This window comes from Cimex lectularius, unplaced genomic scaffold (genome assembly GCF_000648675.2).
Source record: "Cimex lectularius strain Harlan isolate CLEC.00 unplaced genomic scaffold, Clec_2.1 scaffold249, whole genome shotgun sequence".
In the NCBI taxonomy this organism is placed as follows: domain Eukaryota; kingdom Metazoa; phylum Arthropoda; class Insecta; order Hemiptera; family Cimicidae; genus Cimex; species Cimex lectularius.
In genome coordinates, this window is record NW_019392808.1 from 1 (window position 1) to 122,711 (window position 122,711).

At 32.9% G+C, this 122,711-nt stretch overlaps 6 protein-coding genes and 4 long non-coding RNA genes across 19 annotated transcripts; 3 read left to right on the forward strand and 7 right to left on the reverse strand.

Annotated features, from left to right (window-relative positions):
* Positions 1 to 6: 6 nt before the first annotated feature.
* On the reverse strand, positions 7 to 887 carry LOC112127354. The gene is made up of 3 exons (XR_002910527.1): positions 810 to 887; positions 708 to 751; positions 7 to 102 (listed from the first exon to the last, which is right to left on the reverse strand). It is a non-coding gene; the product is annotated as an uncharacterized LOC112127354 (long non-coding RNA).
* Positions 888 to 2,249: 1,362 nt separating this feature from the next.
* LOC106668975 lies at positions 2,250 to 6,461 on the reverse strand. The gene is made up of 3 exons (XM_014398198.2): positions 3,617 to 6,461; positions 2,744 to 2,835; positions 2,250 to 2,674 (listed from the first exon to the last, which is right to left on the reverse strand). The coding sequence occupies exons 1-3, from the start codon at positions 3,651 to 3,653 to the stop codon at positions 2,396 to 2,398; spliced, it is 408 nt and encodes a 135-aa protein (XP_014253684.1). The 5' UTR covers positions 3,654 to 6,461; the 3' UTR covers positions 2,250 to 2,395.
* Positions 6,462 to 6,582: 121 nt separating this feature from the next.
* Positions 6,583 to 18,875, reverse strand: LOC106668999. Of its 2 annotated transcripts, XR_001340848.2 has the most exons (5): positions 18,648 to 18,875; positions 15,791 to 16,100; positions 15,584 to 15,696; positions 7,175 to 15,310; positions 6,583 to 7,086 (listed from the first exon to the last, which is right to left on the reverse strand). It is a non-coding gene; the product is annotated as an uncharacterized LOC106668999 (long non-coding RNA). The 2 variants fall into 2 exon arrangements; XR_001340847.2 differs by lacking the exon at positions 6,583 to 7,086 and having other exon boundaries at positions 12,253 to 15,310; positions 18,698 to 18,867.
* A 3,574-nt stretch (positions 18,876 to 22,449) lies between these two features.
* LOC112127353 lies at positions 22,450 to 48,530 on the reverse strand. Of its 2 annotated transcripts, none has more exons than XM_024228167.1 (2): positions 28,608 to 28,880; positions 22,450 to 23,173 (listed from the first exon to the last, which is right to left on the reverse strand). In XM_024228167.1, exons 1-2 carry the CDS (start codon positions 28,789 to 28,791, stop codon positions 22,836 to 22,838), a joined length of 522 nt encoding a protein of 173 aa, XP_024083935.1. In that variant the 5' UTR covers positions 28,792 to 28,880; the 3' UTR covers positions 22,450 to 22,835. The 2 variants fall into 2 exon arrangements, 1 of the variants encoding a protein (XP_024083935.1); XR_002910526.1 differs by lacking the exon at positions 28,608 to 28,880 and adding an exon at positions 48,453 to 48,530 and having other exon boundaries at positions 23,093 to 23,173.
* On the forward strand, positions 33,862 to 55,467 carry LOC106668964 (RNA-binding protein FUS-like). Of its 2 annotated transcripts, none has more exons than XM_024228169.1 (3): positions 33,862 to 33,943; positions 54,313 to 54,604; positions 55,215 to 55,467. In XM_024228169.1, exons 2-3 carry the CDS (start codon positions 54,343 to 54,345, stop codon positions 55,346 to 55,348), a joined length of 396 nt encoding a protein of 131 aa, XP_024083937.1. In that variant the 5' UTR covers positions 33,862 to 33,943; positions 54,313 to 54,342; the 3' UTR covers positions 55,349 to 55,467. The 2 variants fall into 2 exon arrangements, with proteins under 2 accessions (XP_024083937.1, XP_014253674.1); XM_014398188.2 differs by lacking the exon at positions 33,862 to 33,943 and adding an exon at positions 51,094 to 51,176.
* Positions 55,468 to 58,201: 2,734 nt separating this feature from the next.
* LOC106668967 lies at positions 58,202 to 65,515 on the reverse strand. 6 transcript variants are annotated; one of them, XR_002910524.1, is made up of 5 exons: positions 65,496 to 65,510; positions 64,318 to 64,345; positions 62,374 to 62,717; positions 58,790 to 58,934; positions 58,202 to 58,294 (listed from the first exon to the last, which is right to left on the reverse strand). It is a non-coding gene; the product is annotated as an uncharacterized LOC106668967 (long non-coding RNA). The 6 variants fall into 6 exon arrangements; XR_002910525.1 differs by lacking the exon at positions 64,318 to 64,345 and having other exon boundaries at positions 65,501 to 65,515; XR_001340841.1 differs by lacking the exon at positions 64,318 to 64,345.
* A 2,366-nt stretch (positions 65,516 to 67,881) lies between these two features.
* On the forward strand, positions 67,882 to 103,418 carry LOC106669027. The gene is made up of 4 exons (XR_001340857.1): positions 67,882 to 67,995; positions 102,864 to 102,989; positions 103,055 to 103,226; positions 103,290 to 103,418. It is a non-coding gene; the product is annotated as an uncharacterized LOC106669027 (long non-coding RNA).
* On the reverse strand, positions 89,023 to 95,431 carry LOC106669026. The gene is made up of 3 exons (XM_014398273.2): positions 95,334 to 95,431; positions 90,739 to 91,033; positions 89,023 to 89,175 (listed from the first exon to the last, which is right to left on the reverse strand). Exons 1-3 carry the CDS (start codon positions 95,394 to 95,396, stop codon positions 89,105 to 89,107), a joined length of 429 nt encoding a protein of 142 aa, XP_014253759.2. The 5' UTR covers positions 95,397 to 95,431; the 3' UTR covers positions 89,023 to 89,104.
* Positions 103,419 to 112,296: 8,878 nt separating the features above from the next.
* Positions 112,297 to 114,193, reverse strand: LOC106668971 (prismalin-14). 2 transcript variants are annotated; one of them, XR_001340843.1, is made up of 4 exons: positions 114,179 to 114,193; positions 113,880 to 114,101; positions 112,473 to 112,647; positions 112,297 to 112,417 (listed from the first exon to the last, which is right to left on the reverse strand). XR_001340843.1 is itself a non-coding variant. In XM_014398194.2 (3 exons), the coding sequence occupies exons 1-3, from the start codon at positions 113,895 to 113,897 to the stop codon at positions 112,359 to 112,361; spliced, it is 252 nt and encodes an 83-aa protein (XP_014253680.1). In that variant the 5' UTR covers positions 113,898 to 113,981; the 3' UTR covers positions 112,297 to 112,358. The 2 variants fall into 2 exon arrangements, 1 of the variants encoding a protein (XP_014253680.1); XM_014398194.2 differs by lacking the exon at positions 114,179 to 114,193 and having other exon boundaries at positions 113,880 to 113,981.
* A 6,465-nt stretch (positions 114,194 to 120,658) lies between these two features.
* On the forward strand, positions 120,659 to 121,243 carry LOC106668976 (keratin-associated protein 19-5-like). The gene is made up of 3 exons (XM_014398200.2): positions 120,659 to 120,768; positions 120,832 to 121,003; positions 121,097 to 121,243. The coding sequence occupies exons 1-3, from the start codon at positions 120,751 to 120,753 to the stop codon at positions 121,177 to 121,179; spliced, it is 273 nt and encodes a 90-aa protein (XP_014253686.1). The 5' UTR covers positions 120,659 to 120,750; the 3' UTR covers positions 121,180 to 121,243.
* Positions 121,244 to 122,711: the final 1,468 nt, after the last annotated feature.

Consider the following 122,711-nt stretch of genomic DNA (forward strand, 5'->3'; position numbering starts at 1 on the left):
CCTGACTTGTAGGTCTCTGGAACGACTCCAGCACGAACGAATGGAACATCAGCGACAGGGTATTCCAAGCCGGATCCTACTCCTTCCACAACGTGATCACCGCTAAAATTGACAGTTCCATAAATTAAATTTTATATTTTTCTAAGGAATATACATGTATTTGTTAAACAATAAAGAGAAAAATGTAGTTTCATTATGAAAATCAACTGTACTAATTAAAACAAAAGTAAACACCATATTTAACTTTATCCTGATCATAATGTACAAATGAAAATGAAACATATAATTTGACAGTATTATTATTCAATTACTTATTTAGCAAATTATATAATCAATTGTGAATGCTTATGAAAGTATATAAACATATAAACAACTACATATTCATATTATTCTTATTTATTAAATTCACTAGTTTTGTGACCAATTAATATCTTTCAATTAAGGTTTTTAGTTGAGAAAAAAAATCAGTGTAACGAGCGGGATTCGAACCCACGACCTTCGGGACTCGGATCCACTCGGACACTAACTTCCCATCTCAACCACACCTTTTGAATTTTCCCTCCTTTTTGCCATTATTATTGTTTCCATTCCTTGGTATTTTCTTAATTATCCGTATTAAGACAAATTTTAAGCTTTCTGGGCTTTTGTTAAACCGGATTTTAACTGTTACGTACAGTATAAAAAATATACAAGCAAAATATATTCACCTGTATTGCACAGCTACTGCAGCGCCGAAAAGGCAGAAGAATACCTTTAAAATTGAAATGTTAGTGCATTTTCGAAAATGTAAAACTCAGGGTCTGACTTACGATTGGGTTCATTGTCAGTTTCGAGCCAAGAACTGGAACTGACGATTTTTCATCGTTTAGAATCTTTTATACCAAAGGCCTAATGAGTTGAGGCCTGATATCGATGAGTTTTCAACTTCTTTACAAAGAGTTTATCACCTTAGCTTTAACGATATCCAAAATTAGTTTGTAGAAGAGAGGAAAATTCCATTCTGAATGAAAACTTTCCACCCTCCTACAATTTTCAGCCCAGCCAAATTTTTGTTTTGTTTTTCTATATGATTATATAACATTTTCAATTTACTGTCTGTTTTAATTAAGATACAATAAAAAAAAGCTTTATGTTTCGATTTTAAATTACTTAAAAAATGTGGTTTTATGATTTTGCATTAAAAAAAAATTGTGCAATTACTTTTATAATTATATAAAGTAAGTAGAAATTTGTAATAATAGAAACATAAAACGTATAACTGTTCATTGAAAAGTAAATAAATAAATTAAGATTATTTGGTTTATGAAGACTTTCTTTCATTGAAGAGTTTTTTTACATTGCAATATCTGTCTTGATGGATGGATAATTATATTACTTCATTAAAAAAATATGTAATTTTGTCCTTACTACCAACTGGTGCTATACTTATGTAAACTAATTTAAACTAATTCTAATACAGAATTCTTTTAAAGCTGAAGTTTTTTCTTTCAATTTCCCTCTATAAAAATATTTTAATACATGCGATCTATTTATGTCGAATTTTTTGCACAGTATTACTTAATGGTAAATAACCAATATTGCACTATATTTTGTAAATTAGTGGTTCAGTCTTGTGCCAGGATGGGTTGAAGAATTTTTCATCGATCAAAAAAGCATTGAGTTCACTGTGATTGCACTATCTGTAAACGATCTGTAAAAATTTTTTGATTTTGGTAGCATAACCGCGGGCTCAATAAAAAATAAAATACTCTCTTTTTCCTTTTTCTCAATTTCAGTATGGCTATCTTCCTCCCTTCTTTCTTCTTTCTCCCTCCCTCCCTCTTTCTTTCTCTCTCTCTCTCCCTCTCTTTCTCTCTTTCTCTCTCATTCTCTCTCTCTCTCTCTATCTCTCTCTACAAATATATCTATCCATCTATTTATATATCTATCCGCTTCTATTTTTCACACTCTCTTCTTTATTGTGGCGCTCGATTACATGGGATTTCATATTTATTTTATTACTCATATAAAACAGCAAATATCTTAACATATAGCGAGAAAAAACATTTTATACCGACGTACTCTTCATTGTTCTATTGTTTCTTGAAACAATTTTAGTAAATGATAGAAAATAAATTATTACAAAATGTTAGCCTTCATTTGGAACTTCTCCCTCGAATAGGAAAAAAAATCCTGAATTATATAACCTCCATTTTGCATAATTTGATATAATGGGAATCTACTTAATAAAATTAAATACAAATTGGTATTTCTGAGACAGTTTTTATTATTTATTAAGTTGCTATATTTCGTACAAAATGATTAAGCAAAGATTTTTTTTTTTAGGAAAAAGCAGTTAATAAAAAATTAAAGCGAAAAGATACAAAAATTAATGTAAATAGAGAATGTTTAGCCTTCACTCGAGAAATTTCATGCACTTTTCTTCAAGGGGTGAACGCATTTTCAGCACGGAAGATTTATTTTTGAAAAGACGCGCGCAACCCCGGGACACAAGAGCCCTGCAGCCTCGAGGGCAGTTGGCGCAGTTAGAACAATGGCCATCACATGCACTTCTCAGTTCACTCACTCCTCTCAAATCATGCATATCGTACGATTTTTCGAAAGTACGGCAAAATTCGCGGAGCGAGTCATCCATTTCTGAATTGACGGGATCATCGTTCTGGACTTTTAACTTCTGTTGAAAAAAAAAAAAAAAAAATTAAATAAAACTCTTATTTGTTTTATTATTACCACGTGTTATCACCTTATTGCTCGGTATGACCATCTTGTGCATATCACCTGCGTTTTTCGACTGTTTGGAATGTGCCATAGCTGAGACAGTCAGCAGTAAGAAAACTATAAATTTAAACGTGTGATGTTTAGTGACCGTTAGTCAATGATTATTCGGAGATCGTGAGATGCGGTCTGGTGTGACGTAGGGTTTAGAAAAACATTTTCTTTATCGTGCCAACGTTTCGATCTTGTTGAGATCATCTTCAGGGGCTGGGATTTAATGTTTGTAAATCCCAGGCCCTGAAGATGATCTCAATATAGATCGAAACGTTGGCACGATAAAGAAAATATTGTACTAAAACCTACGTCAAACCATACCGCATCTCACGATCTCCGAATAATTATAAATTTAAAAATCAGACATTTTAAAAATCTTGTTCTGCTAACTTACACTGCAAAGGTTTTATATGTCAAAAGTTTTTAAAACTTGATATCTGATTCATTTATAATTGTTAAGCTTTTATGAGCTATCATTGTTGTTTCATGACGTTTTATTATATTTTGTATATACATTCTCCAATTGTTATTAATCGAAAGATTGAAATTGATTTTCAAAAGAAAACAACGGTTATTCTGAAACGATCAGTCAACATAAACACGACATAAATTTAATCATATTATATTTTCATTTTTTCTAAGGATATTTCTGCAAAGAAAAAGTTGTAAAATATTAGAAATTATCATAAGTGAAATAAATAATGCATTCTTCTTCAGCTTAGAATTTTATATCAATGGCATGTTTTGTTTCTTTTTTCTAACGAAGCTATAGTTTTTACCTAAGAACCAAGAACAAAATGATACACGATGAATGTATTTATTAGTTAGATTCGTTTATATGACTAACCTGAGAGGGCGAAGGCGTAAACTGAATAAAGACTCATGTTGTCTGTTCTTTTCTTCAGAAAGGACTGCCAAAAACGGAGTTCCAGCCATCTTTTATACCGTACCAGTGATCAAATTCTAAACATGTAAAAATTATCTTCGCAACAGGAAGCCCGAGAGTACGAACCATAACTATCACCTTGGTGTAATTTTGCAAATGCATTTTTGTGAATAAATTACCTTCTAAAAGCCTTTGACATATCTCTACTCTTCTAGATTTTTTTAATAAAGCAGGATGATCTTATAAGGACTGAGCTAAATATATATTTTATATTAATCATTAATTGTATAATTAATCATTTGTATGTATTTTAATACTTTATCATTAAAAAAATATCGCAGGGGTGTGATAGCAACTGTTTGGGCGCTCATCATTGTAAGGGAAAAGTCCCGGGTTCGAATCCGGTGGCCCAGCATTCGAACCCGACCAACTTACAAATGGGCTTTTTGTTCAAAAACACCGGCACCCCAAGGGTTGATATGATATTGCTTGTGTTTGTGTGGGGGTTGTTTTTAAACATCTGTACAAAATTTTTTGTTGATAGATCATCGATAGACTACCATGATCATAGTAAAAAGTGTAAATGATTTGTTTCGTAATTTGGACTTTTAATGCTTTGTACTAACGGACACAAAGAACGCAATCAGACAAGACTTTGTTTCTTATTTGAAACTACAATATGATCCGGTGGACTGAATATAAACAATATTTTTAGGGTTTAACTTTTGTAGTACTGAAGAGTATTCAGTTGAATAATAGTTGTACTGACCGATCGACGAAGGCTTTTTTTTATAAATGGAACATCGTTCTTATAAAACCCGACAAACACATCCATAAAGCTCTTTCCTACTACTTCTTTTCTTTAAAAAAATATTTAACAAGATTGTTCTCAAACTATCTCTACACTAAACTCCTTCAACCTTCTCCCCGAGATTTCGTCTTCAACATTCCACAACCAAGCAGGTGCTTGGCCGTGTGGACCACATATCGTCGGGGGGGGGACCTTTCTTGATGTTACAAAATTTGATCGCATGTGGCATGAAACTCTCTTGTGCAAATTAAAACCAAGACCTTGTACTAATCCTTCGCGCCTACCTAACAAAACGATTTTGCCGAGTTGGCCAAGATTCGGACTACTCCGAATATTGTCCTCTGGGAGCGGAAGTGCTTCAGGGCAGTATGTCCTTCTTGAACCTCATCTTTACCGCAAATACCTTGACTTCCATTCTCCAAGCGTCCTTTGCCAACAACAGAGCTGTGCTATCCTCTGTCTGACATGCAATCGCATAGGAAGAGCTCCAGGCACACGTGTTGCGAATAGCTGAATGGAGCAAATTCTTGTGCCTTAAGATAGATGGAAACAAATGCACCTATACTACTTTTACCCTCCGAAGCAACTACATCATACAATATTTCTCAATAATACTCCTATCTCACAAACTAACAGTGTACGCTACCATGGGTTCTGTCTCGACTCTCGTCTAGCCTGGATCGGACATATACTAACTAAAAGACAATAATTAAACAGACGCTTCGGACAACTGTACGAATTATTATCAAGAACATCGCACGTATCAACAAAAAACAAACTTACACTTTATAAGACACTACTGAAACCGATTGCTACATACGGATTAAAACTGTGGGGTATCGCTAAACCTTCTAACATTCCAAGAATACAGCTATCTGCCATATCCTAAACTGAATTAAAGCGGAAAAAAGCACAAGAATATGCCTGTTTTTATCAAAACTAGAAGGCGAAGAAAAAAATGAGACGGACTCAGAAGACGAAGATAAATTGGAAGATGATAAAATGGAGTCGAAGAAGATGATTCCCATGAAAAGGGTTAGGTGGAGGGATAGGAAGATAGGAGAACACATAGAAAGATGTGAATAGCAAGTGCCATCTCAGTAGGCAAAAATGGTATTGAAGTTAAAGACGATGAAGAACATAAATGGAAGATCCCCTAGCAACGGATATCATCTGCTACAAAGTACCTTTTCACCAACGTTTCGCCATGTTAAAGATGCTATACCATCATTTTATGGTAATTCTGAATATCATTGCTTCTGAGTCATTCTTACTACTTAGTAAGTTTCTGTCTAAGGATAAATAATGTAGAAACAATTCTTTTGCATGTCAATGATTTTCATTTTTCGTCAATCAAAAATTGAATTCTTGTTTTTATTTTGATCTATTCAGAGATAGTTTAAGAATTTGTATTCATTACTAGAATAAGTCCCCCGCTTATATAATATAAGAAATATCGAGTACTCTGGGGGAGTGAATGTGACTACACATCTATGTTTGTGGTGATGTACCAACGAGAGGTTAGCATTTCTGGATATCGACGTGACACAAATTTAAGGCAGAAACCAGATCGAGGCGCTCAAATGGCTGCAGTTTAAAACAAAAGATGCGCTACCTTAGCTGTTTGTCGGCCCATAAACTTTCAACTTTATTATTATAAGAATATTCCAGATCATTGGATGAAGAAAGTCGATATTTCAACCTCTGAAAACCTCAAAAGAAGTTTTTTCATCTTCTTATTAAGTGTTTATTTGAATTTTCTTGGTTTTGGCATGTCAGGGTTGATTTCTAAGGAGCACATAAAAAAAAAATAAATAAATAAAAAAAGAGTACTGTATCTTAAGATTGTTTATTAATGAAATTTTTACGAAATTATATCAGATAACATATTTTGTTTCTGAGTTTTTTCAAGAATGCTCTAAATATTATCTGTGGTGATTAGTGACCGTTATCGATGATTATTCAGAAATCGTGATATGCGGTCTGGCGTGATGTAGGTTTCAGAAAAACATTTTCTTTATCGTGCCAACGTTTCGATCTTTATTGAGATCATCTTCAGGGCCTGGGATTTACAAACGTTGTTTCCATTTAACAAATACATTTAGGATGTGGAAAAGTGAATTTATACAATGCAAAAAAAATTTTTTTATATTCAATCAAAGTATTTCTAAATAATATTTTAATTGTGCGTTAGTTACAAGATAGTTCAGATCTTTGTTATTTGAATCAATTATTTGTAAATGCAATAATGTCTCAAGCAAAACTTTTATGTAGTTTTTATATTGTTTATGATCTTCTTATGAATTTTCTGTATATTATTACTCATTAAGATTAATGTTGTTTTCTTCTGCGATTTTCAGGCCAGTGGAAAAAATCACACTTTTACTAAAAATACTTATCATCGTTCTTGTAGAACTTCGTTAAAATTTCTTCATGATAACAACAAATTGAAATTCCTTTAACCGCCTGTCTTGAAGCATCTCGCACTTGAATCCTAAACAGACCGATAGCTTTGTCTTGCAGAAAATCCACCCAGTAAAGCTCATCAATCTTTCAGACAGCTTAGGCCGATGTGATACGAAGGCGTTGTGCAGATACAACCCGTTTCCTGAACACAGGCCTGGAAGATAATTTGAAAATATGGTCATAATTCATTACGGGCGGGTGTAATTACTACCTGAGCGTTTAAAGCTTATCTCTTGACGTACAAGATACAACCGGTGGCATTTTGTGTTAACGTTTTTTCATTGTCGCCCCGATGCACGCCCATAAGAGTTGGTAAGTCATTTTTGTGCCGTTCAAAACTGAATTTCAAAGAAACAAATGTACTTATTTGTGTGGTTCTATCGACTCTCTGTTTAAGTCGTTAACTTCACTCAAAAAATATTGTATATCTCCTCGAAAATCTGCATTGTAAATTTAAAAAAAAAATGTAAAAAGTAGGTTGTCGTGTATCTTTGTACCACATTGGCCTGAGCGATGTCCATGTTTTATGAGCTTTACTAGGCGAATTTGGTATTAATTATGTAAGAAATATTATATGTTAAATGGAAAAATGCCTTTGAATGATAAAATTCCTTGTAGAGCAGAAATCTATTGGTTCTAAGGGCCAATTCTGTACACCTTTCAAAATGCCTGAAACGAATACGATTTTAAAGCCGTAAATATATAATTATTCCTCATGGTTGTTATCTGGGAGCTGGGGACTTGAGACCTTTGTACCAATACAAATTAGCATTAATTGTCAGGTAATGTGATTATGCTTCTTAAGTAAGAAAGATGCAGTTTTAGCGTATGTAAGAATAAAAGGACGGGTGATGTCTCTCATTGCTGATCGGTATTATTTTCTGCTGTTGCAGGATTCTAAATGTATATATCGTTTCTCTTCGGCCTTTTCCAATAAGGAGTTTTTCAGTAAAGCAGAATTTCCAATACTTTCCTTCTCGTAAAAGAGGATTTTGTATCAGACGCGGGTAAGCCATGCCAAGAGAATGCAATGGCCAGGTGAGCTGTTTTCATGGGCGTAATCATGAAAATGATTTTTTGAATAATTGTATAACCACAAATATGCATAATCATTAAGAAGGATGTTCAGTCTAGCCTAGGCACTAAGTATTATTAAAGAGATTTTGCATAACGTTTCCACTATTTCAAGGTCTCCTTTATATTTAACGACTCTCAAATAACGTTGACGCTATTTCAAGATTTTTTGACAGTTAACGCTGTTTTCTATGGAGTTTGTATTAGTTCAGGGTCTTATCTTATCTGTAAAATGGCACAGTTCGCGAATGTTATTCTCTTGATTGATGACGGCAGTTTGGCAAATGATGAGGACCTGATTGTTGTAGCTCTAACGTACATGTAAGCATTAATTACGGGCGGTTTGGGGCAAATGAAATTGAGGACAAAATCTGTCAAAACTCTTAGAAAAAGCTTTTAGCTTAGCTTAGCAATTTTAGTGAAAACTAAAATATTACAGTCTGTTAACGATGTATATATGTTGATCTTCTCCACCTTTACCTAGTTTTTGTTGAGCTTTGATCCACCAGATTAGTAATCCATGTTACTTTGTGTCTTATTACTGTTGTAGGTATCCAATGGGCCATTTTTGGTTTTCGTCTCCAAGATTTGCCTAAGGTTCTTCTTGTGGTAATTAGCGATATTTTACCTTTTGTTATGGTATGCTACAGAAAGGAGTTCCAGGTTAACTTTTTATCACATTATTCCTAGACATTTAACCTCATTTTTTAATGGCAGCATTTCATCACAGAAGGGTTGCACTGAACTTGTCCACCTTTTGTAATTTGTACATTTGTCATTTACAGCATATATGTATGTACAATACACTCTATTCTACATGTTATAAATCTCGTCCTTTATTTGTATTCCTTTCGTACATGCTACACTAATTGGTGTTTACGCCCAGGTGATGGAAGATAGTAGGAAGTATGTATGTGCTCCCTAGGCACTCCAGCCTTCTGGCTTATTGTACCTTGAAGTATTAGACCATTGACTGTCACTGCTACATTTTCATTCACAAGATTGTTTTTATATGCTAGGTTGTTTCCATTGAGCTGTTGCTTTGCATTCAAAGATTATATGGGTGGCTGTTTCTTCCTCCTCATTACATAATCTGCAAATGAGTTCATCATTATATATGTCCATGTTATGTAGATGTTTCACTTCATTGAGTCTAGCCCTCTCAGATTATAGCAGTGAGCTTGCCAGTCTTCGGGAGAGTTGTTTTAGCATATGTCTAGCATTATTGTCTAGTGCCACTAGTTTATCCACTTCACCCATTGTTTTATTTGGATCTATTAAGTGATGGAGGATTCTGTATTTGTTTTTGTTATAATTTTTGTTTTCACCAATCTATACCGGCGTTTCAGCGTTGTTGCCAAATAAAAAAAAAAAAAAAATTAAAAAAAAAATGAAAGGAAGAAAGAATAACTTACCCTTCTAGCTCTGGGTAGGCATGTATTGAGTTGGATTTCAAGTTCAAATCCAACTGCTCCTACTGTTGCTTCACCACGGTGTGCGGGGGGAGGGGTAGTTTGGAAAGAGAAAATTTGGAATAGTAGAGAAAGAAAGCACAAAAGGTAGATAGAAACACATGAGAGAATAGGGCACAAGACTACCTACATAAGATAACCGAAAACAACTGTGAATCTGATTCGAGCCTGGGTCCGGGCGAAATAAAAAAATTAAAACAAACATGGTTTCAACAAGTTCACATGAAATCCATAAGGTCCCAAAAGATACCAGCGGCATCTCAGGATTTTAATACCACCACCATTTTTTGTTTTAAAAATAAAAACACTCAAACAATGAGAAGAAAAAGAAACAAATTCACCCACATTAAATATTAAGGGACAATACACTACCCAACACCAAGACATAAAACAGCCAAGAATATAATTATATACGTTAATGCAAACCAAATTAAGCAAATGAAAAATTTATGGATTTTTAATAAAAAAAATATTCAGATGGTTTGAAAGACAATTCACCCAAACACCAGAAAATTGTTTAGTGATAGAATAAATTGTCAATTAAAGTTTAATCTAGCACTAAATTGTTTTCTAGTGTTTTGTTGAATTTTCTTTTAAACCATCATAATTAAGCATTTTTTAATAAAACTCACGAACTTCTGAAATCCTTTAATCTAGTTAACATTAAAATAAATATGTTGTAATGCATATAATGATAAGTTATGTAAGTTTGGAATGAACTTATCTTTGTTTTCTGTTTTATAGAGTTAATCAATTTAGCCTGTGAATAGCTAAATTGTATGATCATTATTATTAATTACATTTGTTACTTTATCCTTCCTTAATTGTCGATTTTCTATTCTTCATTCTTCCTCATTTATTCACTTTATTTTCAAAGTTCGCCTTGGTAAGAATTAAAAAAAGTCAATAAAAAAAACACTGAATTTGACTTAGGTTATTATTTTATTTGTTACATCTACTGCTATTAAAGTTAAAGAATATTCAATTCATGGTTCATAATTTGTAACTTTATGATATATAATGCTTATTCAAAAATTTAATCTCTACTCATTAAGTATTTCGAAAGACAAATTTTGTAAATCTTGACTGCTATATTATGTTCCTTAATCAAAAACAAATTACTTCTAATCAGTAAGTAATGTTATATTACATATTAAAATATTTAGGTAAAACATTAAAACCAAATATGAATTATAAAAAAAAGTATTTAGAGATCTATAAAATATACCAACTTTTGGGATCTAATATTTAAATTTTAGAACGTATAAGTAGTAAAAAATTTAAATTTACAAAAATCTTTATACACAAAATTGGCTGTTTTCTTACACAACTTTTTTTCTTCATATGTTCTTCTCTCTTCTTCAATCCATCTTCTTTCTTCTTGTTCATTTTCATTGTGCAAAAAAATCTTCATCTTCAAAAATCATCATCTTGATATTTGTTGTTCCTACTACTTTATATATAAATATGATTGCACAGTCCAGTGACCTCATTAATATAATAAAATGACAAATTCATTACATTGACTTAGTGTTATCATATTAAACAAATTACATCTACTTCTATTAAAGCTATTGAATATAACAAATTTATAACTGAAATTCTACTTTTTTCATTCAACCATGTAAAATTTAATGCTACCAGAAATTATCTTTAATCTTCTTTTATATGAACTGATATTAATAAGTTAATTAAGTTTTTAAATTTCATGATTATAAATGTTAACACCAACACTGAAATTTATCTATAATTATAATTCAATCTTTTATATGCACTGATATTTCTTGTTTAAAACTGCATGCACCAACACTGAAATTTACCTCTATTCGATAAGTATTTTGACTATTACTCATACTACAATTTTGAAATGACATTTAATAACTTTATAATCAAATAAAACAAAAGATTAGAAATGAAACACTGAAAACTATAAGTCACAACAATTATTTTTCACAAAATGTTTTTCCATCAAAAAACGTTACTCCACTCAATAATAATATAAAGAGTAAATTTTTTACATTATTTTTTATTTAATGCACAATAATGATAAAATGCAATAGACTTAAAGTTACACTTAATAAGCATCCAATTTTGCAGATAAAAAATGAAATTATGATGGAAAACGATTATTTTCAGCATTTCAAAATCACATAAAATAAATACATTTTATTAAAATTGAATAACCATGAGTTTAGTGGTGGTCGTTCTGCTCTTCAAAAGTTTCAGGATGCCTGACAGGGCTGTGATAACCATGCCCATAACCATATGGGTAGAGCAAACCGTAGTGCTGATGGTACGGGAATATGTACTGTGGCACCTGTATGATGACTGGCTTAGGGGAAGGGGGAGGGGGTGGAAGCAGGACATGAGGCTTTAAACCATATCCAAAACTGCTAGCGTAACTTCCAAAGGAGCTCGCATAACTGCCAAAAGTGCTCGTGTAGCTCCCGAAACCCCCATAGCTGTGTGTGAAAGATTCGCCCATCGAGTGGCCCAGCACTTGTGGGCTAGGCGCAAGTACTGAGGGTGCTTTTCTCACTTCATCATCCCTTACTGAAAGTAAAACAAATCAATTTATTAAATATGCCTGAAATAAAACTTGTACCCTTTGTTATTGCTGCTTCTTGGGGGACGTATGTTTAAATTGGATAAAGGCTAGCTTTAACGCGTATTTATAATATTCATCGCATGGAATTGTATGTTTTAGAATAATACAAAGTAGTAATAATAATAGATAACAAGATATAACTCACTTTCAATACAGCTTTTTACGTTTATTAATAAAAATTACTAGCAACAACATATTTTTCTCTCAAACCTTCTGCTGTGAAGAGTCCTACAAGCATCTGTTGTAAGTCATGCCTTGGACTTCAGTACCTAGCATGGAAGAAAATACAAAATAAGTGTACAGTTTGGTGTCACATCGCTGATTGGCAGCCTATTTTATTTTAATTTTAAGAAATGGCGAGTTATCAAGATAGACCCCCAATGAGCATTAAGTGTGACACCCAATGAAAACCCAATTTGTATTTTTCCTCTTCAAATGCCAAGTTTTCACACACTTTCCACCAGGGTTGATAAAACATCATTATCCCAAACAGCTTATATTGGGTTTTTCCTCAACCATAAGAGCTGAGATTTAACCAACTTGGTAGGTTTAAAAATAAACAGCAGTAGTAATTCTTTGTTTAATATCCATGCTAATTTTAATTAATATTTGAACAATATTAAAAAAACTTAGCCATGTTAGCATATGAGTGAGTTTTGATAAAATTCATGGCCTTTGATTTTTACTTTCCTATACTTTATTGTAAAACTAAGTTTTTCCAAAAGTAATTTTTCATGAAGAAACTTCTGGTACTGTAAATTAAATAAGCTGCCACATTAAGCTGACATGGTGATCAGTTTTTCCTTTATTGTAGTGCTCTATTTTTTCACACATGTTGAAAATCCTTTTTATTCTTTAAAAAAAATAAATAAATAAATGAGACCAGAACCTCCAAAATTCACCAGTTTTGGTAACTGGTTAAAAAGGAATATAATTTGTGTTGATGGTTAATGTAGCTTTTAACAAAAAATCAATTACATGGTAAATTAAAATTACTGAGTTCTGAAGAAAAATTTCAACATCTCCAAAATGAATAGGTAAATTTTGAAGTTTCTGATATATATATATATATATATATATATATTTATTTATTTATTTTTTTTTTTTAGAGAGAGAGAATAAAAGACTCAAAATCTATGAAAAAATAGGGCATTATATTTGGGAAAAGTTATTCCACCAAGTCGGCTTAATGAGCCAGCTTATTAAAAATTTAATAGCGCCAACTGATTCTACATGAATCATTACTTTTGGAACCATACAATAAAATGTAAAAATAAAAGGCTATGACTGTTATAAAAATTCACAGCATATATATGGCAAGTTCAAAAATACTGAAAAACGATTTGTCAGATGTGCATGGATGGAAAACAATTACTAAAGAAGGTAAATATATACTTTCATTAACCAGTCAAATGTTATGTTAGAGAGGAAAATAATTCGCTTTTGTAATACAACTTCTAAAATTGATAGCATCCTATTTGATTAACACACATTATTTTGTTAATGCTTCGTACAACCCAATTATTTTTGTATAATTTCCAAAACCCAATGTTTCCATCATGCAAGATTTCCCACAATCTCGACCGAAAACCAAGCAATGCCAATTATTAATGTTTTTCTGATCATATGGTACAACATGCCTTTTTTCAGACCTTCACACCAACAATATTTGTAAACAGAATTGACAGATGGTGCTACCCACTAGACGTTTTCCCGCTAAACCGTCTGACATGAAAACCACATTGATTTTGAAATTAATTAATGGCGAGTTATCAAGTTTGGCTTCCAGCCCGACGGTTGGCTCAGTTCACATCAAGTACAAACCCAAAGTGTCAACCCAATTGATTGTTTTCTTGGTGTAAGACTGTCAATAGACAATGTCATAACATTAAAACACAGTAAAACATTAAGGGCCAACATAACTTGTCCAACATGAAAAAATCATGAGAAACTTCTATATCAGAAATCTTTTGAGAATTTCTTTTTATACAATAATTAACATCAACAAAACAAAGGCATTAAGATCAATTAGGAAACTCGTATGTAATCAGTGCACATTTTTCTACTTTCAAAATTAGGGGGAAAAACAGTTGACACAATTTTATGCTTACATATAGACCAAATTACCAGTATATATCGTTTGATAATACCAATTATTAAAGTTGTCTTCCACTTCAGCATACTCCAATCCTCACTGCGATCTATCTGAAACTTTCCTTGTCCTCACAAACTAATTTATACATTGGTTAAAAAAAAAAAAAACCTTGCTTTAATTATATCACATGAAAATATTTTGCTACTTTGAAGCGATGTACGATCATTGCATTCTCAGACTACTCAATGCTTTGTAGGAACATAGTAATTACCAGTATTTTTTTAATTACACTTTACTTAATACATTAACTACCAAGGTGCTCTAAAGGAACAAACTTTTTTTATTAATAAGCATAGGTTAAGAGTTTTCAGGTAAAATTAGTTTGTAAAGCCAAAGCTCAAGCCTGAATAAAGAAAAGAATAATTAAGGAGAAAAATATATGCAATAATGGAAATATTGAAGAGACTTTGCATTGCATTTTTTACTATCACACTTGTCAATAATGCTCTTACACATATCTGAACATTCTCCCAAATGCCACAATTTGTTTTTTCAAGATGCTAAGTGTATAAATTACTAAGTGCAAGCAATAACAAGTTCTTAAGTGTTAGTAATAGAGTAGTTTTCAGACAACCATTTTGCAATATATACCATACCAAGATCCAGATTATTCATCGCTTATAGTTATTATAGGGGACATATATAATATTATCAAAAGCTTGACAAAGGAACTTTGTTTGTTTTTTCTAGTTTGCCTCATCGATGAGTGTCCTTTAACTCGTGTAACATTCATGATTTTGAAAGGAGGGGCATTCCAAGGAGACTTGTGTTATTCCAGAACATCAAAGTGTGCGTTCACTATTTACGGTGTACTAGTACCAAAAGTGTTAATATAAAATTACAACATAAAAGGCTGATCGCCTTTTTTGATATATCAAATATGCCTGTTAATGATGGAAAAACCATTTTTTCCCAATTAAAAAGGAAACTTTTGAATATCGCATTTCCAAGTGATTTACAGATCGACTTCCCCAATGCTCAAATACCTCTACCGGTGAGTTCTTTACAGGCTGGTTCGATCCTCACAGCACAATCATTGATACCACTTCATCTTGCCATACTGGAAAACCTGATCAAAAGTTAAATGTGTGATTTCCACTTGTTTTAAACAATCTTTATTTTTTAATCTACACAATTATTTTCATAGAACATCTTTCCTGTTCGCGATTGAAATTCTGAAATGCGTTTCCACAAGCAGTATGAGAAAAGCGAACAAGGAAGTTGCCAGCAGTAGAATCATTATTATAAACTAAAAAATAATAAGTTGATAATGCTTTATGTTAAAAGGAAGTAACTTTAATAGGAAAAATTACAAAAACAAGAAAAACTATTGTTTTTGTACCTTTTTCCTGGAATGGGTTCCCAGTGATAAATTAGACCTTGACAAGCGGTTGGAAGTTCATCTAGGGACTACGGATCATGTCCGTGGCATTTTCCATTTCTCATTATTTCGCTCTGAAACGATATTTTAAAAAACACTCGTGAATTTTTAGAACGACGGGTAAGTTCAAGACTTGTCGATTCTAATAACGACTTTAAGGTTACTTACATTGGGCCTCGTGCTTAACCGGACTTCTGGGTTTTCCGCTTTCTCCACGGTCCTGAACATTGCAGTTGTACAACGATGGCTGCGAAAACTGAGGACGACAGCTCCCAGGTAAATGCATGTTGTTGCATGCAATAAGCATAAACCAACCTTGGGGAATGACAGAAGGACGGCCGCATGTCTGTTGTCTGCACTTTGCAACACTAGTGCCAGTTGCTAGCGGTTGAGACGGTGGACGTTTTTGCAACTATCTACGGCCAGCAACAGGGGCGCCCACGCAGCTCGCGAGGTTGAATACTCGATCCACAGCAATCTGAAATACACAGATCAACATACATATACATACACAATACATCACACTTAAATTTTAATGTATTTAGGTTTATTTCATATTTTTCATACAAAAAAATGCTCAAAAATGAATAGAGATATTTATAATTTATTCTTATTTTAATAATTTTAATTAAATTAACCGATATATTCTTGCTAGCTGGATAAAACAAACTAGAAAATACAAACAAAAAACAAACACACGTTAATCCTCATTTTTAATAGCGGATTTATTTAAGAATAGTAAACATGAAGATTACTCATTTTGTAAACAAACAATTCATCACCAATTTAATCCAGTTGCATTTTCGCATGGATTATAATCCGTTTGCCGAAGGTCGTTGTTATAGAAAAATAATAATAAAAGAGAAAACAATAAAATAAAGATAAATAGAACAACGGGAGGTTTTAATATCATTCGCCTTATCCAAGAACACACACACACACAAATATGTTAAAAATACTTATAATAAAAAATATATTTGTTTGGATCGGGGATGTGGTCCAATGAATATTCTTGTGTTGAAAATACGCCAAGTTTTCGGTGTTTTATTTCACCTTCCTCAGGGCTCTACAACGGATATAACTATTATCACAGACAAAATCATAACGAATTACAAACGATTATCACACACAAAACCAGACTGTATTTTACAAACTGCTATCACAGGCAAAATTAGAACGTATTTTACAAACTATTATCAGAGACAAAATCAGAACCTATCTACAAACTATTATCACAGACAGAACAGACAGAATCAGAACGTATTAAACTATTATCAGGCAAAATGGGAACGTATTTTCAGACTATTATCACAGACAAAATCAGAACGTATTTTACAAATATTATCACAGGCAAAATCAGAACGTATTTTCAGATTATTATCACAGGCAAAATCAGAACGTATTTTCAGATTATTATCACAGGCAAAATCAGACTGTATTTCACAAACTATTATCACAGACAAAATCAGAACCTATCTACAAACTATTATCACAGACAAAATCATAACGAATTACAAACGATTATCACACACAAAACCAGAATGTATTTTACAAACTGTTATCACAGACTAAACAGAACGTATTTTACAAACTATTATCACAGACAGAACAGACAGAATCAGAACGTATTACAAACTATTATCAGGCAAAATGGGAACGTATTTTCAGACTATTATCACAGACAAGATCAGAACTTATTACAAACTTTCATCACAGACAAAATCAGAACCTATTTACAAACTATTATCACAGACAAAATCAGAACTTATTACAAACTTTTACCACAGACAAAATCATAACGTATTACAAACTTTTATCTCAGACCAAATCAGAACTATTTACAAACTATTATCACAGTCAAAATAAGAACGTATCTTTGCAATAAGTGCCATTTATTTATTTGTTTATTAAAACATTGTACTTAGTGACAAAAAGAAAGAAAAAATTCTATATATGTTGATAAAAGAAAACAAATTTAAACGCTGACAGAGAATCTGTAAGTTGTAAAAACAAGTTGATTTTTAAATTTTCTTACACAGATGAGCAATTATAAAATGTTATATATGTAGTAAACAATTTTATGACCTAGTATAATAAAACAAATATTGGGTTTTTTGAATTGTTTCGTTATCGATAAATTTTGATATCTTTTACTATAATGTTGATTGCAAATTGATAAAAAGTTTGTGATAATATATCCACATAGTTCACAATCAGATAATCCGATAACGATTTCATAAAAATCGGAAAAAAATTATAGGGGTCAAAAAATCGATAAATTTAAATTCAAATAAAAATATATATTTAGGGGTCTCAAGAGGTGCTAAAACAAAATTTCGCATTAGTTTTACGACAAAAAATTTTATGACCTAGTATAATAAAATATTGGGTTTTTGAATTGTTTGGTTATCGATAAATTTTGATATCTTTTACTATATGTTGATTGCAAACTAAGTAAAAAGTTTGTGATGATATATTCACATAGTTCATTTGAGAAAGTGGAACGGCGAAATAAAAATATTAAAAAAGTGCCTATTCGCAAGAAGTGGCGGATACGCGTCGATATTTTGGAGTGTAGAATCATCAAAAAAGTTTGGTTCAAATCCTTAATACCAACCTAGTCCTCTCCTTGTAAGTTAGCATTCAACGGTTTTTCACTAAATAAATTTCCTTTTTTTTAATTACAAAAATTCTGATGGAGTCGAATTGACCCCGAAACGAAAAATAAAAGTAGTTGACAAATAAATTTTTTTAGCACTGCCTAAAAATCAAAATGATTCATGCAGGAAACAAAACAAATAGTGTTCATTAAAAACGAAACCCATCGATACAAATCAAATAATAATGATTTTTAATAATAAGATTCCCGTGTTCTTTTATAACCTCCAACCTAGAATCGTTACTTAAATACTTAGTTACTTGAAAACCTAGTTACTTAACTACCAAATACATTATCAAATAAACCCACATGCGATGTGGATCAAACACGAATGGACAAATTTTTAATGAAATTTTGAAGGTGTACCAGATTTCTCCAACACCAGCGTATGTCAGCATTCCAGAATGTCTACTCACATTTTCCCTTCTTTTTCTTAGTTTCTTCATTCGACACAGCTAAAACCAAACCTACTTATTTATTAATTCACTTATTTATCGATTTTTTTAAAGTCGGAAATTATCACTATGCGCGTCTTTTAGACTTCTCACTTGAAAAACGTTGATTTGGCAATGCAGAGCGTCGAACCGGAAAGTCTTTCTAGTTCGTATTCGCACCACAGCCAACATTATAGACAGCTTGGAACATCAAGGATTATTGATTGTTGCTAGAATGTAGCTCAACTCAATTATCGCAATACATTCTCGATGAATCAGAACTCTTTTTTCGGCGAGATTGATTTCTGTATCGAAATCGAATAACAACGCAGTTTAAAAGTTTAAACCATCATGTGCCTCACCAGCCGGTTAAAAAAATTTTTGATTCTCTAATTCGGCTAGAATTAACCCCAAACATTGAGATAGAAGTAAGCTTATTTTTTGAGTGGGAAAAATGAGGAATTCAAGGGAAATAATCCTCGGGGAGAGATTCAGTAGTCGTGGCGGCCATGGAAGAGCAATAAAAAGTTTATGTATTGAACGGGCCAGGATTCCGACGCATGTGAAGTTTGTTGGACCCAAGTCGTTAAAATCACCTAGGCAGAGTAGCGGGGGAATCGCCGTTGCTATCTTTGTCAAAACATACAAAATGATTAAATGTATAAAATAAACTACAAACAATTAGTGAACGATTATTTTTGAGGTGTAAAAGGTTTAAGACAAACTTATTTTTTTAATCCTTCCTTGGTGTAAAATGTATGAAATAATCTAATAACTTTTAAACTTTGGAGATAAAAACAAGCAAAAATAAATTTTCCAGTAACCTACTAACATTTATCACTGAAACTTACACAATAGTTTTAGAAATTTGCTCGAAGGGTAATTAATTCGTTTTTTTTTTATCATTTTGACGTTGTTGGTACAGTTAATCTGATTTGTTACTGCATAACGAAATGTAGAAAATTTAACTATTCATAACATATACCTACGAAAAAATATCACATTTTGGTTTTGTGACACCACACAACACACATTGAAAAATTTGCTGAATATACAGAGATTTATCCCATTAATAAATAAATGAACCTTTCAGCGCTGAAACAAATATCTACTTATTTTTAATTTCTTGTTATTTTATTTCCTCCTGCTATTATTTAATTTATGCAAGTCAAATCTCTTAAAAAAATTAGTCATTTTTAAGATCATAATTAAATTAAATGAGTCATCCATTAAAAATAAAATCCTTATATTTATCATTAGTAGATTTTTTTTTCAAATATTCTACTTTCTGTCTTGAACGTGGTAAACCTATACACCTTTTTAGGCGGCCCGGCTGAATTTCTTTTGCACTAATTCTTGGGATAAAAACTACGAAAAACAAATCTTTACAAAAAAAAAATGATAAAAGAACAAGTTTTTATTTTTAATAACAGGTTTTTTCAAAATTCTATAGTTAGAGGATAAGTACTCTTCTCCAGGTTTACCCACAATCAACGAGCATTTAAAATTTCCTGATGTCAATCTTGCTGCTTTTCAAAATACATTTACATACATTTCAAAATACAAGGAAATACATTTCAGTTTTTAGAAGAGAAAACTGTTCAATGCTCTTAAACATGAAACAAAGATACAAAGTTTTATTGTGTTAAGTAAACAAAATACAAGTTTTGTCATTGTATTCGTCCAGAATAGTACAAATTAATTCATTTTTTTCCCGCTATTAACGTACATGAAATACATGAAAAAACTCCTCAAAGCCATAAAAGGCGTTAACAGTGAAGAATTTTGTTATTTTAAGTTTACATTTTTTTCAGGTAACAATTTGACATCATCTGATAGATTATTAAAAAATTGTATAGCCCAATATTTACAAGATTTTTAACAATCTTTTAAGGCTTAGCCGCTCAGGAATTGTTTTATTCCAGTTTCTCGATAGTGTTTTATGTACAGGATTAAATTTTTTTAAAGTCTCACTTTGTTTGTAACAATACATTACACTTTGTGAGATATATAAACTGGGCAAAGTCATAATGTTTAATTTAGTAAATATTTCTCTGCAACACTCCCTATACTTTAAATACACATGAGCTTTCGTATAATATTTTTGATTTTTTACAGCATGTGCTTTAGAGATTAAATTTGACAAACGTACAATTAATTTAAAGAATGGTGATTTTATCTCGTTAGAATCTCATTATAAATACAGCTAAACCGATAATTTCAAGGCTATCTATATTTAATAGACTTACATTTCTTAGGACTGTTTCAGAATTTTACCAGTTACCAAAATCATTAAAAAAATTATACATATCAAAAATTCAATATACATGAAAAAGACATTAACGGATTATAAAAATAATCTAAATTTTTACGTACCAATGAAATGAGTATATCATAGTCATACGTAATAATGCCGATTGAGATATCCAAAAGCCAGATTGGATTGTTTTGCTTCTCAAATTAAAAAACTTTCCATATCCCAAAAGAATGGAATTCAAGTTAAAAAAAACTTTCTTAAAAAAATAGAAAAGATAAAATTAATAAATGCACCCAAATCACTTTTACGTTGTGTTCAAAGAAATTTATATTTTACCATTTATTCAAAATTTAATTATGTCACTTTGTAGACATATTTATTTTTGCTTTGCTTTGATAATGACCATAAAGTAGATAGAAAGCTTGGCAGAATTGAATCAATTTTTTTAACTATTCGGCCGTACCGAGATTTTTATTAGTCTGAGTAAAAAAGTGGTCTTATATGTAACACATTAATCGAAAAACAGACTTGCCCAAGACCATATAGTAACAACAAAGAATTACCGATACCCTCACAAGTGGTATGTTTAGGACTATCCCTAGTCATCAGAAATCCCCTCACGAAACTTAACTGTACAGAAGAAAACCTAGACAACTGGAAAGAATGATTAGACCAAATTCAAATATGATTGTAACAAACAAACTAAAGCTCTACAAACCAATATTAACTAATACCTACTAATTAACCTATTTGGACGTACGGACTAGAACTGTCCGGCGCCACGAAACAATCCAATATTTTACCCATCAAACCATTCCAGGCAAAGATTATCAGAAGAATTCTTCACCCTTCTAAGTCAAATATTGATATATGTGCAAAGGCTTGTTTCTGCTGCTCGGAGTCTAACTGCCTCCGGGGACTGCAGTATCTAATCAGCAGTTCCACCATCATTCTAGTCCCAACTTGTCCTAGGTTACTAGGGTTTAATAGTTTTGGAGTTAGTTTGTGCGATGGTCTTTTAAAGAACTTTCTCGCACGCTTCTGTCTAACTAGATATATCGAAACGTCATCAACAAATTTGGTCATCATCTAAAATACAACATGTAGGTAAAATACATTTTAAAAAATTTTGTTTCGACGAATATGATATGTAAATATTTAAAAAATAAACATTATTTTTAAATTAATTAAGCTCGAAGTTCGAATCCCGCTCGTTACACTGACTTTTTTATCTCAACTAAAAACCTTAATTAATTGAAAGTTATTAATTGGTCAAGCGGACCACTAAAACTAGTGGAATTATTTTTAAATAACATTTTCATGATGATTGGATATTTTTTGGAGTTTTGAATGTGGGCAGTAAAACGTCTCCATCATTTTGCAATTCTTTATTTTATAATGACTCCCATAAAGTACATTTTCTAAGCTAATTAGAACACATAGAAAATTATAATGCTTATAGTAAAGAAGAGATGAGATCAAGCAGATTTTTAATTAAAACAAAGTCAATAAGTTACTGCTTAAATATTTTATATCACTAAAAGTACACAATAATACAAGTGAAACGATCCTAGTTGATTGTAAACAAGGGTGAATTTCTTTGAAAGGTTTATCACACATTATTAATAAAATAATATAATTATATGAGGCTTGATGTCGCTGTAAACAAAACCGTATAAGATTTTCAAAAAATTAATCTAGGTTGAGTAGGCCAGGACTAGTTTTTCTATAAGTTTAACAGTTGTTTAGAAAGTTGAATAACTAACAAACATGTTATAGATTCATGATCATTTACAAAATCACCTACGGTACGTTTTGGGGGACTTAGTAAAATATTTTTTCAAATCAGATTTAGCCCCGGTTTTAGTGATGATGATAATAATCGTGGCCGTCGTGGGCATCGTAGTAGCCTCCTCCGAGAAATTCGTGACCGTAGTATCCATGTCCCTGGTCGTACGGGTAAAGGTAGCCGTACGGGATGTGGTTGTAGTAGTACGGTACGACGTACTGCGGTACGTGGATCACAACCGGCTCCGGCGGCGGCGGGGGAGGAAGGATGATCGGCTTCGTATCGTAACCATACGCGGGGGCGTACGCACCAAAGCCGCCATAACCGTGCGGGAAGGATTCACCGGTGGCATGTCCTATCCCGTGAGGCCCGTGGGCGATTCCGTAGCCGTATCTCCAGCCTTCTCCACTCACTAAAACAAAAAAAATAACATTAGCATATTCTAATCGTTTCACTAAACAAATTGCGTATGCAAAGCCTCTGCTGGGTCCCAGGACATGTGGGAGTAGAAGGCCGTTGCAAGAAAGCGGATGTTGTTGCAAGAAGAAGGGCTGCTATACTGCTAATATGACCCGTGCCCTTCTGTGTCATAGGAACGCACACTGTCAATGAGCACCTCAGACAGAAGGATAAAAAGAAAATGAGGAAACAATGGAACTCACTAATTGGACACAAACAATCTACGAACCACCTATCAAACTTTGAAAGGAAAGAACAGAATGTATTAAATGAGGCAGGAAAAAGCATCCTGACAGGATTCTTAACAAGATACAGCAAACTAAATGGACATCTGAATAAGACTGGCATAACCCAACATGGCACGCGCAGATTCTGCAATGAATCAGAGGAAATACTAACACACCTACTATTAAACTGTGGTGCTACACTTGCCTGCAGAAGGATGTGTTTTGAGATATACAACGTAGATGAGATCCAACCACTAAAACAGGGCCTACTAATCAATCAAGTTATTTGGTGAACTTGAACATACCTGTGTACTTTAAGCATAGAACGCGGGATACATTAGCTCTTAAAGGGCGCAGTACAATACACAACCCGACTAATACCATTTCTACTTTTCTATACGTTTATTTTTGCACTTTAAACATGAAGGCATTCTCAACTTTTGACCCATATTGATGAAATTGAATGCTGCTCAACTATAGTATATCAGCGTATAAAATCTTCACGTCCCTCATATAGAATTGGGTTCAAAAGAAAATAATGATGATTTGGAGATGGTGAGATGCGGTCTGGTGTGACTTTCAGGGCTCAAAGTGATTGTTTTCTGTTTGTGTGTCAAATGTGTCATTCTTCCGTGACATGTTGAGAGAGGGGCACTCTCAACACGACACACAAGACTGACACAACTACACAGAAAACAAACACTTTGAGCCCTGAAAATGATCTCAATAAAATCGAAACGTTGGCTCGATAAAGAAAATATTTTTCTAAACCCATATCACACCAGACCGCATCTCACGATCTTCAAATAATCATTAACTAACGATCACTAAACACCACACAATTTCTACAAGAAAAGAAAATTTTTAACTTTTCCTTTTTTTTTTAAATTGAATTAAAGTGTAAATTAATTAAAGTAAGCAGCGATAACAAGACCGTGCTTCAAAAAACACTATCATACGAACATGGTGTCACAATCAATTAGTTAATCAGCTCTTTCACAAGTTAGAGAAAGTGAAATGTCATGGAACGAAGTTCTGCAGGTGTTCACCTCTCAACTTTATCACAAATGCCTCCTTGAAAATCCAAGTGAATAAACCTAAAAAATAAAAATGTAATTTCGTCCTGTCCGATCATGGTTTAGCCGATCAGACATTGACTCATAAGAAACCCACCATTAAAGATGGTAATGTCCATCACCTCGATGACCTCATCAAAATACCACATAACTCAAAAAATGGATAGCTACGGAAACAATAGAACGAGGAACAGTGGCCACAAAACGAATTTAAATTAGAAAGACGATTGGAATTGTTAAAGGAAATGTTTAATTTGTTAATAAGTATGAATTCCACAAGGGCGTTCTCTCAGTTGACCTTTATTTGGGTAATTATCTACTTACGAGGTTGTGAAAATCCCGGTAATACCTAGTAGTAACCCTTTTTGGAACACGAGTCCATCCGCACATTTCCGAACACTAAAGGAAGAAACTAACAAATTTTTTTTAAAATTTTAGATTTTGTTTAGTCAATTTTAAGGCCGGCAATTCCGAACATTGGTCATCACCAGCACCCTCTTTCTTAGCTTCGCTTTTCTTTTCTTATCTTTCTCGCGTTTTATGTCTATTAATTTATTTTATTGCTTCACCAACCAATCTTCTCTTTTTTTATCCTATTGCTACCCTCGCTATACCGCGCTTCGTCAATTGTGAATACACAAATAACAAACACAAATGCACAGAAACACATAAACAAGAAAAAACATGATCACCTGGTTAGCATTCACCACCTCAGAGTACTTAATATTTCTCGGGGTAATTGGAAATATACCTCTCCATTCAAGCTAATAAATTACATTTACACCCTAGAATACATTCACACTATTCCAGAGCACTCGATATTCCTCGGGGTAACTGGGGATAAACCCTGCCATTCACGCTAATAAATTACATACACACAAATCGTTCACCCTACCCTTGAATATTCGATATTCCTCGGTATAGTTAGGGGAATAAGCCCCTCAATTCAAGAAAATAAATACATTCTTTGCAATAAATAACACATTCATAACATATATCCTACTAAAAATATTTATGGCTCAGAAATATTGGAACAGCGATCTGTGTCTGCTGAAGTGCCTCAAGGGTGCGCTTATCTCAACAAATTTAATTAATTACTATATTTTACTACACTTCAATAGCTTTATGACGTGCGTAAAGTTTATACTTTTTGGTCTATTATATTATTACGTAATTCACGTCTTTGTGACCAACAACTTGTAAAATAAATGTCTCGTGAGCAGTAAATGTTAATTAATGTAAATAAACATGTAAAATATTGTCAGCAATGAAAATTCATTTTCCCTACCCCCAGAGTACTAAATATTCTTTGGCGTAATTGGGGATAAACCATGCATTCACGCTAATAAATTACATGCCCATACCACTTAACATTCACACTACCCTAGAATACTCGATATTCCAATGATAATTTTTCAATTTTAATTCAACTTTTCCTTCCTATTCAATTTATTGTAATATTCATTATATTAATTGCGTTCGAATTAAGGTACTAATTATCGTGGAGGCATACTTCGGATAAAAATGAAGATTTTAGTCTTCAATACAAACAGAAAACTAAGGCAGGACAGGCAAAAAAATGTAATAATTAATATACTCAAAGGAAAAATAACGTTGGACATAAAAAAAACTAAGATAACTAAAAGGATGGATAACTGGAGTCAAACGTATAAATACAACGAGCCTTTTTTTTTTTATCTGCTTGATGTTATATAGTATACTGTTAGTGTTTAAAAAAACGGTATAAATGAAACAAAATAGCTTTAGATTTGTCCTGGTGAAAAATAACTTATTGTACAATGTTCAAACAAAATTAAGACAATTTCCCAGCGGTTTTTGATTAAATATTTCTCACGGAAAATGTTCTCAGCCGTCTGAGGAAACCTGGAGTAACAGAAAGGATGTTAATATCTTTTTTAAATATAATACCTCTGAGGTGAGAAAGATTGGAGAAATAATGCATTTTACTTATAAAAGATCTCTCAAGCATCCAATATACTCTCACATTATTAACTCCATTATATTTAGTGGTCTGATCTGAGTCACCATAGCTCAAGTGGTTAGAACAGCGGCATATTGAGCCGAAGGTCGTGGGTTCGAATCCGCTCGTGACACAACTTTTTCATTTCAACCAAAACTTTACATAAAAGAGATTAATTAATCTGTCATTGTTCTTTTGCACATTCGTAATTGGGTTGTTCACCCGTCACAATTTATCAAAGCAAGAGGAAAACCATAAGGATCTTTATTGACGTCGTACCATGAATAAGTTTAATAACATTCGAAAGAGGAAATTTAATAAAATTCAAATACAAGAGATTTTAAATTCTCTTTTAACTTAAAAACTTTAAAAAATATATATGTTAATTCTAAAATGTAAGCCATTTATTATATGTCAGACAACAGATCTTTTTAATCTCTAAGAAAACAACTTCCTTAGATATTAATAATATTCGTACGATATTTTTACAACCATTTAAAATTCAATTAATCCCTGAATTATAATCGTATTGAGATAGCAAAATGGAAAATATTGTGCTAAACAAAAGAATGTTCGAACTCAGAAACACCTCAGCGAAGTTAAAACAATTTCATCCTATTAGCATGACATCAATGAAGGATAATTATGATTTCAATAATTAGTTGTTCAAAGTTCTACATAGTTCTACATAAATAAAATACACATAATAAATTATATAAAAATACAGGAGAGGATGCTAAGTTCATTCATCCTTTCTTATATCCAAAATTATAGCAATGTATTGCTTTTGAAAATGGGCTCACGAATTTGGATGTGTTTTCAAGTTTTCAGAAGATATTTATATTAAGAAAATAATAATGACTGCCCAGGTTTAAATTTAATCTTTCTAAGTCGAATTAGGGAAGATATAGCTTCGTTGATGTGTAGAGAGAAATCTTTCAGCCATCAAAGACGGTGATTATACATTGGGTTAAAAGTCAAAACAAAACTGGAGATGCCTTTGGGAAGGAAGCCATTTTATAGTGTACACCATGACAATAAATAAAGCAGACGTTAACATTTTCACAACCAAATTATAAAAACTACAACTCAGCAAAAACTAGAAATAACTATCAACCTTTATAAGCAAAGCTTAAAGTTACTTGAAGAAAAAACATGATTTATTGATTTATATTCCATATCTTTAGGCTGAAAATTACCTATGACCTTTGAGGAAGATATATGTATAGTATTTGGTAAATGATCTCCCCAACAAGTGTTGTCCATGAAATTCCTGTCATGTAGTACAGGTACGCCCAGAAATTTAAAACGAGAAGAAATGACTTATCGAAAATCTGTACAATGCTCAGAGAATATACAATTTATTTCATTTTCAGGTATTTCATCGGAATCTCGTCTTTTGCATATACATAGTTCAGCATTTCTCGTATTCAGTTTTTCTGGATAATGAATGATAACCAAAAAATTGTGAACCTGTTCCTTGCAGTATATTGGTGTTTCAACAATTCAATTAGTAATAACTTTCAAACAAAATCTGTTTTATTTCTACCTGGCAATATTAAGAAGGATTAAGCTTTGATTTTTATGGTCATTCATATTTTATTGTCTTTGTTGATATACCAACCGAGTTTATAGAACTACAATACAAGTTTTTTCTTTTTTCTTTTCTTGTATTATTATCAGTTAATTCCCGACCGACTGACTGTTATACATACTGTTTTTTGGTAACATATATTTTTTATGTATAATCGCAAAAATCATTAAAATATATTATCTAGTTATTTTATCAAAATGATGTAAACAAGTACAAATCGGGAGGTAAACCGATGAATAGGCTTTCTGTAAATGCTTTAAAAATATTCTTGAAAGCATACCGCCCACCAATATTGAGTGAATTTAGTTTCGGAATATTTTTTTATTAAATTTGAATTTTATTTGTCATTTATAGTAATCATACATATTGATAAAAAGAGAAAAATAACAAGATAATGAAGGTATAAGATATTTGTACGATTCAAACCATGGAGTACTAAAACTTGGCTGGATATAGTTTGGAAAAGTTAAACCTCTGCAATTGATATATATCTATATATATGGACTTACCTACAGATTGATGACTAGTTGCTACCCCATGTCCTCGAACTTCCAAAATGCAGCCCAAAAGGATTAAAGTGCACAATCGGCTGAGAGGCCAACGTTTCCGATTTGCCGAAAAAAAGCGGCACTTGGAATTGTAACGGCCGCAATTTACTTCGCTCGTCGCAGAGTTTCCTACGTTCGGCACCATCGTTTGTCACTTGACTGGCTTTCCGTGTCGACTTTCCTCTACTTTATACCAACCCTAAACCGTGGAATCTGACCGCTTCTCAACCTTGTCGGAACATCGGGGAAAAGGCAGAGAAATCCAATGACACCCAGATCCGCAATGCCATCGTTTCAACGCTCCTCGGTTCTAGGGGTCGACCCAGAACGTCCCGGTCTTCTGCAGAGCACTTGGGCCGTTGAAGGCCGACAGCCCGATCTTTCACGTTTACTTTTTCGGTCCATTATCACATTACACCTTTCACAAACATTGACATTATTTCCTTCAGGATAATTCTTCCTCCTAGTACCTCATTCGTTTACAATACTGGATTACTTGTAGAATTGTAAAATAAGGGTCATTACCAACACAAGTACACTGTACCTACTCTTTATCAATGTTGGTAGATAAATAAATAGTACAGTTTATGACAGTATCGGGCCAGCCAATTCCAGCTTCCATCCAGCAATTTGACGTAAAAATCCGATGATTTGCCTTTCTTAAAAAATCTGCGAAACTCAGATGAAATGGCATGCTAAGGTATAAACTAAAAGCTGTCTTTTCACATTGCGTGCGTAGTGAGCACTTATTGCGATTAAGACGTGCAGCGTTTCGACCACTTCCTCACCACCTTTACCAAACGAGAGAATTTTGTCCAGTTTAATTCTATACCGTTATCAGAGTTCATAGATAGCTTCCTTCATGTAGACACTCACCTACTTTTCAAAGCCTCAATTGCCAATATTTCTGTACGTCGATTTGGATCCATTTTCAAATTCAATATATAAGTTAGATTTTGTTAATATAAAGAAAAAAGTTGCACTTAAACTAGTTTCTAAGAGGATAATGAAAGAAGCCGAATAAGGAGGAAGCAAATTCAATTTCAAAAACAAAACAAAACCAAACATAATAATATCTCGATTTCATCAAAGTATTCAAATCCGCAGAATTGACTTACGTAAATAATTATAAATCTGTTGACTACAAGAAAGATCTTAAGTTTACTTCGCCCAGGGATTCTAGTGTTCTTTATGATGTCGTGCAACATCTAATAAAAGCCTTGCTTTGCCAACTGCCTAGATAACGGAACTCACTTACAAGTCAAAATACCCACAGATTTCTTATCAGATGACTATTTCTCATTACATTCCTTCTACTTTCCAAAAAATCATAATCTTTGATTTCATGGATTCACCTTCAAATCCTATGTTTTTCAGTAGGTTTCCGAGTTTTAAAATGTTGGTAATAAACATAAAATGCATGGTCTTTGTCTCATAGTATGTTTCGTTTGGCTTTGAACCCCTTTTGTGGCATACCGAACTGCCAAAAACGTGGATCCATTATACAATGAGTAAGACATAAGTCTTCTGTTCAATGGAAATATAGTCCTGGACAGAGATAGCGAAAAATTTAATCAGAGGACCATCGCAGAAACTAATCGCAAAACTACTAAATGTAGTACGTGTTAGGACTATAATAATCGTTTGATTACTGACAGCGTACTAATTTCTGAAGTCATAAGTATAGACCAGGAACGGCAGATACAAGCCTGGGCAGATATTGCCAGGAAGAAGAGCTCGTGGAACGTGTCCTCCATTGGTACGAAGGTTTATTTAAGCTAAGATTCCTATTCCTGGGAGAGGTAAGCCCGGGCTAGAAGGACACAATCAGGAATTCTTGAAAAAGCGTTGGGAAAAAGCCTTAAACATTATGAGGAGCTCTAAAGAACAATGGTAGCGGTGCACAGGTCGTAAAGAGGCCGGCTCCTAACCTAATCTAATCAAGTTAGGGGTAGGTCAGATAGGGTTAGTTTTAGAGATAGGGGCGAGTGAGGTTAAATAGGGTTACATTTAAGGCTAAAGTTAAGGTTAGGAATGGGCTAGGTTACACTTCCACGATGTATTGTTTTTGTAGCGAAGAAAATATACAAATTCGGGTATTAAATTAAAGTAGCAGTAAACTAATCGTTTCATCAGAACTAGCCTGCAGCTCGAGGTTCTACATATTTCAACAATAATCTATGAACTCAAAAATTCGAAACTACCGTCAAAAAACATTTGCATTTTGTAAAATTTCTATATCGCTTTAGACTTTATCTATGTTACCGGACTTAAAAACTTTGACAAGGCGTATATATTGCCCGCGGTTCGATGAGATCAAAAAGTACGTCGTGCGACGACGATCTGGCATTGTTTATGAATAGATAAACAGTTTTGCCATTTAAAAATTATTATTATTAACTGTTGTGTTCTTATGTTCAATGTTGTACCAAAGAGTTATTTTTGTTTAAATTGTATTACTTTCATTGTTTTTTAAAAGAAATTTAAAAATCTTATGAGTAATTTTTTAAACCATTTGTAACCGGAAAATCAATATTCTAACAATTAAATGTTAATTTTACACTGGTGATAACTGATCTTTAAAGAAATTAAGTAAATGTGTTTAAAGCTCATTACAGAGTCAACTTTTCTGTACGCGTCATATTTGTCACTATGCACAGAAATATGAAAATCTTGATTAAATTTTAGACAAGAACGTTAGAAAGTCATAAAAGAACGTTGAAGATAGACGAAATGTGAAATATATCGAATACAATTGAGAATCAGACTTTAGAGACAATAGAGACTTATTAGTCCAATTTGCAGGATAACCTCATGCACGGGTCACCCTGTATACACTAAGAAAAACGTATAAAACGTTGGCTTGGATTTTGTTAAAAAAAATCATCATTACATTTTTTATTTGTCAATAGACAAAGCATTGAAAACCATTGTAATTTAAAAAATAAAAAATGCGAACCACTGATAAGTTTGGATTGTACATTTTTGCCAACTGATTTAACCCAATTTTGATACAAAATTTCTTAGAAAACAGACAGACCTGAGATGGCCTGTAGTGTTAAAACTGTTTCATATCTATTTATAAGTCTAGTGAAGGGCACTGTTTCGTTCAAGTTTCGTCTAATTTCGGTTTTTCTTGACAGGCTCGTTTAAGCTATCGGATGAATCATTAAACATTAATCAATTATATTAATAACCGTAAGAGAAAATATTATAGTAGAACAATTCCGAATTGCAATAGAACACCAGCAGCCCCCCCCCCAAAAAAAAAACGTTTAATATCAATATAGATGTAGAAAATAAATAATTCTGACATATCTTACAGATAATTTTTACTTAAAATGAACCATACATAAGTTAATGATATCCGCACTGTAAACATGAATTTAACTCTCAGTATAAATCTAATTCCCAACATATTAATAGTATTTTATTACATTTTTGTAAACGTATAAATTATTTAATTAAGATTTGTGCTTGAAAAAGATAAATAAATATCTTATCCTTTTATTTATTTTTTGACAACAATCGAACATACGTTAATTTGTATAAATTGTTTGATTTCATAAGTTTGCAATATTTACCGAGATAATTTTGAAATTTTATCAGTGATTGACGTTTGGCTTTCATTTTTGTAATTAGTAAATAATATTTATACAGTTTTTGTTTTAACTACTGTGCTTTTATTTGATTGTAATTTAAGCATCTGGCGAAATTATTTAAGAAATTATAATCATTGAATTAATTTTACTAGGTCTGGCCTTTTCTTCGTAAATTAAACGGGACGAAGAGGGTCTTTCATAGAACGGCACACATGATTTTACGATTTTGAAAATACTTATCTCCGCCCGCTCATAAAACTTGCTTGGAATGTCCATGTGAAAGAGTCGCATTTCATTTTATGTCAACCTTGGCTCAACCCAGACCTCTCTGCCTTTGCAAAACTAATATTTAAAACAAAAATCTTTGTTTCTAACAAATAATCATAATCAACATAATTCATTCGATCAATTTATATTTACCAATGAAGTTAACATATTCTGAAAATTAACCAAGTATGTAATAAAAATAAAAGAGAGAACATGGTCAGAATTTTAGAACATATTACTTATTAACTTGTAATTTTGTATTGAATTCAGGGTTGGTAATGTTCAAACGGCTTAATTGTAGATTCTAACTTAACGAAAAAACTAGGGACGAGTATCAGGATTGACCAGAGTTAAGCATTTTCCAACACAACACTCAGCATAAATTTTAAAAGCAGCCGATGTAAACATTGTTGCCGATAGTCTACAACCTCCCACTTATCAACAAAAAAAAAAACTTGGAATGTTTTGATAAAGTTCATATTTTACTATCTAGCAACGTAAAACCATTGAAAGCTCATGGTTACCTAAGAATCTATTATAATGTCAATAGAAGTAAAAAATATTAAAATCTTTTATAATTAAATATAGTGATGAAACCATTTTTTTTAAATTCTTAGAGAAATAACGAATAAACTTTTAGGATAAATTATAACGCTATACAAAATTATTATTATTAATGAATGAACTAACGTAGTTTTCATTATTTAATTAAACACATGCATATTTTTTAAAGCAGTTAGCTCTAGATATTTGATGTTTGCTCAGTAGACCAAATTAATAGCTACAATGGATTTCAGTTAACTTCAATAATTTCACTAACAGTATTTAATTAATTATAATGTTAAAAGGATAAAACGTTCGACAATGTCCTCAAATGTATCTCTTATATCTAATATAAATNGAATTAGTCATGAGTAAATTAATCATTATATGATTTAGACATACCTCATGATTGAATTAATTATGATTAAATCATATAATGATTAATTTACTCATGACTAATTCAATCATGATTAAACTTCAATCAAAATTCTTAACATGATTGAATTAGTTAGATTTTGCCCAACTCTGCCAGAAATACTAATTAAGTCTGGATGATGGCCATGTGAGTGAGTGCACCGTTCAGAGATGGTATAAAAAATTTTGAGAAGATTTTCGCCTTAAAGACAAAGAATGTCGTGGAATGATTTCTTCCCTAGATGATGATGTTCTGTAAGCTTTGGTTAAAGGTGACTCAAGACATGCGGGATTCGCCCAATACCAAGCAAATGTTCTCCGAATCCCGACGAGTGGGGACGAGTGCTCGGTTAATCGCCGAAATATTCGGTGCGCGCTTTGCTCTGCTGATTGTCGGTTTCCTAATCCGTCTCAAAGCGCAATTCTTGGTGTAACAGAACTCAAAATATCCGCATATTCGGGAACTGTACTGTACGTATTTCTACTGTAATCATCAATCATCACAATAGAATTAGGAGAAAAGGATGGAGGAGTGAGACCTGAGGAAAATATAGAATTAAAAAATTGGAGAAGGTATTCACGAAAGACAGGCGGGGAATTTTTATATAACTCACTCCTCCATTTTTTCATAAATTCTTAGAGAAATAACGAATAAACTTTTAGGATAAATTATAACTCTATACAAAATTATTATTATTAATGAATGAACTAACGTAGTTTTCATTATTTAATTAAACAATGCATATTTTTTAAAGAAGTTAGCTCTAGATATTTGATGTTTGCTCAGTAGATCAAAATAATAGCTACAATGGATTTCAATTAACTTCAATAATTTCACTAACAGTATTTAATTAATTATAATGTTATAAGGATAAAACGTTCGACAATGTCCTCAAATGTATCTCTTATATCTAATATAAATGTCAGAGGCTCGAAGTGAAAGTGATGCAACCAGTTAATTTATTAATTTATTTTTGTAAATATTGGTAGGTAAGATAAACAACACATCAGTTTGAAGCACTTTCATTATAATAATTTAATGATGTGCCTCAAAATGAATAGGAAAAGTCAAATATTTTTAGTAAACATAAAACTGTTTATATAAATCTCCTAAAAGAGAAGATGATACAGTTTTATATTTACACTACTGTAACCTTTAGAATTGTTTATTCTTATTATCTATATTGTTATGTATTTTGAAAACATGCCCAACATTAAGGGAGTCTGCGCGAGAGAAAGAAATATAATTTGTCCAATGTTAGCTCAGAGGCCTAAAAGTGAGGGAATTAATTAGACAAATAGCTGAGACAACAATTTTGGAAAGGTACGTGCTGTTCAAGACACTACAAAACCTCAATTTTTTTAAACATAAAATAATGAGTGGTAGATACAACGACCATTTAACGATGAATGCAAAACACACTTCACTGAGGAAAAAAGTGTCTGTATAATTATATTGTCCTAAAGTGCTCAAAACAACAGATTTTATCATCAAAACATTTGAGCCTAATTTTTTTATGGCCATGTATTACACATTTCAATATTTTTTATATTTATAGTCTAATCACACTCTACTCTTTATCATATTTAGGATGACCTCTATAAGCACTTCGCAGGAGATGGAACCGATGGTGCTTTAATAAATTTCAATGTCCTTTACTACGTATGGTTAGTAGGTATACTAACTCTTAATATGGTTCAGCATCCTTCCCGCGTGCGTTGTTCCCGGTCGTAAAGTGGGCCACCTTAGTTCTGATCTAACGTTTCAATGCTACCACAGTACATATGTCGTCTTAGTTCCTAAACATCAACCAATAAAACAAAACAATGCTGTACGAAGACCTGGCTGGACTCTTCAAAAGCCAACTAGAAGCGAGAAGAATGAAGGACCCATGGAATTCGAACGATTCGAGACCTATGTGCAGCATATCTTCTTATATTCGAGGTTTAATCGGAACTGCACCAAAAAAGATTTTACACCGTATATTACTAAGCTGTAGAAAATGACTCCTTAGCTTTGGGCTCAACTGGGCAGATCCCTTTCAGCTGGAAATTAGGTGGTAAAGTTTCAAAGCGTAAAAAACTTTTCCGTTTTCTATTTTTACTCTTTGACAATCTTATGTTTTTTATTTTATTTATTTATTCTTCATATAGGACAGCCTGTCCTTTACAGAGGGAGTGAGATCAGACATATATATATTACAGGTTTACCATATTACATAAGAAATATAAAATTACAAAACAATGAAAATGGAGAAAAAAATAACAAGAAAAAAGAACAATCCACATAATAACAAAAGAAGAAAAAAAATGTATATAAAATTAACATTACAATAAACTAAATGTAAAAGAACTTCTCCGAAATAATAAAATGCCTTAGTTTTAGTGAACTATATAAAAAAGATGAATCAATTATTGACTTCGTCTTTGTTTTGAGGGTACAACATTTTAAACAAAGGAATTTTTAGCGGGATGTATTTGCGCCTGAATCACAATAGAGAATGAATTATTAAACAATAAAAACTTTAATTAAACAAATTAAAAACGTCATGCTAGTTGAATATATATCTCACAACCACTTTTTCCATATAATTAAATAGAACAATTATACATTAATTAATGTGAGCACGTAAAATATTTTTCTTTTCGTTTTTTAGTCCTTATTTATAAACTGTTATGATTATTGGTGCAAGGCGATTTACTTTGAAGGCAAGTACATTAAATAAATGCCTTGTGAAATAAATCCGTAGCGTTTTTCAATAATTGTATTTAATGTTTCTTGCTTTTTGAGCCAATGTTTATTTATCATTATTATTTATACACTCAGAAAAGGGATTAGTTAAGATTGATACTCGTCAGTTTCGTTCAATATCTCGATTTTACAAGGTCATTTGATAACTTAAAATAGAAAAAAATAGTTCATTTTCGTAATTAAAAAGGTGTTTTTTTACATCAAAGGGAAAACCGCTGTGTTTTAAAATTTATAATTTGTGTAGTGATCACGATTTAGAGGAAAGCACCGACCGTAAATAGTTTACTCGGTTTTGAACTTTTAAACGTAGATGATGACCAAATTCAAGCTTTTACCGTCAGGTGACGCACACTCAACGACTCACACATCGCACAGATACTTAGCATATCTCAAACAAACAAAATTCATATGAGAGATGTGTTTTTTGAAGCGATATTTGGATTTCTCAAATGTTGGCTGAGAATAATTTATTGGATTCCTTATGAAATGTAAACGCGATTTTTAAAAAGATTGATAACTGGGGTGAAAAGTATGTCTTTTACAACAGTGTTTGGAAAGGAAAATCCTGATGAAATCGAAGCAACCCACGGTTTACAACTTCAAAAGCTGGATTACATATTAAAAAGGTAATGATGTGCATTTAGTGAGATGAAAAGGGGCTGCATTATTATAAGCTGCTTCTGCCTAATCAAACCGTTGGTTCTTTAGTATACCGCACATAATTTAAGCGAATTAAAATCATCAATTGCCCAAAAAACGACATTGGCTTTCCAGACATGGCAGAAATTGTCGGAGCTCGGCTGGAATGAGCTACCCACCCATCGTATTGGCCTGATACTGCCCCAATTTTACTCATTCCGGGCTCTGCCATTATACGCTGTTAATGGGAAGGAAAACTTTATTCCCATCTGAACCTGAGTAGGGCTGAGTGTGAAAAAATAGAGCACTGTTTCTCTTTTGATTGTTTCAGGAGGTGAATTGGAAAAATACATGGTACCAGACGGTAAAATTGGGACCAACGAAACTGCGGCTCCTGATCTGTTGTTAATCGTTCAAAAACCAGAGAAGATGGAATTACAAAATTTAACGGTGAAAAAAAATGTTTATATATTTTTAAATTTGATTACAAGTACGTGAAATTTTCGTCGAATTTTCCACCAAAAAGCGCTACAGATTTATTTTACGACCAAATTGTTATAGCATAGACCTCACAACCGAACTCTTCTCACATAATTAAACAGAACAATTGTGCAATTAAACATTTTTAATTAATGTGAGAATATAAAACATTTTTCTTTTCGTTTTTGATGTTCTTCCATGATTGCGGAATATATGGATTAATTATATTTATTGATTGTTGCTGTTAGGCCATTTATTTTGAAAACAGATAAATTAATCAATTATTTACTCTTCCATGGCCCGTTTCGGTATCCTATATATATATAAAACATATATAAGTACATATGCTAATATAATATTAATTAAATATAATATATTATATATAACATATATGTAAGAGTATCATATATGTTATATATAATACATACATTAATGTATAATCATTAATCATAATATAGACGATAAAACTGTATGATGCCCAAACGTCATATGGTCAAATTTATATAACTGATTTATTTTCCTACATTCAAAATAAACGGTCTAACAACGATAATTAATAATAGTAAATTTTTTTTGCAAAAGAAGAGGTCAATGTCCGCGCCCGTATCATAGGTTTATATTTTGTTTTGTTGCTTTGTTTTTCGTTTGTTTTTATTGACTGGTATGATAGAACGCTTCGGACCTCTCCGTCGGAACGATTTACGCGTCACTAGCCTACTTCCGAAATCGTACCCTTCATCCTGATCGGGAAGGGGTAACTTTATATATTATTTTCCGTCTATATTATCAACAATTTCTGAATAAACATGTCCGTGTTTTATTCAGATCAAAGTAATTTACTACGCTCAAATCGAAATGTTTTATTTAATAAGACAGTAAGCTATTTATTTGGCTATAAATAAAACATGTTATTCGTAGGGAAACATTCGGACTTAACATTGAGTTCTTGGACGTCTACACGTTGAATTTTTTTTCTGGATTGAAAAAAAAAGTTGGTATAAAATAGAATCCTTTACATGAAATGTCTACAGGAAGTCATAAAAATAAAATAAAATATAATTTGTAAAAGTGCTCTGGGCGTATAGAGACAAAGCGTTCTCTATTAGGGAATCACAGAACTAAGCGCGCTCACAGCGCTCTGTTCTCGTAGGTAAAAACTTACATATTTAAGCCCATTTCTCTTCGATGAACAATATGATTTTAAAACGAGCTCAAATTCACGTCTATTTTATGTTTAGAATAGTACTTCAACATTTAATTATTTCAAACTTATTCGAATAGCCAATTCATGACAAAAAGTCAGTATTGTATAACGAGCACCAAGAGTGTATTCCTTATACCTCCTTGTGTACTCCTTTAACAATCAATCGCAAATTTTTAAAGCATTTTACGTTATAAAGCAAACCAGACAAGTGAAATGATTTCTATTCATTGACATTGGTGTTATTTTATTGAAAAACTCCAGTTTCGTTTGATTTTATTTTGTCGAATTTTCGGTTATTCCTTGACACCGAGTAAATTATGTTTCGGCTTACATTCTATCAATAATTTGAGCGTAAAAAACGTTTATTCTAATAAGATGCGATATTGTCAGAAAACATTTGTGCTGGTATGCAAACAAGCACTGTAATCCTTAACGATTGATGAAACCAAACTTTCCTACTTTCATGCTTCATGAAATTAGAGTTGAATCAACATCCCAATACATATCTCAAAATTTTTTTCTTTTAATTTTCACTCAAAATAATTATACAACTAAATAACAATGTGACTAACAACCATTATGCATCTAATAATATAATACCTATGACATACATTTGGCCTTCCAATTTAAGTTTTTTAAAAAGATAAAACCTTTGGATGGCAATAGGATAAAGTAGTTTATGAGTGAATATTTGGAGTCCGAGCTTTATAGCACTCAGAAGGGATTTAGCTAGCCTAAGATATAAGGTTTAAATGTTAGGGCGTGAAATGACCTTAGCTGTTAAAAACACTCAAAAATTAATAATAATAATATAATAATTTCTTTAATAATTTATCAAATATTGAGCTGTACGGAAAATAATGCAGGTTTCATGTTTTCCTTCAATCTCGATGCAATAAACTGTTTACATTTGATGGATTATTCTTTTGTTCCAAAGCCAAAACTTGTTAATCCTCTTCAAAACCAAAATGTTTGTTCACCTCAGTAGCAATTCGGTTACTTCAGACTTCAGTAAGATGTCTATGCGTGGTTTTCGAATAATTTCATTTTACGTGTTTAAACTCGGTCGAAATGATGTTAAAATGGCCAGAAGTCAGAAATACTAATTAAGTCTGGGGGAAGGCAATGTGAGTGAGAGCACCGTTCAGACATGGTATAAAACATTTTGAGAAGATTTAAAGACAAAGAAGGTCGTGGAATGATTTCTTCCCTAGATGATGATGTTCTGTAAGCTTTGGTTAAAGGTGACTCAAGACATGCGGGATTCGCCGAATGCCAAGCAAATGTTCGCCGAATCCCGACGATTGGGAACGAGTGCTCGGTTAATCGCCGAAATATTCGGTGCGCGCCTTGCTCTGCGGTTTCCTAGTCCGTCTCAAAACGCACAAATTTTCGTGGTGTAACCGAACTCAAAATATCCGCATATTCGGGAGCTGTACTGTACGTATATCAACTGTAATCATCAATCATCAGTAATTATTTTTCGATAATAAACGATTCCTAACTAGTATAGATGTATTAATGAAAGAACAACTGAAACAATAGAATTAGGAATGAATTGACCCAACATAATAGTCTGAGTTCCAAGAGACATATTTGTGGAAATAATATCTCTCTCGAAGCATGGTCGCTACATTTTAAGACACTATTGAATCCTGTCATTACTAATAAAACCCTCATCTCCTACTCTGAACCACATATAGTTGACCCTATTTTGGATGCCCCCTTCACCTTTGCAAAGCTGGAATCTATCCTTGCCAGGCTTAAAAACAATAAATCCCCAGGTCGTGACAGAATTCCTTACGAATTATATAAAAATTCCCCGCCTGTCTTTCGTGAATACCTTCTCCAATTTTTTAATTCTATATTTTCCTCAGGTCTCACTCCTCCATCCTTTTCGAAATCAATCATTATCACCCTATTTAAAAGTGGCGACGTCAATGATGTAAATAATTATAGAGGTATTTCCTGCCTGGACTCGATCGCAAAAATTTTCTCTCCTCTAGTCCTATCCCGCTTTGAAGGCTTTGTAATAAGAAAGGGTTTATTGAGTGAATGCCAAATGGGTTTCCGTAAAGGTTACTCTACAAGTGATCATCTACTTGCCCTGTTAAATATCATTAATATCAACTGGCCCAGCCTAAACAAATTTTTTTTTTTCGTGGATTTAAAAGCCGCATTTGATAGTGTAGATCGTAGAGGACTTTTGTTCAAAATTAGTAACTACGGCTTCTCTTCCAAACTTTTGAATATTCTAAAATCTTTTTTCACACAAACAGCATCAGAGGTCCGAGGGCGTGAAGGTTTATCCAATTTTTTTGAGGTTAAATGTGGTGTTAGGCAGGGTTGTCTACTCAGTCCAGTTCTGTTCGCTCTCTTTCTTGATGATCTCCCCTCGACTCTCGAATGTGGAGTATATAGGCATCGTTAGCATAAAAATACTACTTTAAGCAGACGATATTGTCATTTTGGTAGATACCGCGCATGGGCTACAAAATAATATTAAAATATTTGAATCATATTGCACCCAGTGGAACCTGACAGTTAATCTCAAAAAGTCCAAAACCATGATTTTCAGAAGAGGTCTTAACTTAAAATCAATAATTACATGACGCAACAATAAAACATCATTCATTGACAATAAAAGCTCTCAATTTAAGTGCTTCCTAAACCAAATTGAACACATCAATGCCTGGTTTTTTGCTCCAAATTTTAGCAAGAACTCAAGTTTGTCTAAATTGTTACTATTTACACGGGTATCTATGTACTTCTTTAAATAAAAGGATCTTTGAGGTTGGTAAATTGAACAATTTAAAAATATATGTTCCAAGTTCTCTCTTCCTTGGAGTCACGCTCACCCCCCAACTACACTGGTCACACCATCTGAAAAAGAAAATATCATGTGCGAAGCTTGCTCTCTGTAAAACCTGGGCCCCATTGATGAAACAGGAAGTGGTTCCGATCCACGTGAAATTTAATGTATTCAACTCGGTATGTCGGTCAATCATCTGTTACGGCTGCCAGATATGGGGCTACCAACAATATGAAGAAGTCGAGAAATTCCAAAGATTTTTTATGCGTAAGTTATTTGCTCTTCCTAACCCTACCCCAAACTACATGATTTATTTAGAAACGTCCACTGACAGGATTGACGTATATACCTTAAAACTTCACTTTTCATTTATTTTCAAAATTTTGAATTCCCCTTACATAAAATTGGCAAAAATAACTGCGATCGAAGTCATCAGGAATAAGATCGCCTGGTATGCCCAATGGCTTACGCTCTTTCAGAGATTTGAAGTAACCTGATTTGCCAGCTCCCTTTTTAGATCTGCTATCTAGATTCAAGGAACGGCATTGGAACGGTTGCTTACTCCGAGCTTAGTCCTCGCTTAACTTTTCCTTATTCAAAAACTTGTCTCACCCCCACACTTTATTTAATCTACAGAGAGAGAACCTTAATTCCCTTAGTCTTTCAAACTTAAGATGGCTACTAAAAACCCGTTGCGAGGCCCTTAACTTGAACTCTGCACTTTGGTTGAGGGGCAAGGAGGGGTTATGTGCCCTTTGCAATTCTCAATCTGTGGAAACAACTCTGCATTTTATGGCCGAATGTGCAATATTGGGCGAGATAAGGTTGCTGCACTTGGGATCTTTTACCCTCTCTATGAGCGCTCTGTTAAATTTGTTGGATGGCCCAGATCCACGGGCGCTCACGCAGTATGTCCGCCACGCCTGGAAATATAGTTTAGACCTAATTATGGAATTCAATTTCTGACCCCTCCAATTAATTCACTCGATTTCCTTTATATAATATATCTCTTTATTATATCCGATTTTTTGTCCCTTTACCATTAAGACTTTTCCCCTCGGTTTGTTTTCTATTAGAAGTAATTTTACTATTATGTTTAATCTTTTTTGATGGTGTACTAGCATGTAGCGAATAATGTTATAACCTCGCTTTAATTCTTACTATTTTTTCGTTTATTCTTTTTCTCTTGACAACGACTTCCGGCAGACGGATTGTGATCCATGCCTGTATTATGCATTGCTAATAATCATTGTTATATACGTAGAAATAAAAAGCATATTAAAAAAAAGTCTGAGTTCCTCGATTTGTACCAAGCTAAACCAATAAATTAGAACGCTTACAGCTTAAAACAGTTACCGCACCTGCAGCAAGGTAATTTCACTGTTCTCCAACATGATCGGTAGTACTGGACTCGCCCCAGCAATTGGCAAATACGTATTCGCTATTTCCGCGCAAACTGGGTGGTTGTACGAACCCCGCATGTGTATATACATACGCACGCTATTTGGCCAATGCCAAGATGAGCATATTGATCTTGGCAAATGTTCGGCGGCAATCGTCATTCGGCAAATACTACATGTCAGGAGCCACTTTAAGAAAATTCCAGAGCAAATGTTGGAGAACTTGCAGAGAATCTTTCAGTTAGCAAATCGACCGTCGATGACCGCCTCAAGACAATTGTGCAGGGGAAAAAGCTCGAAAGTTGGGTTCCTCATGCATTAAACGATCGCCAAAAAAATCGTTATGAAGTTGAACACTTCTTTGCCAAAACAGAAACAAACCTTTTCTGCATAGAATTGTTACTTGCGATGAAAATTGGATTCTCTACGACAACAGTAGATATTCCAGACAGAGAAGCAATGCACCAGAAATTGGCATTATTGAAGCTAACTTTCAATCAGTCAATCGGAAAAGGCCGATTCTCTTACACGACCACATGTCTCACATGTGATAACACGAAAACTGTTGGATCTTGGTTATGGATCCTCAGCGTCTCTATTCTCCAGATTTCTCGACTACCGATTTTTCAGACACCTGAACAACGTTTTACAATATAAAAAATTTCAAAAGTCGATAGAAAATGCGTTTACAGAATTTATGCGTTATTTATGCGTTTACAAAGGCTCAAAATTGCGTTCAGAAAGTATAATGAAGTTGCCATCACGTTGGGAGAAGAGTATTGAAGGAGTTTACTAACGAATAACCATACTTTCTGGTTTAGGGGGATTAAAAATATAAAAACATCCTTTGTTTCATCCTCTAAGGGGAGACTCGAGGAAGGTAGGGGTACATTTTTATTTGTGCTATTGTTCAAATTCTACCTATTCTAGTCGGTTTCCCCTGGCTAGTTACCCCTTTCCCATAAAATAATTTTGTCTCTAATAAATAAAATATAAGCCAATATCACGGATGGAATTCGAACCCATGTTCTTTGAAATACTTGCCTTTATTTAATCTCAAATGCGTTTCAAAATTAACTTATATATAATATGAAATTAAGTTATATTGACAATTAATTCAAGCAGGGAGGTGGTATACTCGATATTCCTCCATCCCTTCTTACAATGTCAACATATAATCCAAAACTGGAACGACATATTAAATAGTCCATAATATTCCTGTGTCCGTGGTGAATCAGTTTGCAGGCCTCAAAACCAACTATTTATAAAAGGCAGAACGTATATTTCATAAATGATAAGGGTATGAAATGTAAGAATATTTTTCCGCTGGAAGCTCGTCCATCATTATACCAGCAGGCACAACAGCAGCAAAAACAAATATTTAATACATATCATCTCAAAATAGATAAAAGACCATCTACCACTAACACGAATGGGATCATACAAAGATATATATCATACAATATCCAATTGCACAAGGAATAAAACAGAAGACTGTACAAGAGATTGACAGACAAAGCATTAAAATTAGAACAGTTATAACAAACTATTTTTTTTACACGTTTAGTGATGATATATTTAACATTTTTGGCCAACCCAATACGTGCAATATGTGAAAACTTCTCTTCATCCTTCATGGCGGGGACATGAGTTGAAAATTTCCCGTGCTCTCTGGCAAAAGCCACGTAGCATTTCTTGTTTGGAATATCTTTCTTGTATGGAAAATCGATTTTTCGTATACCGTTCCGGCTGGACGTATGCCATTGGTTAGATGTTCGTTACTAGGGTAAAGGTGATAATTATAGTAATAATATTTAATTAAATTGAGCATACTTAGATCGTTGATATGTGAAAAATTGTAACTCTCGAACACTCTGCATCAAGGTGTGGTCTTGAAGAAGACAACAAATGCCGTTGTTACAGCCTTTCGACCTATGGTAAGGGCCTTCCTTGGCAACGTTGAGAATGAGTCCGTTTTGAAGGAAATTTGAGATAAAAAATCCCTGTAAAAATCTGCAGTCATAGTTAAGATTGTTTTGCCCCGACGATGTCCTTGAAATCGAAACTGAATTTGCTTTCTTTCAGGACCGGATAATGTTCCAGAGCGTTCGTGGATGAAAAATTGGTCGATATTTCTAATACTGAAAACAGAATTGTAACTGAAAGTTAGCGATGTAAAAAAATATAAAACAATTAATTATTCACAAAACTAACAATAATTACATATAACAATCTTTTGAGTGACTAGGGCACACTTACATTTTTCAAAGATATAAAATGTTATTATTATAACACACTTGCTTTGTGTTAAACCTACAATTTAGCAAATGATTAAACAATTTGACAGAGTGGAACATATTTTTGATACGAGTGTTACGTCATGTATTTAGTTATCCTTCTTCCTTGACTTTCCTTTCGAATGAGAATAAATATCTAAGAAGGGGAAAAATCAACAAGGTCCGATCACCATACTTAAACAAAGTGTTTGATTAACAAAATTTGCCACTTGAAAACAACTCTGAAGGTCCATACTTGACCCCATTCAGCCATCCTGGTGCACGCATTGAACTTAAATTCAACCTAATACTTATGATCTTAACCAAGAATAAATACTCAAATATAAAATTATTCTGAAATTGTATTTGCCTGTATTAAAATGTTGTTTTGTAATATAAATTTACTTAGACGTATGTGTAATAAAAATAATCAAATATACGTATTAAAAAAGAGATTCAATCTAATTTCGAAAAGTCGTTATAAAGTGGCTTTTTTGTGAATTATTCATTTTCGCGTGGCGAATTTTGCGATCTGAGAGTCTATTATGTTGACCACTCGGCTACTACTACAGGAGAAAATAAAGAAATGAAGAGAGAGAGAGAGAGAGAGAGAGAGAGATGAGAAAGACAGAGTTCTAATTAAGATATACAATTACAAAAATTTTAATACCAATAAAAAAGTTTTGGGGATGGCCACTGATCAACTTAAAAATTCACAACTCCTCTAAATTTTAGCCAAATCCAACGTTAATACAAGAGTTGGAAAGTTGAATTTAGATAGCTTTAGACTATGTTAACAATTTTTAATTTTATATCATTGTAAGTAAGAAAAATGAGGATGAAATCAACAGAAACTCTTTATCTTTTATTTCCGATTCATATTTATTTATCGAAGCCGAATTGTTGCCATTAACATTAAATAGTTCTAAATGGTACAGTCGCATCAAAATTATCAACGTCATCGTAATTTTTGTTTTAAAATCAGTGGCATCACAAAAGCTCTAAATTTTTGATTATTTTTTCCAAAAAAGTGTATTTAGTGAAAAAATAATCCTATTTAACGACAAAAGGTTGTTCAACCATTGATAATTTATAATTAATTAAGAGAACATTATTTTTTAAGTTTCAAAAAATGCGTATTAAGGATTTTTTGGGAAAAAAAAAACAAATATCAATACAGTTTCTAGCTAAAAAAAAAAGAAATTTAAACCCACTTTCCTATGCTGTTTGGTCACAAATTATGTATTTCAATATTTGCAATACCCAAAATTCCAATTAGTGACGTAGCAACGTGGGTGCAATTATTTTTCAACAAGAAATAAATTCAATATTCTTGTTTTTCCCTCAAAAATAACCCTGAATACAATTTTTTTTGGAAACTAAAAAATTAATGTTCCCTTGATTAATTTTAAATTATCAATGGTTGAACAACCTTTTATTGTTTAATAGGATATTTTTTAGACAGCACACTTCAATTACGTATGAACATCCGGCTGCCAAGACGTGTTCTGTCCTGCCGAAGGCCGAGCAAACAGTGCTATTCATCGTACATCACCCAGTCCAAGTGGCTCATTGAATCGGAGCAAAATTCTTCCTTTTTTCTACTTCATCTTTATCAGCCGAGTGATTTAATATGTAAAAATACTATGGCCATAAAATACTATGATCGTGATTGAGTCAAATTGTATCTTCTATGCGATCGACCCACCTTTATTCAATAATAGTCACGTGGATTAGGGCTGTGGTAAGAAAAATAAGGTACATTGTAATGGAAGTTTTTTGTTATTTAACATGTGCAAACATTTTTACATTTTAACTACGTACCTGTAAGTTGTCATGAATCTGTCATATATCTATATGAATGTAATTAATTAAAGTTGATCTCTTTAGACCCTGAAGAAGACGAAATATATGAACAAAAAACTCGGTCTTTTACAATAGCATTTTTAATTTTTCTGACCATAACCCAAATCCAAGTGATTTTAAGTGATTAAGTCAATAAATCAAGCTTTTATTAAGTTCGCACCATCTCATGTATAAATATTTTACAAAATGAAATGCTTAATTGGGTAAAAATTGTTAGATTTTAAAATAAATGATATAGTTGAAAACATAAATGAGTTTGTTTCGAACGAAAACGTTTTCTATCATCACTATTTAAAAACAACTGACTAAAACAAGGAAAATATGACTGGATTCAAAATTTCTCTTCGCATACGTAACTTCTACAAAAAACTAGCAACATTGTTCAAATTTGTTATTGTTTTTGGCAATTTTATATTAGTTCGGTGAAGTCAAATTGCCATAACAATAATTTTTTCTATGTATCTTAGTAAGAAGAAACGGCGTAAAAGGCAAGATGAATGACCATCAACACTTCGTGTTCACTGAGTTAATACGACGAATACCCATTTATTTTTCGGACATGATTAAGGAATTATTCACCGTCCATTTTGTACTAAGTGAATGAATTATGTGCCTAGTCCAAGATATTAACTAATGACTTGTCCGTGTTGCTTTGCCAGATATTCTATTCCGTTTCAAAATAAGAAAGAAACGGAATAAACGGATATCTTTTCATCGTTTGTGTATCAACACATTTACGATTATTTCCGTAATTTTATAAGTAGTAATTGCAACAAGAAAAGCGAGTGAAGGGTTTCTCGGAATCTTCTGGCAATTGATTTTGAGTACTTCAAGAACATATTGGATTCCAGGTGGCTAATTTAATGGAACATTCAAAATGGCTCAAAGAATTTTAATTATAAGGAATGGATATGGGGGGGGGGTCGGTGGCCGCAACGGTTTAGGCGTTTACTCGGCGCTCATTACTGTAAGGTAAAGTCCCGGGTTCGAATCCAGCGGCTCTGCATTCTAGCCCGACATACTTTTTTTTTTCAAAAACACCTGCACCCCCGAGGGTTGATATGACCTCTGCTGTTGCGAACCCTCGTAAAAAAAATGCACACAGTGCCACATGTGTGTCGTCTAAGGCACTTGTCAATGTATAGCCGAAGTTGGTGGGTGAGGGATATTAGGGCTTGATATTGAAAGAGAGTCCATTTTTAAAGGTCCAGGAGCTAATGGCATTTAGGCCCTCTTGGAGTGTTTGAGTGTTTGAAGGTTATGAGGTGAAAAGGAGAAGTAGATTTGTGTGCTATCCGCGTAGAGGGATATATGCAATATTTTAGGATGCGATATAACAACAAAAGAGAAAACCAGTTATATTGGAGCCTAGAGTAACACCAGAAGGGATAAGCCGGGGAGAGGAAGGGGATTATCTGGGATGAGCACATTTGCACGAGGGCTGGAAGGTACGAATGAAATCATCGAAGAACACTGTAGGGGAAGAAATAAGTATTGAGGAAAGAGGAGAGTGGTTTATTGTGTCAAAGGAAGCAACAATACGAATTTTACCTTATTCCATAGCCATCTGACATCGTTTGATATTTTTAAAACAGCTGAATTCGTTGAGAAACCAGGACAAACGTCAGATTGAAGAGGGTTTGAGGATTAGAAGTAATTGTAGGTTTGAGAGTTTACTAATTTTTCAAGAGGTTTAGCGAGGTTAGTAATAAATCGGAGGAAATCAATGGGAGAGAAGGAATTAGAGACTTCATTTAGGGGTTTGATCAAAGATTGCTTCCATGATAAAAAAAAAAGGAATTTTGTAAGTAGAAGTTATAAATATGAAGATGGTTGGAAGACAGGCAACGAAAGAACTGAAAGTGTCTTAAGTAGGATTTAAGGATCAGGCAGTAATTCAAATGGAGCTCTTAACCATCCAAAACAGACCCAAGTGCCATATTCGATCGAAAGCTTCCCTCACATTTTGAAATACACCAGAGTAATGCTTTTGCTCAAGAGCGATAGCGATGATGTATTGGTAAATTGAATTATTATTGTGTGTGGTCTCAGCACGACACGCAAGAATGGCACAGTTACACATAAGACAAACACTTTGAGTGAGTAGAAATACTTTGATTGAATATAAAAAATATATATTGCGTTGTATAAATTCACTTTTTTCCACATCCTAAATGCATTTGTTAAATGTAAACAATGTTTGTAAATCCCAGGCCCTGAAGATGATCTCAATAAAGATCGAAACGTTGGCACGATAAACAAAATGTTTTTCTGAAATCTACATCACATCAGACCGCATCTCACGATTTCTGAATAATTGAATTATTATTGTTTACGCACTTATAACATTTTTTTATTTATAAGTGGAGAAATTCCCTACTGAGCGATGGCATTGCTGAATAGCGGAATTAGAGTGTCTGAAGTCTGAACCTAAACTGGTGGTCAGGAATAATTTTGTGGGAATGAATGATAGAGATAATGTGTTAAGCAGTTTTTCTAGGATTGTTCCTACGAAAGGCAAATAATCTAATTGGACGGTAGGAATAAAAGTAAATTGCATTAATATTATTTTCGTATTTATAAATTTCATCTTTTAAAAGTGGATACGTAAATTGAACAGTTTTACGCTAATTAAAATAGTACTTTAACAAAACAAGGTTTATACATGTTATTTATTTTTAAATGAATGACAGATAATTATAGCTCTCTCATTTTTCTGAGGAAATAAAACATTTAGCTGTGATGATTGTTTTTTGTTAGTGCAACAAAGTGTGAGAAACCCGTAGCTCAATTATATCAATGACGACTTTAACGTCATGAATTCGAATAAAAAATTTTAAACTATCTTTATCATATTAAAGAATTAGGTTAACATTTTTACTAATAAACAGTTTTATTAGGCTTTTTTAAAAATTTAACAGTGGCTGGCTAATTGTTTTGTCGTAATGAATCGCCAGATACGAGTTAGAAAAATAATAAACCCAACAATTAGTCGAAATTTCCCCAATTTATTTTAAGAAACTAAGCAAAATATTTTATACAATCATTTTCATATTTATTGTGTTATACTAGACCATAATTGTTGTCACAAATTGTAAAGAATTAAACAAAAACAGCAAATATGTCAAATTAACAGCCAGTTTTTTTTATAAGTATAAAATATAAAACAACAATAGTACTATTCTTCCTTGTTAGTACTTGTTAATACTAAACAGATTTTAGTTGTTCTTAATACAACAAGAAAATATAGGAGGGCTGACGCTGTACGCCATAATTCTGAAGTCGACAAGTATAAGCTAGCTAAATTTTTACGCAGCAATAAACTGCCTTGGTATTCCAAAACACGGACATTTTACAAAACTGTTATTTTTTGTTTATTTTTTAAGTTACGAGTTATCATAATGCTAGTATGCTATAGTAGGTATGCTGTTTACCTAAATGTCACCGGTACTGTGATTGCACACTTTTACAATAACATTGTTCGTGAGAGAAGTTATTCCATTCGTAAATTTACTACAATAATTTTTAAACCAATGTAGGGAACACGATTTTTTAATTAGTTATAATTAATTAGTATTTTCAACAGGACGATGAATATGAAAATATTTTTAAAAAATAGATAATGGAATAAATTTTAAAGTTTCTTTGTTTATTAGGCATAGTGAAGCTCATTTTGAAACAACTACCGACTCGAACAAGTGAATTGTCACTTTAAACTTATTATGTTATTGATTCCATAAATAAAATTGAAACAACATGTTATTTGCCAAGATGAACAGATATTTTGTTTATTTTGAAGGAAAGGCAAGAAAGTTACCACCATTTGTTTATTCCATAGCTTCGAAAGCATCATAAACCTGGTTTTTGTGATGTTTCCCATTGAAACCTCCATCAAAAATTTTAAAATTTAGAAAAAAAGGGAACATTGTTGTCTTGTTTGTTCGGCATTTTAGGATTAGAAATATTAGCTGGTGGGATTTCTTCATTTATATATAAAACTGATTCTGAAATGATTATAAAAGAATAAACAATACCTACATTAAAGAAATAATTAGTAAAATCAGTCATTCTTATAAGATGGGCTTTGCAACCTACGATTAAGTTTTTGACGAACTGAATTTTTTTTATACAACAGCTTTTAAACACGACAGGTTCAAGGCTCTTCCCATTTAAGCATTAGATCATTCCAGGTCTTGCACCTATATAAACTAAGCCCCGTCTTTTGGAAGGCATTAATACCGTCTTCACCAAGCAATCATGAACTCGGCGATTATAGTAAGTGAAATTTATTTTGACAAATTGCAAAATCAATTTATCAGTTGGATTTAGCGTTTTGTAATAATATATTTAAGGTACAGTTTAAACAATCAAATTTATTTTTCGTTAAATGTTTTGAATTTTTTTTTAAACACGAAACAAAAATTAATGTTTCATAAAAAATCGATTAACAATAATATTTTATGTAAATTATAATGAGTCAATTATAATAGAATATGATTTTAAATACGTCAGCTTGTTTAATTTGCGATACAAATCGAGAAGAGATAGTCTTGGAGAGGATTTCAGTACGGCAGCCGAATTTTTGCAGAAAGGCACCGATGGCCGGAGAAGTCGGAAAATTGTAGAAAATCCTTGGGTTAGCGTAAACCTGTAATTAACCGATGACGTTTAGCCGTGTCTCCTACCGAAATTGGCCAACGGACTTACGAAATTAGAAATTAATTGTCACCTCCATCTGACTGCTATTTGTCCCTTCGGCGGAACGTACGCGGTGACGCATGTCTTGTAATTTTAGACTAAGCCCTTGCAGCCGGTCGGCCATGGATCGATTTGGAAAATAATATGTTACCGCAGCAGTGGCGGATCCAAGGGGGATGTAAAAGGGTAATTACCCCCCCCCCCCCGGAGCCAAGTGAAGATGTTATATGTTATATGTAATATGTCTTAGTTCAGCCTTAATTAAGCGAAGAGGATTATATTTCAGAATTATAAAACCTTGATCTGTTACCTCTGATAAACCTTCCCTAAATTAAATCATACGATACTTCGATCTCTCGATTTGATATCAAGAAACCTTTAAGTTGATGTTTAATTTTAGGTAGATTTCTTTCAAAAATCTAGCGCTATCTAGCGGTCGCATTTTTGATCGCATTGCAATGAAATTTGGCAGGGTGGTAAAGAATCCTTTAAGGACGGTTGGGATTGGTTTTTAGCCAAATCGACTGGGGGTCGCAGAGTTATAGGCGATGAAAGTAAAAAATTCAATCAACATTTTTGTCATTTTTGCGTTTTCTCCCGCACAACAACCTGCTCGGTTTATTTAACTTCATTCCCTCCGAGCTACACCCTCATAATTTGATTTTCACACCGTTGATAACGTTTTTAAGCTGTATTCTTCCAGTAACTGTTAAGGTCGGTTTGGCTCAAATCCAAGCTTTATTTTAAATGTTATCATAATTTGAAAAAATCCCATTTTTAATCGGGATTTTTTTTCAAATACGGTACTTTCAAAGCTAATTTCTAATATCAAAGTAACTTCTTTTTTATAATAAAATGAAACCGTAGGCGTTTCTTAATTTTTTTTACAAATATGCCAAGATTTCTTTTAAATTAACAGAGAAATCACGATAAAAAGCAAAAGTCCTTAAAATTGTGCATATCATTAATAAATATGGCATGGCCATCAGTCGTCTTTTTCCGTAAATCTACCATTGTTACCAAAAAGTAATAGTGAAGTAAGTAAGTAATGTGAAAAAATAATTAATTAAACAGCATAAAAAATTTCAAATAAAGAAGGTAACTAGTAAACTATTACTTACTAATTATTTCATTTTCATTATTTTCAGTGGTGTAGGAAAAAGTGGTACGAATCTAATTTAATTTAAGGCCAAGTGTTAATAAGAATCAAAATCAATTGATTAATTTTTTATCCATTGCAAGGTGTTTACAATAATAATAATATATACCCATGGTTTTCAAATTATTCTATAATTTTTAAAGTACTAAATTTTTATCATCCCTAGATGGATTCCGCAAAAGAAACAAATCTACCTCTCACTCCTTACTGTCGTGAGGGTTTTTGGTTGTTCGTTTATGTTTTGTGGTTTACGTTCGTTTATGTAATTTTTTACCATCGCAAACCATGATTTTATCGTGATAAGACATGTCCTTCTGGTACTTTTCTGATTTCTGACTCTAATCTTCTTTTTCGATCTTTCAATGTGATAACCTCCAAATTGGTGATTAATTTTTTATATTCGTTAATGTTGGTGAACAAAAACATTTACATTGCAGTCTATGACGGAAAAACATTTTGGAAATATATGAAAAATATGTTCCTTTTTCGAATCAAAATATGAAACTTTAAAACCAAGTTATTTTTTTCCATTTTTCCCCTTTGAAAGAGGAGAAAGTATTGTGTTGGGCCGAAAAACGATGTGTAGGGTTTTCTCTTGATTGGCACGCTTTTTGGTCCACTGTGTTTTAAAAAATCGAAATTTCCATCATACTCCTCCCGCTTTTGGTCATTATTGCTAAATGTGTACTTAGTTTGTTGTTAGATGTAAAATAAGATCATCTTTTTTGGTTTTACGTCAATATGTAATGCGTGTTTGTGGAAGTCCGAGTACTGAAAGTTAAAGTTTTGTTATTCAGACTTCAACAACTATATTGTCGAAATGTGCATGTGAATGTTGTTAAAAATTCTGAAGATGGTGTTGAAGGAATATCGAGTACTTCACAACCCTAACTGGTTATGGTTAAGAATGTTACAAAAAAGATGTAATTAAGAGTAACAGTGTGGATAGGTTTGGATCTAGATATTGATTCCGTTGGGGGCTGAAATGACCCAGATGTTGATAGCTCCTGCAGCCCAACCTTGATGGCTGGCTGGATAAGAATGAGGTGTGATCCTATCCTAGACTTCCGACAACCAGGGTGGGTGATTGTCGAGGCCGGTGGGCTAAAGTTTAGGCCTGTAGACTAAAGTTCGTAGGAGGTCCTCACACATGTGTGGGGTAAGTACATACAAGAGAGTACCTGAACGTATATAAAACAGTAATCAGCCATTCTTCCAAAGTTAATTGTCTGTAATAAAGGGCTTCTCTTAAGAATTTCTACAACAGATCCAGTCTAATCCATTTAGATGTACGCAAAGCTCACACCCAATTTTTATTCATTTTTTAAATATATTTCGTACTGTATGGTTTCAAGATATGATAATCTGCGAATAATGATAAACATTTTCTACTTGTTTTAAATTAAACACCTCCCATTATACTACAAATTATTATAAATTCCTTCTCTAGCCTTTAATTCAGCACTCTTTATTCAATATTCAACAATGTTTTATTGTAATTTCTCTATAAGTTTCCAAACTAATATTTTGCTTACAAAAAAAGTGTTTTTTCAGTTTTTTGCAGTGGTCGGCGCAGTGTTGAGTATGCCCTACGAAGGCCATATGTCGCAGGCCAGCCAAGAAGGGCATGGAGGAGGCCAGAGGGTGCAGACTGACCAAGGAAGCAGTCAGAGAAGTTTCAGAGGAGGCAACGAACAATTGCGCCAAAACCAGGGGAGGTCTTTTGGGGGCTTAGGCGATAAGCCCTACGGGGCAAGTCTGATTGACACACCGACCATGGTAGGCTATGAGGCTGTGATCCCTGGTGCGACTTCAAGATTCGTAAAGTACAGAAACGAATTTGGAAGTAAGTTTTAAAATAAAAATAAATTAATGATTTTCCCTTGCATCATAATGTATGTAAAATCTATTTTATATTTGATGTCTTGCCTTGATATTTGAAAATACTATTTTCACTAAAATATTGTCCTAATCCTCACTGTACCTCAGTGCTGAATTGAAGATTGATGTTGAGTGTTGATCTGCAAGTTGGTGAACTCGTTGGATCGGCTTCGGCTTACTTACCCCTACGGCTTACGTCTACCCTTTGTGTTTTCTTTGCGAGGGTTAGCAACATCATGTCATATCAACACTCAGGGTGTGTCTGGTTCGAATGCAGGGCAGCTGGATTCTAACCCGGGACCTTTACCTTACAATGATAGGCGCTGTATCAGCGCTTCAACCATTGCGACTACTGATGCCCCTCAAAGCTGGTTGTTGTCAGCTTGCCAAAGCTATTGGCTTTTATTCCACAATTCTTGGGCTAAACACTATTTTTAATCGGATTAATAATTATTTAGTCATCCTTACGTTGGAAACGTAAAACTGAAATTTAAGCAAAAATGCATCATTGCTATGACCATTTACTAAAAAAGTTATGTATTACTTTATTAATATATAACTCCATTTCATTTCAGGAAGCGGTAAGTCACAAGGAGGTTTTGGCCAAAGTGGACAAGGTGGCCAGGGTCAACAAGCAGGATTCAGAAATTCCCAGGATGGATATGGTCAATCTTCAGCATCGGCATCCAGAAAAGGCCAGGGATGGTAAAATCTTATTGAATCCAGGATCAAGCTTTCAATATGTTATTCTTTTCTTAATTTTCTTCTAAATTTCTGTACTTCACCATGAATAAATGTTTTGTATAATTACAGTTGATTCTTTCAATAGTCGATTCTTTCTTTTTACCCTTTTTCTCCCCTCTCTTGTATTATATCGTAAAATTGATATGTACTTTAAATATTAAAAACAGAAATTAAAAAATTAAAAACTAATTTAAAAAACTAGTGAAGATGGCAAAATGGTTCCTTTATACTACCACTATTGTTTGAGAAATGAGCTCTTCTATTGAAACTTAAACTATTTATTTTTAATGTTAATCTCTCTTTTACGAACTTAAATTGTTTAAACAATCATAAGTAGGTAAACCTAGAACTTAAAAGCTTAAATTGATGAAATGATGAAATGTTTGTTCTTATAAATGCAACTAGATAGCGCTTACTTATGCTATTACCCTAGATGTAAGACAGTTGGGATAAATGGCTGTAGATGCCCAATTTCAAAATTAAATGGAATAATTGTTTATTTTAACTGCCAATAAATTAAAATTTGGTTTATGTTTGGCGATGAGAAAAATGAACCCATTGGATCTGGAAATTGTACAATAAACTATAATTTATTAGCTCATTTGCATTAATTTGCCCGTTGCTTATCATTTTTTTCTGCCAATCCATTTTACAATTCACAGTGTATTCGTTACAGAGACGAATCCGCTAAAAATTGACAGAATAGAATGATCGGTAACGACCAAATTACAGGTTCATCATCAAGTAAATCACATGGAGAAATCTCACAATTTATTTACATTAGATTAATTACTTTAAGCAATAAAAGAACGAATAATAATGTAATAAAATGTGCACTTCTGTTTTATTAATGCCGCGCGGGTTCAGAGATTTTAAAATAGGGATATAACAAATAACGGGTGACAGGATTTACAAAAAAGAGAGATAACTTGTAGTATCCATTTTTACATCTGTTTTCTCTCTTCTCTCTGTCCAGACCGACTTTCAACTCCTGATATACATTTTATGTTATGTTATTCATGTATTACCGATACTTATTTAGTGAATTAACTATATAATAAGTGTTACTTTTAAGTATACTGACAACTTTAAAATGTTTGATGTAAAACTAAATATTTGTACTGATTCATTAACGAATAATTAAATAAATTTTATATATACAAAGAGTATCCTTTGTAGATGGTCCGGCTGAATTTTTCTGAACCAATAGCGCTATCAAAAACAAAAAATACGTGTTTAAGATTATTTAATCTAGTTTCAATTTTTTACTTTTTTTTGGAGATAATTATACAGGGTTCTTCAGGCCCAGTTCTACCTCAAAATTTTAAATACGACCCTATGCATCATGACACATCATTTTAAAGGATCTTTTTCGCTGCAAACAATGGTGCAATCCGATTTTAAATTGGTAAAAAATTGACAAGAGCAAAAAGTAAAAGAAGTCATTTGGTTTGCTATTTATAAATCACATTTCATGTTCGAATTGCCTACCTTGCGTAAAGATTTGGGCTTTTTAACCATTTGTCACCGGTGCTCAGAGCGATAGATTCAGGGGAGATGGATTGACGAGCATTTTCTACCCTTTGCCGCAGTTCTTCACCTGAGGATGGTGGGTTGTGAATGGTGTAGACTGTTTTTTTAAATGGCCCCACTGAAAATACTCAAGTGGTGTTAAATCGGGTGACAGAGGAGGCCAACAGATCGGGCTATGAGTCCTATCTACCTATCCCAGAAGTGACGATTCAAATAAGGTCTCACCTGCTAAGAATTGTATGCGGGGCATCGATCAAGCCGGAGAATCATTTTTTGTCGTTGTTGCAGAGGAACATCATGTACTAGTGTTGGTAAAACCTCTCTCAAAAATTGAGGAACTGAGCAGCATTTAAATTATTTTCGTAGAAGTAAGGCCCAATTAAATTATTTCTGAGATGTTCACACCAAACGTTGATACTGTGAACCAGCTGATGATGACAAGATTAAGATATCCTCGGATTTCTTCTGCTCACGTTCGAAAATTCTAACTGTTTAGTATGCCATTAGAGTTGAACTTGGATTCTTCAGACCATAGGATGTATTGAAGGACGTTTCCTTCATCCTCCCAAATCGACATCTGTGCAAGGAATGTAAGATGTCTGTCATGATCAGAGCCCGAAGTCCCTAGACAAGATGAATGCTATACGGCTTAAAATTATAATGTTTAATGTTGTCCGGAGTACATCTCTAATTTTATGTTTTGAAAAACCTGAAAACCTTAAACATTTTGGAGAGAGGAATTCGGATTTTCGTAAACAAACAGTAAAATATCCAGCTCCTCGTCGAAATTACGCTGCCGGATTCTTGGTGATGGAACAGCAACTGATGAAAAGAAGATCGTTAAAACACCTGACAGAAAACCATACCCAAAATGGGACAAACTGCCTTACAAAAATCGTTATCATTCACTAAATTTTTTCCGTAAATAAATCAATACCGCCTATCACAAAATTAATTTAAATGAACAAAAAGAAGATGCTGAAGATGATACATTAAAAATGGAGATGAAACAAGGTGATGAAAATACAAAAACTAATACGACCGGAATAATCTATACCTTGCTCACTGCTTAAAATTAAAGTACTTGTTCATAAACATAAAACAGTTAAATCTGTATATGATAATGGCTCTTCTTCATTCATTTAGAAAAAGTGAGATAACTATCTAACAGTTACCAATTTCCTATGTTTTTTTAGAAAGCTCAAAATAAGTGTTCAAATCATAAAGCGAGTGATCATGTACTTCAGACAACTAATTTAAAGGATTATAATAAAAAAAGACGAAATTACAATTAAATTAAAAAAATTCTTTATTTGGAAGATTCATTTTTCTATTCATCTCTAGTAATGATAGTATCCGTTATGGTAAACTCCATAGCCTGGAACAGAATGAAGTTTTGAAAATAAAAAGCATTATTTAATTTTATTAAATATATTCACTAATTTCGTGGCCCGCTTGACCAATTAAATCATTGCAATTAATTAAGGTTTTTAGTTGAGATGAAAAAAAGTTAATGGCACGAGAGGGATTCGAACCCACGACCTTCGGCTAGATACGCCGCTGCTCTACCACCTGAGCTATCGTGACCTCGATCCACTCGGACATCAACTCCCCATCTCAACCCCACCTTATGAGTTTTGAAAAATGGCAAAAGGAGGGAAAACTCATAAGGTGGGGTTGAGATGGGGAGTTGATGTCCGAGAGGTTCGAGGTCACGATAGCTCAGGTGGGAGAGGAGCGGCGTATCTAGCCGAAGGTCGTGGGTTCGAATCCCTCTCGTGCCATTAACTTTTTTTCATCTCAACTAAAAACCTTAATTAATTGTAATTTATTAAATATATTTTTTATAAATGAGAAAATATTCTAAACTCACCAGGATAGACAGTTGGGGGGTATACTACCGGGTAGCCCCCAAAGCGAGTCAAACCCGCGCCGACATGGACGCTCGCGAAAGGCAGTCCAACCCTAAGTGAGACAGTCGCCGCCGCCACTGCGAGGACAGCGAGTAATACGACAACCTGTAAAATATAATAAAATCTATGGTAATGTGATAAAAGACAATTGTATTAATGAAAAAGGTATTGCATTGACACGGAAAGATATCGGGCCATGGTCGATGACCATAACCTTATTATCGTAATTAACTATCCACGCACTATCGCGACGCAATAACTTTCGCCGCTAACAATTCCCAACGTTTCGCATCACTTCTGGGAAAAACTGCCTATCAAATATTTCGAATTTAATTAAATAATTACAATCGACCAACTCATTAACTCTGAATGAAGTTATCTAAGCTTTGTTGTTTCTTTTACATGCACACACAGACTAAAAACCACTCGGAAAACCTACAACGCAATTGAGAAAACGTTTTTTCTAGCTTCATTGACAAATTAAACACATTAGAATTATTTTTCAATTAATTAATATTTATGAAAGGTATTGGTTAAGATAAAAAAGTCAGTGTCACGAGCGGGATTCGAACCCACGCCCTTCGGCTAAATACGCCGCTACTCTCCCACTTGAGCTATCGTGACTTCGATTTGCTCGGACACTAACTTCAACCTCATCTCTCGAATTTTCCCTCCTTTTTGCCATTTTTCAAATGTCGTGTAATCTATTTGATTCTCGGCGACAAATAAAATGGCCACGGATAACTTTCGTGAAGATATACTTCAGTTTAATTATTAAATCCATGACAGTTCGTGGTCCGACTGACCAATTAACATTTTTCAATTAATTAATATTTATGAAAGGTATTGGCTAATATAAAAAAGTCAGTGTCACGAGCGGGATTCGAACCCACGACATTCGGCTGAATACGCTGCTGCTCTACCACTAGAGCTATCGTGATTTCGATCCGCTCGGACACTTAACTTCCCATCTCAACTTCACCTTTCGAATTTTCCCTCCTTTTTGCCATTTTTAAATGTCGCGTAATCAATTTGATTCTCGGCGACAAATGAGGTCGTGGGTTCGAATCCCGTTCGTGACCCTGACTTTTTTTTATCTTAACCAATACCTTTCATAAATATTAATTATTGCAAAAATGTTAATTTGTCAATCGGACCACGAACGGTAATGGAATTAGAATTATTATTCAACTATGCTAACAGTTGTATTTTATTGTTCAACAAGATGAACTGCCGAAAATAGCGAGAAGCCGAAAGGCTTCGGGCAATCCGAAACCATCAAACTACACTTTTGGTTGAATACATGCAATACAGAATCTAGTTAATTAAAAAGCTAAAAATTTTGTGTAAATTAAAATAAAAAAAATTTAGAAACAACAAAAGAAGCAACATGAATTGGTTTCCCAAACAATTAAAGTTTGTGTGTGTGTGTGTGTGTGTGTGTGTGTGTGTGTGTGTGTGTGTGTTATATTATAGAGTGTTAGAATTGAGGCAGCAAGAAAAACAAGTGAGGAGAATTCGGAATTGAGACATACTTGTTCCAGCCTGCGACCTGACCTCATACATTTTGCAAAGAAACAAAAAAATATTTCGATGGAACGAAAAATCTAATGGAGGTCGGATGTCGAGTCCCGGAGCAGCCTTGAATATGTCCTTTTTCTGAAGATTCCTAGTTCGCTTGTTTTTCTTTCTATCGTTGTCGATTCAGCTGTTGACTCACTATCTAAGCCAGCACGATAACGATGACACTCGATTCAAACAAGAGATAAAGAGAAAGTAAGTTATTTGATCAGAGTAGCTTTTAAAATTTGTCATAAACAGTTTTTCCGTACTCTTGCTTTTCAATTTGCGTTTATTTAAATACTGTATATAACCCAAGGTAAATTGAAATGGAGAGTGAAAATCATTGATGATCGCAAATGGGCCATTACAGCCAGCCACATTTTCTCTCTTGAATGGTTCTATAAATCGAGAAATAGTGGCTTCAAAAACGCGTAGTTTTGACAAGTACATTCCGAAGATAATCGTCAATCGTCCTTTGGTAGAATCAGAAACTTAAGTACGAGATTAAGAAGAAGGACGAGATTCTGACCCACTAATCACACATTTTACGATACTCCGATAATTGAATAACGACTGCTGATATCGTAATAATTTTAATAAATACTCAATTAAGCCTCCTTCATAGAAAACATAAAATAAGGTTGAGTTTTTTAAATTTTTGTAGTAATTAGCAAGTTGTGATATTTGGTGGAAAGAAATTTTACTTTGAACAATAAAATAACAGCTCAGAACAGAAAATTTTGCGGAAAAATTGTATTTCACCTTTTGTGCTTTGGTAGTTCTAGAATATTGGAGTCGGCTCAAAGTAGATTTGGACGGAGGATTAAACTTTTGACTCAATTTAGTACTAAAGTGATTAAAAAAACGCTATTAATTTTCAAAATTGTAATTTAGCGTACGAGATTGTTATTTTTGAAAATAACGTTTTTAATTCGCTAATAATATCGGCAGTTAAAAAAATTTCTACAAGAAGATTAAAAAGGACGTCCTAAATATTTAAGTTAGATTTCATGCAAAAATTGAAGCATGTTGACATTCATGTGAAATTCGTGCCTCAAATGATTATTTTTACCAGTTTAAGCCTGCTGAAACTGGCTAAAATATTATAATTTGTGAGAAAAAGCGATTATGTTATAATTTTTCTTTGAAAGTTTTAACTGTTTTTTAATTCATCCAGTAATTATATGAAAATGAACGATTGTTTCAATTCTACATTTTTATAAGACTGATTTTGCTTATTATGTATTTAATTTTTTGTTCTTTATTGTTAAAGTTTTGTTTTTTGTCGCTTTATTGTTAATTTTCAAGAGGGTTTTTTTTATGATATTCATCAGCATAATATAGATTACGCTTTAGATATCGAAAGAGTAAACAGTTTAGATAATCGGCTATTTAATTGTTTAGAATATTCCACTCTTCATAATTTTTGAAAAATATTTTTGTACAGGAGGCAAATTTCCTTTCAAAAGTGAGATAAATGTTTTTAGATATGAATTGTTTACTTAAATTTGACAAATAATTAGTGTAATGAGTTCTTTTTTCTTGTACTGATGTCTTTTCTTTATGCTTTAGACAAACCTTTATACATCCTATGGCGTTATTGAGTCCTTTGAGCAATTATCAATTTATAGGGTTTTAGTAATTGTCTCATAAATGTACAAATGGACTAGTTCGAAAGAGAGCATGCTACACTGATAGGAAACTCAAAAACACAATTTATCAAAATGCATAACAAGAATAAATTGACCAGTGGATAATTAGACAGCAGATACTGTTTTAACTAACCAACAAGGGGTGAATTTCTCGAAAAAATAAGTGTTTTCTTTAAATAATCATTGATTTGCAATGACAATAATATGTACTATGGACAAAATGCTTTTTTTAGAAAAATACTTTTATTAAATAATATTTACAACATTGTGAACAGATAGAATTTAAGTTTTTGTAAATTTCTTTAAAAACCAAAATCCGGGTTATTTACCTTTGCGATCATTTCGTCCTGGTTTTCAGTTGAACAACTGCAGATGTCCACTCAGCACGGGTTATTTATACGAAGATGTCGCGTCCACTGTTCACAAACACATTAGCAGTTAATTTATTTTTGATCGTCTTCTGTCGGATCGTATCACCGCTCCTCTGGGCAGAATCTCCATTTGTCTACAAGGTTGATCCCGTAAGAAGATAACTGTTGTACATTCCGGTATTGTTGACCGTCAAAGTCTCGTGAGCTTCCTCCTGCCTGTGCTTTAATTCGTGGTTCAGGATGTATAGGAGGGCAACGATCAGCAGAGAGGTCTGCACTGCGATGACGAAGGTGAAGGTTAGCTAGAAAATTTTTAGGAGGTATTAATAATAGTCATTTTCATATATAACGATTAGGTGAAGAATTGGGACTTGATCAATTGTATTAACAGTCACGACAAAAACTTCTATTATGTATTACTAATACGGCTCCGATTGAATATTCTAACAGTTTAGTAAGAAAAGTTTAGAAATGTCAATAATCATGGATTTCATCCTAAACAAAGAACTTATGTTCGATCATGTATCAACAAATTTTATTTAATTTTAATTAATTCTTCCCGTTTTTTCAATAAATACTGAAAATAATGAATCTACTCACCACATAAGAACCCATGGTTGAATGTTAAGGACAAGGTCTCACAAAAGACATTCTGCCCTTTTATAGAGAAAATTTAGAAGGTTAGACATTGATATTTGAAAATATTTTATCTTTACCATAGTAAACTGACCCAGAATGATAATCGCAGAATAAACTTTACCCGTTGGAGGTTTATCGGTATCAACATATTGAAGATTTATATGAAATAACGCTGATAAATATTTAAAGGCAGCCATAATAGCGCAAGCAAGCTTTCAGACGAGACATAAATTTATTGCTCAAGCCATGATTATTTTGTCAATTACTTCGTATATACAAGTCAACAACTCAATAGATTTTATAACTAGTGTTATAAACTAGTCGTAACCCGAAGAATTGCGGATAATAAAAACACCGAAAGAAATTTTAATATAAAAACCAAAACTTTCCATAATTTTTTAAATTATTTTTAGTTCTTTCTAATAAATAATTTCATAAGAACCAATTATAATGAAATTTATACTATGTGACAGTAAGTGACCCGGGAACGTCTGTCATTACCTTAACAGGAGGGTATCCAACGTGTCAAATTGGTTCTTAATTTTATCCGAGATATCTCACTTTTCAGGTTACTTCAATTTTTTTCAAAACTTTTTTACATAAAGTTTCCTGTATCTCATAAAGTCTTAATCCTACGGCCAATTTGGTAATCAAATTTGAAAGAGCATGGTTATACGACATCCATCTGTGTTTTTATTGTAACCTTAAACATACAAAATAGAAAATTAAAGATAGCTCTTAGCATTTTCAAAGTTCTTGTCCAACCCCAAATAAGCACTGACAATATTTACTTCATTTCTCAAAGGTCAGTTACAACCCATATAAAAATAGTCTTTAATTGCTAAAGAGTTGATTTTTTCATTACAAACGGTTCAAAAAAAATTAGCCAGAAACTTTTAATAAAAATACTATCACCACTAATAACAACCTTATAGAAAGGATTCTGGAATGCGGGGTTGGTATGGAAGAAATGAGCAGGTTTAACTCATGACAGCAGTAAAATCTGTAAATTCTTCCAAATGGTGGACATATTGAATATTTTATTTAATTTTTTGATAATTTTTTTTAAATCTATTTTTTAGCAAATAAACATTAATTATACAATGGCGACAAGTGATCACTGACAATGAGAAATTAATTACATTTGCTTGCAGTTCATTAATAGGGGCAAATGTTCTGTAAGCACATATTTGTCATTTTTTTTCAGAACCAAGAAAATTTTTTTACGTAAATATTAGACAAGAACCTATTAAAAGTTTTTACCTTTGATTCTATTCTGTTAGATTGTAACCTTAAGCATAAAAATATAAAATCACATAAAAAATAAACTTTTACGTGCTTCCAAGTTTTAATAATTTAAAAGCTTATCCTTAATGTCAAAATAACTAAATAATCCTAATTGTCCAATATCTGATTCTCAATTTCATTACAGATATTTTACTTTTCCAGGGTTATTCAACATTTCACAACTTTGTTTCCATGTATCTCATAAAACTCTAATCCTATGGTAATTTTGATTATACCAGTTGAAAGAATATTGGCAATCCTATTACCCCCATCTGTGTTTTTATTGCAATCTTATGCACAGAAAATAAATAATCAAATATAACAACCTATATTAGTTTTCAAAGTTCTTGTCCAATGTTTAAGTAAGATTTTTTGGTTTTGTAAATACTGTCGGATACGGTGCTTACAGAAAAGTTTCGGTAATAAGATGTAAAGATATTTACTTTATTTCTCAAAGGACTTACCACCAATGTAAAATTAACTTTTAATTGTTAAAAATTAGATTTTTCGTTTACAAACTCTTCAACGAAATTAGACACGAAAATTTTTCAAATTTTACGAAAAAATAATGAATACAAAGTAAACAAAAGACACTCTGGTACAAAATAAAAATAACGAACAATTATATTAAGTGAAAAAAATTAATTTAGATCTTCAAAATCCGCCTTCTTGAAAAATGCAAGCCTGAAATTGTTAGGAACGCAAGATCCGTGAATCCTTTCTTCGAGGTTTTTCTTACTTGCGACAGTATGTTGAATAAAAATTTCAAAATCTGGCTTTATGTTTTAAACGATTTGTAATAAAAAAATCAAATTTTTAAGAATTAAATGTTAATTTTACATTGGTATTTCTGTAAGCGTCAATTCTGTAAAATCTTACTTTAATAGTAAGAAAATGTTACTTATGCAAAGAACTTAGAAAAGAACTTTTGGAACTCGTAAAAAGTTTATCTACTAAATGAATTTCTATTTTGTTTTCTTAAGGTGGCATTAAAAAATAAGAATTAAATTAATCTTACCGAGTTTTCAGTGTTCTTTCCATTGGTGTAATCCAATTTACAGTATGATTGATTAATATTTTATGAGATACGGAGTCGTTTTGGAACAAAGTTTTGAAAGGTTGAAGTACCCTCAAATGTAAAATATCTCTAATACCTTACAACAACAAAGATCTTTTAGTCGAATCTGAAATGTAGGATAATCCGAAGTATTGTCTGAATTTCACAGGACACACTGCGTAGATTGAGAACGCGCCTTACGTAAACCTTACTTAAACTGATTCAGCATATTTAGGAGCGGAGCCAGTAAAGTGGAAGAATCACCTGATTAATAATTGTCGTGTTTAGCCCGAAACATAGTGAAAAATAAAATGTTTGAGAAACTTTCAAGCTTTGTCCAAAACCTTTTTAAATACTCGTCCTGCTGTGCTCAAGGGAGGAAACGGCTTTATACATATGTACGAGTATATAAGGCAAGGTTTTACCCCCTAACTGTTGTGAATTACAAATTATCTGAAATCGAACGAGAAGAACAAATTCGGCAGATGCAGGAGGAGGACTTCATCACTGTGGTGGTGGTGTCACAAAAAATAACAATAATAATTAACACTTTATTTACTTCGCTTTCACACATTCAATATTATAGATTTATTGAAAAATCTTCTTCTTTTGTTTTCAGTAATACGAATATGGATGATCGTAGTAAAGGAAGTTACCGTAAGCCACGTCGTCGTAGAAGTTCTTGTAGACTGGAACAAACAAATTGATCAAACTTGGAATTTATGTATGATAAGTAATTTAAAGTTTATATTTATTACAATACGGATAGTCGAGGCCGTAGTACGAGTAAGAAGGATGCGCTACTAAATGGGAATGGCTGTATGAATATGGCGTCGCGTACCCGTAACTGTATCCATACCCGGGGCTGTAAAGTCCGACTGGGCTGCTGTAAACCGTAGCGAGGAAGCAAGCCAAAATCTGAATAAAAAACATTATTAATTTCAAGGTAAATGTACATGTATCCTGGATTTGTTTTCAATCTTCAATTAAGGTGTTGGTGTAAAAGTTTATTTTTTATTTAATTGATCTTTAATTAAGGTTTTGGTTGAGATAAAAAAGTCAGTGTCACGAGCGGGATTCGAACCCACGACCTTCTGCTAAATATGCCGCTGCTCTACCACTTGAGCTGTCCTGAGTCCGATCCACTCGGACACCAACTTCCCATCTCAACCTCACCTTTTGAATTTTCCCTCCTTTTTGCCATTTTTTCAAATGTCGTGTAATCTATTTGAATGTCGGCGACAAATGAAATGGCCACGGAAAGCTTTAGTGAAGTATACTTCATTTTGCCTATTACATCTATTAGGTTTCGTGGTCCGATTGACCAAATACATTCTTTTCAAATTATTAATCTTTAATTAAGGTTTTGGTTGAGATAAAGTTGAGATGGGAAGTTGGTGTCCGAGTGGATCGACGTCATGATAGCTCAAGCTCAGAAGAGGAGCGGCGTATTTAGCCTAAGGTCGTGGGTTCGAATCCCGCTCGTGACACTGACTTTTTTATCTCAACCAAAACCTTAATTAAAGATTAATTAATTGAAAAGAATTTATTTGGACAATCGGATCATAAAACAAAATAGGTTATTTTTTACCATGTATAACGAAAAATGATTGCATAAAAATGCTGTCAAACTTTAACAGGTAAAGAAGGCTAATTGGACAAAACGTGTGAGCGAAATTATACTTTATTCACAAGACTTCAGTAAAAGAATTTTCAAAAAGAACACATTTTAATTCTGCGAAAGGGTAGAAATTGTGAAAAGTACATTTTATTACAAGACAAATAATATAATATTTATTAAAATCTATATTGTTTTTAACAAAGTGCATATTCCCACTTTGTTTATCTTTGATCAAACCAAATAAAGAGCAAAGTTCGATGGGCCGACGATCAATATAATCTTTCATCTTCCTTCTATAAAGCAAATGCTGTCACCAACTTCAATATTGCAACAATATGAAGAATTTATATTGGTAAAGACCATCAAATGGTGGTATTTACTATCAGTTCACAATAAGTACAATATTTAAGGGCGTCTGTGGCCGTAAACGTTGACACGGCGACTCATCACTAGAAGGGTTCTGGGTTCGAATCTCAGCGGCCTTTAATTGGAAAATAAACGTGCTTCCATATGGGTTTTGTTCAGTTAAAAAACACCGGTATGAGCACCGTTTTGGCTCTACCCAAATCTTGCAAACATAAGTGATAATAATGTGGTTACATTTGAACTCATGCCACTCGTGACAAATTGAAAATATTGTAGTGCATTTGTGAAATATTTGTTTGTCTTACCAAAAGCGCGTACCGTGCCATAGTCCCACTAACAGTAACAATGGGCTCCCACGAGCCTCTTCTCATTATATATGAAGGTGTCCAGGATGGATTTTATGCTCTAGGCCAAGGATCCGTAATGCTTGGTTTGTCCTGCGTCACAGCTAACGATCTAGTCAAACAGTAAAAGGACGTTGAAAAGGTCTCGTACTTCCTTAATTATAAAGCTATTTTTTTATATTTTCATAGGGAGAATAATCACGATGAATTCCTGAGCAAACAATGATAAAAGACACATTTTGAGTCTCCTACGCTCGTCTAATAAGGTAATATAATTGTGTTATTCACTAATGCCTATTTATAGATTTCAAGGTGTATGAATTTCATTTTAAAATACAAAGGGTGTAAGCAAAAAATTTGATGAGAAACCAACAGTTTTATACGTGCTGTGTTGTCAAGTTATGTGAAACCTTCAAGCTTAAGTAAACTCATGAGAAAATTTATACTCATCAAATATATTTTATAAAAGTTATTTAATCTTTTTTTCTGCATTGGACGACCAACGTATATTTTCCATATTAGCGTTCAGGTTTCGAATCCCTCCTCAGACTATCGATTTTTAATTGGTAATAGCATGTAAAAATACATTTTAAAGTGATTTGGCCCTCGACCGCGGCAATCAACGGGTAGTTAGAGTGATGCCTTCCTGCATGACAGGAATTACTTTATTTTAGAAATCTAAGTCTTTTACGTTTCGAAGTTAGGCTCCAGGGTCAACAGCTTGGTAATTTCAGCACCAAAAATGTTTTTAGACCCTCTCATTACTTTTTTTTTTTTTACAATGGATACGACGGACTGGAGGAGTTCCCTCCTGAGCACTGCAGCTGAGCTGTACAGCTTATTGTACTTTATCCCTGGCTCCATATTTTGGGGGAGGGCACTCAACACAAATGTGAACTTGAGCCCCAGTTGTACCGGTGTTCTTCCATCGAAGAAACTCATTTTTGAAGGGGGTTAGGACCAAATTCAGGGTCGCTGAGATCCGATCCCGCCCCTTCCATTGATGAGTGCCGTATCAATTTCTTTCAATTGCGGCCACTGGTCCCCTTAGGCGTCAGAAAAAGTCCAGAGGCGACGGTGGGGATCGAACACACGACCCGTCTGACGCCTTAACCACTCGGCTACCGCGGCCCCCCACTCTCATTCCTACTTACATATCATTCAATGAAGGAGTGGGATTTGATATTTTTTCAATCACTATTTTCACATATTACATAACTAATCCAGCTGAGAGCCAATATCCCTTCATCGGCCCGCTCACGCTGCACATTCCCTCTAATAAATACGTTCACTCTCAATAGACACAAAAGGAAACACAAAACGAGACATCTACCAAGTACTCTATGCAATACAACTGCCATTTTATTTAAAAATAGAAACGGGGATCCAAATACTCGCTGCTGTGCTCAAGGTAATTTTATTATCAGTCGCTTTTTATATGGAACCAAAGAAAGATTCCCTTCAATTAAGTGACAGAACGGGTAACCTTTCTCTTCATCCAGATATGTACGAAGATTTGGCCCAAAGTGTCCGAGTGTCAATGCAATTAAAAGCATGTTTGCCACTTTAAAAAAATGCACATATCGTCTTTATTATAATCAATTTGTAAAATAATTAGTTTATTTACCTAAATTGCATACAAACAAGGACGAATAACGAACCTATTTCGACCGTTGTGGCTATGAAAGATATGAAAACTTTAAACTAAAATGTTTTTATTTTTATTTCTTTTTTAATTTCTACGGTACACAATAATATAAACCATAAAACTTTCTTTAATTTAGAGTTTGATTCCAGTGCCTAGCCGTCCTGAAGAGGGACCTGTAGCACAGGTCGAAATGCATAGACATCACCTAATAATCAAGGTTGATCTAGGCGATTTTCAAACCTCTGGATGTTAAATAAAATAAATTAAAATAAAAAGAAATTAAAAACCAAGTAACCTGAATGTTAACATATTACTCTCCTATATATACATTAAGTATTGATCATCGATGATAATTATTTAATGTGTCTTTTTTTACATTCAAATACGATAATAATTTATGCTTTTTCATTTGTTATTCAGGCGCGCCTTTTTGTGAAAACATAGATCGATTAATATTAAACTATCATTACGTTGTGAATTCTCTTGAAATTAAATAATGACTTTAATGACTAACACCCATTTTCTTTGTTTCATAGTAATCGTTGTTATTTGACAATTTGAGAACTATTCAAAGGTGAAATGTTTTTAAATAATAAGTAAAAACTGAAAGCTTACTCTGTTATCAAAAAACTTTGTTGATATTTTACGTTATGAGAGTAAAGTAGAGAAGCATATGCTTTCAAAAGGCAAGTGATTGTAAAATGTGTATTTTTTTTATTCAAATTTTGATTTACCCAAATATTTTCTCTACTGTGGAAAAAGAGTCTTCTCTTTTTCATGGACTATTCATTTTCTTCTGTAATATTTATCTGTTCAATGTTTCTATTTTAAGGGTTTTAGAGGTTTTCCGTTCGTCTTCTCCAAGCATCTAAAGGTTCTGCTAGCTAGGAGATCTCGTCAAACCAAATCAGTTCCTACATTCTCCTTATTACCTAATTTTTTTTTTACAAGGGTTCGCAACAGCAGAGGTCATATAAACCCTCAGGGTGCAGGTGTTTTTGGAAAAAAGCCCATTCGTAAATATGTCGGGTTCGAATGCAGGGCCGTTGGATTCGAACTCGGGACCTTTACCTTACAGTGATGAGCGCCGTGTCAACGACGAAACCTTGCGGCCACCGACGCCCCCCTATTACCTACTTCCAAGGTCAAATCGGAAAAAGTCGTATCTTCAAGATAAGATGTCGCTATGAGCCCACCAAGGAGGGTGCATTCTTTGTCCTACCTTATGTACTGTTCAATCCTTTTTAAAAGGATTGAACACCACACTCACTCCATCATTTATCATTTCTATTTATTGTTCATACTGATCATATGCCAATTCAGATCAACACCACTTCTGCAACCTATGCGAACAATGCAGGAATTTTATTTCCTCACTCTAATCTTATTCCAGCCATATTTAATACCTTGGTATCTTAACCTCGACGGAGAATGGTACAAAATGTGAAAAATGAAACTGAACAAGGACATGGACGTTAAATGAATGGCTTTGCTCACGACTACATATTAAATATTTAGAAATCTATTCAGTCACCAGGCTGACGTTGACACAAGATTCAAACTACAAGAACTAAACAGATAGCATGGACAAATACGAAGACATCTAAGACTGAAATCAGACATGACTGTAAAAAACGTCAAAATTGGACATACAATGGTATAGGTACAACCAAACCTATCAAATATCCAACTAATCTAAGCATTCAAATCAAAGGTTTTTAAAAGCTGTCTCCAAGCTCTTTTGTACGTTCACCCACAATGAAGAAGAAGTGATTCCTGGTTCCTCAAATTTCATTCAAATCTCTCAACCTCAATGATGAAGCGCTCTCCTCCACGTCAAAGAAAGAACCATTTGAAATGTGTACATTTATGCAGAAGAATAAATAGTATGTTTTGTTGTTGTTGTGTCGGTTTATATTTTTCATTCCGTGAGTTTTCCACGACTCTATTTTAGGCTCTAGTTTATTTACTTTTATTGAATTCTTCGGTGTTACCGCACTGATTCTCTTCGTTGATATTAATGTGGAAAGTGAGTTTCCATTACTATTGAAGTCGTCGTATTTTCTTTTTTTTGTTTAATTTTTTTAGTAAACAAACATAAAATTTGGGTCTGATGTTTTTATATCTATTGGTTTACAGCGAAACCAGTTTTGTCTTTTTACATTTATTTTTTAATTATTTGAATTTTTAAAAACTTCTGTAATCAATTTGTTATATGTAGACACTGTTTACTATTGCTATTAATATCTGTCTACTTTAAAGATGGTTAATTTTTGACTTATAATAAAGGGTTAAATTTCTTCTTCTTATAGATTATTCATCTTACATACCCAGGTTGGGTGCCGAGGACCGACTCCTCTTATATACTCAAGATGGAGTTTTATCTTCCGGACAATAATCTGATGGAAACATTAGCCGCCAAAAAACACATCCCAATAAGAGCCAAATTAGGCTTTCTTTGCGATTTGCCACAGAATAATATTATCAACCCATTAGCGGTTTCTTCTCAATTAGAAAGACCAAATTTATTCCTGGCATGCGTTCCCGTTTTAGCATAGTTCAGATAGCGATCAAATTATTACTTCCTCCTGCATGGAAATGCAGTTGTACCCTTGTAAACTGGGAGGAGTCGCTATTATGCAACCGAAGACCCACTTCATTTATCATTCAAAACAGGCTCTTAGAATGCAATGCCATTGACGTAAAAAACGTCTTAATGCCACGAGGCGTTCTCACCAGTTAAGCAAAGTTATCATTAGGATTATATTAAATAATTAGTATTTTTATTATTGTGCTCGTTTAAAACATTACATTGGATAAATATGTTGTTAAGCCGGAAAAGGTTTTTGTAATGTAAAAGGTTTATGTAATAACTTACCACATCATAAATAAAAGTGTACAGTACAGATTTTTAAGAAAAAGGAAAAGAGAAAGGGAGAGAGAGAGAGAGAGAGACAGAGACAGACAGACAGACAGAGCGACAGAGTGACGTCTTACAGTTTGAGGCAGGTTCTTACTTGTTTCCACTACTCTTCTTTTAAGAATGAACATCAGTTCATTCATGTAGATCTTAGATTAACAATTCATCGTACCGATTCAAGCGTTGGCATTTGGAACAAGCTCAAAATGCAAATAACCCTTTAGAGCTCACGCATAGTAAAAGCTTTTTTTCACTTTCAATAAATGTATCAAAAACTTCTTAGTTTCTTTTCAATTGTAGTGATCTTTCTGCCATTTCGTTTCATTATTCAATTTTATATTCAAATAACCCAAATTTTAGAAGGAAATATGTACAGATACCAAAATGCTTTTGGGTTTACAAAATTGTAAAGTTTCACAATAGATTAAGTTATAATCACTTTATTAAATATATGTTTATTTTGTGTGGTGATTAATGACCGTTAGTTAATGATTATTTAGAGATCGTGAGATGCGGTCTGGTGTGACGTAGTTTTTAGAAAAACATTTTCTTTTTCGTGTTAACGTTTCGATCTTTATTGAGATCATCTTCAGGGCCTGTGATTTACAAACATTGTGTAAATTTAACAAATACATGTAGGATGTGAAAATATGAACTTATACAATGCTGGAATTTTAGACTCAATTTAGAGTTAGATCATCTTCAGGGCCTGGGATTCACCAACATTGTTTAAATTTAACAAATACATGTAGGATGTGGAAAAAAAGTGAATTTATACAGTGCAAAAAAATTTTTATATTCAATCAAAGTATTTCTACTCACTCAAAGTGTTTGTTTTCTGCGTAATTGAGTACTATAATATACTTTGAGTGACTAGAGATACTTTGATTCAATATAAAAAATATTTTTTTGAATTGGATAAATTCACTTTTTCCACATCCTACATGTATTTGTTACATTTAAACAATGTATATAAATCCCAGGCCCTGAAGATGATCTCAATAACGATCGAAACGTTGGCACGATAAAGAAAATGTTTTTCTAAAACCTACGTCACACCAGACCGCATCTGACGATCTCCGAATAATTACATATTTATTATTTTATCTATCGAGTGAAATAAAATGCAAATATTTTCTCGCTAACGAATTGATCGATTAATTTACTATTCATTTTTAACATTTTTCATAATAAACGTTGGCCGTTACCGATCAATTTGGGTTTTTCAATGGGTGACCATTTTTAGATCATCGATTGTTTTCAGTATGCCCTCAGAAGACGTACCGAGGATAGAAAAAATAAAAATTACACCCAAACTACAGGCTCATCACCGAATTAATTTATTTACATTAGTTAAATATGATTCTTCTTGTACGAACACTGGATCAAGGTTTGGTTTTGAAGAAAAAAAGCAATTTACTTGCTTCTGCCAAGTGTTCGACCTATTTTAAGGTCATCAGGGCCAAAAACCTTTAAATATGGTCTACAGACTGACATATTTAAGGTTGTTTTGCCCTGATGATGATCTTAAAATAGGTCGAAAGCTTTGCAGTAACAACTAAATTTGCTTTCTTCTTTAAGACCATGCCTTGTTTTTCGTAAGTGAAAAACTCGTCGATACTTCTAATATTGAAAAAGAGTTTTTTCTAGTGGCCAAATATTCTGATGTAAGCAGGAGCCGGTACAATAATCAAAACATTAGGCCTTTAAAAATTCTCAGTACCAAGTATTCATCAGAGCTAATATGACTATCAGGCTGTATTATTGTTTCTCAAAATGTGCTTAATCTATCATTTAACGGCTCATTATAACATTATTTTGTTATTCATCAGATGGTGAAACAATTTACAATAAACTCGAGAATCACCTACGGTAGGCTTTGGCAGTTCTATCATCAACTATGTCATTTCAGCCCTAAAGGTTTCTAAATTCAAACTTACTAGCACTCATTCTTAAATACATTCGTTTCTATTTGCATGCCATTCACCATTGAGGTGGTGAAGTACTTAATATTCTTGATTATATATATTATATAACTAATCTAAGGGTTCCCAATATCCGCCACCGGCCCTCTCACACTATACAGGCGCGCTAATAAATGCATTCAGTGTCAACATACCTAAAGAAATACAAGACGAAATACCTATCAACTGTAATATGCAGTAAAACAGCTATGATTCCTCTAAAACGGAACAAGGGACTATATTCGCTGCCGTGTTCAAGCGTAATTCTCATATCGCGGCCATTCCTACATGCTCTATATACGGAGCCAAGGATTGGCACCAACGTAATTAATCTCTAATCGAACAATATTGCTCTACATGCCGGACACATACACGGACTTTGGCGCATCTTATTCGAGTGAATGTTGGAGTTTTTGGCGGAATGTAAGCAAGTAGACCCACGGAAGTCGGCTTTATTTCATACATGTTCATACCAATTCAATCAAATACCCAGATGACTCTTAAAAACATAAACTCTGTAAGAGTTTGCTTTGTACGACAGTATTAATTAGTGCGTTTGCAGGACTGACGGTGGGATCTCAGGGGAATCGACTACCCTGTGTACTACGAAAATAAGATTATGTGCAAAGTAGTTGTATGTTTATCACCAAGTGTAGAATGGCTAAAAATTTAGGGATAACAACGTCCCAATTTTCATTGGAAATATAAGATAGCAAAATCTTCTTTCTGCCACTCTCAGGATATGAGGTTATGAAGACGTGTAGCGCCGGAAATGGCCGGTTTACAAAAGAAAACAAGATCATGTGGTTGTCATTGTCAAATCATCATCATCAAACATTTTTTAATTTTAATTTTTTTGTTAGATGCACTGAAGATGGCAAAATGGTGAAAGGTGTCTTTTACATCAACCTTCGATAATACCAAACGGAAATGGTGCATAAGGAACGAATTTCAGATTCATTACCCCACTGACAATTTCGGATAATGTTTAGAAAAAGTATTTATTATGCTATTAAATAAACAACGATGCAAGTTTGAAATCATCCTTATAGCTTTCGATATCTTACATTACGGAGGATTATATAATTATCAGTTTTCTGCAGCCATTGTGGTCTAATTATTATCCTTATAAATAAAAACTTTATAACAATGCATTCATTTTTTCTATTGAATGTTCGTAATAAATCTCATCTATTCACTGTTAATAATTAATACCAACAATAATAGTATACCAACGGAACTAGTGCAAATAAACTGTTAAATTTATTATTTTAATGGTTTCTATTTTGTACAACGGAATATTGTACTCATTTTCTGTTCTATAATAAAAAAAGAAGATAGCACAATGCCATTATTTTCTGGATTTGGATTGATTTGATGTGTTTTGATTCAACATGGCATGAACAATAATATTTTAACACACTTTAGTCCCTTATATTTAAGTTCTCCAATATTAAAAAAAACAATAAAGGCAATAAAAAAAGGAAAAAATATTTTGACACAAATTTATTATAGCCAATTTACATAAAGTAGACGAAGTAATTTTGTTGTTTGAGTGAAGTGTGGTTGGTTAGGTAGTGGAGATTTATCGTGCGTTAGTAGTAGTAAGCTGGTACCCCATAAGGATATGCTGAGTATCCATAGTAGTAGTTTGGGTAACCTAGAAAACAAAACGAAAGCATAAAATATGAGCATCATAAACGTACAAACAGCATAAAATAATTATAGGACTTTCATATACAAATTATTTAAACTTCAATTGCTATTATCGTATGTTTATCGCTATAATTATTTACAAGGCGATTAACAAAGATAATTTTTATCGTAAAGGGGATGATTCTATTTATTAAAATAGATGACCGAATCAATATTATTATTGGAATAGTGAAATGTACTGATCCATTAAAATTTAAACAAGGCCTCAAGTAAATGAATGAAAAGTTAATTTATATTTTACAAAAATAAAATACCTATGTTCTTTGAAGAACAGATAAATGAACGATCGGTCGAAAAAACATTCATGAAAAATTAAGGTTTTATCAACAGATAAAAGAGGAAATGTTTTGGAAATTAAAACCTAAAATATTAATCCTAATGGAAAATTTTTAGTGTTTTAAAATTTGTCATGATTTATTACATATAAGAGCGATTTTTTTGGACTATTTGAATGATTTCGGACATGATTTGCCATTTAAGATATGCCATACAATTTTACTTAAAAAAAGAAAGCAAGAGTGGGATTAATCACATCGATCATTGATAAGATTAAATATTTACCATTTTCATGTTATTTTATTATTTTGGATGGTTTATTGCTGGTTTTCGTTTTTGCCAAATCTTACTAATATGGATATTTGGGTGTTTAAACTCAATACTATATCCAAATAATGTAAAGGTTTCAGGAATGTAGTATATTGTAATATAAATGGATAAGTCTAAATGACCTATGCTAAAGAATATAAGTTTTTTAAGGTTAAAAAATATTGTAAATTATTTTTTATAAGGTTGTTCCAAAGACCTGATGAAGGGCTCATCGAAAGATCTGAGGGATTTCTTTCCAAATGGCCTAAGTACTGATTTTTATTACAAATGATAATATATAAGGTTTATAGTAATAATAAAAGAGATATATTTTTTGAAATGAGAAATCCAAGAAATTTTCCTCAATGACTATTCATTAAAATCTAATCAGAAGACCATTTAATTATTTTTAAATTACGTCCGAAAAAAAAGTTTTTTCCTGTAAACCTCAAAATAAAAAGTTTTGTTAGCAATTAAGTATGCAGAAACTTAATTTTCAACTGAGCATAAGTTAAATACATAAAATTAAACTACTGGTATTTGCCTAACGAAACAATTCAAGTTAGTATAGTTGTATCAATGTAAAGAATTTAGTTCAAGCATCAGGCAGTCTTTGGAGTATAAACCTGAACTGGGTTTGTTTTCTCGCCTTATCAAAATTAAGAGTTTTATCAACACCTATGTCACCATAGCCGTTATGAAGGATGTGGAAGGTCCTTGATGGTCGTCCGCACCGCCTCGCATCACAATGAGACATACCGTCATTACCTTGGGTGTCGGGATCACGTTTGCTATTTATGTATTGGGTACCCTGAAATATGACTATGAAGTCGGGGGTCTGAATCGAACAAGTACTTTTGACTACAATGGCCCTTCCATACAAATTTCGTCACGATTATGCCGAAAGGGACATAGGTCACACTAAACAAACATAAGTCGTTGAGCGGAATCTTATTTTGTGCAAACCCTTGGTAAATTAGCGTACCAAAACAATTCTGATATGCAACGTTGGATGTTATTAGAAATAAAAACCTAAAAAATTAATTATCACTTGGTGAAATAATAATTTAAAAAAGAAAACACATGAAAATATGCTAATAATCTGAATTCTTAAACCTAACAGCAATATTTATTTTTTAAATGAATTGGTTTAAATATTCATGAATTACTCTTTCGCATCAACTAATTCAAGGATTTATTACTTTTTTAATGGGAAATTATTTGTTTATTTTCCATGATCATTGAACAGTAAATAACCGCTGCATTTCTACCTACACTTTAACTTTTATTCAATACAAATTTGTTGGAATCAAATCCTGATTGTCGCAGAGGTTTCTCAGTTAAACAATTGTAAGTTTCATAGGTCGAGGGTGAAAGTTTGGCAAACATATTATTGAACTGATGTATCTTGGTTAAGACAGACTTATGACCCTCGGTTAAATAAAATTGAACTTGTTAATTGGAAATATGGAACGTTCGATTTGAAAGTGTGAACAAGTTAAATAATCAGGGCCAAGAATCAAGATTTGTTCCTACCCAACCTACTGTCTAGTGACTTAGAGATGAGAGTCAAAAATGTCCAGAATAGTTTTTGAAAGCTGGACCTTTACTTTATCCAAAAAGAACATCTCTCGAAAAATGTTAGTTTAAATTTAACTTAATTGTTAAATACAATTGTTATCTTCATTAAATAAAATACAATGAAACAAAAGTGATCGACATCGATTATGAGAACTATTAATTAAATAGTTAAAATATTTTCAAATAAATACATAATAATAACGATAAAGTGAGAAGTGATCATTATAAGGCTACTGTTCTCTTGAGTTTAATTTGAATCAATTTTTGTTTGTGTTGGCAATTTCTTGAGCCCTCATACGCTCATTAGTGAACCAGCATAATTTTGACAACTTTCCCCATCAATGTTTTTTCGCAAGTTACCGTAGCTGTAGCCGTAGTAAGGATATCCGAAGCCGTGGGCGGGGTAAGCGTATCCGAAGTTGAAGGTCTCGTCGGTCTTCAGGTCCCTAAGCGTCCGTGCTTCCTTGACCGGCGCAGGGAGGGCCATGGTGCACACGACAAGGCAAAGAGCGACCAAAACGAGCTGGAATAAAATCGACCAATGATGATAATTGTGCCAAAAGAAAATACTACTAGAAATAAAAAAACAAGTTAGAAAATATACCAGAAAACTGTGCAAATGTTGACCTAATTGATGAAAAAAATGTCATAAAACACCAAATACCAGAAATAGACAGACAATAGTAAGCAAAGATTATTAAAATAGTAGGTTTTTCTAATATATGATTTTAATTTCAATTTTATTGTCTAATATCATAGTTTTTTAAAAATTAAACTGTTATGTATAAGAATAAGTAAACATAAAACATGAAAGGTATTGAGTATCCACTACTAATCAATTAGATGATATGATAGTGTATGAAGATGTAGCTGCAGCATTGATCTTAGTTATACATAAAATTCCATTAATAAATAGAAAATAATACACATAATACCTACAGAACGGCTATAGTAAATAAAATGCTATTTAATTAAAATATTTGATTTTTTAAAATAAATTATATGTACAGAAAATATATTAACGTTTCGATCTGCACTGAAAAAAGTGTATGGTTTTGCAAAATATTTCTGATGACAGAAAATATCAAAACCTTCACATCTTGAAAAGTAAATTTTTGGAAAGAGAAGAAGAAGATTATAAGAATGCTATAATGCAATACAAATAGGACACTGTTATAATAAAATTAATGGCTATGTGACATTGTTTAAATTTTAATACAGCTAAGAGCATTAGTAGATTTACAAGGGCATGGACAGAGGATTTTGGTGAAGTTTGGTTTGTGTCTATTTTTAATGCTGTAGTGCAGAATTTGAGCCTACAATACTTGATGTTTAGGAAGAAATGTTTGGACAAGCAGCCGTAGTAACCCATTCTTTGATCATTAAAAAAAAATTATAACAAATTTACTTTTCAATTATTTTGATTTGTACCAAATGAACGGACAATAACTATTATTAATTTAAAAGAAGTTGCAAATTCTTTGGAAAAGTTTGAAGATCCAGTAGACTCAGAAAATAATTTAAAATTTCAAAATATTGATTTTATCTAAAATAAAAATTTAATAACGATGAAAATGAATTATTTAATTTTTTAAAATTAGGACGGGAATTAGTTAAAAACGTTTCAAATGAAATATATTAGCTTCAAAATAAAAGACAAAATTAATTAAGAGAATTTAGTTTGCAATAGCAAACAATTTAAATTTTGGCATAATTTGACGGATGTGATGATTAGTTATTGTGAGACTGAATATTTTAAACAATTCATGTCAAGACCATACTCACATTTCTGAACATTGTTTCTTCAGCTGTCTGCAGCAGATTGTATTCAATGATGTTATGTTGCTCTTATATAGAGGATGAGCTGCGCCTAGCAAGGACGGGATTATGCAATCCAGCACATCTCAAGGTCTTCATAACTCGCATTTTGGAATGGGGATGTGCGATTTTTTTTTTTTTTTTTTTATAAATTGGCTTACTTCAATAATTTTAAAAAAATCGAAACCTATTAGTCCAAATATGATTTTATAGGGAAATGAAATACAATCAATTTTACCGCGATAGTTTTATGTGCAATAATAATTATCGGTGAAAGAATTAAATGCTTAATTAAATTGGTTCCAAATGGAAACCTTAAGCTTGGTATGTAGTGGATACAGACACAAAAATAATCTTAAACGTAGGAAAACGATTTATGATCAAAATCCCAATTTTTCTGGTTTACCGAGAGGGTAGTTACATTGAGCAACACTATAAATAAATAGAAATGAAAAAGATGGGGCGAGTACGTTGTTTTATCTTTATGTAAAAAATAGTTCTTACTCACAGTTTGTTGTTTTCAACTCTCATTTATCTATCTATATAAATATCTATCAATTAATTATTCAATATTCTTTTTTCATATGCCTATGTTTATTCGTATGTCTTTTTCATATGTCATATAAGACAAACTTAAGCATCCCCACATGTAAGTGGCCAATATTATAAAAATTAATTAATATTACGTTAATTATTCATAAATACATATTTTTACACATGTATAAAAATATTTGATATAATGGATATCAGCAACAATATAATAATTATAACATTATAATAATATAACAATATAATAATTTTTAGATTAATAAATCATGGATGAGGCTAATTGGAAAAAAAACTCAGTTTGTTCGCCAAAATTATAAAAGAACATATCCAGGGCTTTTCTTCAGTTATTAATAATTAATAATTGAAAAAAATGAACATCCAAATACCTGCAACATTGAAACTTATAGTTTCAAACCTAACGAATTTACGATTTAATGTTGAACGAGGTCTATAACACGTCAATTTTATAACGTAATAAGACCAAAAAAAGTGTAAACATATTTGTTTTCTTGTTCTATACATTGAAAATATGTAGAACTACATGAATGCTTAAATAATCATTGAAATTTCTAGCTTTTACCTTTATTTGTGACCACAGTGATGATAGAATCTGAGTATTTGCAGGAATAAATCGATAATTTTTTTAAATTCATCAGCATAATTTTACAAAAAATATATAGTTTATACTTTGTAAACAGAAAACATTGCATCTACAATTTGTTTTTAGGGTTTTCTTTAAGTTCAGTTGATTTTTCATTACGTTTTACGTCTTAAACGTACAAGTTTTATATTTTAAAGTAAAATTTATATGTTCCTTCGATATGTATTTATTTTTTCCTTAATATATCTACATTTACTACCTACGTTATAAAGGTATACCTATCCGTTTTCCTGTTTGTTTTTGATTTTTTTTTAAATTTATCATATATGCTTGCTTAGTCTTTGTAACTTGTAGTATCAATTAATGAAAATAGAAATCATAAATGTTTTTACTTAGTCGAAAATTATTGAATAATTTATTTGATTATGTTTAGTTTTATGTGTTTCAATATACATAGGTTTTTTTAAATTATCAATTATTATTAGATGTTTGTATGTACCACTTACTATGCCATGATGTTTTAATAAGACATGGCTTTTTATTTTTACGTTGCCTATGTTATTGTAAAACTAAGTGTAATTCCAAAGACAATTTTTCATGTCGAATCTTCTGGTGCTATTAGAATTTGAATAAGTTGTCGCATTAAGCCGACCCGGTAATCAACTTTTCTGTTCAAATTGCATGCCCTATTTTTCATATTTTGTACATTTTGAAAGCCTTTTCTACTCTAAAAAATAATACCTAAACCTCGAAAATTCATCGAATCGTTCTGGAGACATTGAATGTTTTGTTTAGCTGATTATAATATAAAAATTGAATTTTTGTTGATTTTGTAAAGATAACTTTTAACAACAACTTTCACGATAAATACTACGATAAATTGAAATTATCTATATATTTATAAAATTCGGAACGAATCGATGAATTGTTTTCGTATATTTTTAATGTACTTTCCACTCTAAAAATTACCACTAATCAAAAATTTATCAAAAAGTTCAGAATTCTAATAGTACTGGCAGATTCCGTGTGAAATTACTTTGGAACCATGGAATTGTGTAATTTTACAATAAAAGTAGCGGTAGTAGTAGGTAACGTAAAAATAAAATTCCATAACTTTTATAAAAACTTATTCTATATATTAACTATCCACAAGCATTCACCATAACAGTGCAGAACAGCACAGAGGTAATATTTTTGATTTCACTCGATTCTTTAATTCCGGCATGGTCACAAATTCCATATAAAATTGACGGGTTGTAGATCTCGTTCCACTGACAATTTATAAATCCATTATGTTTGAAGCCATATATTTCATTTGGTTAAGTAAATATTGATAATAGTGAATTATTTATTTTTAAAATTCTGCTGGAGTTGATACATCCCTCGAAAGCTCGACGAAGGGATTCAGTGTTTTTCTTTTTCTTTCAAATTGGCCTGATTCCTGATTTTTAAATACAAAATTACAACATTGCAAAATTATACCGATTATTCACCAATCAGTTAATTGTTCTGTAATTAGTTTCTACATTCCGTCAAACTTTAATTATTTTTCGTTATTAAACGCGAACCGTCCGCCAACCGATGTCCCTCTCACCTTGATATGAACGTATGACACGGTATGCTTCTCAATGAGCAAAAGGCCGCCTAAAGGGTCGGTATGCGTTCAACCAAAAATATTCACCTCATGAACATTAGCTACTGTTGTTTTTATTTTATATTTCAACTATTCAAGGATGTAACGCGTTAAAGACAGGATTAATCAAAACAATGATTTATTTCAGACGAAAAATACCATTGGATGAAAACAGCGACTAAATAATTTTTGAAATAAAATCGTGATTGAACATTGCACTCAACAATTTTGAGGAGTTTTACCTAAAAAAATGAAATAAAAGTAAGTAAAACAATGTTAATTAATTTAAACAAAACAAACATTTAACAAAATTAATTAATTTAAAAAATACCCTGTCTAAATATAACATAAAATAATAAACTTCCTTCTCCTAAAATTTTACCTATATAGATGAAAGAATGCAAACGTACATATTGAGTATAGAAAAAATTAAATTATTAACTATTTTTTAATGAAATACATGTGTACTAATAAAAAAACGCTAGAATAGGAAATCGTCAGTAAGAAACAGCCCAATGATTTATAGGTATAATTCAAGACATCAAATTTTTACACAAATTCTTTTCCACTCTATGAACGACTTATTCAAGAACATAAATATGATTGATATATCTCAAATGTACTTCAGCTTAAAAACATCAAAACCCACTTTGATTTAATTGCGTCACTGTCTAAAAATCTAAAACGCAAACTTGAAATATTACAACACGGAATGTATACAAATCAAATGTTCAATTTTGAAATGGACCCAGGAGGAAATGGAAAAAAAAAGATGGTTAAAATATTGTCGGATTAAAACCATCTGAAAATGGACCTGGCGGAAGTTGGAACTGTAAAAAAGTGTAAAACAAATATCTTTCCACCGGCATTATCAATTTAGAAATAAACACCATTTTTGCCAAAACAATTGTTTATTTCAAATGTATGTACATCCAAAATGTAATATTTTACATAATATGTAATATGTGTAATATTTATACGTATAGTGTATATTTGTACATGAGAGAAAAGGGAGGGAGAGAGAGAGAGAGAGAGAGTGAGAGAGCGTGAGGGAGTGAGGAAAAGGGAGAGAAAGAGAGAGAGGAAAAAGGAGAGATAGAGTGAGAGATACTTAACACGTAATTTATAAGAAAGAGAAAAATTAAAAAGTGTGATACAACATTTGTTGATTTATGTTTTTTAATATTCTAATATATATTATTTATGTGTTCTATCATTCCATAATATTGTGTAGTAATGGGCTTGATTTTGAGCTTGTTTTCTCTCAGTAACATGGTACAATGTGTAACATGGTAACGTAACGTGTAGCACAAGTAAAAAAATCGTAAAATTTATTCATAAATACATATATCCGCGCACAATAGAGATGAGAGGGAGAGAGAGAGAGAGAGAGAGAGAGAGAGAGAGTGAGTGAGAAAGAAGTAAAATATATACAGTTATATAAATGTATTCAACAGTAACTCATTCTTGCGGTTATCTCTACATATTTATCAAGTAATTCATTATGACAAAAATGTATTAAAAGTTGAAAATATGTGCATTTTTTACTAATGATTGAGGTAAATACGATGCAAGTTCATAGCTTGATTATTAGTTTTGCGTATTAAGAAAACAGTAAGCAATTGTATAGCAATAGTTATTAATATTTTCAGGGGGCTCAAATCTGTCGAAAAAAACCATTTGTAAGTACATTGGTTGATACGAATTCGTAATTGATTCGAATTCAGGGCGAATGAGATTCGAACCGGAACCATTATAGTGATGGTTTGCCGTAATGTGTGATCAAAACTAATTTATTTTATACTGAGATGAAAATGTTATTCGTTTAATCGGAAAAATTTTATAGTATATTTGTACGCCAAAGCGAGTACTCAAAATTGGATATAAATTTCAATTCACTAGTTTCCTGGTCCACTTGACCAATTAATATATTACAATTAATTAAGGTTTTCAGTTGAGATAAAAAAGTGGCAAAAAATGGCAAAAAGGAGGGAAAATTCAAAAGGTGTGGTTGAGAGTGGAAGTTGATGTCAGAGTGGATCGAGGTCACGATAGCTCAAGTGGTAGAGCAGCGGCATATCAAGCCGAAGATCGTGGGTTCGAATCCCGCTCGTGCCATTGACTTTTTTATCTCAACTGAAAACCTTAATTAATTGTAATTGGATACAAACTGATGAAGTAGCTTAAGAAATATTTGACATAGCTGACAAAGTAAAACAACAAAACAAAGATTTATTGCTATAAGCAAGCAATAATTCCATTAGAAAAACATTAAACCACACACATTAAAATTTAAAACAATTTAAACCATAGATGAAATTCTGTAAATAAAATACCATACCATCTATCTCAATTTTGGCTGTCGAATTTATTTTATTATAATTTTAGTGTATTGTAATTCAACGCCGTAACAGCATTAAAATATATAAAAGATATAATCTTGAAACTGAAGCAATAGAGTCGTAAATCGTACAAATACGGAATGTGTATAAATCAAATGTTCAAAGTGGAAATAGACACAGTAAGAAAACCAAGGAAAAATATAGTTTCTGTTCGGAAGAAAACATCTGAAAATGGATGTGGCGGAAGTTGGAATCATAAAATAGTGAAAAACAAATATATTTCCAACGACATAATTCAATATCAATTTAGAAATAAACAATATTTTTGCCAACACAAATTTTTATTTTGCACATCCAAAATGTAATATTTTACTAATGTGTAATATTAATGTGTATAGTTTATACTTTATACTACACATATAAATGTTAGATTAGTATTTATAGTGTATAGTATATATATTTATACAAGAGAGAAAAGGGGGGAGGGAGGGAGAGAGAAAGAGAGTGAGTGAGTGAGTGAGAGAGACAGGGAGGGAGCGAGCGAGAGTACTTCACAGATAACTAAGATTGTGCAATTGTGAAATTGATACAATAGAGTTCATTTAAGCAGCTAATCACTGAGGTAACAGTTCCTAAACAATTGGGTAACAAATAAAAGCAAAGTGATCCAAATATCAATCTTATAGACAAATTATATATTTACAAAAGTACGCATTTTATAGGACTATGGTATGGATGTTATGTCGTAATGACAGATGTACACTTACTCGCGAATAATCTGGTGGACAGGCAAAAATATGTTAACCACCAAAAATGCTTAGTTAGAATGAAATCATCGATGCATATTGTGAATTTGGAGTGACACGCATCCAAACGTAAGATAAACGTACCCCAAAAATTGTTCATTTGCGATCAGGCTCTGTTGAAGAAAGGTCATCACACTAGATATTCATCTTGACCTTGCAGAAAGGAAACAGTTATTAAACCTATAACTTATTTTTAATAAAATCATTTTTTTGAAGGAAAATTATGTATTCAAACTTTTGTACAGAATTTAATATTTTTGCCTTTGCATCAAGAAATGTGAGACATTTATATCTATTTTTAAATTTTCGATTGTATTCAATTTGTTTGTTATGCGTAGAATTAATAATTCCGGAGTTTATTGAATAATAAATGTAAGCCCTGACCCACTCGAAAATTCCGGTAGCCTAGCGAGACTATCGTCGGAAATAATCTTCGCAGCTGGTGCGAGTTTGCCTCCTGTCCCTGGTGCCGATTAACAATTAGCTAATTTTTCCAAATTGAAGTAATCAAATCCATTGTTTCTTTTAGAATTTTTGTATCGGGGCTGGCGTGCGCCTTGTCAGAGTCGCTGCCTCGCCCTTGGACGGTCAGGGTTCGTACTTACCAACGAAAAGGTCGAATTCATAAAGCGATTTCCATAATTTCCACGAACGGTCACGCAGATAAAAGGAGTACGCGATTATTTTTTAATTAATTTTTCAATAGGCATTACGGCGCGAAATAGGACGCAATAGTTTTTTTCTATTTAAATTATATAAATGATATAATTTTAGATAAGTTTATATTAACCAATAAAAGATTTTGTTTAAATTACTTGATGTTTGCTTTAAAGTACTTTGAAGATGTTGAATTTTCACTGATTTGACTCCAACAGATTTGGAATGGCTTAATCAACGGCTGTTTCTGGAATTTGAATTTATTTGTTTCAACATAGATATTGTTTGATATAAAAAAAATTTGTATTTATTAGCTAATTTGTAATGATTATTTGGAGATCGTGAGATGCGGTCTGGTGTGACATAGGATCAGAAAAACATTTTCTTTACAGTGCAATGTTTCGATCTTTATTGAGATCATCTTCAGGGCCTGGGATTTATAAACATTGTTTAAATTATATAAATACATGTTGGATGTGAAAAAATGAACTTGTACAATGCTAGAATTTTAGATTCAATCAAAATGCAACGTATATAAACATAAAACATCAATATCTCACTGGCACTCTCAACACGACACGCAAGAATGGCACAATTACACAGAAAACAAACATTTTGAGTGAGTACAAATACTTTGATTGAGTCTACAATTTCTAGCATTGTATAAATTCATTTTTTCACATTCTACATGTATTTGTATAATTTAAACAGTGTTAATAAATCCCACGCCCTGAAGAGGTCTCAATAATGATCAAAACGTTGGCACGATAAATAAAATGCTTTTCTAAAACCTATGTCACCCCAGACCTCTTCTCACGATCTCCAAATAATAAATTAAAAAATCCACATTTACCTAGAACTTACCAAGTGTAAACAATTTTTTTCTCAGCTTTTTGGCAGTATGGTGGTTTTTACATATTCATTCAATTATGATGTATCATCATTTTATGCTTGTTATTTGCTATGTTGACAGTCTTTAGAATTAAATTAGTATACAGGATGGTTCGATATGAGATTCAAAAGAAGAATTGTGTGATGAAAGGCTGTAAATATAGTAGAATGCCGCAAAAAGAAAAGAAAATCTTTTTGACAGTGAGGTAAAACCCTCATTTTTGGTTATTTCACCCGATTATGCGGCATTCTGGTACACGATCACCCATTTTTTTGCATTCAATATAAGCCACCCTGTACACATTTTGTATTTCATCTAGTCTACATACATTTTCTTTACAAAAAGATTTTTACAATCTATTTGGTAGTTTGTTTTTAGTTATAATAATGCTAAGACAGTAGTAAAAGAAAACAATGTTGTAAAATGTATATTACGATAATGTGAATGATGTCCTGTGAACAGAAATCATCAAGTATTATGGGACGGAGGGATTTTATTGGATTTAAAGAGGTAATACAAGTTTTTTATAGTAATATTTGCTTTTAATTGAGCAGCATCATCGTAGAGCTGCATCGTATGATATGTTAGAGGATTTTTAAAAATAATTTTGAATAAAATATTAGTACCAATCATTAATGTTTTTATGTAGCAATTGTTTGCTTCACTCCAGTGAAAAGTAAACTGGTTTTAAAGTTTCAAAGTCTAATATCATTCCAACAATTTTTTTTTTTTTTTTTTTTTGGGGGGGGGGTTACGCTGACATATTACCCAAAAAGTTTTCTATCGAGTGGGATCGGCCGACCAGGACCAGATCCCCGCCGCGCGCCCTCACTCACTCACTCAGCTCAATCATCTTCTAAATTTTAAAGGTTGAAGAAAATCAAAAAGTAACGTTTATCGACTTTAGAAATCTATAGATTATGTTGACTGCTGCTGGATTGTTGCTTATTAGAACAGATTCTAAGTTTATTGGTTTGGGAACGTTTGGGACTTTGCTCAGATTTTTTAGCAGTTTATCTCTTTCATTTTCGCATTCTGGGCATTCGAAAATTTTGTGGGAAGGATTTGAAGGGCAATCGCAAGTGGGACAGTTCGGAGACGATGCCAAACCGATTCTCTTCCAACATTTTTAAATTTCAAAAAATAGTTTTAGGATTTTCTTACAGTTATTAACAATTAAAAATTATTAAGAAGCCCACGAGCTTCCACAACAATTCCGATTCAACGCTTGAACCATATCCAGCTCGTTACACATGATTAGATTAGTCACCCAGCAGTGGCACTGTTCCATATTAGTGATGTTGTTCCATATAGAACTTCACCGATGCCATACCCAATCGAACGCTTGAGACACTTTCAGAAAAACACCCAACTGGTTTCGCTCAAGAAAGTTATACACAATTTTATGTGATAGTGTCCACAATGCGATGAGATTGTTGTTTAGTGAAGTGAATTGAGGGAATATCAAACTGGTGGTGAGGCAAGGTATTAGCAGTAGATAAACAATTTTTCCAGATCATTACAAGCAAAAAGTAAACTAAAATTAAATAAGTATTACATAATAAACTTTATTGTTTTATATACAAAGCAGAAATTAAAAAAAAACAATAAGTTAATTTTAGCGATTATTCAAATATTTAAGAGCGATAATAAAGAGAAACCATCAGCCACTTCTGTACGCCGGCCAAGCACTGTAAGCCCAATAGCCAACGCTAACTGGTCTGAAACCGTAACCTGAAAAAACGTTCAAAATATAAGATAAAATAATCGAATAAAAAAATTTACGTTCATGTTGGTTTCTATTAAGATCAAAACAGTACAATGAAACCCCATGTCCAATTGGAACGACTCGTAATTTATGCTAATAACTTTTGGCGGCAGCCCTGAGATTTGTCGTCAAATGCAAAATACAAAGATGATTTCGAAAAAGATGATATCATAAAGTCGGTAAAATAAAAAAAAGTTAGATCTTTATTTCTGTGGAAATTTCCGATGTTCAGAAACCCCACAATTTATCTTTCATTATTGAAATTTATTCGCATGTACGCACCCAAATTTTTGTAAGCTTATAAAGTTCAAAATATCTAGTTTGGTTAATGTTTTATTCAATATAATCATAAAGGTAATTTCCACTCGCATTTTGCGTTTCAGACTATTATGAACAAATTTGGTTCCGTCATTCCGAGACCGTATGTTGACAATTTCTGGTAACCAGCAAAACTTCAAAACCTTCAAGACCAATATTTATGTAATTTCCAGAGAATTATGCAGGTTGCTCTCTACATGATTTCAAATGAATTTCATCCTAATCGGATCAAAGGTATCGCCTGGGCAAGGGCAAAAATAAAATCAAGTACATAAATGTATTTCCGAAACCATTTGTTGGATTCTTATGCAATTTTCAGGGATTATGCGAGTTGGTTTCTAGATGATGCCATACGAATTTTATACCAAACGGATTAACATATGTGCATAAGCATGCACAAAATGTAAGGAAGCTTTACTGTCGACCCACTTGGCAGACATTTTTTGTTTTGTTTTAATTGTAATAAAAATTAATATTTTCACCATACAATTATTATAATTAAGGGCTTGGCGAACATTTTAGTCCCAACAAGGTCTCTTCCTAAATTCACTTCAGGACTTCAATTGAAAGATTTCTCCGTGTGGTCTGTGAGGAGATGAACCTGTAATTTGGCTGTTAATGATCATTTTGGTCTGCCTATTTTTGCTTGGTTGGTCTGACGAGTTTTGGCACTTTCCACATTGTTCATTATTATTTCTTTTCATAACATATTATATTATTAGCATATACCTTATTTTAAAGTTGAAATTTGTTTAAAAAAATATATTTATTGTGCAAAATGTTTAAATATTGTGGCTATTAAATTTTAATTTTTTGATAGAGGCGATCCTAATTTTGGGGAACTCCATAATAAGTTAATTGGTAAGAAGTAAATTTATTAAATTTTACTATATATTTTTTGTAAATTACCTTTTCTTAATCTATATTTGTTTTGCAAGAATTTGCATATTGCAAACTAAACAAAACTTCTCAGGGACTCGTTAATTGGACTCCGCATACTAATTATTATTCTAAAAACTTAAATTTCATAAATTATAATTTCAAAGGTGTTGTAATAATAGAAAAAAAAATGATTCGACACGGGCGGTTCGTTAAGACCGCTTTCATTGAACAGTTGCGGTTTTTAGTGTCACGCTATGTTGGCGATCCCAAGAAAAAGGGAGAGGCGGGACCACCTGAAGTATGAAAATTGAAAAGAAAAAATGTCTTACCAAAATAAGGCCTCCTGTAATAACGGGGATAATATGCCGGATAATAAGTCGGATATGCGGTTTGGTAGGCGACAGGCACTCCGTAGAAGCCGATCCCGACGGAATCTGCCTGCTTCATGTCGCTGTAGGAAAGCCCAGGATGCGACTTGGGCTTAGGGACTTTTTCGATCTTCCCTTCAAAGTTAGTGCGTCTGGGGTGTGCTGACTTGTTTTGCACATCGCGGGCACTGTCCACTGTCGACTTCTCCATTTTTTCTTTTTCAGCAGCGACATTCAAGATAATCGCTGTAAAAACCTGGAAAAAATCATATTAAAGTGAAAAAGAAACATTTATTCTGCCATGGTTGGGTATAAAATTTTTTAAAATCAAATTGTGAGATTAGATTCGTGTGGCCTACGAGGTAATGACTGTAATTTTGTCGTTACCGATCATTTCGGTCAAGATATGCTTGTTGGTCTGTCAGTCGAGTTTCGGAATTTATTTTTATTATTTATGCTACAGCTTGCTGTTTCACCTTATTTATCTTTTAGTTCTTTATGTCAACCAATTTCCCAAGTACTATTCTATGAATCATTCCAGATTAAGTACCCACAATTATTGTTTATTAATGGTCAAGTTGCAATCAATAAATCCATTGGGAAGATAACCAACTCTGTAAACATATTCCATCGTTCTATATTTGTGTTCTCATTTCTTATAGCAATTGAAACAATAACAAAGAAACCTACAAACAGAAACAATAAATAGAAATCCGCTAATATTCAACCATATTTGATAATTATGAGAAAAACAATTATTTTTGATGGGCAGGCTAAAACAAGCTTTTAAATTTCCAACTGCGTTTCAAAGGGGTGAAAAAAAACAATAAGATATGGTCGGTCAGTATGAACATCGTTTATAATTTTTTTTAATTCCTATTAATTGTTTATTTTATGTTTTACTTATTTTTATAATTCTTTTTAAATATTTCGTGATCTTCGTAAATTTTATTTGCACATTTGCTACTTTTTGCTTTGACCAAATTGTTGTTTGCAAATTTGCTTTCTGATCAAACAATAGTAAAATAGTTTTATTTTAAGCAGTAAATTAATGGAATAAAAAAAGAGACAGGTTTTCTGTTCTAGGTTAGAATTCCTTCAAGATCTTTAAAAAGAAGCAAAAAATAATCGAGAAGCTAGAAAAACTATTAAATACAGAGTTATATGTTTGTGTTATTTTTTGTTAGTTTAGTTTCTATGATATTTTATTTATTTAATTAGTTAAAGGCAATTTTCTAACGGTAGTCAGCTATTATTATAATAATCGACAGTTCGGGGTCAGTACTATATCTTCAGCTTAATGATTTTTTAAAATTATTTTAAAAACATAGTTTTTATTCTCTAAAAGAAAAATCTACGAATATTTAATGCTACTGGTTTTTAATTTAAGCACTCTACTATATTTTTCAATGTGGTATAGGTATCAGCTAATTAAACCAAATTTCTGAAGTAATGTAAAAATATATAAAAAGCTAAAAATTGTACTAATGTAATAAAAAATAATAACAAATTACCACCAAAAACAATAGATAAAGAAGGTTAGACATAACTATCAAATAATGGGTTATACAAAGAAAAAGACATTGATTTTATTTATTATGTTATAATAACAGCACATCAATCTGTTATGTGTAATTAAGTATGTAGAATTTTCTACAGTTCAAACATGGTGCTTCCGTAAATAAATGTGAACAGCCCGTTTTGTTGCACTAGCTTTAACTTTTCTGGGTAGTTTAACTACTTCCTTCTTTTCAAAAATCTGTCATCATTTTGTGCGTTGACCTCTTCAAGGTAGTTTCGCAAGCCATCCAACGTATCAAAAGGCTTCCAATTAAGCGAAATTTGTAAGACAGTGAATAGGTAACAACTGATTGTGCTAGGTCAGGTGAATAAGGTGAATGATCTTTCATGCCAAACATCCCTATTTTTATCATTATTAAAATAAAAGAGAATAGAAACTAGATAACAATAAACATTTATTTTCTATGCTTTGTTTATCAATCGCGCTAGGTATAAACAAGTTGTGTGAAGAAGAATTGAAGAGCCTCTTTTCAATCCCACCAGATCTCACCATCACCCTCATCATGCTTCTTCTGACGGATCTGAGCTTATTTCTTTACCAACAGAGTATAATCGTTAAAGAACCATTTTTTATCCATACCCATCAATAATTATTAAAAATAGTTCTTTTTCGGGATACGTTGATTTTTTGCGTTTTTATAAATATTAATAAAATCATTTCATAATTACCTATATATCATTTTTTGGCAATTATATCAAATTAAAGACTGCTTACTATGCGATAGGAGAAAAAAAATTGACGGAAATTTATATTTTCCCAACGTTTAGCCTGGTGGAAATTTTATGAAATTGTACTGGCTTTGCTCAAAAATGTTGAATAATTTTGTTATTGCCAACGGTGATGACAAGGGTTCTGAAATCAGCTGGATAAATGTCTTTTCATGTATCAACACCTTATAATATATTTATTTACTGACTGCGTTTGTTTTTCTAAATAAATAAATATATAGAAAGTGGTTTGTTTTATTATCACATTTATTTTTATCTTTAATTTATTTTATATGTTTATACATACTTTTAAACTTATGAAATTTTCTCATGATGAATTTGAATTTCGTTTAATAGAATTTAATCATAAATAGCCAGGCTGCTATAGTAGTTTTTCTTCATACAAACCGGCATGTTCAAATATGTAAAACATCCATACGAATTTAATTTTCACCAAGTTTTTCAATACTTCATTCAGAATTTTGGTGCCAATGCGAGTCTTAAGGTTACACTCGTAGATTTCAAAGCGGTACCCGTTTTAAAATTGAAACATAAACCAGATTTCGCATTAGTCACATAGCGCGATGCTAAAAACTATCGAAAAATCTCAAATGTGAAGTAACTCATATTTTCAAAAAATTGTTGTCTTTCAAAAAACACAAAATTTCCAAAAATTTAATTTAGCGTAGAGGACGGCGTAACGTGAAGAAAATTCCTTTAAGAATGTAACATAAACTGACGTACTATAATCCAAAGCTCGATGTTAAATTTATAAGAAATTTCATTAGATTTCGTGGTCCGATTGACCAAATAACATCTTTCAATTAATTTATCTTTATGTAAGTATTGGTTGAGATAAAAGTTGTAAGGAAGAATAGATAAGATTTTTTACATTTACACAAATTTCCTGTTTCTAAGCTACTGTCTGAAGGTTTTTAAATAAAAAAAGATGAACTTTATTTACAAACTATTGTTTAGCCATATAGAACAAGTTCAAATGTGAAGCATTTCATATTTCCATCAAAGCACATTTTTTCATCACATGCTCCAATCCTCAAAATATTTCTGTTTAAGACGTAACTTAGCATATATGACGAAGTAATGTTCAGAGATTTCCTTTAGAAAATGTAACATAAATCGGCGAGCGCTACAGTCACTAAACTCGATAAGGATATAAGATTGGAGAGGCAAGAAGTAGGAGTTTTTCATTTTTATAAATTTCCTGTTTTTACGCTATCAGAATGACTAAAATTAAAAGAGGTGGTCTATATTTACAAAACATTGCTTAGTCATATAAAACAAGGTCAAATGTGAAGCTCTCATAGTTTCACCAAAGCACAAGATTTCACAACTCCAGTTGACAGAATTGATCAAAAATTTCAATTTTTCATCACATGTTAGATTATTCTTTATCATATTTGAATATTACAAAGAACATCTAAAGACGTAATATTATTAAATTAATTTAGAAATTGTACTTAAACCGAGGGTACAGTATAGTCGCATAGCATGATGTTAAGGATATAAAGTAAAAGATGCTTCTCCAACCTGGAGTCTTTACATTTTTGCAAATTTCCTGTGTCCACGTTTACTATCTGTAAGATTAAATTAAAATCATAAGAGATGTACTTTAATTTAGAAGAATTAGCTGTATAGAATAAGCTCAAATTGTACATCACATCGTTGACTGATTAGACCAATAATTTCCAGTTTTAATCACATACTCCGATTATTTTCCAAAATGTTTTTATTTTGGGCATAGCTTAGCGTAGAACTAATGTATGTTTGGATTTGATTGAAAATTCAGCATGTTTTTAATAATCACCCTTTTTGTAATCTTTATAGATTCGACGCGAACCAAAATTTCCATCAATTCATCCAAACCGAATTTTGGTAAACACACGCTAATCAAGCATTGTACTTGAAGTATATTATGATGTACTTAATTACAATAGACGAATTTAACATTTTAGACGTGTATGTGTTTTTTACTTTGTAACCCTGGCCGATAAAAGTATCGTTACAGTTCGGCGCACATGCCACAGCTACCTTGAAATATTTTTGTGTCACAAGTTTTTGTAAGGATTTATTATTCTTCAGAAACATTGATATTAAAGAAAACGTAGTTCTGAAAAGTCATATATTGAAATTATCGATGAGGATACAGCAAGTGAGTTCGACATGCTTTATCAGGATTGACATTTTTGAAAGCTACATTTTACATGATACTCCAGTTTTACTCATCCAATCATAAAATGCAGACTTACGATCATCCAAAACACAGCGTGCATGTTTCCGGGGCGTTCACTATTTCGTAAATGACGCCCCATTTCACTCCCATACTGGCTTATATAGTTGATTAGCGCGTCTCTAAACAAAAGCAAGGACGGTTTCACGTTAAACTATGAATGCCGGACAGTCGTCCTTTTCACGGTTTAGTCGGAGATAAGGTTTTTGTTGTATCTTCGAGACGGGTCGGATCGATTAGCTTCCACAAGGGACAAGTTCTTCCCTCACAATGCAGTGACAATTGATCTCAGATTTACATAAGCCTTTGCTTTATCTTTTGATGATTTCTTGTTGAAATAAGTAGTGAATTAAATTATTGTAGTATAAACATTTGCAATTTTAACCTATATCTCACGCCTAAACGGAAAATTGGATTTTCAACCAATTGAAAAATTTCTTATCAGGTTTGTCTATAAATGTTAATGATGATTTGCCAAACTGAGACCTTGGTCCGGCCAGAAACTATCACCTCCTGTACCGTTTCATCGATCAAACAATGATAGATCGCGTAATTCAACCGGTATGAATAAGGAGTGCTCAGACTTTTCATGCCTGCCTTGAAATTCCTCCATAATTGGTGAATTGTAGTCAAAAAACAAAAGCTTAAAAGAAATATGCGTACTTAGTACAACGATGTTACGACATTAACGAAATTAACAAATGTGCGACCATCATCTCAGCTTTCGGGCAACACAACAACCAGTTGGTCATCTTAATTTATTATTATTTCTATTGTCTATTAGCATTATGAAATATCTCAAAACAAAGTTAAATTACAAATAAACATACAAGCTGTATTTCAATATCTATTTTTATAGTTATTATATCGAAAAATCAAACATTACAATTTTTCAGTTTGGAATTAGCTAATAATTAAAATAAGAAACATAGAAAATAAAGTCATTAAAATGAATAAAACCTTATTAAATATAATTTAAGTATCTAGAATCGTAGTATCTTTTTACGATGTTTAAATTTTAGTGAGAAATTAAAAAAGGAAATCTGAAGAGTGAGGGACACATATACCGACCTACCAGCCATACTACACATTTATTTCAAGGGGCACAATTAGTGGTTATGACTAAATTTCCCTCCTATTTCTCAGTTGATTGCTGAGATATTAGAAGGAAAGAGACTTGATAAAAAAAGCTTCAAAGTAAAAGACAAATTTCTTGTTCTTCATTTTTCTTGTTAACATCTGCGTATTTTTCTTTTCAACTAATAAACAAATAATATTCAAATAAAATCAAATGTTACTACCAAATACTTAACAATAGGAAGACAAATGGGAGAAAATGACCCAAATTCTCTAGTACTTCTATAATTATTATGTACTTGGCTAAATACGTGTTGCACTTCTTTTTTATTACAATACGATATCAATCGCAATCTTATGGAATGTTTTATTTCCTCGTCTAATACAAGCCTTTGTTTTTCTGGTTGCCAACTTACGAATATTTATTTGTGTTTTTATAACACGAACAGTGAAATGGGACATGGGCCATATCCAGATTACCACTAAAGCTTCTTCATATTCCAGAGTGACAAGCGAAATCTTGGGAAATGGGAGAAGCGAAGATTGGGTTTATATCTACCAAGAAATTAGCTCTTTTTTGTCGGGAAGAACTCAAATGAGTTTCTACCATTTTTTTGTTCAACTGTACCACGATGCTGCTTAGAGTCTTGTAGTCACTACTCCTATATCTAGTCTCTTTTTTTTCTATGTCAGGGTGGTTACCTGTATGTGGTTCAAATCGATGGTTGGAGCTTTGGTTATGACTTAGATAGTTTGATATTGTTTGGTCGTCCTTAACGGAACTACAATAACATATGAGCTTGGGCTAGAATCGTTTCGCCATTAGTATTTAGCATGCCAAATCAATCTATCACATCGAATATCGTTATCACTGAAATTGCATTATGCACTTTTGTATATTAAAAGCAAAGTGCAAAAAAAAAAAAAAATAATAAGTTACTATAGATATAGAATTTCTGGATTTTCAGTTGTAATGCTCATTAGTATCGTATGTTTGTACATCATGCAGCAATTGGCCTACGTTTTGAGGACAAGTGAGATGGAGTAAATTTTAGGCTTGTTAGGGCTCGAGAGAAAATCGTCGAAAAGCTAGCGTTTCTGATCTCCCATGAATTTTGATCATTGCTTCTAAACATATTTCTCACGTAATTTGATGAAAACCTGTAATTATGTGCAGAACATTCGTGTCAAAACAAAAACGTTTTCAATATTTTTCACTTCATAAAATAAACTTCGGATAATATCATTTTCCAGCAAAAGGATATCATTTTTGTTCAATGTTTACTAAAAAGCCTAAAAAATAATACTGTATACTATGAAAACATGTTGTGATATTCAACACAGTAAAAGTGCTAAAACAGCTAAACAGGTGTTCGAAGAAAACACAGCATTTGATTCAAGTTAATTTTTAATATATAATAACATGAAGTTTGTTGCTTTGTTTTTCAAATTTAACAAATGCAACAAAATTATGTTGTTTTTAATATAGGAAGGTACTTAGTACATTTTTTTATTTAATGAATAATGAAGAATCGTTTGCTAGACGGCACTAATTTAGTTACACAATAACAATTGGATAAATAATTGGAAAAATTCTTTTATTGTTTACCAAAGAATTAATTTTAATTGCAAAATTAAAAAACGTACCTGAGTCAATTTAAGCTTGTGAAGGATTGTTTTTCCCATGGAGCGTCGAAAACAGCATTACCTTATGAATATTTTTATTCTTCATTTTTTTTTGTTATCATTCTCCTTTATTCCATTATAGAATATTTGTTTCATTTTTACGAGGCCAATTACCTCTCATTTAAAATGAGTCTAGTATTTTTTTCACTTCCTTCCCGCAAGAGGGGTTTTGGCTTGTAGTTTGCATAGAGTTTTTATATCGCAAAATTATTGCTCAAATTTAAATTTAATAGTTTCCTTGATTTATTTAATTGCGTTAGCAGTACTGAAAGAAGGGCGCGGCTCATTGTCAAGGACGCGTTGCAATTAAAAATTCTCGCAGGCTTTTTGCAATCAGGAAGCAAAGGGTGCGGTCTGGTGAGCAGCCAATGCCTCGGAGTAAAAACCTATGAGTCAGGTTCACGGACAATAAAAGAACTTTTCCATGATTAAGACAGAACTCAGAATGGTCCGTTTGAGGATGAAGTTAAAGTTTATAGTTTCAGATAAAAATTAAAGCTGACTTCTAGAATGGGAAAAGTTGTAAACAATAGTTGATATTTGAATGAAGAAAAAATGTAGTAAACAAATAATATAATTTTTTGTTTGCCTAAAAGGCAGTCCAAAAAATTTTCAGGTGTAATTTTGTGTAGAGTTGGTCACGTTGAAGCTTATTTTAAAAGCATATGCAAGTATAATTGTTATTACAATTAAACTATTTTATTTAATTGAATCAATTGGCATGGTAAATCTTTAAGACATTAATTTAGTTGTACCGATCGTTTTGAGCTGCTTTTGCCTATCAGACGCGTTTCAGGATTTTGCCATTCCCACTGGTCGTATCTGTGTCACTATCTGAAAACCAAAATTCATGATCAAAACAAAAATTATACGACTATAACTGAACTAAGAATGCAATTATTACCATAAAAAAATAAAAACAATATTTGGACTCATTAACAAATAAGGAATAATTTAACTTGACTCAACATTACTTACATTCACGTTTAATTTTAATCTAAATCAATATGAACGAATAAATAAAATTCGCAATGCCTTATTTTATATTTAATTATTATTTTTAACTAATTAATTATTCAGAATCGTGAGATGCGGTCTGGAATTTATTTATGATTATTGGTATTATTTTTAACCTGATTTTTCGATCTATTAAGCTAATTAGTGGACCGTAGTATATCTCTATCTATTTCAGCTCGCTTTTCTTTATCCATTTCCTCGCTTCTCAAGGCTGTCTGCATAGTACTGTAAAGATTGAATCTAACAAATGGAAAGGATATTTTTTAAATCAACCATATATCAAAACCAAGATTAAAAGGAAAGGCTAGGTTTTGTTTGTTTCATAAAAGATATAGGGTATAATTAACATGTTTACATCAAAATTTATTGTTGTAACCATCTAACCAGATCTATCCATTTTTGCTGGTTTTGTCTGTAAAATGCGTTTTGGCGTTGTCTATTTTTATTGTTTCATTTTTGGTAAAATTGGTTTGTCGTTGTAATTTTTGTGGTACCATCAGTATAAATAAGCGTTGTTTATTTCCAGTTGATACTTACTGTTATGATATTCTTTACGTCAAGCCATTTTCTTAATTTTATGCGGTATTTTTTTGCGTGTCTCTTGAAAACAATGTGTCCTACGAGCCTAATTCCTTTCCGATCGACTCAACAGGTCGATTTACATCGAAAAAACAATAATTTTTTTGGGGGGGGTTTCGAGAAAACTACTTTTTTTTTTGTTTTTGTTTTTTCAAGAAAAACGAAAAAAAAACACCAAAAAATCGAAAAAAATTTGTTATCTTTTTCGATGTAAATCGACCTGCTGAGTCGATTGGAAAAGGAATTAGGCTCGTAGGACTCAGGGTTTTTTTTCCAAGAAAAACGCAAAAAACCCGTAGGGAAAATTAATTTTTTGCCTTGTTTGTATATCGTAAGTAATGCTTGGGGGACGGTGGCCGCAACGGTTTAGACGTTGACACGGCGCTCATCATTGTAAGGTAAAGGTTCCGGGTTCGAATCCAACGGCCCTGCTTTTCAACTTGACATACTTAAAATTGAGCTTTTTTTCAGAAACATCGGCACCCTAAGGGTTGATATGACCTCTGCTGTTGCGAACCCTCGTAAGATAAATAAATGTTTCAGCTTCAAAATTGCCTCGATGTTTTGTGTGTGGCGCTTGATTGTTGTACTTCTCGAAAATGATCTTATTCTTCTTTGCTTCTGTTATTTTATTTTTCTGCAAGTCAGTCTGATCCATTTGTAGTCATTTGTACAAATAATTGTCTATACACGTGCTTTGTGTATTTTGTCTAGGATGTTTTCTTATTGTATTTTTATCTTTAGTGTTTTTATTTTTGTGTCGCTTTTGTTTCTTAAGCAGATTGGTTTGGTCGGTGTTAATGAAGGCTTATTTTAAAATGATTTGTTGGTGTGTTTCGTTTTATGTATATGTTGTAATTAATGCGGTCTGCTTTTTATCGCTTGTAATTCTTGTTTGTGAGGTTCACTAATTGAGCACTGCGTCTAATACTAGTCTCTTATGAAATCTCCATTATTGCCTAAAACTCTTTGTTAAATTTTATGCTCTTTACCATATCCCATAGCTTAAGGGCTCTTGTATCCTTCAGGTCTTGTCTTCTACACATCAAGGAATAGAACTCTCTGCCTGCGTAGGACTTCGCACCAAAAGAGAACTTATCCCGTTATTCATATTTTTCTTGGCAATGGCATTTTTCAACTACCGAGTCTACACATATGCCTCCAGAGTCTGCATTGTTCAATCAGCAGTCCAGATTTTGCATGCCTTTGTTCTGTGACACTTTCCCATTGAACTGAGGACTTATTTTGAACTCATTGTTCGATTGATCTAGGTTTTTGGCAATTTGTTATGCCGCAAAAATATTCAGGACCGATAGATGTCCTGATTAAACTAAACTAACCTTGGCCACTTAATCTCGTGTAATATGTTAATACTTGATTATTCAGAAAACTGAGATNTACCAACATTTGAAAATATTTTATCGACGCGAAATATGGTTAAAAGGATATGGTATAAAAGGTAGACACTTATCATATGGCTTATTCTTAGCTGGCAGAATTTACCCAAACCTTGTTTGGCCGCGAACCCAATTAGCACGGTTGACCGAATGTTGTTTACAAACATAGCTAAATTTTCATTTGCAACGATACAAATAACTTACGATTTTTCAAAATATGTTAATTTTGAAGTTAATTTTGGTTAAGAACTTTTAGTGAAAAAGTTATTCTTAAAAATTTCTAATAAATTCTAAAATAATTCGAAAACTTTTAATAGACATTAAAAATATATGAATAATCAACGGTTGTATTTCATGAGTTTTATTTTTCTAAACCTTATTAAAGAGAGAAGTAACTCTCTTTTTAAAACCTGATGATACAGGAAGAAAGTACCGTTTTATTTCATTGCCATTAGAAGCATGTCAACAGAAATATTTAAAAATTAATTAAAACTTTTAATGACAGTAACTAGTGTTCTTTACTCGAAGTTGGTAATATTTCTATTATTCTGTTTCAAGTTAATTCAAAAAATTACAAATGCCTTTAGAAAGAAGTTTTGATTAATATTGGTTAACAACTTAAAACCTTTAAGCTTTAAAATTTACTACAGTTTATAAAATTACGAAGTGAAATCCTTCGCTCGGAGCGTTATACATCGAAAAATCTTTATAATATTCAAGGATTTGATCTGTTTGTTCTCACTCTCAGGAGAAAAACCTCCGTACGTCTACTAGTAAATAAAAGATAGGAAAAATTAAAAGAGATCAGTACCGATGGTAGATCAAAACCATATAGCCAAGAGATAGCGAGAATGAAGGAAAAGCGGCTAATAAGGCAGTATCACCGCACGGACCCTGTCCGCCCAGCAGATGTGGTAAAATTAATGAAGAATAATGCAAAAGAAAATTGGAAAAATTCCTGGGCACAGACATCTGCCAAATTACGGCAGAGAAAGACCGGCATTGGCCCCTAGTTTACGGAGGCCGGGTCGAGACGGGAAAGAGCCATAGTTACTAGGTTCACATAGGTCATACTACGTGCACTTGCTGGCGGGAAAGATACCACGTTGGACTACAATGTACCGAAAGATAAAGCGTTGAGCATATATTTTACATTGCAGAAACCTAGCAGCCTGCAGGATGAGGTACGCAGTTTTCTGCTGACCTATGTCTGACATTGCGGCATCCTGTTTTAACTCAGTGCTGTAATAGTTTTGAAATGTAGGTATCTATATGTTGGTGTGAATATTAATTATTAGCGTGAATAGGGATATTGAGTACTATGGGGTGAGAGTTTGTTGTCTGGAGAGTGAAAGTAATTTATAAGCGTGAAAGGATATCAGCGTAGGTGTTATCGGAATATCCAGTATCGGACGCGCGTGTTTTTTTGGAGCGTTCTGGAGGTTAGAAAATTAAGAAAAAGAAGGCAAAATATGAGAGAAAAATGCGAGAAAAAAATTTTCTGTTTAAAAACAGAGGGCCGGCGATGACCATTTGACAGTAGGCCCTCAAATAATACATAATATACACGCACGCATATTACTATTATACTAATACTAAACAAAAAGTTCTACTTCTTAATTTAATTAAAATTTAATATTACATTAATGCTCTCCCGTGTGTGAAAGTTATGCTAGTTCGGTTTCAAGCCGGCAATGTCTTAATCTTGAAGGTGGCATTTGGGCAACACCCACTTCCTAACACCAATATCAGTTGTATAGATTAATGTTATGTAAATTTTGAAATTTCGGAAGATGGAAATCCGCTAAAGCCCCACCTCATTGATGCGAGCTTTTTCGTATATAACCGGCCCCTTGTAGACAATCGACATCCACAGTTCGCTACGATCTCTGAGAGAAACAATGAACGTAAAAATCGCTGTGAGTGTGCATTTGCTGTTTATCTTCTTTAACACAAAACTAATTAATTGTTTCTTTCTCGCCAGGTTTGTTTATTGTGTGTTTTGGCTATTGTGATGGCCGCGCCGACCAACTTTCAAGATCAGTCATCGGATCTATGGGCGGATGGTTCTGTTGAATACACCATTGATTTAGGAAAACATCCCGTTCACGGACACAAGACTTTCTACAAGAAGTTTTACAAGCCAGATATCATCAGTAAGCCATCTTTTTCTATTCCATAAAAAGGACTAAATTAACACAATTTTTTTCTTTTTCTAGAGTACTTACTCACATACCCGAAATTCCCATTGCACCCCTTACTCCCTGACCACCATCACTAAAGGCACAAAACTGAACATTGAAAATGGCGTTAAATTTTGTTATACTTTTTGATACTATTTTTTATAATTAAACGTATTGCAAATGATAGATATGTGATATGAATTACTGAAACACCTTATATTTCTCCAAAATCACGTTGTTGTTTTTTTAATTTAGCAAGGAACTTTTCTTGGATTCTTTCAGCTCAAAACCAATGTAGCCAATGCTCCTTCTGTGTTTCCGAACCACAACCATGACTTCAATTTCCCATGTCATGAAATCCAAATATGACAATTTCCATTCCGCACTGCAGGTCATCCGGATCTCTTAGAAACTTGGCTTTACATCACTTCCTGATCAAAACACCTTCAAAACTGACTGAAACGCCGATCTTCTACGAGCGAGTTACAAATGAGGAAATGTGAAAAAACAAGGTAAGTAAAGCTTAACCTAACAGCGAAGAAAAAGAATTTGCGTGGAGAAACGTCTCAATATTGATCGGTTAGTTTTGATTTGTTCCGTCTATCGAAAATTTATATGAACTATAAAAAGTCTACCATTTTAGAATATATTTTTTTTACGAAGGTTCGCAACAGCAGAGGTCATATAAACCCTCAGAGTGCTAGTGTTTCTGAAAAAAACAAAAAAAAACATTTATTTGTAAGTATGTCGGGTTCGAATGGACTTTTACCTTACAGTGATGAGCGCCGTGTCAACGCCTAAACTGTTGCGGCCACCGACGCCCCCTGTTTGTTATTTTATTAAAAATTTAAGAAACAACCACACACAAAAAATATTCGGCTTGAAATTTAAAAACTACATGGTAGAACATTTATTGTTGTTCAATATGAATTTATAGTGTCGTATGTTTTTATTGGATAAATATTATCTTCTTTATTTTGAACTTTTCCACCAAGTTAATTTTTGATGATAGTGTGTGGTGATTAGTGACCGTTAATCGATAATTATTCAGAAATCGTGAGATGCGGTCTGGTGTGATGTAGGTTTCAGAAAAACATTTACTTTATCGTGCCAACGTTTCGATCTTTATTGAGATCATCTTCAGGGCTCAAAGTGTTTGTCTTCTGTGTAATTGTGCCATTCTTGCGTGTCGTGTTGAGAGTGCCACCAGACCGCATCTTACGATTTCTGACTAATTCATTTGATTATAGTGTTTTTAATGTATACCAGACGTTACTTCTTCATGAGGTTATTCTACATCAGGGCTTACCAAACTGTTGTCCGCCTACCCTAACAAGGGGTACGCGGCGAGCTTCGAGAAAATTAATCATTACATAAATAAACGTCAAATGAATAAATAAAATTAAAATAACTAATAACAATGAGTACTGAAAATCAAAGGTTTTTATTTTTATTTGTTATAGAATATATAAATAAAAATAAAAATCTTTGATTTTCTGTTTCTCGAAGTTAGTTTTGCACACTAAGCAAAATAGGTGAGGTAAGTGAGCCGGACGGGACTATACTAGTCGGTCGATCAGTTTCCTTGTCATGGTTGATATTGGTCCTTCATACCGAAAACTGCTTCTGGAACACCCTGGAGTTTTACAATATCGAATATAAAAAGCACTGTTTTTCGAAAATGTCATTCAAGCTCTAATTTCTCCCGCCAGTTCACTACCTATTTATGTAAATTTCAATGATTATTCAGAAATCGTGAGATGCGGTCTGGTGTGATGTAGGTTTCAGTAAAACATTTTCTTTATCGTGCGAACGTTTCGATCTTTATTGAGATCATCTTCAGGGCTCAAAGTGTTTGTTTTCTGCGTAAGTGTGCCATTCTTGCGTGTCGTGTTGAGAGTGCCCGGCAATGTCAAATTGGCCAACGTTTTCAATGATGAAAATTGGCAACAGTCGTATTTATTCAGATATTTTCATGAACATGAATGAGATTTCGACATCCAAAGCGCCTTCGACTCCATTGAATGGACAAATTTGTTAAACGAGCTCAAAAGAAAGGGCATCCCTCAAAACATTTTCAAATTGATCATGAGATATTTTACCGAAAGAAGGGCTGAGATAGCAACGAAGCAAACAGTTACGACAGAAAATGTCACAAAAGGGTGCCCTCAAGGATCAGTCCTAGGCCCACTTTTTTGGAACGTTGTCTTCAACGGCCTCCTGGAAAAGCTGGAGGAAATGGGAGCTCAATTCGTCGCTTTCGTGACCTTGCCACCATCATAGAGGCCGATACGAAGAAAGAGCTAGAAGAAAAATCAAAAGCAATGATGACGGCGATCAAAACATGGTGCGAAGAGGCCAAATTAAAAATTGCTCCTGACAAATGCCAATCGCTAATGCTAAAAGGCAAATTAAGTACAAGCCCCGTGAATAAGATCGAAGGGAAAAGAATCAAGCTAAGCAAAAAGGTAAAGTACCTAGGCATAGTTTCGGGAGAAAGGCTAAGTCCTACAAACCATGCCATCAAGATCAGAGAAATGACGAGATCTCGAAACTAAGCTCGATCGCGAAATCAAAATGGGGTGTGAGTCCAAGGGCGCTCTCCATCACTTACAAAAGGGTATATCTGCCCATTGCCACGTACGGAGGAGCAGCTTGGGGAACAAAATTTCAAAGCAGGAGAAGAAGCATCCTCGAGCAGAGTCAAAGAATAGCGCTCCTGAGAACGACTAAAGTTTATAGGACAGCCCCTACCCACGCCCTCCAAGTCCTTGCTTCCGCTGCACCGCTGTCCTCCACAGTAGAATTGCAATCCGGCAACTAAAAGATGGAAAGGAGCCAACAATGGTGTAGTGGCCACTTGTAGCTACCAAAAGTTACCGCTAGATGCCACTACGACTTATGGAATGTTCTCGCCCTTCACTCTGCAGCCAATAGGAGTAGAGCTCTTTCCTATATAAGCAAGGGCTCTGCCTCTCTGGACCAGACTTGTCAGCCCGACGAGATCTCAACCATCACTAATGTAATCAAAATCGGCAACAACGACAAGAGACTCGTCAACCTGACGAGATCTCACCAAAGGAACACCGTCGACGCCTGCAAGTACTCGCTGCATCAGCCTGATTTCGCCTTCTAACAGCCGACTTGGCTATAAACGCCAAACGCTGCTCTCGGCTAATCGCTGCATCCCAAAACCTTCGGCCTCTGTGGAGTCAGCCGACTCACGGCCTCTGGACCTCAGCCAACGGTAGACTCATGGTCACAGACCACCAACCAACGGCGCCACGCACACGGTCACGGCCTCGATTCATCGGCACGCCGACTTTACACAACGCTGGCCCTTTGCAGGGCCACAAAACTCCCGGTCACTAAAAATGGTAAATTTGGATGCGTCAGATAGGGAATGGCTACGAACTGCACCTAGAAAGCAGATCCGGGAGATCCTTACAGTTTGGATAGACAACTCGTAGCAAGAAAGATGGGACAGAAGGGAAGGTTAACCCAGGAGTTTCTACCCAGTATTGAGGACCGAGCAAGAGCAAAGTAGTTTCAACCCGATTTCTAGATCACACAAATAATGACAGGTCACGGAAATTTCAACGCTTACCTGCACCGATTCCGTAGAGCCAACAGTCCACTGTGTCCCGACTGCGGAGTTGATGACAGTGTCCAACATAGAGTATTCAACTGCCCTTTCCTTGAGAGTGCGAGGGAACCTCTAAAGCTCCTCTTCCGGCATACTTGGCCACCGACCCTCAACGAACTGGTTAAAGAAAAGAGGAGTTAGCCGAGCTATAGTCTATAAAGTACCTAACTAGTTTTTTCTTTCTTTCTTTTTTCTTTTTTTTCGTATGATAACTAAGTTACTTGTTAGATCTTAGCGTTTCCCTGAACTTTTAATTCCGGGCTGGTTACTCCTTGTACCCATAATTGTTAGTTATTTATTAAAATAGTGTATATATATCTTTATTAGAAAGTGTATTCAACAGGATTAACCAGCAAAGGGGAGACCTATTAGATTAGGTAAATTAATAATAAGAAAAATATTTCCCTCCTTCCTTGGGTCTTCCCTTTCAGGGCAAGGTCGAAGGAAGCCGTGAAGCTCAATAAATCTCCCATTTGAATTAGTTTAGTGGCCGTGGTCCGCCGGTATGGGGTCTCCCTTAGGTACGGCGGGGAGGTGGATGGTTTAAAAAAAAGAGAAAAAAAAGAACATGAATCAGATGAGTCTCTTTTTGCAACGGAAGAGTATCAAAACATTCGATGCTGATAACAAAGTTCGGGCCTTCAAAAGGGAAATCCAGTTTTGGGTTGAATCTGTTGGGAAGGAAGAGGTGGAGTGTTTTCATGTGTTAGACGATTTTTTTATAAGAAAATCAACTGGATCTTGCGAACGGCTCGTCGATTGTTGAAATATGTGAACAGCTTAGTAGTTTGGAGATGTCCTCTAACTTTCCAACAGATCGAGACATAACGCTGCAAAACCATGCATGGGCGGTTGAACCGTTTTCAAAGTCAATCAATCTATCCTCAAGTAAATACCATTATTGATAGACATTATTTCAAATTCCACCTTGAAATCTAATTTCGAGTTTCATACCCTAATTTTTGGTTCCATCTAGAAAACAAAAAATTTCAACCGCTCGTTGAAAAAAGAAGACGTTTTCTTCCATTTACCACAAATTACTATGCGAATCCGGATTTTTCTATCTATACAGGCACCAAAACTAAATATCGATTTTGTCTAGATGCTGACTCCGATATCCGTCTTCTATTTATCAAAAATTGAACCCAACATATCCAAATTCTGCAGGTTAAAACAACCTCACTCTTGTCAGTAGTTTATTAATAATTAACGTTCAAATTATTACTTTTGAGTTTGGCTCGAGGTGTAACTACCTATTGATTCCGTTCTGTCCAATTTGATTTTTATGTTTCGGATTTTGTAAATAAAGTTAAGCATATCAATCTAATGTTTGTTTTCATAATGATCTCCTCATTCATCACTTAATAGGAATGGACTGGCTAATTTATAAAATTTTATTTTACTACAAACTATAAGTACATAATTTCAAATACTTAAATGAGAGTGATTCTGTAAAAGGGGCCTGTTGGCTAAAAAGTTTGGGAATCCCTGTTCGACATGTTAAATAGTACTAAAAAGCAGTTTCCATAGTCTGATTCTCAATTGTACTCAAGATATTTACTTTTTATATTACTTCAGTCTACGCTTCTCATAAAATATTAATCCTACTGTAAATTCTATTGCAACAACGAAAAGAGCATTAAAGTTATTTGTACTTACTGAAAGTGGTTTTTTTTTCTGAGTCATTATTGGGTGTCGTGTTGAGAGTGCCAGTGAGATATTGATGTTTTATGTTTATTGACTTCTTTATCTCAACTGAAAACCTTAATTAATTGTAATGTATAAATTGGTCAAGCGGACCACGAAACTAGTGAATTTAATAAGTTTAAAATGAAGTACACATCAATAAAGCTCTCCGTGGCCATTTCATTTGTCGCCGAGAATCAAATTGATTACACGACATTTGAAAAATGGCAAAAAGGAAGGAAAATTCAAAAGGTGGGGTTGAGATGAGAGGTTGGTGTCCGAGTGGATCGAGATCAGGATAGCTCAAGTGGTAGAGCAGCGGTATCAAGCCAAAGATCGTGGGTTCGAACCCCGCTCGTGCCATTGAGTTTTTTATCTCAACTGAAAATCTTAATTAATTCTAAGATATTAATTGATCAAGCGGACCACGAAACTAGTGAATTTTATAAGGTTAAAATGAAGTACACTTCACTAAAGCTCTCCATGGCCATTTCATTTGTCGCCGAGAATCAAATTGATTACACGAAATTTGAAAAATGGCAAAAAGGAGGGAAAATTCAAAAGGTGGGTTGAGATGGGAGGTTGGTATCCGAGTGGATCGAGGTCACGATAGCTCAAGTGGTAGAGCAGCGGCGAATCAAGCCGAAGATCGTGGGTTCGAATCCCGCTCATGCCATTGACTTTTTTATCTCAACTGAAAACCTTAATTAATTGTAAGATATTAATTGGTCAAGCGGACCACGAAACTAGTAAATTTAATTATATATAGAGGTAAAACACGTGACTTGTTATGCAAAATGTTTATAACATAATATAATAGATTTATGGCTGAGCAAAAAATTTCTTGGAAATCTAAACTGTCAATGAAAAACATCGTTATTTTATGTTTTTAAATATATGTACCACCAGGCAGATAACTACTATTAAAACGTCTATTTTATTGTAGATAATTGTTTATTATGTTTTTGCATATGGGTTCTATAAACTTACAATACAGTAAGCACATGACCATGTACTCAAATTTAAATAAAACATAATTTTTTATTGTGTTAATAGACTTAGTGGCAATCATGTGTTTGGCATAATATTTAAAAAAACCATCAAAAATTCACTAGAGGTCGTATTCCCTGAGAAATTATTTCGTAAATTATCTTGCAGATAGTAGGTTGAAAAGAATGGAGTGTTTGAAGTGTAACAGAAGAATGGCCAAAACAGAACCGTACATCACATGCTGCGACTGCAAGCGCGTTGCTCACCCGGGCTGTACGAGGTTGACTGCCGAAGAGGTGAAGCTGCACAGAGAAAGAAGAGCCCCATGGCGATGCAGAGCCTGCACGAAGCAGAAAGAACTGTTTAAGGAAGGTTTCAGGAAAAGGAGTAGGGTACAGGAGAAGGGAATGGGCGACAGCCATACCGACCATTTCAGCAAAGACCTGGAACAGAAAAGAAACGTCTACAAGTCTATTATTGAAGGAGATTCAGCCGTGAGCAAAGTAGACGCTCCTCCTACCGCGTCTGGAGCGCTTCACTCTTTATTATTGAGAAACGAAAGGCTGGCCAAGGAAGTCGAAACTTTGGGGTACCGGCTCGACATAGCAGAACAGAACACCAAAAGAAACACGGTTGAGATTTGTGGAGTTCCGGACAAAAAAAATGAAAACTTGCTCACCGTCGCTAAGCAGATCGGTTCGGCAATCGACTACCCGCTGAGGGACGAGATGGTCGACACTTGCTACAGGATCAACCGGCAGAACAAAAACGGCATTCACAACATCGCGTTGACTTTCGTACGGAGATTCGACAAAGAAGGTTTCTTGAAATGTTACAGGCAAAAGCGGGGCCTTAGCACCAAGGATATCGGAAGAAAGGAGGATTCTCTCATATACATCAGAGAGAGCCTTTCCCTCAACAAACAGCTCATCTTCCTCGAAGCGAGGAAATTGGCGAAGCAGATGAATTACCAAGGCGTTGGCGTCATCAACGGAGAAGTGTTCGTGAAGAAATCAGAAAGCATTCCAGCGATTCTTGTCCGGGATTTACGAGACCTGGAGAAACTGATAAATCCGAATAAATTAGGCCATGTGAAATAAAAACCGACATTCATTCAGCTTTTCAAATAAAATTTCAGATAATATTTTTAGTTTATTACCATAAACATTGTTTACTACTTAGAAGGTTATTGAAAGCATATGCATTTTTAGGTGAGCACACATAATCACCTAACTGGAGTACATGATATTTGCTGTTACTCTCGTTAGTCTATGTAGACTATACAATTTTTTTTTTTTACTTGTTTAAAATTTGATACATTACACACCTACTTATAAGTTTTCAAAATATAAGTATCATCGAAGCCTAGCTTTAACAAGGAATCTTTACACGTGGGCCGATACAAATTAGAAATGCTAGATGACCATATGTTTAAACTGAATAAGCATTGGAAAAAATTATTTCGTACATTTTTAATTATGCTTGCACTACAGTAAATTACACGTTTGATATTAATGTATCCCTATATTATGAATAATCCGTTGTTCAAAATCTTTTAATAAAAAAAATCTCTTGCAAAATTTACACAAAATTATTAAACTTGCTATAATTATATTATTACTTGATGTAATTATTTTCACATAGTAACAAGATTTATGTTTATTTCTAGTCTTCTCTCCCTCTCTTTCCCTCTCTCTCTCTCTCACTCTCTCTCACTCACTCTCTCTCTCTCTCTCTCTCTCTCTCTCTTTCTTTCTCTCTCTATTCGCTACAATACAATATGCAACGTAATTATAGTATTATAACGAAGATTTTCTATCCATCACCACGAAATTGTGTCTGTTCTTAATTTCTGCATAATTGAAAGTCTTGCATTATACCAGTATACATAAAGTATTAAAAAAATACGAGCATTAAAAGCAATTTTTCTAAACTCTCTCTCTTGCGCTCTCACCTTTTCTCTCTCACTGTCGTTCTTCCTATTTTTAGTACTTTTTTCTCACTTATTCTCTCTATCTCTCTCTCTCTCTCTTTCTTTCTCTCTCTATCCGCTACAATACAATAGGCAACGTATATTATTGTATTATAACGAAGATTTTCTATCCATCATCACGAAATTGTGTCTGTTCTAAATTTCTGCATAAATGAAAATCTTGCAGTATACCAGTATACATAAAGTATTAAAAAAAATACGAGCATTAAAAACAATTTTTTTAAACTCTCTCTCTTTCGCTCTCACCTTTACTCTCTCACTGTCTTTCCTGTCTTTCTTCCTATTTTTAGTTCTTTTTTCTCACTTATTCTCTCTTTCTCTCTCTCTCTCTCTCTCTCTCACTCTCTCGCTCGCTCTCTCTCTCTCTCTCTCTCTCTCACTCTCTCGCTCTCTCTCTCTCTCTCTATCTATATATCTATCTATCTATCTCATTTTTCCTTGTTGTTCATTACATATATATAATATATATGATTCTAAAATAATAGTTGTTGACGAATACTTTACTATCTAAAGTTAATTACCTTAATTACCTCTACAAAATGAGTATAAATATAATTTTAATTATTAAGTATTACATACTGGTATCCGTTGGTTAATTTGTCATTTTTTGTTGATAGCATAAGAGTAATATTAAGTAATATTCAGGTTGTCATTGTTAGTTGAATGTTCAAATTAGTTATACAAAATTTTAACAGTTTCAACTGTGGGAATGAAAAAAATCACACCACTAAGTATTAAAAATTTATTATTTATACATCAATTTACAATTTATCTCCCTTGCAAATAGTGATCAATAGAAGCCATAGTAAGAATAAGGGTAGTAATTGTAGTAAGGGTAGCCGTAATATCCTGAAATTAAATAATTGTCAATATCACAAAAAATTAACAATATTTGTCGGCTTACCGAATCCGTAGCTTCCGTACGGATATCCACCGTAACCGTAGTAGGAAGGATAGTAACTGGCATAGAAGTGTTTGCCGAACCCTAAAGAATATCCGAAACCGAAAGTATTCTCGGTTTTGAGGTCTTTCTCAGGCTCTGGCGAAGCGAAGACCAAGGCACAAAGACATAATGAAACCTTAAACAAAACAGAAAGAAATAATTATGTAATATTTAATGACGTCCTTGAATTATAAAAAAAATGTTATTCTAAAGATGACAATTTGTACAATTTCAGTTCAGTCGATCAGTGAGCGCGTTTTAATTTAAGCCAAAACAAATTAAAATATTGAAATTTAGTTATAACCATGTTCTCTTGTACTGTAACATTTGTGACAAAATATCTGTTAACTAAAACTTAACAAATCTGATATTTCCAAGTACTTCAATATTTTCTTCAATTTGTACCATTTGATTACATATATAATCAATATATATATATATATATATATATATATACATNTGTGTGTGTGTGTGTGTGTGTGTGTGTGGGTGGGTGTGTGTGTGTGCTTGCGTGCGTGCGTGCTTGCGTGCGTGTATTAACATTTAGTATTTTGTATTTATGTATTAATATTTAGAGTATAAAGAGTTATAATCTATAGTATAAAAAAGTATAAGGGCTCAAAGTAGGAGCTTATTTTTCAAACTATCTCTTTTAAATATTTTGCTCTTTATAGATATATATAAAGAGCAAAATATTTAAATGACGTAGTTTGAAAAATAAGCTCTTACTTTGAGCCCTTATACTTTTTTATATCATTTGTATACAGATAGTTGTCAGCAAGAACAACCAATTTTTAAATTAAGTTTTTCAAATTGTAATTACACATAGACAGGGTGTTTGAGAAGAGTATTTTTACAGATTACTAAAAGAGTTTTAACTTTAATACTTTACAAAATCTTACATTCTTAAACGTTTGAGGCCATGATCTGTTGCCAAATTTTACATGATAAACAGAATTGTCAAAAATGAGCAAAATTTGTCGACTGTAAAGTTTATTACAATTTAAAGAATTCTATAAGAGATCTTGTTCCTAAATGCATTTTTGGATTATTTTATTTATCAGATCCAAAACTAGAAAAATGCTTTCCAAATTGCTTAAAACTAAATCTTGTATTTCTCTCTAGGAACAATTATTTTCATTAAAAAACAGTATCTATAGTTGGGCATTTAGTACTAACAGCTTTTATTTTTTAAGTTTTTGACTGTTAAAAACAAGTAATTTATGATTGGTAAAAAAGTGAAATATAGGAAAAATCAAAAATCATGTCGAACAAGGTAAAGTAATAAAAATATCTCAACAGTATATGCAGAAAAAAATACTGTCTGATATGACAAAGTTGTTTATATTTTGCATTGTCGGTACTCACAAAGATTTTGGCGATCATTGTATTCCAGTGGTGAGAGTGCCATACAACTGACAAAGGCACGTGGGCATCGCAGGGTTTTTATATGGATGAGCCACCACCCGGTCCCCGGCATTGACCGCTCTAAAACAAACACGACTGGCTTTGTCTCACGACAAAGACGCGTTTTTCCGTAATTAATACATTCCCAGAAGATGACCAACAGATCTGGCATTGTTAACACAACTGCAGGTTGAAAGTTTTTCTCATTAAACTTTGGAGTTTACTTGACTTTATTGTACATGAAACAAAGGTTGGCGTACTTCTTATTATGCTTGTAAAAATCAGCACACTGACAGCCTCTTTGCTTGTGTAAGACCATATTTCATATTCCTTTTTGGCATATTAAAATGAATACTGTTTGTATATGTACATACAAATTATAGTTCAATAATTTAATTCCTGCAGTAAATGTATAAATTATGTGACTATTAGACCATCATTCCATCAGCACTTTTACCAATTTTTATCAGCTGAACAGAAAACATTTTCTTCAGATGTAAGATTAATATTTTAGCCAAAATATATAGATTCATTTTTCATACTATCATTTCATTCCACTTAGCGTTGTCCACCATCTTGAAATAGCTGATTGGTGTGTTTTAATAATTAATGTTATTTTATTTACTTAGCAATTCCTCTGTTACTTTAGCTTAATATGATTGTATTTTGTGAGGGCTGCTGAAGAGGGATTTTTTTGCCCGTCACGTCCATCTAAATAAATTTAGACAGCGTTCCTTTAACCTAAAAATTTACCATAAGAAAATCATATGTTTATTTAAATATCTCTCTTCTGTCAATCATATAAGATTTAAGACCAATAGAATTTATTTTTGTTAAAAATTCCCTTCACACTATTTTCTTCGTATCGATGTAAAATTATATTTTGCGCCATTTTATTACGGCAATAATGTACGTTTTCATCTTCAACAACATAAACAAAAGTTGTGTATACATAGGAAAATTTAGTCAGTTTTAGGTCAAACAGATGTGAATTGTTTTTATAATAAAATCCGATTTTAAATACAAATATTGTGTTATGGCAATATTATGGGATTAAATCCATTACAGGTCGTGGTAACAATTAATTAGATCGTGGTAAGAATTAACATTTTTCAATTAATTAATATTTATGAAAGGTATTGGTTGAGATAAAGTCGATAGTTCAAGTGGTAGAGTAGCGGCGTATTTAGCCGATGGTTGTGGGTTCGAATCCCGCTCGTGACGCTGACTTTTTTATCTCAACCAATAACTGTCATAAATATTATGGGGTTAAAGTCATATTTGAAAAGAAGAAATCGTATTCCGACAATTTCTGGGGTAAAATAATTTGATGTTAAAAATCATGGTAAGGTCATTTTGAAAGAAAACACTTTTTTCGTAGTACTTTCGAAAAGTCTACCGCACTTAGAAACTTTATTAAGGTTAAGAAGTAATAATATATATTTACGAATTAAAAATATGAAATTCGCTCATCAAGAGCATGGGCGATAGATTGGCATTGTAGGTTCAGAATGGAAGAAGAGGGATCATACCCGACTAAGAATATGCCGCACTAGGTTGACACACTTTTGCTGTATGTGTCCGACATGTAAGAAAGGTTGCCATTCCTTGGATGTATATAGAGAGCGGAAAGTAATGTCACCCGATATGAGAATTGTTTTGGGAATAGAAGCCCGCTTTTCTATCTCTTATTTTTGGAGGAAACAGAGATGTTTTATTAAATATAGAACTTGGTATATCTCGTTTTGTGTTTACTTTTCTGTACATTGACAGTAAATGTATTTATTAGAGTGAACGAGTAGTGTGAGAAGGCCGATGGTGGAATATTGAGTAGCTCTTATTAGTTATAATTATAGTAGGTATGAAGGGTAATGAAGGAATACATTATCCTCCGGTATGTAAATAAGAAAAAGTGTATTTAAGCAAGAATGAAAGTTTGAATATGTCTAGGTTTACAAACTGCATTTGTTGGGGACCGAAATAATTTAGATGTCGCCAGCGCCTGGAGCATTACTTTGGCGATGGAACGTATAACACCGAGGTCTGAGGAAAGACTGCCAAAACCCGAAGTGGGTCTTGTGGCTTGACCGAGAAGTGTTACGTTGGTTTAATTCTGCATGTATGCATGCAGATGTGGATGCGGAATTGAGCTTAAATAAATTAATCAAGCAATAACATTTTGCACCTGCTCATTCTTCTTTTTGACACAAACCACAGCCATGTCTCAACTCCGGAGGACGCCCCAAGAGGAGGCCCGGTGACCAATGGAGGCAACCACCCCTCACCGCTTCAGATCCACACCCTTTTGATTTATCATATTCAGATCACGTTTACTGTTGGGGTAGTTACCACTCGAAAGATGTGCATGCCATGTCCACATCATTCCAGGTTCCTGGATAATAGATTATTGCATTCCAGAGGTCCCCTCACCACCGATGCCGCCTCCCGCACGGACCAGACCACCCCCACGGCGCAAAGCTGCCCGCTTTCCGGACTTCAGCCTTTAGTTCTACGAAATAATAAATGTGATATATGTAAATAAGTAAACATTTCAGTATTTCAGACCTGATGATCTATATTTTTAGAAACATCGCCACCAATCAGTAATCGTCAAAATTACTTGATGCTAGAATCACTTTGTAGTTAAAGGGCTGTTGTAATGGCCCAGCTATTTTCTCAAAAAGAATTTTCATTTTCTTAACAAATTTTGGACAAGTCATACAAATATGTTCCATAGAGCTTTACTTCGAACAATATGTGCAGCTCTCGGAATTCACTTGTTTTTTTTTTTTTTGTACAATAATTTGTTACAGAAGGTGTAGTTTGCTCGTAATCTACAAATTGTATTACCCAATACTTTGAGAATGGAACTGTTGTGGAACCAGCTCATCACGATCCCTGACTGAACAGTTTTATAAAATATTCCTTTGTCAGAGCTTCTAAACCTTTTTTTTCTATTCATAGGTAACCGTCATAGTGAGATTGTTCACCATTTCTGTGTAGAAATTCTCAAAAAGAGAGTCATTTTCTTAGACGTAGCCTCTTTTGCCACTGAATAAATCTTTTATTTGTGAGCTCAGTAGTATTTTCTTTGAGAAAGCGAGTTAGAATTTTAAATATTTAAATGTGATCAGAGTCATGAAATTTTATTTATTGTTGTCATATTACTGTAAAGCTTTTTAAATATGATCTCATATTTGGAAATAAATTTGGAATGACGAAAAACATATTTTTATGATACTGCAATAACTGATTTTTAAATATGACCTCATATTTCAAAATAAAGAGCACAGAAACAAATTTTATTAAATTATTCAAGTTTTCAGAGAATTCGTTCTTGCCTCACTTCCGACATAAGAAAAGAAACAAAATAACATAAAAATAGTTTTGATAACTGGTGTTACGTTTTTTTCATTAACATTTTGATTGAGCAAATATGGAAGATAGTGTTAAAATAATAATTTTTACAAGAAGAATATAATTTTTTTAAAATAAGCAAGGCGTTACATGTAAATAAAAAAAATTACATTTCTCAAATTAAAATTGTTTCTTTAAGGTCAATTTTTAGCTTTCAATTTAAAAAAAGAAAAAAGGATGTGTTTTGGAGCTTTGAAATAATACTAACTTTCGTTTATAACATTTGCGAATATTTGACGTTTTTTCCAACTTGTCTATTTTCTACAGGTGGCGACACATTTATTCCTAGTTGTTGTTTTTTACTATTTTAACAAGGGTGTTGTTGAATTAACTTTCCAAAATTTCTAAATTGCAACTTAGTACTGAAGCGAGAGAGTAATTACTCTTCCATTAGCCAAAATGACTTTTAAAGTAGTGTTATTGACTTACATAATTGCATCATAATAAAACCAATATTTACTATGTTCCTAAAACATTGTAGAAGTAAGTAAAACATCATAGATACCTTTCTACGCTGGATAAACATATGAAAATTTTTGCCTACCAATTAGCCAGAACAGTACGTGAGCGAAGTCAAAGACCATCGATGAAATGATTAATTGGAAAACGTCAAATGTATGACGAAGTGTTTGTCGCAGGCTTCATCAGTTACGAACACTGGCAATAAACCTAACATTAATGTTAAAAAACAAATGGTACAATCTCGAATTATACCGTTTTTTGAGCGTATTGCCTTGTATCGGAATTAATAGATCAATACGCTACAAAAATATTTAAATGCATGTACTCGCTACATCTTCACTTTAAGGCTATTTGAGCATTTGACACAATACTATGTCAAACTGAATTGGCTGAAATTTAGGAACGAATTACGCTTAAAACAATTACAGCTACGTTAAAAATATTATAAACTAAAAAGTTGAAATACCTAACCTATGTAACACCAAATTTACATTTTTAGAGTCAGTTCACAAATGTACTGCAAGAATTAACTTCCTACATATTTCTAAACGTTGTACATCTGTATATAACAAATTTTTTCTAGTACAAGCCTGACGTAATCTTAGCTTGTACTCGCATACTCTAAAAATAGTCCTTGGCATCAAATAAACTTAATATTCATTCAATTTCATAAAGCAATATGAAAAATAAAATTATAGTTATAAAGGTGTACACAGGTTAGATGTTTTGTAAATTCATTGCAGCGGCTATATAACTATTCTCTCTAATTACTTATATTTCGTAATTAATGAATGTAAAAAATATGAATGCATAATAAATATGAACATGAACTACATTTAATGGTTATTTTTTGCTGTATCAATGTATATATTTCAAACTGTTAAAACGAGCTACCGTAATAATTTTGAATTCCTTTGCTGGAATAATCAACAGTAGATGCTACATAATGTTTTATTTTATTCATTTGTTTATTTATTTAAACATTTTATTAAAATTTAAATGTTGAATGATAAAGAAAATTGTTAACAAGTATTCTGTTGTTAAATGTTAAAGTCGTTAAATTAATAATTGTTTATGTTCTAAGAAATAGTAAAATGTAATGAATTAGATATGGAATTCAGAGAATTACAAACATGTATCATGTATTTTTATACTTGTTATATCCAGGTTTCTAAATGCTAAAAGTAATATTATTATTTATTGAATTTTATCTATGAGTAGTTTATTACTATTGTTTGTACAGTATAATACAAAGGGTATTTTATGTTTTTCTATTCTTCTTTTTCTTTTACAATGTTAATACATAAGCATACCAGATTAAACTGTTAAAGGTAAAAAGAGAAAAATGTACTTTAAAAGTATAGGTGTTTGCAGGAAGGCCCTATGCTATGCATTTTTTAAATAAAAGTATCAAGTATCAAGTACATCACTGTTACGCTTTCTCATCTCTCTCTCTCTCTCACTCTCTCTCTCTCTCTCTCTCTCTCTCTTTTTATCTCCCTCCATCATTTATAAGCTTTCCTCTTTAAATAATAATATAATATAATCTATAATAATACAGTTATTATTTTTAAAACATTACATGTTTTACATTTCGTCATAATAACTTGTCACGCTAAGCTATGATATTTTTTTTTTTCAAATTTCCCTTCATTGTTCAAATATTAAGTAATAAATACAAAAATTTCATTTTTTGACACACTAAATGATATTTATATATCAGTAATTAAACTTTTTCTAATATAAGTTAAACTATAAAAAATTCAGTTGAAAATAACAATTCAAGTCAAATACGACTTTCTTATTCTATAAACTAATTACTAGTAAACAAATAATCGCAAAACAAATTAACAGATAATTCATTATTAATCTATTTACATATAATTAATTACAACAACTTCACTATATTATGAATATATATCAATAATTAAATTCTCTGACTAATAACCTCACTAATGATTCACCTGACTAATGATTTCATGCATGTATACTGGTACGTTTTCCAATTTTTATATAGTTTCCCAAATATATTTCAGAAACTCCTCTTTTTCAATAGTCATTTTACCAAACCAATCCTGCCGAAAGCTACGTAAATCTTGAGACGTAATAAAATGAAAAGTATCCTCAACTTTACAAGGATTCTCTTTTCATACTTTTACGTTTTAATACTTTGATACTTACATACACAAAAATCATCTCCGTTTCTCCTCTCTCCCTCACTTTATGCTAATCAGCATTTATTTATCTACTTTTCTGTACCCTTATTACCATCTCTTACGTTTTCTCACTCCTACAAGTACTACTTAAAAATGTTTAATGTTCAAAATACATCGGATATATTGATGATGCTTTATTTTCTTTCCGAAAGCTATAAATAACTTGCAAATGTAAATTTACGATTAATCTTGGTAATTTACTTAGTTTGAGTTCAACGTTGAGGTTTTTTATTATGTACTGAAGTGAATTATTTGTTTACTTACCGTTCGACCAAATAGTAGAAAACTGAAAAAAATTAAAATAATAATATAAATCAAAGTTAATTCCTATAGGTGAATTCTTCAAAAGTCAGATTTAGTTTGAGTACGAAAATTTTCCTCATTTGTTATTCCGCAGCCTTTCTGGTGACACGTCCTAGGGGACGTCTGTGAGAAAAATGAAAAGAGGCAACTTATTGAAAAAAATCTCCCGAATCGGGTTAATTAGGATCTATCGTGTCTCTAATTGGCCTTTTGACAGTTATGGCGTTTCTAACGAGCAGCATTACCTCCGACAGAAGTCCCGATACGAGTCACGGAAATATCAATGTCTTATTGTGAAGGGGGGAGAAATATTAGACAAATAATTGGCAGAAATCCTGTAGCCGTAGGTGTGGATCTGGTCATGGCCAGCCATACCTGGGGCCCCACTATAAAACCTGGCTTGTTTGGTCAGAAGGCATCAGTCTGAAAACAACATGTACTGCAAAACCATTGTGAGTTGCAATATCATGATTGTTTACAGGAAAATCCTGTTTTACGATGTGTTTCTCGTTTAGGTTGTATTGTGCCTCCTGGCCGTCGCATTTGCCGTCCAGGAGACGCCAGAAGATTTGAAGACCGACAACACTTTCGGCTTGGGTTACGCCTACGGTCGTGGATTATACGGTTACGGCTACAGTAAATACTTATACCCCAGCTACTACAACTACGGATATGGATACGGAAATGGTATTTTAACCTCTTAAAACCCATCCTAATTCCAAAAAAAAGATCACAAATACCTACTATTTCTAAAAACTAATAATACTTAATAATTTCTAGGTTATGGGTATTATGGATATCATGGATATCCTAAATACTACTACGGTTACTATGGTTACCCATACGGACACTACTACGGTTAACTTACAGTTTATTTTACAATAGCTTTTGTAATTAAACATACAATAAATCTTTTTTTAAGCAAAATGTTGTTTATTTCTGTGACAAATTACCTTGAATGATAACTATCTTTCATGAAAGAAGTTTTTGTCCCCTTGTTGCAAAGCTTACTTTTACAAGAGCTTATCACCTTAACGCCATCTCCCTTGGGGGGGTCATTGTGTCCTAACACGGCAACAATTAAAAATAAAAATTTCCTTTCCCAAAAGATTTGAATATAATTTATTCTTATCGGGTTAAATTAATCTATTTGAATTTCCATTTGGAACAATGGATTAATTACAAAATGAAAAAATGCTGTTAAAACTCATCATAGTCAAACAATTATATAATAAGTTTAAATAAAAGTTCAAAATTACTTAATTAATTTTTTAACCCCAAGGGGCTTCTAGAAGAAATGAATATTTTATAAATATAATATTTTAATATTGAAACATTAGGATTAAAGCAATTACAAATGTTAGACCTAATTTATTTCGAAATATTTTTATAAATAAAAGTTTTTAATAATAAAATATATTCAATTTTGTAATGTGACCGTATTCCTCAATTGATTGTGGTTTGAGATTTATTCATAGGTTTTTGTTTAAACAAAAACAACAAGGTTTGGTCATTTTTCCTTGTCATTTGTCCACTTTTGTTGAAACCCTATCAAGATTATCTGCAAGAGCAATATTTTGTAATTTTACATGTACAATCGTTTCTATTTCACCTTTTCTAAAGTATGTATGAATTAATTTAAATTTTCATCCTTTCTGTAGGTATTCATCTACGTTTTGAACCTTATTTTTTACACAATCCTATAAGTTACATTTAAAAATACATTACATGATTTTATAAATTGTATACATTCCATTTAAACGTTAAGTACAAGAAGAGTCAAAGAATTGAGAAATTCCTTAGAGATCCAGTGGCTTGTACATATTTCTTTTACTTGCATTTAATCATGTATATAAAATATATTATATTAGTGGAAAAAAGCGATTATGAATAGGCCATACGCGGTTGACACACGGGCACCTGCTCTTGGGACAAAGCCCGCGCAGGTGCCCCTTAGGCAGAGAAAGGTTGCTCGATGTGTCCCATACTAGAAACATGCCATGCCTTGGCTCCGTACAGGGAGCGTGTAGGCATGCCATCCAATCTGAGGATGGTACTCGAGCACTGCAGCAAGTTTCAGAGTCCCCTGTTCCGCTTTTTAGGGTAAATCGGTTTTTTTTATTGTATATAACATGACTTATGTATTGTGTTATATGTTTTGTCTGAGTGCATGTATTTATTAGCGTGAATGGCGAAGGTTGAGGGTGCAAAAAAGTCATCATCGCCCCTCGAACGTTGAGAGCGTCGTTGGCGGAATATTTATAAAAGTACTCTATCGACCCCAATCAAGATTAGTTTGAGTATAGGTTGGTGGAGAAATATCAAGTACTCCACCGACCAAACGGAATGAGTGTACTGTACGGATGTATTTATGTGTATGAATGAATTTATTTGT

What these genes read in the sequence shown, in the direction of transcription:
- LOC106668975 (XM_014398198.2), bottom strand. Translation starts at nt 3,653, where the DNA reads ATGAGTCTTTATTCAGTTTACGCCTTCGCCCTCTCAG. An exon ending in TTACGCCTTCGCCCTCTCAG is followed by an intron (nt 2,836 to 3,616) that starts GTTAGTCATATA and finishes TTAAATTTATAG; the next exon opens with TTTTCTTACTGCTGACTGTC. An exon ending in TGGTCATACCGAGCAATAAG is followed by an intron (nt 2,675 to 2,743) that starts GTGATAACACGT and finishes TTTTTTCAACAG; the next exon opens with AAGTTAAAAGTCCAGAACGA.
- LOC112127353 (XM_024228167.1), bottom strand. Translation starts at nt 28,791, where the DNA reads ATGGTGCCGAACGTAGGAAACTCTGCGACGAGCGAAGTAAATTGCGGC. An exon ending in AACTAGTCATCAATCTGTAG is followed by an intron (nt 23,174 to 28,607) that starts GTAAGTCCATAT and finishes TTTTTGTTTTAG; the next exon opens with TGAGTGGAGAAGGCTGGAGA.
- LOC106668964 (XM_014398188.2), top strand. An exon ending in GTACAGAAACGAATTTGGAA is followed by an intron (nt 54,605 to 55,214) that starts GTAAGTTTTAAA and finishes ATTTCATTTCAG; the next exon opens with GAAGCGGTAAGTCACAAGGA.
- LOC106669026 (XM_014398273.2), bottom strand. Translation starts at nt 95,396, where the DNA reads ATGGGGCGTCATTTACGAAATAGTGAACGCCCCGGAAACATGCACGCT. An exon ending in ACGCTGTGTTTTGGATGATC is followed by an intron (nt 91,034 to 95,333) that starts GTAAGTCTGCAT and finishes GATTTTTTCCAG; the next exon opens with GTTTTTACAGCGATTATCTT. An exon ending in TTACAGGAGGCCTTATTTTG is followed by an intron (nt 89,176 to 90,738) that starts GTAAGACATTTT and finishes ACGTTTTTTCAG; the next exon opens with GTTACGGTTTCAGACCAGTT.
- LOC106668971 (XM_014398194.2), bottom strand. An exon ending in GTACGGAAGCTACGGATTCG is followed by an intron (nt 112,418 to 112,472) that starts GTAAGCCGACAA and finishes ATTTAATTTCAG; the next exon opens with GATATTACGGCTACCCTTAC.
- LOC106668976 (XM_014398200.2), top strand. An exon ending in CGGATATGGATACGGAAATG is followed by an intron (nt 121,004 to 121,096) that starts GTATTTTAACCT and finishes AATAATTTCTAG; the next exon opens with GTTATGGGTATTATGGATAT.